General features: G+C 40.1%; 7 protein-coding genes across 33 annotated transcripts in view; 6 read left to right on the forward strand and 1 right to left on the reverse strand.

Annotated features, from left to right (window-relative positions):
* Positions 1-14,485, forward strand: part of ZFP69 (ZFP69 zinc finger protein) — a 15,858-nt gene extending 1,373 nt beyond the window's left edge. Inside the window, exons 2-7 of one of the 6 annotated variants that reach the window (XM_059897393.1) lie at positions 1,292-1,775; positions 3,138-3,223; positions 9,288-9,414; positions 9,745-9,843; positions 11,751-11,858; positions 13,206-14,485. In XM_059897393.1, coding sequence (XP_059753376.1) covers positions 1,649-1,775; positions 3,138-3,223; positions 9,288-9,414; positions 9,745-9,843; positions 11,751-11,858; positions 13,206-14,341 — 1,683 coding nt within the window. In that variant the 5' untranslated portion in view covers positions 1,292-1,648 and the 3' untranslated portion in view covers positions 14,342-14,485. Of the gene's footprint in view, positions 1-1,291; positions 1,776-3,137; positions 3,224-8,122; positions 8,151-9,287; positions 9,415-9,744; positions 9,844-11,750; positions 11,859-13,205 lie in introns of those variants that run through there. The other 5 variants (XM_059897401.1, XM_059897410.1, XM_059897418.1 and 2 more) reach the window with 5 other exon arrangements.
* LOC132349181 (small ribosomal subunit protein uS8) lies at positions 25-484 on the forward strand. Its single transcript, XM_059897381.1, has one exon. The coding sequence runs from the start codon at positions 51-53 to the stop codon at positions 441-443; it is 393 nt and encodes a 130-aa protein (XP_059753364.1). The 5' UTR covers positions 25-50; the 3' UTR covers positions 444-484.
* A 6,288-nt stretch (positions 14,486-20,773) lies between the features above and the next one.
* Positions 20,774-27,986, forward strand: EXO5 (exonuclease 5). 4 transcript variants are annotated; one of them, XM_059897466.1, is made up of 4 exons: positions 20,774-21,184; positions 21,737-21,906; positions 21,988-22,065; positions 26,488-27,986. In XM_059897466.1, exon 4 carries the CDS (start codon positions 26,497-26,499, stop codon positions 27,607-27,609), a length of 1,113 nt encoding a protein of 370 aa, XP_059753449.1. In that variant the 5' UTR covers positions 20,774-21,184; positions 21,737-21,906; positions 21,988-22,065; positions 26,488-26,496; the 3' UTR covers positions 27,610-27,986. The 4 variants fall into 4 exon arrangements, with proteins under 4 accessions (XP_059753449.1, XP_059753439.1, XP_059753430.1 ...); XM_059897456.1 differs by having other exon boundaries at positions 22,009-22,065; XM_059897447.1 differs by having other exon boundaries at positions 21,737-22,065.
* A 17,637-nt stretch (positions 27,987-45,623) lies between these two features.
* On the forward strand, positions 45,624-58,591 carry ZNF684 (zinc finger protein 684). 4 transcript variants are annotated; one of them, XM_059897491.1, is made up of 6 exons: positions 45,624-45,760; positions 46,454-46,813; positions 47,182-47,219; positions 52,313-52,439; positions 52,765-52,860; positions 57,016-58,591. In XM_059897491.1, exons 3-6 carry the CDS (start codon positions 47,205-47,207, stop codon positions 57,918-57,920), a joined length of 1,143 nt encoding a protein of 380 aa, XP_059753474.1. In that variant the 5' UTR covers positions 45,624-45,760; positions 46,454-46,813; positions 47,182-47,204; the 3' UTR covers positions 57,921-58,591. The 4 variants fall into 4 exon arrangements, with proteins under 4 accessions (XP_059753474.1, XP_059753483.1, XP_059753464.1 ...); XM_059897500.1 differs by lacking the exon at positions 52,313-52,439; XM_059897481.1 differs by lacking the exon at positions 46,454-46,813.
* A 7,263-nt stretch (positions 58,592-65,854) lies between these two features.
* On the forward strand, positions 65,855-77,239 carry LOC132349255 (zinc finger protein 684-like). Of its 5 annotated transcripts, XM_059897529.1 has the most exons (5): positions 65,855-65,939; positions 66,477-66,585; positions 70,595-70,721; positions 71,420-71,515; positions 75,923-77,239. In XM_059897529.1, exons 2-5 carry the CDS (start codon positions 66,583-66,585, stop codon positions 76,846-76,848), a joined length of 1,152 nt encoding a protein of 383 aa, XP_059753512.1. In that variant the 5' UTR covers positions 65,855-65,939; positions 66,477-66,582; the 3' UTR covers positions 76,849-77,239. The 5 variants fall into 5 exon arrangements, with proteins under 5 accessions (XP_059753512.1, XP_059753531.1, XP_059753522.1 ...); XM_059897548.1 differs by lacking the exon at positions 70,595-70,721; XM_059897539.1 differs by lacking the exons at positions 65,855-65,939; positions 66,477-66,585 and adding an exon at positions 67,985-68,302.
* Positions 77,240-88,277: 11,038 nt separating this feature from the next.
* Positions 88,278-109,631, forward strand: LOC132364046 (zinc finger protein 879-like). 12 transcript variants are annotated; one of them, XR_009502688.1, is made up of 7 exons: positions 88,278-88,343; positions 89,366-89,418; positions 95,096-95,237; positions 98,827-99,040; positions 101,532-103,207; positions 104,958-105,071; positions 105,152-106,242. XR_009502688.1 is itself a non-coding variant. In XM_059919800.1 (5 exons), exons 2-4 carry the CDS (start codon positions 89,404-89,406, stop codon positions 101,852-101,854), a joined length of 465 nt encoding a protein of 154 aa, XP_059775783.1. In that variant the 5' UTR covers positions 88,278-88,343; positions 89,366-89,403; the 3' UTR covers positions 101,855-103,207; positions 104,958-106,242. The 12 variants fall into 12 exon arrangements, 1 of the variants encoding a protein (XP_059775783.1); XR_009502692.1 differs by adding an exon at positions 88,967-89,149 and having other exon boundaries at positions 88,279-88,343; positions 95,114-95,237; positions 104,958-106,242; XR_009502685.1 differs by having other exon boundaries at positions 104,958-106,242.
* An 11,142-nt stretch (positions 109,632-120,773) lies between these two features.
* Positions 120,774-121,547, reverse strand: LOC132349275 (general transcription factor IIF subunit 2-like). Its single transcript, XM_059897569.1, has one exon. It carries the CDS (start codon positions 121,545-121,547, stop codon positions 120,774-120,776), a length of 774 nt encoding a protein of 257 aa, XP_059753552.1.
* Positions 121,548-129,870: the final 8,323 nt, after the last annotated feature.

Below are 129,870 nucleotides of genomic sequence, written 5' to 3' on the forward strand. Positions count from 1 at the left end.
TTTTAAAAAATAATTTTAGCTTCTTTCCGCCATCTTTCCGTGCCGCCATAATGGTGCGCATGAATGTCCTGGCTGATGCTCTCAAGAGTATCAACAATGCCGAAAAGAGAGGCAAACGCCAGGTTCTTATTAGGCCGTGCTCCAAAGTCATCGTCAGGTTTCTCACTGTGATGATGAAGCATGGTTACATTGGCGAATTTGAAATCATCGATGATCACAGGGCTGGGAAAATTGTTGTGAACCTCACAGGCAGGCTAAATAAGTGTGGAGTGATCAGCCCCAGGTTTGATGTGCAACTCAAAGATCTAGAAAAATGGCAGAATAACCTGCTCCCGTCCCGTCAGTTTGGTTTCATTGTACTGACAACCTCAGCTGGCATCATGGACCATGAAGAAGCAAGACGAAAACACACAGGAGGGAAAATCCTTGGATTCTTTTTCTAGGGATGTAATACATAACGTGCAAATAAAATACCTCAGAGGACTCTGGTGCTTCCCTCAAAAAAAAAAAATAATAATAATAATAATTTTAAAAGGTAATGCTATGATTGCAACATTAAAGCAAAAGGTTTTTTTTTTTAATTATTAGCACCTTTAATTATTATTTATTTTATTTTATTTTGGCTGTGTTGGGTCTTCGTTTCTGTGCGAGGGCTTCCTCTAGTTGCGGCAAGCGGGGGCCACTCTTCATTGCGGTGCGCAGGCCTCTTACTATCGTGGCCTCTCTTGTTGCGGAGCACAGGCTCCAGACGCGCAGGCTCAGTAATTGTGGCTCACGGGCCTAATTGCTCCGCAGCATGTGGGATCTTCCCAGACCAGGGCTCGAACCCGTGTCCCCTGCATTAGCAGGCAGATTCTCAACCACTGCACCACCAGGGAAGCCCAAAGCAAAAGGTTTTTAATAATGTCTATGAAGGTACTGTATTCCCAGTATTATTACAGCCCTATGAAGTACATTTATTATCTGCATTTTCTAGATGATGAGACTGAAGCTCAGAGAATTGAAGTGTCTTAGAGCTTTGAAGTGCAAGTGTCAGGATTCTAACCCAGGCTGTCTGGTTTCTAAGCTTGCCCTCTTAACTCCCAAGTCTGTATCCAGGCAGAAGGTGCATGCAGCTTACAAGGAAGGATGTCAGGGCAGGGACTGTGTATGTTTGTGTATCCTTGGTGTTTGTGTGTCATTGGCTGTTTATGAAAGTGTGTATAGAACTGGAAATTAAAGCCACATCCAAAGCACCAGTTATACTTATTTCCACATTGATGCCACATCTTTGTTTTTGGATCTTTTGCAGTTTTAAATATATTTCTGCAAGTTCTGGAGTTCTAGCTGTATGATCAGTTTTCTGGATCCCTCCTCTCCTGCCTTTTGCTCCTCTAGAAGAATATGAAGAGGCATGTACTCAGACCTACTCAACTAGCCGCCTCCCCAGCAGGCAGTACTTAATTTCAGAAAGGAGTCACTTTTTCAGACCTGTTCAAGCCACATTAGCCTCTAGGAGCCCCTAGGTTCTGGTGCCACAGGGACACGCCAAAGTCCTGAGGGCAGGAGATTGTGATCAGAGGAGGACCATACAACTGTGAGGCGTCTCAGCAGAGGCTCTGGCAGTGTCCTCCCCAGAAGTGGACAAGGCCAGTCGGGTGGCATCATCATGCTACAGCAGCTCCTGATTACCCTGCCCACTGAGGCCAGCACCTGGGTGAAGTTGCACCATCCACAGAAGGCCAAGGAAGGGACGCCCCTGTGGGAGGACGTGACCAAGATGTTTGAAGGAGAAGGTGAGAGAGGCTGATGGAGGGAGGGGATGGAAGTAGAGGAAGGGGTCTCAGTTTGCTTGCAGAAAGATAGGTACACACGTCATTGAGGTGTCTCTAGGGGAGAAAATTGGAGGAAAGGAGGTCCTTGGGGCTCATGCTTATGGCTTTGGGGAAGGGGATAGCTGTGAGAGAAAATGTTGGGCTCTGAGCACTGGATCCTTGCGACACGTGTGCCATGCTGCTCCCATCTCGTGTCCTCGAATAAACACAGGACAGGAAGACAGAATTCAGTGTGTTCCCCACCAGCGGCTCCCAAGTGTGTAAGTGTGACTCACAGACGTTGGGGTCAAAGGTTTCTACTTTCTTAAGCCCTCCAGTGGTTTACCTTCACAAGTTTCATCATTTTAACCCCAAACCAATATTTTTTTCTTTCTTTTCATCTCCTGCCAGGAAGAAGGAATGACATGCTTAGTTACTCTCATTTTACCTTGAAATATATGAGTTCAGTGGGAAACATAACCAAGATTACACAGTATTTGGTGGTTGGGTCAGAATAGATGGGTGGACAGAGGAATTTGTATGTCTCATGTGGTCTCTTAGTTCATACCTATAACACTTCAAATCCAGCTTGTATTTGTTATATTCTAGCTCTGTCAGGCAGGGGACTTTGCTAAGCATCTTGATGGATGAAAAAATGAATAATGATCTCTAATGCTAATTATTAATTGATGGAGATAGACACATACTCAGATCAAAAGAATAGAAAGTAGCCTAAATACATTCTATGGTAAAATTCTTTTGGAAGACAAGAGACAGGAAACATTCTTCTGATTGTACTTATCAGAGAAAATTTCACAAAGCAGATAGCATTGAATTGGGCCTTAAAAGATGTCTAAGTTTTTTTTATGGAAGAATTGAGGAAAAGATACAAAAGTGGGTACCTTGAAGAGTGGTTCAGAGAATGGAGAGTGTTCTAGTCTAACTAAGGGTTAAGAATGTGGTCAGTGTATGTGTCCCACAGATAAAGGATGGTGGTTAGAGGAAACTAATGCTGGGAAAATGTGCTTCAGGCACATTATGGAGTGCCTTGAAGTCCATGGGAGGTGCTTGTATTTTTCTTTCTTGTCGTGAGCCTTTGAACAAAGGAGTGGCCTGGTAGGTCTGTGCTTTTGGACCAGCACTGGCCATTGGGAAACGTTAATGCCCAAAGCAATGCCCTGCAGATCCTCCTCATTAAGGAGGCTCCAGTCTGCTCTTGAGTTGCTCTGAATGTCCCTCTGTGAATGTTTTGAGAGGGGCGCCATATTCAGCAGGTCTACAGGCAGTTTTTCTATTTGGGGGATTTGGGGAGATGCAAACTTTCTGGCTCCTTTCCTTCCTCAGCTCTGCTATCTCAGGATGCTGATGAGACCCAGGGAGAAAGTTTAAAGGATGAAGTGACTCCCGGGGCCCTAGCAAGAGACTCCCAGGTGGGTTGAAGTTTCCTGTCACTTTCTTGGCATGCTTTTTGGTTTTTAAGATTATAACTTGCCCTTTTCTGGGGAGTTGGGGTATATTGAGGCTAACGAATTTCACCCAGGGAACTCAGTGCAAGTTAGTCTTTTACAGAAAACTGGGCCGCAGTGGCAGCAGTTTCCTTACTCATAGAAAATGCTTGTTTCTAACCAACATCTAGATCTAATGTTGTGCGAATTTTTGTAGAGAAAGCAAAATGAGTGATATAATTCTAGCCCCTAAAAACCTGGGACCTAAGATAAACCTCAATTTAAAAAAAATAATAAATTTATTTATTTATTTATTTTTGGCTGCATTGGGTCTTTGTTGCTACGTATGGGCTTTCTCTAGTTGCGGCGAGCGGGGGCTACTCTTCATTGCAGTGTACAGGCTTCTCATTGCGGTGGCTTCTCTTGTTGTGGAGCACGGGCTTTAGGCGCGTGGGCTTCAGTAGTTGCAGCTTGTGGGCTCAGTAGTTGTGGCTCGTGGGCTCTAGAGCACAGGCTCAGTAGTTGTGGTGCATGGGCTTAGTTGCTCCGTGGCATGTAGGATCTTCCTGGACCAGGGATGGAATCCATGTCCCCTGCATTGGCAGGCGGATTCTTAACCACTGCGCCACCTGGCAAGTCCGATAAACCTCAATTTTTATGAGTATTTCATACTCAAAAACAAACTTAGTGAGAATAAAGTTTTGACATTTTTAGTGAGGTACATCTATCACTTCATGAGGTAGCCCTTAGAATAGTGTCTGGAGCAGAGGTCAAACTGCAACCAAAGACGTGAGTAGAGAAGAAATGTTCAGGCCACAGAGCATACACATTAGACAGGCTGGGCGGTTACAACAGGGTGTGGAAACGGTGTCCTTACCACCTGGTAGAAGGATAGGTGAAACAGAAGGAAAACTGTAGAATAAACGAGAAAGGAAAACTGTTAAAGAGGAGATGTTATTCGAGGACAGAAGAGTTTTAGGTGAGAACTTGGGTTCTGAAATTAGATGGTACAGGATTTGAACTCATCTCCTGTATTTACTTGCTCGGTGATTTTTTTAGCTGTTTACAATCCCAGTTTCCTCTGTTAATTCAGATGCTAACACCTTTTAGGACTGAAATGTATTCCAGGGTTATTTCTGGTAATATGGAAAAAGTAATAATATTCTAATTATTTGAAGAGGTATCTTATATCTACGTTCCACTTAACTGGAATTCTTACCACCTGACATTTGTCAAAAACTGGTGGGATTCTTAGCACTGGGATAAGATTAAATTTCTTAAAATTGAGTTGTAATTTACATATAGGAAAATACACTTAAGAGAGTACATAGTTCTATTTTGACGTATGTATATACCATGTAACCAAATCAAGATAGAGAGCATTTCCACCATCTCAGAATGTTCCCTTGTGCCCCTTTCCAATTAAAACTCTGTTTTACCCCCAGTAGATAGTACATGGGATCTCTCCATTTTTTCTTACAACTGCATGTAAATCTACAATTAAAATTATATAATAAATCTGTAATCTCAAAATAAAAAGTTTACTTTAAAAAAGAATCTAAAAAAAAAATTTATATGCTGCAATGGTTAAGTATAGTGCTCTACAAATGTCAGTTAGGTTAAGTTGGTTGATAGGTTGTTCAAATCTATATCCTTGATGAATTTTTGTCTACTTGTTCCATCATTTACTGAGTGGAGTGTTAAAATCTCTAATTATTAAGATTTCATCTGTATCTCCCTTTAGATCTGTCAACTGTGCTTTATTTATTTTGAATTCTGTTATCAGGTGCATAAACACATAGGATTGTTGTCTTCTTGATGGACTGACCATTTATCATTATGAAATGTCTCTTCTTTATGCCTCATAATATTATTTTTCCTAAGCCCACTTTGTCTGATTTAACATAGCTCCTCCAGTGTTTTTAGTTATTGTTGGTATAGGATAGCTTTTTCTCATTCTTTTACTTTCTTTTTTAAATTTTATTTATTTATTTATTTTTGGCTGCGTTGGGTCTTCATTGCTGCACCTGGGCTTTCTCTAGTTGTGGCGAGTGGGGGCTACTCTTCATTGCGGTGCGCCAGCTTCTCATTGCGGTGGCTTCTCTTGTTGCGGAGCGTGGGCTCTGGGGTGCGCGGGCTTCAGTAGTTGTGGTTTGTGGGCTCTAGAGTGCAGGCTCAGTAGTTGTGGCGCACGGGCTTAGTTGCTCTGCGGCATGTGGGATCTTCCCGGACCAGGGATCAAACCCGTGTCCCCTGCATTGGCAGGTGGATTCTTAACCACTGCGCCACCAGGGAAGTCCCTCATTCTTTTACTTTTAACTTATTTGTGGGTTTATATTTAAAGTGTGACCTTCTTAAATATAGCTGGATTGTGCTTGCTTAGTACATTTACAGTTACATAATCATTGATGTGGTGGGATTTAAGAGTATATTCTTGTTCTTTGTTTGCTGTTTGTCAAATCTATTCTTTTGTTTCTTTGTTCCTCTCCTGCCTTCTTTTGGATTGTGCAGTTTTTTTAGTATTCTATTTTATGTCCTCTAATGACTTTTTTAGCTGTACTTCTTTCATTTGTTTTTAGTGGTTGCTCTAGCTATTACAATATGCATTTTTCACATGTCACAGTTGAATTACTACTATACTGTTTCACATATAATATGAAAGCTTTATTTTCCCATTTACTCTTCCCATTCTTTGTGTATTGTCGTCATGCTTTTCACTTTACATCTTATACACCCCATAATACATTGTTCTTATTTTTGCTTTTAACAGTAAATTGTCTTATAAGAAATTAAGAAAACGAAAAAAAACGAGCCTTTCATCTTTGCACACATTTACCAATTCAAGCACTTTTCATTCCTTCCTTTAGTTCCAAGTTTTTTTTTTTAACTTTTGAATTTTATTTTATTTATTTTTTATACAGCAGGTTCTTATTAGTTGTCTATTTTATACATATTAGTGTATATATGTCAATCAGTATCTCCCAATTCATCCCACCACCAAGTTCTAAGTTTCTAACTGACATTATTTCCCTTCAGCCTAAAGAATGTCATTTAGCATTTCCTGTAGTGGGGGTGTTCTGATGATGAATTCTCACAGCTTTGGTGATCTAAAAATGTCTTTATATGGTCTTCCTATTTGAGAATCTTTTACTGAGTATAGAATTCTAGGGTGACTGTTTTTTCTTTTAAGCACTTTAAAGATGTTCCATGATTTTGTGGCTTGTATTGTTTCAGATGAGAAGTCAGCTATTATTCTTATTCTTTCCCCAGATGCGACATGTCTTTCTGTTTGTTCCTTTGTTTTATACCAACTTTTCTTGTTTGTTTTGTTCCTCCTTTCCTACCTTTTTTCACTACTTTTATGTTCTTCCGTTTTATCTTTGCTCTTCAGCAGTTTTAATGGTGTGCATAGACATGATATTCTCTGAATTTCTTTTCCCCCCCATGGAGGGTTTGCTGGCTTTTGGATTTGTGGGTTGATTTTTTACTCAAATTTGGAAATTTTTCAGGCTTTATTTCTTCAGATATTTTTTTCTGCTCATTCTCTCTTCTCCTTCTTAGATTCTAATTACATGTATATTAGACTACTTGATATTATCCCAGGTTTTTTTGTTTTTTTGTTTTTCTTTTTCTCTCTTGGTGCTTCCATTTGAATACTATCTGTTGACCTGTGTTTAAGTTTCACTGATTTTGTCTTCATCAGGGTCCATCTGTTGTTAAGCCCATCCAGTGGATTTTTCAGATATTGTATTTTTCACTTATAGAATTGTCTTTTAGTTCTTTTTTAGCATTTCTATCTCTCTCCTCAATTAACCCCACATTTTCACCTATTCTATCCGTATTTTATTGTAAATTCTTCAACATTTATTTTTTTAATAAATTTATTTATTTACTTATTTATTTATTTATTTATTTATTTTTGGCTGCGTTGGGTCTTCATTGCTGTGTGCAGGCTTTCTCTAGTTGCGGGGAGTGGGGGCTACTCTTCCTTGCGGTGCGCAGGCTTCTCGTTGTGGCGGCTTCTCTTGTTGTGGAGCACGGTGGGCTCTAGGGCGCGCAGGCTTCAGTAGTTGTGGTGCACGGGCTTAGTTGCTCTGCAGCATGTGGGATCTTCCTGGACCAGGGCTTGAACCTGTGTCCCCTGAATTGGCAGGCAGGTTCTTAACCACTGCGCCACCAGGGAAGCCCTCTTCAACATATATTTTAATAATTTCTTTAAACTTCTTTTCTGCTAATTCCAATGACTTGGTTACCTAGGTGTTTGCTGCTTATGTTTTTATTTTCTTGATTATAGGTCAGAAATTCCTCCTTCTTTGTATGTCTAATAATTTTTTATTGTAGTTCAGATATTGTGTATAAAAGAATGGTGGAGGATGAAATATGCATAGATAGGTCCGTTTCTCCATCAGCCTGGAAGGACATTGGTGTTGAGGTGAATAACTATCATGGTTTCCAGTTCTTTGACAAAACCTCAGATGCATGGCCTCCTGGCCAAGCATCTGCTATTTCATACTGTTAGGGCATTCATCGTATCCCTGGGGGTTGCAGCTTTCTACAGGATTGCTTTAGCTGAACCAAGAAAGAAGGCATATGCAGATTTCTACAGAAATTGTGGTTCCATGAAAAATTTTGAGGCAATGAGGAAGGCTGGTATCTTTCAGAGTGCAAAGTGATTTTAGAATGTAAAGAATTTCTTTGGGTTGAGTTGCATGAAGTTTGTCACTGACCTGTGTTCCTGAACTATGAAACATGAATATCTGGGCTAAGGAATAATTTCTCTTGTTAAATAAACAATTAACAAATAAAGATATATATGGATAGATAGATACATAGATATAGTCTGTTTATTTCTTTTGTCTGTTCCATTTATTTACAGAAGACTCTAAGCCTTTTCCTCTGACTGGTGGTTAAGGTGAGGGACTGATTATTCATATTTTTCCTAGAGCTGTGGCTGAGCTCTGGCTGAGATACACTTTTTTTTTTTTTTTTTTTTAACAACAGCTCCTGTTTATTTATTTATTTTTATTTTATTTATTTATTTATTTTATTTATGGCTGTGTTGGGTCTTCGTTTCTGTGCGAGGGCTTTCTCTAGTTGCGGCAAGTGGGGGCCACTCTTCATCGCGATGCGCGGGCCTCTCACTATCGCGGCCTCTCTTGTTGCGGAGCACAGGCTCCAGACGCGCAGGCTCAGTAATTGTGGCTCACGGGCCCAGTCGCTCCGCGGCATGTGGGATCTTCCCAGACCAGGGCTCGAACCCGTGTCCCCTGCATTGGCAGGCAGATTCTCAACCACTGCGCCACCAGGGAAGCCCTGGCTGAGATACACTTTAATTTGATTGAGTTCACTTCTGATTAACCCAACTACCAGTGCCCCATGCCACCACTGCTGAGGGGCCGATCCGTTTTACCTCTTCAGTACTTGAGCTAGGGAGGGGTTAGACCACAGTTCCAGACAGTTTTGTTCTTCTTGCATTAAACTCCAGCAGGGCCCCAGAATTTCAACTCAGCAGGGATGCACTGGTCTTTGTGACCATAAGTGCTAAAAGCCTCCTCTTCCCTCCCCCAGGCCCTCTGATCTCATCTCCTTGCATTCCCCTTCACTAGCCCACCTCCAGCAATGCTGGCTACTCTCCTGTTCCTCAGACAAGCCAAGGACACTCTCACCTCAGGTCCTTTTTCCCCATCTGGAAGGCTCTCCCCTTAGATTTCCATGTGGCTCTTCCTCACTGAGTTCATGTCTCTGTTCAAATATCACCCTTTTAGGAAGGCCTTCCCCAGCCACCCTACGTGAAAGATCCTCCCCATCCTCACTGTGGGGTCTCCCTGTTCCCCTTATCCTGCTTAATTTTTTTCTAAGACATATATGACCATCTGTCCTTCTGTATGTTTAATTATTTATGGTAGTCTCCGAGAATCACCAAACAGATCCAGAGGAGGCTCCCAGTAATACTAGTTTAGAATCTCTCAGAATTTAGAATACTGTAAGAACATCTTGGATCTTGATGGAGGTGGTCTCAGACTGAAAAGGAATATATTTGATATTCTAGGAACTGTTGACCTTCAAGGACATATCTGTGGACTTCACCCAGGAGGAGTGGGGGCAGCTGGCCCCTGCTCACCGGAATCTGTACCGGGAGGTGATGCTGGAGAACTATGGGAACCTGGTCTCAGTGGGTAAGCATGGGTTACACATACGTCCAGAAACCTGCCCATTACAGGACAGTCACTATTCCTAAATTATTAAATGCTGTAGATTCCCTGGAGCCTGGCCTTGGGTTCTGTGTTGGAGATAGATGTCTCATTCCTTTGAAAATGAAGCCAGAGCATACCTGAATCTCCTCCCTTGGGGGAACAGTTTTACTTTGTAGAGTGAGAACAGAAAAACATGCTGTGGTGCCCCTTTCGTTTTCAGAGACCCTAAATACCAGAGGATTGGAACTACATTCCAGGGATGGTTCTTAGACCTCAGCGTAAATATTCATACCCTTTTTTTCACTCCGTAAGTAGGATGTCAACTTTCCAAACCTAGTGTGATTTCCCAGTTGGAGAAAGGAGAAGCACCATGGATGACAGAGAAAGAAGGCCCAGGAGATCCCAGTTCAGGTGAGACCAAGGCAGATGGTGCCTTTCAATATGTAGGCCAGAGTGCCCAGCATCTTCCCAGGCTGCGGGAAGGCTGAGAGGGTGGACAGGCATGCACTGAACCCGATTTTACCCCTCCCTTTGCACCCCTTTCCTTCACCTAACCTTGCAAAATTCTCTGAAGTTGGAGGGAAAAGAAGTCTTCTCTTCATTAAGGTTAAACTTGATTTTCCTTCTTTCTTCAGTATCCTAAAGTCTGCCAATCGAAAGCTCCTTTCCCTAAGCAGTCAGATGTACATGGTCTCTCCTCAAAGAAAACAGATCTCTTTTCAGGACTCTCACTGCATTCTACAAATCTTTAATCTTCTCTCTTGCATTCTATTTCTACTTTTCACGAACTTTTCAGTTTACAATCCTAACTTTGATTCTCACTCTCCCTTTAACTCAAGTATCTTTATTTATTGTAATAACTATTTTATGGAAAGTCCTGCAAGAGAAATTACCACAGGATTCCTTCTCATCAAATCCAATGGTTTTTAACAATCTCCTTAAACTTTGCTTTTATTATGAAATATTTTAGATATTCAGAAAGGCATAGAGAACATTATAATAAATTTCTATGTAGCTTCCACCTAGATTAAGAAATAAAACAGAGTTTAAGCCCCGCTATTCCCCTCCTACCTTTTGAAACAACCAACTCTTCTGAGTTTAAATATTTTCATTTGTATATGTATCTTCATACTTGTATTGCATGTGTATATCCCCAAGCAATATATAATGCTGTTTTGCATGTTCTTATTCTTTAAGTAAATGGTATATATACTTTTCCACTTGCTTTTCTCATTCAACACCGTTGATATTTATCCATATTGTTCTGGTTCATTCATTTCTGTTGAATTAATAAAGCACAATTTATCCATTTTCCTGTTGATAGACATTTGTACTGTTTCTAAATTTGGGAATTACAAAGATACTGGAGTAAAACTTTGTGTAAAACTTCTCGTGTTTCTCTGAGATATTTGATAGAAGCAGACTTGTTGGGTCACCTTCATTTTGCTAGGTTTTACAAAATTGTTCTTCAAACTAGTTGCACCAATTAGTACTCCTATCAGCAGGTTTTGAGAGGTTCCAGAACTCAGCATCCTTGTCAACACTTGTCATTGTCAAAGTTTCACATTTTTATAAATTCAGTGGGTGAATATCTTGTTGGTTTTTTTCATTTTCCTGATTACTAATAAGAGGGAGCATATTTTTCATGTTTATTGGCCATCTATTCAGGATTCCTTTTCTGTAAATTACTTGTTTATATCCTTTGTGAATTTTTATATTATCTTTTTTCCTTATTGATTTATAGAAAAAAAATATATATTATTTTATATCTTTAAGATTTTGATTTTCATACTTAGGTTAAATCTGAATTTAGTTTATATGTAGTATGAGGTGAGGCTCTAGTTTAACTTTTTACATTTGGATAATCAGTCCAAGAACCAATTATTGAATAGTTAATGCCACTCTGTCACCTGCCAAGTTTCTAATGCCAGGCTGTCTTAATTACTATATTTCATAGTGAGACTTAATATCTTGTTCTTCAAAATTGTCCTGGCTATTGTTAGCCCCTTGCTTTTCCATATGAATTATATAATGAGTGCATCAATTACACACACACACAAAAATACTCTCGTGGTATTTTGATTGGAATAGAATTGAATTTATAGATCAATTTGGGAGGGAATTTATATTATGATATTGAGTCCTACTGTCCAGGAACGTGGTATATTGCTCCACTTACTGATATTTCCTAATTTTTTAAAATAAAGGATTTTCCCCCATAAAAGTCTTGTACACATTGCACATCTTTTGTCAGATTTATCCTGAAGAACTTATATTTTATTGCTATTTTATTTTATTTTTTTGGCCACCCTACACAGCTGGTGGGATCTTGGTTCCCCAACCAGGGATCAAACCCGGACCCTTGGCAGTGAGAGCACGGAGTCCTAACCACTGGACCGCCAGGGAATTCCCTGCTATTTTAAATGGTATAAATTTTTTCAATTATGTTTTCTCTTTTTTGCTAGTGTGTAATAACATAACTGGTTTTGATCTTCTAGCCAGCCACCTTGTTTCACTCTGTTATTAATTCCAATAATTTGTACATTCTCCTGGGTTTTCTCTTTTTCAACTTATAATAATAATAGCTACCATGAATGTTCTTTCCCTGCCTCTGGATGAAATCTCAGAGAGGTCCCATAGGTGGTCCAGTCCCTTTAAATAATAAGAACAGTCTGATTTTAGTGAAATGTGTAATTCAGTATAATAATAAAAACTCCCAACTTCAAAGTTATATCTTCTCTCCTCCCCTAGCTTGGGCCTGCTTCAGCTTGGATACCGAATTGGGAAGGGGTCATAGATGGCCTGTTCTCTCTTCCCCTACCTTCTTCTTCTCCTCTTCCTTCTCCCTGATCCAGGACCAGAATCAGGGGCCTGCAGAACATAGACTTTATTTTTGCATCTATTCATTTAGAGTTTGGAATTTGGAAGTACCAGTGATCCTTCTGTGTTAACCAAAAATCCTACAAGAAGTTATACTTTTCAGGAATATGGAACTGTCAGTTGAAATATTAGTAATGGTGCAATAAATTATTTTAAAAAAACAGTCAGAATTTTAAATATCCTTTAAAGAAAGGATATTTTCATAGAACATAGCAATAGTAGCAACATAGCAGTCTGGGTTTCTTACAAGTCTCCTTTGTATAATTAACACTTCCTGGGACAGATTAATAACTACAGGAAGCAGAACAATATGTAAATATTAATATAAGCTTCAGTAAAAGACAGCTTGACATTCTTGTGAATGCTGTTAGTTCAAATTTTTTTGTTTGTTTGTTTTTTTGGCCACACCGTGCAGCTTGCGGGATCTTAGCTCCCTGACCAGGTATTGAACCCGAGCCCTCGACAGTAAAAGCGCACAGTCCTAACCACTGGACCACCAGGGAATTCCCTCAAACCTTATTTTTTGAACTAGCTGGAGTGGGAAGAGGGAAATCTTTTTATCTTTCTGAGAATGTTTTCCAAAAGTAGTTATGAATTAAAAAGACACTCTTAAGACATAGCCTTATGAAATTTCATTATTTAGTATTAATAGAAAGAAGAGGACTAAAATGTTCAAATTTGTACCCTATATATAAAATCACACTTTTACCTGGTTCATTGTTTCTTAATTTCCCATTACCTCTCCAGACTGCCTAACCATATTTAAATATACTCAAAACTTCATGTACTTTATATGTATTGTTATCTAAATCTCTAGTCCATACCCAGTATAATAATTGATTTTTCAAAGCATAATGAATATGAGTTATTTGCATTTTTTCCATTTCTTTCAGACTTGAAGGGTAAAACAGAAACAGCTGCGTCAACTGCAAAGAACGACGTTTTACAGGAACAGTTCTATCATGGCATGATGATGGAAAGGTTCATGAGGGATGATGTCATTTATTCCACATTGAGAAAAGTCTCAAAATATGATGATGAGTTAGAAAACCACCAGGATAGCCATGGAAGAGACGTGAGACAAACCATCTTGACCCATAAGAGGAGAGGCCAAGAAACTTACAAATTTGGCAAAAATATTGTGAGTTCTAATGTTGTTATAGAACAGAGGCACCATAAATATGACACACCTAGAAAGAGAAACAAATACAAATCAGATTTGATTAATCATCCAACAAGTTACATAAGAACAAAAACCTACGAATGTAACATATGTGAAAAAGTCTTCAAACAACCCATTCACCTTACCGAACACATGAGAATTCATACTGGTGAGAAACCTTTCAGATGTAAGGAATGCGGAAGGGCCTTTAGTCAAAGTGCATCCCTTACCACCCACCAAAGAATCCATACTGGTGAGAAACCCTTTGAATGTGAAGAATGTGGCAAAGCCTTCAGACATCGTTCATCTCTTAATCAACATCATAGAACTCACACTGGTGAGAAACCCTATGTATGTGATAAATGTCAGAAAGCGTTCAGCCAGAACATTAGCTTGATCCAACATTTGAGAACTCATTCTGGAGAGAAACCCTTTACATGCAATGAATGTGGGAAAACCTTTAGACAGATTAGACACCTTAGTGAACATATAAGAATTCATACTGGGGAGAAGCCCTATGCATGCACCACATGTTGTAAAACCTTTAGTCATAGAGCTTATCTAACGCATCACCAGAGAATCCATACTGGGGAGAGACCCTACAAATGTAAGGAATGTGGGAAAGCCTTTAGGCAAAGGATACACCTTAGCAACCATAAAACTGTTCATACAGGAGTGAAAGCGTATGAATGCAACCGCTGTGGAAAAGCCTACAGGCATGATTCATCCTTTAAGAAACATCAGAGGCATCACACAGGAGAAAAACCTTATGAATGTAATGAATGTGGAAAAGCCTTCAGCTATAATTCATCACTTACTCGACACCATGAAATACACAGGAGAAATGCCTTCCAGAATAATGCCTAAAAACAGATTATTCAACATGAACAAAAGCCAGGTCTAAATCAGTGATTCTGTGCTTTGAATTTCAGGACTCTAAATTGGAGGAATTGACATAATGATGCCAACTTCTAATTTTGCCCATTGTGTAAATAAACATTACATTGATAACTACTGTCTACTAATATCTCCACACAAAGTACTTAATCAAGAATAAAAGATGGCCCTTCAAATTAAATTCAACAATATAGAAAATTCACACATTATTACTTTTATGATTTCATTGTAGATTAATAAATTATTCATCATGGGCATTCACTGATTTACAGACCAGCGTTTGGGGACTACTGTTTAAAACATCACCACCCCTATTTTTTTTTAATTAAAAAAAAATTTTTTTTAATGGGGAGAACTTTCACATGGTATAAACTTCAAAAGGTACAGTCAGTTGTGTAAGTGAAAAGACTTCTTCCTCCAACCCCCTTCACAAAATTCTACCAGAGGCAACCATTTTTTATAACTAAGTTTTTTGTACACCCTTCCAGAGATCATTCTGTTTAAATCCAAGAGAATACATATATACATTTTTTACTTTTTAAGCATAAATGGCAGCCCCCCATACAAACACATATTACTTTTATTACTTCACTGTATATCATGGAGGTCACTCCATATCAGTAAACAAAGTGCCTCCTCATTCTTTTTTTATAGCTGATAGTATTCCATGGTTTGAATGTACTTTAGCCACTTCACTATAGATGGATTTTTGAATTTCCAATCTTTTATTTATATGATGTTGCAATGAATAGTCTTATGCATTTTTATTTCTCACAATGTAAGTACATGCATAGGGTAAATTCCTAGAACAGGAATTTCTGTGCTAAAGGGTATGCACATTTGTATGATGGATACTGCCAAATTGACCTTCATAGAGGTTGGACCAATTTATTTTCCCACCAGCAAGATACAGAACTGTGGGAACCATATCTGGTGCTGAAGCATCTCCTGAGCCAACAGCCCCATCATCCATTAAAGACTTCTCTCAATAACATAGCCTAGAAGTGCCAGCTGAGCTGCATCCCCATAAAGAGCAGCACTTGCCATCCCTGGAGCCAGAGAGAAATCTGCATGTTATCAAATAGCAGCCAGACCCACCAAAGTCTCAGTTGGAGAAGGAGAAGACATCTCTCCACCAACTGTTACAGTCCCTGACTTCTGAGTCTGGAACTGTCTGATGAATTAGAGTTTCTTTAAAGAGACTGATCCACCTGCCTTAGCAAGTATAATCTTGGCTGCAACCCCTTTGTTTGGAATGGAGGAAAACTGACAATGGAGTCAGGGTACTTAATATAGCAGGATATACCACAGCTGATCAACTGACCATACGTAGCATTTTACAGGATGGCAATGTTAGCGAGTTACTGTTCACATGTGAGAGGAGACAGAAACGAGGTAGGACACGACTTTCTAATTAATAAACATTAATTAATGAAGAGAGCATTAATTAATTAGTTGACATTGCTTATTATGTGTGAAAGCTGAGTGCCAAGGTCAGGACCACAGTGATTTTGTACATGTTCATTTTTCATTCTGGTAAAGTTTTATTAAAGTTTTAGTGATTCTGTGAAATGTTGATGGATTTCCCCTCATCTTCATCCCCACAGCCACTACTCAGTTATAAACCAAAGTCTGGCACTTAAGATCCTTCATTACATCTAGTCCTACCTTACAGCTTCCTCTTCCATTTACTTATCTCCTTCCCATATGGGCTCTGACTACACTCAAATATATTAGTTGAGAATCTTTAAGTTACAAGTAACAGAAATCAACTGAGGTTAGTTAAGTCTCAAAGAGAGGTGTTAATAGAGGGATATTGGGGTATCTCATGGAATTCAGGGCAGCGATACATTATAACAATGGACTGAGACCAGGATCTGAAACGCTTTGGAAAACCCAGGCAGTTTTCTCTCCATCTCCAACCTCTGCTTCTTGTGTTTTCTTCATTCTGGCTTTTCTTTTTTGTTTTCAGCACCTCATTGCAAATCATGGTTACCATCAGCTTTAGATTTTACATATATTCAGTTTCCATCACTCAGAGAAAAACTGTCTTCTCTTTCTCACTTCTTATCTCAAAGTCATGGGGAAGCTCTCTTACTGGCCCAGCTAGGTCAGGTGCCCACTGCTAAACAAATCAACTGTAGGCAGAGATCTCAGCTTCTGTGGGAACTATGTGGATGGTGTGGTGGTGAATGGGGCGGGTGGGATGCTGGAGGGGCAGGAGAGCAGAAGAAATGGTTACTGTTCATAGCATTCCAGATCCTACTCACTCTTCAATGCTGGCTCATCAGATCAGAACTTTAGAACTGGAAAGGATCTAGGAACTCACCTAATTGAAACTTCTCTCTTTATAGATAAAGAAATGGAGATTCCCCTTCTTTAATTACTCACATCTTTTCACCTGAGTCATATTTTTGAGCATTTTTCCCTCTAAGTTTGTTAGCCTGGCTTTCCAAACACTTGCCCTTAGCTGCTTTTCGCCATTGTAAGAGTTTTACTTCTCAGATCTATTGCCCCAAGGAGGTCTTTCATAAATTATGCTTCAGAGCCTACCCACTGGCTTTGCCTTTTATCAGTGCTTATTCATTCATTCGATTTATCCCACAGGCACTTCTCCTTCTGTTGGTTATGTGAATGTTCTTCCCCAGAACTGTGTCCTTAGGCATAATTCTCTTCTCAAGCTAGACATTTTGTCTGATCTTGTTAACATCCCAACGCCTCTTACATCTACATGTATATCTTACAAATCTCTCCTGAGCTCTAGGAGAAAACATTATGTTCAATATCCCACTGGATATCTCCACTTGGGTAACTCATAGTCACCTCAAAGTCAGTGTGTCCAAAACTCAACTCAATTTTTTCAATAAAATCTGTATTCCTTAATCCAGGAAGGGGTATCACCACTCATGCAATTCTCCAGTTTAAACTTCTCCCTCTCATCCATCACCTTTCCCAATCAGTCACCAGGTCCTATACATTCTGTTTAGGATCTCTTCAGTTTATATCCTCTACTCTATTCCCATTGTCAGTACTTTAATCAGGCTCCTAGCATTTCCTAACTGCTTAAATAGATTCCCAAATATTTTTTCTATATCTAATCTGGACTCATCTCTCTATCGTCCCCACTGCTGCTAGAGCGGTCACACTAAAACATATAACTAATCAAATTATTGCTTGAAATCCCTCAATGGTTTCTTATAACTTGAAGCTAAATGTCAGATTCCTTAATAGAATACTTGGTATAGAGCACTGCCTATTTTTCTAGTAGTGGCTCCCAAATTTCCCCCCAAGCGTACTTCTCTCCAGCCATAAACATCTTATGGTTCTCCAAATATTCCATGCTATTTCATGGTTTCTGGTCATCAACTATGCTATTTTTTCCTCCTTCTGCATAACTTCTTTGTTAGCTCCTACTCATCCTCCCAGATTTAGTTTGTGTCACATCTTCAGGGAATACTACACAAAATTTATGAAGTTTTGGATGAACACTTGAAGTCTTGGCTGAATTTACTAAATAAATATCTAGGCCTTATCCTACAGGATTTTTGACTAGAGAGTGATAGCAAGGGATTTTAATTTTATAAAATTACTCTGGAATCACTATGGAGGACCATGGCTCAACATGAAGCAATAGCCAGGGCTATTCAACTTCAATTTGCTTCACACTGTTGCTTGCTACACTTCCTTCTTTTCTTACCCTTGCTACCATGGGTTTGCACCTAAAAAAAAAGAAAAATCATCTAATCCTTGCCTCAGGCTCTGTTTTCTTGAAGACTCTGGTTAAGACAAGCACACAGCCCCAGTTTGAGTAATCAGGGCCAATTGGACAATTTCAGGACTTATCTTTGAGGTATTAGGGAATGGACTTCCTTTTTTTCCACTGGACACAAATCTGGAAGACTGTGGCCCTGGAAGCTACTGGCAGTGGAAGAGGAGGAAGACTGCCTATAAATGCAAAAACACAGAGGAAATAGATCCAAGAAATGGAGAGAGAAAACTCAGTTCTGGTCTCACTGTTTGACATCTGGATCAAGCCTCACCTGAAGCTAGAGCTCCTGGGTTTTCAAACTGATAACTGAATAAACGCTAATTGATTCAAGAGTTCAAATGTCCTACATCTGAGGCTGCCTGTTTTAGCAGAAGCATGGCCCAGTCTTACATCCTTAACTCATTCCCAGCTCCCCCAACTTCCTACCTTAGGGCTACCTTTTCTGGCTTTCTCCAGCTAAGCAACACCCTTTTCAATTACCAGAAACTGGTTTTTTGCTAAAGAGAGGCTGACCTTAATACAGGGAAGAGAAGATTCTCAAATACAGAATATTGTCAGTGGGTTTCTCTTAAGCATATAAAAATTATGTCAGTAATTGTTCTAGCATCTGTAAGGAACACAAATTTGAGCAAGATAAATTCCCTGCCCTTAGGTCTGATGCTCAAGAGCAGTACTGTCCAAGAGAAATATAATGTGAGCCACAACACAAATGCGAACCACATAAATAATTTAAAAATTTCTACCAGCCACATTAATACAATAAAAAGCAGTAAGTAAAATTAATTTTAAAAATCTATTCCATTTGATACAATATATCCAAATATTACTATTTCAACATGTAATCAATATAAAAGTTATTAGTGAGTTAACTTTTTTTTTACTAAATCTTCAAAATACAGTATTTTATAGTTACAGCAGATGTCATTTTGAACTAGCCACATTTCAAATGCTTAAGAGCCACACGTGCTTAGTGGCTACTGTGTTGGACAGTGAAGCTCTCGAGAGCATTCATATAGATAAACACTTACTTTTATCATATAAACACTTCAATGGAAGACTGTAATCAGTGTGATTTAGAGGTACAAATTCTACCCTCTGAAGGAGTAAGGAAAGTAAGATGGAAAGAGGAAAACAGACAATTTGTGTCTAACAGTATTTCCCACATTACAGATATCCCTGGAGGTGGAGGAACTATATCAAAGGCTTTTGTATACAGATGGACCTTAAATAAATGCCCCGACTTCTTATGATAGCCTTTTGGGGAAAGGGTAACCTTTTCTGAAATTTGAGAATGAAAGCTTTGGGCAACATCGTCCTGCTATCTTGGAAATTTCTTTTCCCCACAGCATGATCATTTCTGAATCGCTTCTGCTTCACTCCACCAATCAGCATTGCCCCCTCAAACTCCGTTTGAAGATAACAGGTCCATGTGTGAAAGGGTTGAGGAGGGGCTTTCGTGCATTGGGAATTGCATCCTGATGAAGGAAAGTTATACCTGGGAGGAGGCAGAAACCTCCAGCCTCAATACAGCTATGCCCACCCATATTTCACTTGATGTGTAAGACTTCCCTCAGCTTTCGTATTTCCAAGAACAAGGACGTTTTCCTACACAACCACAAAATCATTTTCACACTCAGGATATTGATAATTGATTGATACTATTATCTAACATGTGTCGCATTTAAATTCCCCCAACTGACCCAAAATCTCCTTTGTAGTTTTCTTTTTTATTTAACTTTTTTTTTTTTTGGCCGTGCTGCGCTGCTTGCGGAATCTTAGTTCCCTGACCAGCGATTGAACCCAGGTGAGGGCAGTGAAAGCACTGGACCACCAGGGAACTCCCAATGTTTTTGTATTTTTTTAAAAGAAATCGGGGACTTCCCTGGCAGTCCGGTAGTTAGGACTCGCTTTCACTGCTGGTGCTGGGGTTCAATCCCTGGTGGGGGAACTAAGATCCGCAAGCTGCAAGGCCCATAAATAAGTAAGTAAATAGATAAATAAATAAATAAATAAATAAAATCTTCCCCTATTCTGAAGTCCAAAATGTATTTAGGTTTTTAATCCTCCTGGAATTGATATTTGTGATGAAGTGACACAAGGGGTCTCATTTTATATTTTTTTTCATAAGGATACCCTATTGTCTCAGAACCTTCATTGAAAAGACCATCTTTTTTTCTCCATTGCAATGCGATGCCACCTTTGTCACAAATCGTTTCCAAATATGTGATGACTGTTAAAAAAAAAAAAAAGCAATAATTGTCAGACTAGTGGTTTCCTCAGGAAGGAGGCATGGGAGTGTATTTGGGAAGGGCACGACACTATCTATTTTTGCTCTACATGATGACATGTCTGTTCAATAATTATTATACTTACCTTTCTATTTCAGAATATAATTGTGTTATATTTCCCAATAAAAGGGTTAATTAAAAAGTAAGCAAATAGAAAAAAAGAAATACATTGATGAGACGAGCGTCAGCATCTTTGAAAAGTGAGTTCGTGGTTGTTCTCTCAGCTGGGAAAGCTGGTGCGAGATGCAAAGAAAGGCGTACAGAACCCAAGGTGGCAAAGCGCAGACGCAGCGCTAACGGGCAGAGGCCAAGGGCACCGCGGAAAGGGACATGCCCAGACCTTTCTCCTACACTGGCTTGGCAGTAGCCGGGAGCCGCCAGGGTGGGAGCTTCTTGGTCAGGTGACGGCGCAGTTCCGTCCCGAATGAACCCACACGCACAGCCAGCGGCCCACAAGGACGACCTCCGCAGAGGCGGACCTGCATCAGGACCCTCCTCCGCCCCGCAGCGAGTGGGATTCGCGTCTGAGCGGCAGATGCGCGAAGACTAAGCGGCGCAACTGAGGCCTCCGGGAGGGGGCGGACCTTGGGCAGCCGCTGGGCATTCTGGGCCTGGTGTCCAGGCGGCTTTTGTGCGAAGCGCGAAACCAGAGGTCCTCTGCCTGACTTGCACTTACGCGTCCGGGGCAAGAGTCCGGGAGCGGTTCCAAGGCCGCGGCGGAGCCGGTGGAGTCCGGGGTTCCGAGGCATATCCGAGGTTAGGGGAAGGCCGGCGAATGCGGGGGGCGGGCTGAGGGGCTGAGTTTTGGAACCCAGGGATCTGTCCCCGCGGGTGCCGCGTCCCCCCAATCCCCTTTCTGGGTGGGAACGGCTCCGGGGCAGCGGCTTATCTCGTCTGCTCCTGTGGGTTCAGGACCTTTCGATCTTGGAAGACCCTGCTGTCGGCTGGGACCCCTTCCCAAGTCCAGCAATGCTTTGCTCGCTCCTCCAGGACACTGTAGGGAGGTGCTCAGTAAACTTTCGGGCAAGCATGGAACTCCCGGGGAGACAGTGGTTTGGGGACCGGTGGGAAGGTGCCCGCTGAAGGCAGACTTTCTTGGAGCCCACAAGTCCGGGCTGCACCGAACAAGTCAGGATGTTGAGCGTGAAGGCAGAGGCAGTGCCGCAGGCAGCAGGAACCCATCAGAGGGGAAAAACATCTGATCTGAGGTCTCTGCCCGAGCTTCTGGGCCGAAGTTGGGGCTGGAAGAGGAAACTGCTCTCGGAGCTCCTGGAGGACCTTCGTTATTACTGACCCTTTTACTTGCAGGGAGCAGGGATTGGATCAAGTAACTGCATCCAGGGTATGGGCAAAATGAAGAAGTCACGGAGAATTTGCCCTCGGAGCGAGGCAAGCGTTACGTAGGATCTGGGGTGGGCAACAGTCTGTGCAGTGTGGATCAGAGAGGAGGAAACGCCGCAATGTGAGGGACTGGTCAGGTGAGAAAGAACCAAAAGTCTCTGTTCTAGCAAGGCCGAGTTGCTAATCTGGATTCTCCGATTGCAGACCTGGTCTTTCAGAGCTCTTTCCTCCTCCCCCAGCCTTGTCATTTCAGCATTCTGCCTTTCCTGTGAGGAGGAAGATCAGCCAAGTCCCAGGTGAGTAGAAGTTTCTTCTCTCCTAAAATTTAATTTGTCAGAGGGAATAGGTGTACTATCTCATCTCTCCCTTGAGAAGGAGAAGGAGATCCACATTTGTTGTGTGCCAGTGTGTGTACTTTGTCATCACTCAATTGTCTGGGTAGCTGAGTATGGTTGGAAGGAGTACTCTAATTTTAAAGATGTGTCAGTAGCCTCAGGAAAACTGAACACTTGCCCAAGAATACTCATAAGGCAAGTAGCATACTAAATACTATTGACCTACTCAGGTTCAGAATCCAGATCTGTAGGACCCCCAGACTCTTGACAGCATACTGGTGTTTCCCAAACATCTCATTCACTTACCAACTATTTCTACCATACCTATGTACCACATGTATTGTTAGTCTCATATTTTTAATTTTTTACTTACATTTATTTAAAAAATCAAACTTGTGCTGAGAAACACTACATAGGAAATTATGCATTTGAAGAACACTCTAAGCTTTATATTTATTCTAAGATGCTGATCCACGTACCATGTAAAATCATCTCCTGTCAAAAAGATACAAACTGAATTTTGGGACACAGTGCACTGCATCATGCCCTTGCCTGGATTTTTTCTGCATAGGGAAGTCCAAGCAACACATTGAGTCTAAATTGTCCATCCCCATTGTATTGTTTTTTCCTTTTAGGTAAATAATTCCACAAAGAATGCTCTCCTTTTGTGTCTTCTTTTTTTTTTTTTAAATATAAATTTATTTATTTATTTATTTTTGGCTGTGTTGGGTCTTGTTGCTGCGCGTGGGTTTTCTCTAATTGCGGTAAGCGGGGCTACACTTCGTTGCGGTGCGTGGGCTTCTCATTGCGGTGGCTTCTCTTGTTGCAGAGCACAGGCTCTAGGTGCGCGGGCTTCAGAAGATGCAGCCTGTGAGCTCAGTAGTTGTGGCTCGTGGGCTCTAGAGCACAGGCTCAGTAGTTGGGGCACACGGGTGTAGTTGCTCCGCGGCATGTGGGATCTTCCTGGACCAGGGCTCGAACCCGTGTCCCTTGCACTGGCAGGGGGATTCTTCACCACTGCACCTCCAGGGAAGTCCCTTGTGTCTTCTTTACAAACATTTCACTTACCTATTAAGAGCTACCCTGTTTTGAGTGTTGTATGTAAAACAAGTAGGAAGTCCATATATTTCAGGAGCTTACGCTCTCTTTGGGGAATTAATAGATACGTATGAAATAATTGAAACCAGTACTGTCCAATAGAACTTTGTGTGACAGGGAAGTGTTCTATATCTGTGCCTTATAATGTGGTACCCACCAACCACATGTAGCTACTGAGCACTTGAAATGTGCCTAATTTTATTTAATTTTAATTAAATTTAAATAGCTGCATGTGACTGGTGGCTACATATTGGATAGCCCAGGACTGGATATTTGAAGTGAACTATTTTCAAGGTCAGTTGATTGGATTTAGTGCCCTCCCCTGCAGAGGGGTGGGGGTAGGGGGCAACCCGAAGTATACATGTTAATTGCCATTTAATTTTTGTTTCTTGGTGGAGGGTAAAGATTCTCTCCCAGTTTCAGGGACTTCAGAATCCAAATAACGTTACTCATTTTGAAACTATCATCATCTAAGGCACATTTATACTTTAAGACACTTGTGCAAACGTGCAGCTTCTGTGTTTTATTACTGTTGAAGTATCCTATAAAGCAATAACTTTATAGGATATACCCAGAAGTCTTAGCATTGTATTACTTTGGTTCATTGCAGATAACTTGTTTTCCAGCTATCTGTGTTTTCTTTCATTAGGGACATTTAGACTATTTAAAAATTAGTTAAGTACAATGATAACTAATATTAATGCCATTTTCAAGGTATCAGTGTTAAGTTTTTAACATGGGAGTTGGTACATACGGCTCTTTCATTGCTCCTTAGAGTAGCAACGAGGAAGCTTCGCTCATAGTTTTTACCTCAATCAGCTTCAATTCTGTGTCAAGTTATTTTCCTGTCACCCAAAGTTAAAATACTAGTGGGCTGCTCATACCTTGTTTTGTTTTTTGTTTTTTGGGTTTTTTTTGTATGCAGGGTTAGATATGTGAAGTAAGAAGGAAGGCTTGGGCTTCCCTGGTGGCGCAGTGGTTGAGAATCTGCCTGCCAATGCAGGGGACCCGGGTTCAAGCCCTGGTCTGGGAAGATCCCACATGCCGCGGAGCAACTAGGCCCGTGAGCCACAGTTACTGAGCCTGCGCGTTTGGAGCCTGTGCTCCGCAGCAAGAGAGGCCATGATAGTGAAAGGCCCGCGCACCGCAATGAAGAGTGGCCCCCACTTGCCGCAACTGGAGAAAGCCATCGCACAGAAACGAAGACCCAACACAGCCAAAGATAAATAAATAAATAAATAATTTAAAAAAAAAAAAAAAAAGAAGGAAGGCTTAAAAAGAGTATCTTCACAAGATAATTTGCCTAGTTTCTTTTTTTTTAATATTTTAATTTTATTGGAGTACAGTTTTTTTTTTTTACATTTATTTATTTATTTATTTGGTTGCACTGGGTCTTAGTTGCAGCAGGTGGGCTCCTTAGTTGTGGCTCGCCAGCTCCTTAGTTGTGGCATGCAAACTCTTAGTTGCAGCATGCATATGGGATCTAGTTTCCTGACCAGGGATTGAACCCGGGCCCCCTGCATTGGGAGCACAGAGTCTTAACCACTGCACCATCAGGGAAGTCCCTTTATTGGAGTATAGTTGATTTACAATGTTCTGTTAGTTTCAGGTGTACGGTAAAGTGATTCATATACATATACATATATTCATTCTTTTTTAGATTCTTTTCTCATATAGGTTATCACAGAATATTGGGTAGAGTTCCCTGTGCTATACAGTAGGTCCTTGTTGGTTATCTAAATATCTTATATATAGTAGTGTACATGTGCTCACCCCAAGCTCCTGATTTATCCCTCCCCCCTACTAGTTTCTTTTTTTCTGACCAGGGATTGAACCTGGCCCACGGCAGTGAAAGCCCAGAGTCCTAACCACTAGGCCACCAGGGAACTCCCCTAGTTTCTTAAGATTAAAAATACTTGAGAGACAAAACAATCAAACATAATGTATGGTCTTTGTTTCCTGGTTTAATGAAAAGCTATGTTTTTTAGGGCAGCTGAGCAAATTTGAATATGGACTGGAGTATTAGGGAATTATTAATTTCGGTAGATATGATAATATTGTAGTTAATGTAGGAGGCTTCTTTGGAAATGTATGTGAAGCATTTGTATTTGAAGCATGATGATGTCTGTAATTTACTTTAAAATAGTTAGGCTAAAAAAAAAGCACCTGAAAGAAGCAAACACAGCAACATGTCAACAGTTATTTATCTAGATTGTGTTCATTGTTCTATTCTGTCTCCTGTGCTTGTGAAATTGTTTGCTGTAAAAAGGGAGAGTATTTGTCCCTCAGTAGAGTAGTGAGATATTGGGTGTGAAGCACTTGGCTCAGTGTCTAGCACGCAATAACTGTGCAATAAATATTCACTATTATTTATAGCAAAATACAGTAATATTTTAAGAGTTTTCACTTACATAGTTTCCATCATAAGCTAATTTCTTGTGGAGGGAGAAAATAAACTTAGTGGGAAACACCAATTTCTATAGTGTTAGGAGGAATTTATACAGTCAGTAAAGGTAAAGTAAAACCCACCAAGAGCTTTTTCTTCTTGTCATTTTCTTAATATATCTCAAACACAAAAAACAACTGATTTCCACATGTTGCTGTGAATATCCTCTCTCGTTACTTCATGCTATTACTTCATGAGTAGATCTATTTGTATTTATCTGTAGTTAGTCTTTGATTTTGCCGCACTACGTTTCTGAGAACTACATTTAAAAGCAGTCACTGTAGAGCTGATTCTGCTCAAGGAACAGTTTGTTATTGAGGTTTATTTTCCTAGTCAAGGACTTTGTATCAAAAGAATTGTAGAAGTGGTCCATGGTAAACTGGCAAATATTGCTCCAACATTTACAATGATCTACATTCTCTTAAAAAATGAAATAATGTCCCAAGTCAGTAGAATTTTGAAGGAAAAAAGGCAAACCTCTAATTTCCTTTTAAATGAAGAAACTGAGGACAAAGTAGGTGATTTGCTTAAAGTCACACATGGTATGTTAATACCAGATTCAGTAATAAAACTTAAGTTTTATTTTGCACTTAAAAATTTTTGCCAAGTATTCATATATGGATGATACAATGAGTCTTATTGTTGTAAATTGTACCCGTAGTACAACTCTATAGCATTACTAATTGGTCATAAATAAATAAGCATCTTTAAAGACTGTATATAAATAATTAGTCATGATTCTTTTTTACCTCATTGGAATTTGAAAGTGCTTTTGAGAAATTTTTCATTTGCGTAATGCATTTCTTTAACATGATATGCACGGCCTTTGCCCAATCCAGAGCTGTGCCATGGCAGAGACTAGGGAAGAGGAGACGGTGTCAGCAGAGGCCTCAGGGTTCTCAGACTTGAGTGACTCAGAGTTTCTGGACCTGGAGGATACACAAGAGTCAAGTACTTCACCTAACAAGCCTGGCCCTTCTTCTGAACTCCCTGGGAAGGATGGCAAGCTCATAAGCTTACCAAAGTGGAAAAGAGGATTGGATGTCTCGTCACCTATGGAACGATTCCATCTTAAATATTTGTATGTCACTGACCTGTCTACTCAGAACTGGTGCGAACAGCAAATGGTATATGGGAAGGAGCTTCCTGGTTTCTTGACACCTGAGAAGTCAGCTGTTTTGGACACTGGTGCCAGCATCCACCTAGCTAGAGAACTAGAAGTTCATGATCTTGTGACTGTCCCCATCACCTCTAAAGAAGATGCTTGGGCAGTTAAGTTTCTGAACATATTATCAATGATTCCTACCCTGCAGTCAGAAGGGCGCATCAGAGAGTTTCCAGTGTTTGGAGAAGTGGAGGGTGTGCTCCTTGTTGGAGTGATTGATGAGCTGCACTATACAGCCAGGGGGGAACTGGAACTGGCTGAACTCAAGACACGCAGGCGCCCTGTGCTCCCTCCGGACGCTCAGAAAAAAAAAGACTGTTTTCAGGTCAGCCTGTACAAATATATCTTTGATGCCATGGTACAAGGGAAAGTGACCACTGCTAGCCTAATCCACCACACAAAATTGCATCCAGAAAAGCCACTGGGACCTTCAGTGCTGAGGCATGCCCAGCAGGGAGGCTTCTCTGTGAAGTCCTTGGGTGACCTCATGGAGCTGGTCTTCTTGTCTCTAACACTGTCTGACCTCCCAGTTATTGATATCCTGAAGATTGAGTATATCCACCAAGAGACTGCCACTGTGCTGGGTACAGAGATAGTGGCCTTTGAAGAGACGGAGGTGAGAAACAAAGTGCAGCACTATATGGCCTACTGGGTGGGCCACCGAGAGCCTCAAGGGGTTGATGTGGAGGAGGCTTGGAAATGCCGGACATGCAACTATGCAGATATCTGTGAGTGGAGGAAGAGCGGTGGGTTGCCCAACTCCATGCTAGAGCCACAAGCCAAAAAAGCCAAATGAACGGAAGATAGACTTTCAGGAACTTTGATCTTTCCTGCTCCTAATGTACTCAGCAGAGTGAAAGAGGACCAGTCTCTGAGCTTGACTTCCATGGAGAGTGTTCTTATTTTGGTTCTTTTCATATTTCCTCAGCCTCTTACCACACAAATCCAGGACCAAGGCTCAGGGGTGAGTGGGAGAGATCTGGGATTATACTGTCTCTGGAGCTTCGCCATAGATTGCCAAGAAGACAGATGCTTATCATGGCTGGAGCAAGGTATCCTTCAACAATCTTTGCTTTCCTAAGAAGATTCTTCAGTTTCTTTTAAGTCTCTTCCCTATTTTTTCTCAATCAGGGTTTCTACATTTTATATAATGAAATAAAATGAAACACTGTCCAGGTTGGTTGAACTGGTTTTTTTCATAACCTCAACCCTTCAAAGAGGACCACCAGAATAGTTGTGTGTGCATGTTATTCCAAGCCTTTAAGTACATACATAAACATATTTCTGAAGTAGTGGAATGAGCAGAGCAGGAATTTAAAAGAAGCCTAATACATATGCTCAAAGAAATAAGGAAAAATGAAGCAGGAACAGGAAGTCCTAAAAAATGAAAATAGTAAATATGATATTAATATTTACAAAAGAATGAATACGTGAGCGGAAGCTTGTATTACCTTCAACCCCACAGGTACCCAGCATCTCCTACTCTAAGACCAGAGCATAAGTGATGCCCTGGAATTAGACCTGGACTCTATTCTTTACTAGCTTGGGACCTTGGGAAAATTTCTAAGCCTTTTCTGAGCCTCAGTTTTCCAATATGGAAAATGGAGTGATGGTAATTATACTCACCTCATAGAGTTATTATGAGGATTAAATGAGATGATGCATGCAAAGAGCTTAGGACAGTACTCGGCACATCAGAATCATTCAATGATTCAGTATATGGATGGCGCTGCTGCTGCTGATAATAATGAAGATAATGTTGATGATAGTGTAAGTTGTTTCTAGTCCTTTGCTTCATTCATCTCTGTTTTTCCATTGAGCAACATTCTCAAATATTTTGGTCTCATATCCTTTGCATGCTTAAAAATTATTGACGATACCAAAGACATATTGTTTATGTTGGTTTTATCAATGATATTTCCTATAGGTCAAAACTGAGAATCTAAATATATGTTTATTAATTCATTTAAAAATAACAGTAAACCCATATGTTAGCATAAATAAAATATTTTCATTAAAAAATAACTTTTAAAAATTAAAAAAAAAAAGAAAAACATAATACATTAAGTAACATGTGACATTCACACACTGTACAATCCAGCGATACCATTCCTGAGTATACGCTAAGAGAAACTCTTATACATGTACAACAGGGAATATTAACAAGAGCTTTGTAACGCTTTCACAATAGCAAAACCTAAACCTAGAAGCTGCCTAGGTGCATATCATTGGAAGAGTAGGGTGATGTGGTACGGCAGCCAAAACACATGAGCTACAATGACATGCAACCATGTGGATGAAAATGAGCACACAATATTAAGTGAAAAAGTAAGTCCCAAAAGGTTACATATGGCATGATACTCTGTTTATAAAGTGAAAAACAACAAAGTAAAAACATTTTAAGATATTTAAAGATAATGAAGAGGAATCTCAGTGCATCTTAGAGGAATCTCAGTGGAGCCCTTAACTGCAGGCATCTCCAACAAGACCAGAGGAAAGAATGATACGGACATCACCTGGAAGGAGGAGGCTTATTTATGGACACACTCTTGGAGAATTTGCAAAAGTAGATGGAAGGAGAGGAGCTGGCAGGGGTGGGGTTTCTATATTAACTAGAAGGCCAGGAGCCAGCAGAACACGGTGAATATTGTTAGCATAGCTGCATGTTATACATGAACTGGTAAAACCTGGACATTTATAGGAGTTACAGTAGGCTACCTCTGCAGGCCTTCTGAGCTACACATACTCTTTTCTTATGGACAGTGGGACTCTTGTAATAACTCTTCCCATTTACTGAGGGAGTATTCTGTCCCAGGCACTGTGCTAAGCACTTTTTATGATTAAATCTGTGTATCCATTATTATCCCTGATGAGGGAACCGAAGCTTAGAAGGGTAATAAAACTTGCCCAAGGTCACACAGTTTGGAAGTGGTTGACTCCAGCCTAGATTGTCTGACTGCAGTGCTTATGCTCTTAACTATTACACTAAATTTTTCTTGCTGTGTTAAGCTGCCTACACTGTACGTCATTATAGGCCCTAAGAAGTTTGGACTCAAATTTGGGGCATGGTAAACTGAACCTTATGAGATAAATACTATTAAGCTAATAGTCTTCAAAAAAAGAACTTGGGGTTTCCCTGGTGGCGCAGTGGTTGAGAGTCTGCCTGCCAATGCAGGGGACACGGGTTCGAGCCCTGGTCTGGGAAGATCCCACATGCCGTGGAGCGACTAAGCCCGTGAGCCACAATTACTGAGCCTGCGCGTCTGGAGCCTGTGCTCCGCAACAAGAGAGGCCGCGATGGTGAGAGGTCCGCGCACCGCGATGAAGAGTGGCCCCCACTTGCTGCAGCTAGAGAGAACCCTCGCACAGAAACGAAGACCCAACACAGCCATAAATAAAAAATAAACAAACAAACAAAAAGAATCCCCCATTCTTAAAAAAAAAAAGAACTTGCTCAGGCCTCTGTAGCACAATCTTAGTTATATTAGCATCTTTAAGAACAGGAAAAAGAAAATCAGTTGGTTTTAGACAGTGACTAATTTAGTAGAATTTAGTCAGAATTCTGTAATTCAGTAATTCTCTGAGCTCTCAAATCCTTATTTTATTTTATTTTTTAATTTGGCCATGACACAGTCCATTTATTTATTTATTTATTACTTTTAAAAATTTTATTTATTTTTGGCTGCGTTGGGTCTTTGTTGCTGCGCGCTGGCTTTTCTCTAGTTGTGGCGAGTGGGGGCTACTCTTCGTTACAGAGCATGGGCTTCTCATTGCCATGGCTTCTCTCATTGCGGAGCAGGGGCTCTAGGCATGCGGGCTTCACTACTTGCAGCATGCGAGCTTAGTAGTTGCGGCGTGTGGGCTCTAGGGTGCAGCCTCAGTAGTCGTGGTACACGGGCTTAGTTGCTCCTTGGTATGTGGGATCTTCCCGGACCAGGGATCGAACCCGTGTCTCCTGCATTGGCAGGCGGATTCTTAACCATTGCACCACCAGGGAAGTCCACAAATCCTTATTTTAAATTAACACCTTTCGGTCATCACTTTATGGTTTCTCACAGAGTAGTTGAGGCATCTGTAGTTGGGATCACCCCAGGATCACTGATGCTGTTCTCTACAAGAGATACTTCCCTGGTTTGCAGCTGCCTCATATCTAATAATGTCATCTCTCCCATGTATGTATCATACAGTATGATGTGATATGAAGTTGATAAGGTTCTTCAAGATATTTTTATGGATGTATCAACATATATTTATATGAACTCTGCCTAAGGTGTCTGACTCCAAATTATGAATCTCTTGGATGTTTGTTCAGTGAGTGGGTGAATGAAAAGAGATGTCACAACGAAGCTATTTCTTGATTTTAAAAAAAGCAAAAAAACTTGCTTCTTGGGCCAGAGAATGGGCTAAGTACCTAAATTAGGATTAGGTCCAACTGTTCATAATAGAAATTGCCAAAACAATAGTGGTTAAATAAAATAGAAATGGATTTCTTTCGTGAAAAAGAACCCTAGATATAGTTAGTCTAGGTCATGATGTCCGGAGACCAGGTTCCTTCTCTCTTGTTTCTCTAAAATCAATAAGTGTCTTCCTACTTCATAGTCCAAAATGGCTGCCCAAACTCTAGTCACCTATACACATTCAGCATAAAGCTGAAATAGGAAAAGGGTATTATTTTAAGGACACTTCATAAATTTGCAGCACTGACATCCCACTGGCCAAAATTTGGTCACTACAAGGGAGGTTGGGATATGTAATTTTTATTCTGGGAAAGCATATGTGCAGACAAAAATTGGAGAGTCTATGAACTGCAAAAACCAGAGAATGGATATTGAGTGACAGCTTGCCATCTCTGCCACACTGAGATGTTTCAGTAACAGAGCTTGCACTTTTTGCCTTGCTAAGGACCCAACACTCTTGGAGGAAAAGAAGAAGATGTGAACATGACACCTCCACCATCCACCTTCAGAAATTTTCATCTTCCCCAGCTGAAATTACTCCCTGTCTGTTAAACATGAACTCCCCATTCCTCCCTCCCTTCAGCTCCTGGCAGTCACTATAATACTTTCTGTCTCTATGAGTCTGACCACTCTAGGTACCTCATATAAGTGGAATCATACAGTATTTGTCCTTTTGTGACTGGTTTATTTCACTTAGCTTAACATTTTCAAGTTGCATCCATGTTATAGCCTGTGTCAGAATTTCCTTCCTTTTTAAGACTGAGTAATATTCTATTGTGTCAATATCTTTTAAAAGTAAGTGGGAGCAAAGTAGTATTCCAGAGGAGGAGCTGACTTGGTAAAAGTTAATGTGTTGCAGAATGATTTATCTCAGGTGGATCTGAAATTGGAACTATTGTAGTGGTGTCACGATCCACCAGGTTGCATCAGATCCTCAAATATGGAAGCAAAAAATGCAGAGTGGTCCTGTTGTCATGGGAGAAAGAAGAGGCTCCAAGTCCTGGAGGTCTGGATGAAGTGAAAAATGAGCGGTATTGAATTCCAGGTCAGTATCCTAGGAATATTGATTAGGCCCCATAAGCAGAATCTGTGCCTGCGGACCACAAGTAAGCTAAGAATTGTTATCCTAGCCTCGGTTTCTCCAGTTCCACTGAACTTCACTTCTGCTGTCCTTCAGTAATGTCTCCAATAACCACAACATTCATTGGATATCTTTACTGAGAGCATCTTCTTCCAGTCTGTGGCTTACCTTTCTATTCAGTCATGGTGTCTTTTGATGAGCAAAATTTTACTGAAGACCAGTTTCAGTGTTTCATTAGTGCTTTTTGTATCTCATTTAAGATATATTTTCCTACTTTAACACACCTTGCTTCTTTTACTTATCAATTTATTTTGGAGTTGTTTCATATTAGTATTTATAGTTTATCTCCTTCCTTTCAGCAGCCACAAAGGATTCCGTTGTAAAGATATAATACTACTGTTTATCTAATCAGGCCTCTATTTACATCCACTTAGGCTATTTCCTATCTTTTCCTACTACAAACACTATAATAATATATAAAGTAGAAAGTAAACGTTGCTCTCACATATACACCTATTAATCCTGAATCCCAAAATAACCATCGATAGGAAGTTGATAAGGTTCTTCAAGATATTTTTATGGATGTATCAACATATATTTAAATATAAAACAAGTATGTGTGTATTGGGGTGTATGTGATTAGACACAAAAAATCCTCTGTAACATGCTTGTTTCAGTCAAGTTTTATCATGGATAGTGTCATATCTGGATAATTCATGGATAGTGTCATATCTGGATAATAAAGTATTTCACTGGATAGGTGTAATATCATTCATCACTTAATTATCCCTTCCCAGTGGGCACATACAGGGATAGATATAGACACATAAATGCACAGCCTATATATAAACATTGATATTGTAAATATTTTTCTGATTTTCCTCCTTATTCCAAGGCCTAGAAATTTTGGGATATAAGGCTGCACAATTAAAATACATCTGGACAACACTGTAAATCAACTATACTTCAATTTAAGATAAATAAATAAATAGATAAGATCCACATTGCCCTGCAGAAATATTATACCGTTTAGACTCCAGGATTCCCCAAAGCAAGGCTCTTTTTTATGTATCATTATATTATCATCATATGACATAATATAATAACTCAAATTATTTGTGAGAAAGAAGTACATAAAAGTGTATATTCTTCCACACCCTAACACTAGTATTATAATTCTTTTTAAATGATGCCAATCTGAGATAATTGATATCTTAGCCTTAATATTTTATTTATTTATTTATTTACTTATTTATTTATTTATTTTTGCCTGCATTGGGTCTTCGTTGCTGTACACGGGCTTTCTCTAGTTGTGGCGAACAGGGGCCACTCTTGGTTGCAGTACATGGGCTTCTCACTGCGGTGGCTTCTCTTGTTGAGGAGCATGGGCTCTAGGCTTGCAGGCTTCAGTAGTTGTGGTGCACAGGCTTAGTTGCTCCGCGGCATGTGGGATCAGACCAGGGCTCGAACCCGTGTCCCCTGCATTGGCAGGCGGATTCTTAACCACTGCGCCACCAGGGAAGTCCAGCCTTAATATTTTAATTTGCACTACTCAGATAATCTAGGAAGATGAGTATCTGTCCTTTATTTGTTGATAATTTGTACTTCTTTTATGAATTGCTCATATTCACTGCCCATTTTCTTTCTTTCTTTTTTTTTTGGCCACCCTGCGTGGCATGCGGGATCTTAGTTCCCCAACCAGGTATGGAACCCGTGCCTCCTGCAGTGGAAGCGCAGAGTCCTAACCACTGGACCGCAAGGGAAGTCTACTGCCCTTTTTTTTTTTTTTTAACTGCCTATTTTTAATGGAGATTTTAGTCTTTTTAAATGATTCTTAAAATCCAGTTTATTGCATGTCTTTAAATTTCCTTTATGGTGGATTTTTCTGATTAAATAATACATGTTCATTATTTTAAAATCCAAAAAAATACATTAAAATGTAAGGAAGAAAGTACTCTCTTTAAATTTTTTCAACTATTATTTCTTTGGTTATTGCTTCTCTGTCTTATTTTCTCTTTATGGAATACTTTTATGTGTATTTCTATTATATATACTTTCTGTATTCCTAATTTTTTCCTATTGTTTTATTCTCTTTGTCATTTTCTCTTAATACTGAGAAAATTGTTTGTTCTGGTCTTCAACTTCTTCAACTTAGAAAATACTTCTTTGAGTATTATCTCGCTATTCTCTTGTCTCCTTCTGAACTGCTTTGATATGTACACTAAATTTCCTTGACCTGCCTTCTATATCTGTTATCTTTCTCTCGTATTTCACTCTTTTTATTTTTTATCTTTACATTCTAAGAATTCTTTGAACTGGTTATCTAGTTAACTACCCCTATCCCCAGCCCCAGCCCCAGCCCCAGGTAACCACCATTCTACTCTGTTTTTATACACTGAAATACAGAGAAACTCTTAAATGTGAAATTTGGGGAGAACATTTTAATGAATGTTTCTAACTCCATAAAAGAGACAATATCTAGGAAAGTAATCTCATTAGTACCGTGAGTAGAGTGAAATATGTAAAACTGGTATTCGTGGAAAAACGGGTCAAGGATGTTTAACATGCAAGTCACTCAGTAGCTATGGGTATATTTCTTTTTTAGACTCATGTTCAAAAAAAAACTAATAGAAGTGCTTTTTATCTTTTAATCTCATGGTTCATTAGCTGCATTATGAACATAATAATGTAAATTCTCTCCTAACATACTCTCTGGACTCCTACTTAGAGATGTAATTGTTTCATCTGTCACTGTCTCAGTTTTCTAAATCTTGAAAATGTTACATTGAGTGATCAAGATCAGTGTCTTCTGGACCACTTCTTAACCTCTTTTTTGTTTAATTTTAGACATATTAGCCTTTGAAACTGGAAGTCATAATTCTCAGAAGTCTAGAGTAGTCATTAATGACATGGATCCTCTATTTTAATAGACCTTGATGATAATTGACTTAAGATTTTTAAAAAATACCCAAATTGAACTTCTAGAGATGAAAAATGCAATGTCTGAGATGAAAAATATAGTGGATGGGATAAATGACAGATTTGACATTGTAAAAGAAACGATTAGCGGACTTGCAGATGTAGCAATAGAAAACATCCAAAATGAAACAGAGAGAAAAAAAGTACTGAAATGGAAAAAACAGAACATCAATTAGCTATGGGAAAACTTTAAGTGATAGTCTAATATATACGTAATTGTAGTCCACAAAGGAAGGGAAGGGAGGAAGGACAGAAAAAGTATTTGAAGACATAATGATGAAACCTTTTCCAGATTTAATGAAAACTCTAAACCCACAGATCCGAGAAGCTCAATGACCTCTATGCCCAAGAAACATGGAGAAAATTAAACCAAGGCACATAGTAATCAAATTGCTTAAAGCCAGTGATAATGAGAAAATCTTAAAAGCAGCCAGAGGGGAAAAAAAATAAAGATAATAGCAGATTGCTTGTTGGAAATGATAGAAGCCACAAAAAGGAGTGGAGTAATATCTTTAAAATCCTGAAAATAAAAACCACAACCTAGAATTCTTTGTGCTGTGAAAATATTTTTCAAAAATGAAAGTGAAATAAAGACTTACTGACATACAGAAGTTGAAAGAATTCATCACAAGCAGGCCTATGTAGAAGTAATGTTATAGGAAGTCCTTCAAGCAGAAGGAAAATGATACCAGCTGGAAATCTGGATGTAAAGGATCTGGATATACACAAAGGAAAGAAGCCCACAGGAAATGGTAACTACATGAGAAAATATAAAACACTTTAAAAATTATTTAAATCTCTTTAAAAGGTAACTTGCCTTTTTAAAGTAATGATAATAGAGTGTTTTCTGGGATTTATAATCTACTTAGAAGTATGAAAATAGCACAAAAACCAGGAAGAGAGAAATGAAAGTTTACTGTTGTAAAGTTCCTTTTTTTTAAAGCCATTTTAAAAATTGAGATATAATTGACATATAACATTATATGTCATAGAGTTCTTATATTCTGGTAAGTGAAGTGGTATAATATACCTTGAAAAGTAGTCTGTGATAAGTTAAAAATGTATACTATAAACCTTAAAGCAACCACTAAAGAGACAAAATAAAGATATATAGCTAATAAGCCAACACAGTAGATTAAAATGAAATCATTAAAAATTTTAATCCAATGGAAGGTGGGGGAAAAGGAATAAAGAACAGATGGAGAAATAAAAAAACACTTAGTTAAAAAAAAAACACACTTAATAAGATGGAAGGTTTAAACCAGTCATATCAATCATATTAAATGTAAATGTTCTGAGGGCCTCAATTAAAAGGCAGTGATTGTCAGCTTGTATAAAAAAGAAAGACCCAAATATAAGCTTCCTAAAAGAAACTTACTTTAAATATAAAGACAGTAAAAGGTTAAAACTCAAAGAATGGAAAATGATACCATGTTAACACTACTCAAAAGAAACTTTGTCAGTAGAAGGTGCTGGAGGTGCACTGGAGGAGGAAGATGTGATGGTTAATTTTCTGTGTCCACTTGAGTAGGCTAAGGGATGCCCAGATAGCTGGAAAAAAAATATTATTTATGGATATGTCTGTGAGAGTGTTTCCAGAAGAGATTAGCATATGATTCAGGGTGCTGACTAGTAAGGAAGATCTGCCCTCGCCAATGGCAGCTATTATCTGTTGAGGGTCAGAACAGAACAAAAAAAGGTAAAGAAAGGGCAATTTCTTGCTCTCTCTTCTTGTACCGGGGCATCCATCCTCTGCCCTCAGACACTGGAGCACCTGGTACTCCAGGACTTACACTAGTGCACACACTCTACTCTAGTTCTCAGGCCTTTGGCCTCAGACTAGGTGTTACACCATTGATTGGCTCCCTTGGTTCATGGGCATTCAAACTGAGACTGAATTATTCACACTGACTTTACTGGTTCTCCAGCTTGCAGACTGGGGAACTTCTTAGCCTCCATAACCACTTGAACCAATTCCTATAGTTCATCTCTCTCTCTCTCTCTCTCATATATATACATCGGTTTAAACCACATGGGTCCACTTATACCTGGATTTTTTTCAATACATACTACACAATCTTGGTTGGTTGAATTCAAGGATGCAGAACCCGGGATAAAGAGGGCTGGTGTAAAGTTACATGCAAATTTTTTACTTCTCGAAGGGTTGTTGCCCCTAACCCCCTAATTGTTCAACGGTCAGCTGTGTGTGTGTGTGTGTGTGTGTGTGTGTGTGTGTGTGTGTGTGTGTGGTGTGTATCCCCCATTGGTTCTGTTTCTCTGGAGAATCCTAATACAGAAGAGGTTTTCTTTCCTAGTTCCAATGTGTTTATCTGGTTGGGCTCTTGCAGAGTTTTGTTTGTTTTTGGTAGTTCCCTGGCAGGCAGCAGCAAGTGGTACCTCCCTAGTTTCCCCACCTCCAACCCCTTCCAGAAGTTTCCAAAAGCATCTGGTCTTACCTCCTCATGGACAACTTCATGCACACACCCCATCTCAAGCATTTTTAAGAGGCAAGCATCACCTCCCTGTGAATGGCTTCATCCCACAGGTTCAGCAGCATTCCCAAGGGCAGCTAATGAGTTCCACATGTGCCCCAACTCACTTCCCAGCTTTTTACTAGTGACAGCTTTCCAGTGAGTCAACAACCACCACCCTCTTCTCAGGCAGCTTCTGGGAGGCGTTCCTGTTAGTCCAGTCCATGTTTCAGCTGGCTTTCCAGCATGTCAACCATAACCCTGCAGGCAGTTTCCTAGCAAATTTCATCAGCATTCTAGCCAGTGATCCTTTACTCAACAATCTTGGGTTGTCAGTTGCACACCAGCTGTGGCCTGTAACAACCCAGGAAACTTGGTCATTTGATGGGTTTCAAACATATCCTCACCTGAATCCCAGCCTTGGGGAAGAGTCTCCCCCTCCAAGTTTATTTCTTTTGGGGATACCCTCCCCAGCCTCAGGGTATTCTTTAGAGTGCTTTTTATTCCCCACTTAGCCAATTCCCAGTTACACCAATTCCCTATTAATAATTCTTTATATTAAATGTTCCTTGTTCAAAATACTTTGTGGTTTCTGTCTCTGGATTGAACCCTAATAATACACCAGGGATAAAGAGGGGCACTTAACAATAAAAGGGTCAATTCATTAGGAGATCATAGCAGTCCTAAGTGTTTAGGTATCTAAAACAGAATATCAAAATACATGAGGCAAAAACTGATAGAAATACAAGGAGAAATAGACTAGACAAGCCCACAATTAAAGTGTGAGATTCCAATACTCCTCTCCATAAATGACGAGGACAAAACTAGTAGAAATATAGAAGAGTTAACACTATCAACCATTTGACCTAATTACCACTTATACAACACTCCTCCCAACAAAAGCAGAATACAGGGCTTCCCTGGTGGCGCAGTGGTTGAGAATCTGCCTGCTAATGCAGGGGACACGGGTTCGAGCCCTGGTCTGGGAAGATCCCACATGCTGCGGAGCAACTAGGCCCGTGAGCCACAATTACTGAGCCTGCGCGTCTGGAGTCTGTGCTCTGCAACAAGAGAGGCCGCGATAGTGAGAGGCCCGCGCACCGCGATGAAGAGTGGTCCCCGCTCCCCGCAACTGGAGAAAGCCCTCGCACAGAAACGAAGACCCAACACAGCCATAAATAAGTAAATTAAAAAAAAAAAAGAAAATTCTTATTAAAAAAAAAAAAAGCAGAATACACATTTTTTTAAGTGGACATAGAATGTTTATCAAGATAAACTTCTGGACCATAAAACAAGTCTGAATAAATTTATGTGGATGAAAGTCATACAAAGTATGCTCTCTGATGACAATGGAATTAAGTTAGAGCTTGATGACAGGTATCTGAATATCTGAACAATAAAAAAAATGTGCAAACTAAATAACACACTTAAGTAACCTATGAGTCAATAAAGAAATCACAGGGAATTCCTTGGTGGTCCAGTGGTTAGGACTCCATGCTTTCACTGCCAAGGGCCTGGGTTCAATCCCTGACTGGGGAACTAAGATCTCAAGCTGCACAATGTGGCCAAAAAAAAAAAAAAAAAATCACAAAAAGAGAAATTAGTAGATTTTTTTTTTTTGGCCGTGCCACATGCGGCATGTGGGATCTTAGTTCCCCAATCCAGGTTCAAACCCACGCCCCCTGCAGTGGAAGTGTGGCATCTTAACCACTGGACTGCCAGGGAAGTCCCAGAAATTATTTAGATTTGACTGAAAATGAAAACAATATACAAAAATGTGTGGGATGCAGTCTATTACAGGGAAATTGATATCACTAATGCCACTAACTGGAAAAGAAGAAAGATCTCAAATTACTGACCTCAGTGTCCACCTTAAACCAACAAAAGGAGAGAAAATGAAATTCAAAGAAAGCATAAAAATGAAATAAACTTTGGAGCTGAAATCAATGAAATAGAAAACAGATAATAAGAGAAAAATCAAAAGCTGGTTCTGAGATCAATAAAATTGATAAGTTCTAACCAGAGCAATCAGGAAAAAAAAAAAAAAAGAGGGAAGACACATGACCAATATCAGGAATGAGGTGATAGTACTACAAATAGTATAGATATTAAAAGAATAATAAGATGAGACTTCCCTGGTGGTCCAGTGGTTAAGAATCAGTCTTGCAATGCAAGGGACACTGGTTCAATCCCTGGTTGGGGAACTAAGATCCCACATGCCACGTGGCAACTAAGCCTGCGCGCCGCAACTACTGAGCCCGTGCGCCACAACGAGATGAGCCTGCGTGCCGCAACTACAGAGCTCATGTGCTCTGGAGCCTACGCACCACAACTAGAGAGCCCGCGCACTGCAACTAATGAGCCTGTGCGCCACAACTAGAGAGAAGCCCGCACACCACAACGAAGAGCCCATGCACCAGAACGAAAGATCCCACGTGATGCAACTAAGACCTGACGCAGCCAAAAAATAAATAAATATTTTTAAAAATAATAAGAGAATATAATGAACAACTTTATGCCAATACATTTGACAGCTTAGATGATACAGAAAAATTCCTTGAAAGACACAAACTACCAAAGCTCTCTCAAGAAGAAAATTTGTAACCCGAATAGCCCTATATCTAATAAAGAGATTGACTCTGTAGTTTAAAACCTTCCCACAAAGAAAACTCCAGGTCCAGATGACTTTACTGCTGAATTCTACCCAATATTTAAAGAAGAAATAATACTAAATTCTACACAAACTTCCAGAAAATGGAAGGGGAGGGAAACTTCCCTACTCATTCAATGATGCCAGCATTACTCTGATACCCAGACCACATATTACTGGTAGACCAGTATACCCTATGAACATAAATGCAAAGATTTTAAACAAAATTTTAGCAAACAGAATCCAACAATACAGAAAAAGGACATGACCAAATGAGGTTTATGCCAGGAATGCAAGATTGGTTTAACATTAAAAAATCAATGTAATTCACCATATTAATATACTAAAAATGAAAAAACATGATAATCTCAATAGATACAAAAATTTTTTTGAGGAAATACAGCATCTGTTCTTCAGAAAAACTCTTGGAAAACTAAAACTAAAAGGGAACTTCCTCAATCTCATGAAGGGCATCTACAAGAAACCTACAGTTAACATTATACTTAATGGTGAAAAACAATGTTTTTCCCCTTAGTTCAGAAAAAAGGCAGTTATGTCATCTGTCACCATTTCTAGTCATCATTGTAGTGGTGGATGACTTATTTCCAGTGCAATAAGTTAAGGAAAATTGATAAAAGGCATCCAGATTGAGGGGGAAGAAATAAAACTTTTTATTTGCAGATAACATGATTATCTATGTAAGAAATCCCATGGAAACTTTGAAAAAGCTAACAGATCAACATTCACAAATAAATTGTATTTCTACATAGTCACAACAAACAATTGTTAATGGAAATTCAAAAATACAATTTATAATATCAAAATTATGAAATATTTAGGGATAAATCTGACCAAAAAATATGCAAGAATTGTACACTGAAAACTAGAAAACAATGCTGAGAGAAATTAAAGTAGACTTAAATAAATGATGAGATATACCATGCTCATGGATTGGAAAACTCAATATTGTTAAGATGTCAGTTTTCCCCAAATTGATCTATAGATTCAAGACCCTAGCCAGACAGGTTGCACTTATGGACATGAAACTATAGACAGTTTCACATTTACTCAGTATTCATAAATCTTTATTTAGCACCTATTATGTGTCAGGCTCTGGAGATATAGTCATAGACAAAACTAAAATTCTACTCACACCAAGTCCAACGTGTGGGCTTTTTTCCCCATCACCAAGCAATTCTCAGACATCAGCTGAGTGTTGTATAGTTCAACTCAATTCTGCCACTATCTACCTGGCAATAATGTCAGGTCTCACACGTTAAGGGTTCAGTCCTCTAAGACTGCCTGTCTCGCCCCACTTCAGATGCCAGTTGCAAGTCCTGGTTATCTACCTGTGCTTCTGACCTACCAGCTATAGATTGGAGGGTCCAACAACCCCCTCCTTGGGTTTGTTTAGTTTACTAGAACTGGCTCACTGAACTCAGAGAAACATTTTACTTACTAGACTACCAGTTTATTATTAAAAGATATAACTCAAGAACAGCCATATGGAAGAGATGCATAAGGCAAAGTATGGAAAAAGGGCGCAGATCTTCCATGCCCTCTCTGGGCACATCACTCTCCCCACACCTCCACGTGTTCACCAACCCAGAAGCTCTCTGAATCCCATTTTTTGGGTTTTAATTACATAGCCATGATTGATTAAATCATTCATTACATAGCCATGATTGATTAAATCACTGGCCATTGGCTATTGATTCAACCTCCAGCCTCTCTCGCCTCCCCAGAGGTTAGGAGGCATGGGACTGAAAGTTCCAACCCTCTAATCACATGGTTTGGTTTTCCTGGCAATCAGCCCCCATCCTTAGGTGCAGTCCAAAAGTCACCTAATTAACATAACAAAAGACACCATGCTCATTCTCATCACTTAGGGAATTCCAAGAGTTTTAGGAGCTCTGAGCCAGAATTGGGGATGAAGGCCAAATACATATTTCTTATTATAAATCACAATATCACAAAAACGAATAAAATATATGCCCTCATAGAACATAAATACTATGAGAGAAAGACAGGAAAAAGGAAGAAGAGAAATCAAGGATGGCTCCTAAATATTTGATTTGAACATGTGAAGTTGGAGGTGGCTTTTAAGCCTCTTGAAGGGGAGATTTCAAGTAGGCATAAGGAATTAGGGGTCAGAAATTCAGGGGAGAGATGAGGGCTGGAGATATAGATTTCTCAGTCAACGTCAAATAAATGGTATTTAAAGCCATGAGACTGAATGAGACCATTTAAGAAAAACTTCAGAAAGAAAAGCCCCAAGGCCAAACCCTTGAATATTCCAACATTTGGAGGCAGGACAGAGGGAGAGTATTCAGTAAAGAAAATAAAGAAGTAGTGTTAGTGAGGTGGGAGAAATGATCTTTTGTGAGATGTTCTAGAAGCCAAAATAAGGAAGTATTTCAATTTTCTTAAATGCCGTTGAGGTCAAATATGAGGACTAAGAAAGTCCATTTAATTTTTCAACTGAAATTTCATTGGTAACTTGACAAGAGCAGTTTTAGGAGTGTAGTTATGGTCAAGAAGCCAATTAGAATGGACTGAGGAGACAGTTGGAAGTGAGAAAATGTAGGCAGCAACAAGAAGCAACTCTTTAGAGAAAATTATTCTATGAAAGAAAGCTAGGAAATAGAGCAATTGCTCAAGAGAGCTACATGTCAAGAAAGGACTTTTTAAAGATGAGACATAAAAACATGTCTTTATGACACTGAAAATGCCAATAAAGTTAAGGGCTACTAATATCAAGTGGGCTCTTAATGCTGCCAGGCAATTTTACTACATTTCTGTAATCCATTCACTCTCCCCATTCCTAAATAACATTAGGATCTCAGATGCCATTGATTATAAGATACATCATTATTTTACATATTACTAAGAAAGAAAAAAATGCTGCCAATTAAACTATGGCATGCCATCATTTGTAAGACAGCAATTTCACAGATGTTGAAATATGAAAAAGTATTAGAATCAATGTAATACAGTATTTTCTTTCCTCAAACCTTTAATACCTTCTCCTTATCTTCACTTTGAGCTTCCTATTTCACTGAGAAAATAGAAGCACTCAGGTGAGGACATCCTCATTCTCCCACCACCAAATCTGTCCACCTGTCTGCATCTGTACCTATCGACTCTGCCTCCCCCCCCCCCTTTTTTAACATCTTTATTGGAGTATAATTGCTTTACAATGCTGTGTTAGTTTCTGCTGTATAACAAAGTGAATCAGCTATATGTATACATATATCCCCATATCTCCTCCCTCTTGCGTATCCCTCCCACCCTCCCTATCCCACCCCTCTAGGTGGTCACAAATCACCAAGCTGATCTCCCTGTGCTATGCAGCTGCTTCCCACTAGCTATCTGTTTTACATTTGGTAGTGTATATATGTCCATGCCACTCTCTCACTTTGTCCCAGCTTACTCTTCCCCCCTCCCTGTATGCCTCCCCTTTTATTTCAATGAATAAATTGTCCATACTCTTGCTTAGAACTGATCCCCCCGATTATGTACTGAATTACATCCCTTCTTTCCTCAAGGACTTTCCTCCTGCAACCGTCGTTTTTCCTGTATTGTCCATTTCCCCTCTCCACTGTATCATTTTAATTAGGATACAAACATTAATTTCTTCCATCTTAAAAAAAAATTCTGGACCCCAATTCCATATGCAGAGGACAGCTTTATTTTTCTACTCATCTTAAAAAAGCAAAACTGAAGAAGTTGTCTATATGTACTTGCTTTCTCCCATTGCTTCGTCCCACCCTTACCTAACTCTTATCAGACTTTATCAAACTTCCATCACTACACCAAAAGGGCATGTTTCAACAACTCCCACACTGCTCAATCCAGTAGTCAATTATTAGTTCTCATCCTACCTGACCTATCAGCAGCATTTAATGCAGTGGATCATTCCTTCCTTCTTGGAACATTTTCTTCCCTTGATTTTGCAGATTCAAACCCTCCTTCTTTTCCACCTGCCTCACGGATTATTCCATCTCAGTCTTCTTTGTTGGGTCCTTTTCATCTCCCTGACCTAAGCTAGTGTATGGTTAGAAGAAACTGAACTAAGGGTAAATTATTCTCTTTAGCATACTACTGATTTAGATTTTCCAGTATTTAAAAATTCTGGTGTCTATACAGATGGCCAAGAGGTACATGAAAAGCTGCTCAACATCACTAATTATTAGAGAAATGCAAATCAAAACTACAATGAGGTATCACCTCACACTGGTTAGAATGGGCATCATCAGAAAACCTAAAAACAACAAATGCTGGAGAGGGTGTGGAGAAAAGGGAACCCTCTTGCACTGTTGGTGGGAATGTAAATTGATACCGCCACTATGGAGAGCAGTATGGAGGTTCCTTAAAAAACTAAAAATAGAATTACCATATGACCCAGCAATCCCATTACTGGGCATATACCCCGAGAAAACCATAATTCAAAAAGACACATGCACCCCAATGTTCATTGCAGTTCTGTTTACAGTAGCCAGGTCATGGAAGCAACCTAAATGCCCATCGACAGATGAATAGATAAAGAAGATGTGGTACATATATACAATGGAATATTACTCAGCCATAAAAAAGGAATGAAATTGGGTCATTTGTAGAGACGTGGATGGATCTAGAGACTGTTATACAGAGTGAAGTAAGTCAGAAAGAAGAACAAATATCGTGTATTAACACATATATGTGGAACCTAGAAAAATGGTACAGATGAACCAGTTTGCAGGGCAGAAATAGAGACAGAGATGTGGAGAACAAACGTATGGACACCAAAGGGGAAAGCGGGAGGTGGGGAGTGGTGGTGGGATGAACTGGGAGATTGGGATTGACATATATACACTAATATATATAAAATAGATAAGTAATAAGAACCTACTGTATAAAAAAATAAAATTTCCAAAAAAAATTCTGATGTCTATCATTTTAAACAAAAAGGATATATACATCTCCCTTTTATAAATGACCCTGGCTCTCCAAGCGGCCCCATAGATACTAACCCAGGAATCTCCCCCAAAAGAGGCAGAAGCATGTGACGCATTCCGGAAACGAGCTCCCCGGGCCTTATGGGAAATGTAGTGCCCGATGAATAGCCTGCACCGCGGGGGAGCCTGGGAATCTCTGGGTGGGCAGTTACTTCCGCACACGCGCAGTGGAGCAGTAGCCTGTAGTCTGTAATTTTCCAACCAGCACTGTATGAAGTGAGAGTGGGGGTTTCTCCCAGATGTGGGAGATCTCCGTAACCTGATCTCCAGCTTAGAGTCGGAGCTGGGAGTGTGGCAGTGAAAGACTGGCAGGTATGACTCTGCAGAACTTGGGGGACATAAGGGAAGGGCGGGAAGAAAGGGACCGGTTTATTGGCTTACCGAACTGAAAATAAAACCTTAAAACTCTCACGTGCGGTGACTTCGTGTTTGGGTGTGTGGGTCCTGTTCAATTCTGGAGTAGTTCAGAGAAAGTAAGAGAAGGGCCCGACCGCCACTCAGAGGGTTCCTAGATCCCGGGTGGGGCTAGAGCAAGCTCAGTTTGCATTCCTGCCCTTGCAAGTAAAGGACACTGTGTAGAAGTCTGTGCATCAAACTACACCTTCCCTGATTACAGGAGCACAGTTGGCCCTACCAGAACCATTTAAAACCATTTACAGTGGTTTAAAATTAAACCATGTGAAGGGATCTAGGAATAAACTGTTTCTAGAGAAACTTCGATGCACTCTTAGGGTATTCTTACAACAATCATCCGAAGTAAATATTCTCCATTTTGCATATGAATTAACTGAAGCTGAGAGAGGTGAAGTTAACTTGCCGACTCAAACAGTTTAGTATAGTAGAAGATCTGAGATTCAAATCCAGATGAGTTTTCTTCAAATTTCATTTTTTTCTCAAGATGAAAAAAACCTGCAAAACAAAGCGTTGGACATATTTTCCTTTTGAAATATTTGAGTAATGTATGCTGAGTAAAATTCGGTGTTTTTTTTTTTTTTTTTTTTTAAGGATATCTTGGTGAATCTTCAGATTTTCCAGTGAAGACGAAATAAAGCTGGGAGTCCATCTTGCACATTTTAGCCTTTCTAGGGCCCTAGCAGCGCTGGTTGGAATTTCAAAAAGCCTAGACTGGGCTCATAGGAGATAGTGAATTCCGAGGGGGAGGGGGAGGGGAAGGGAGAGGGAGAAACAGATTTAGAGTCTAAACTGAAGACTCCAGCTTAAAAAAATTCCGCCCCGCCCCCTCCCCGCCGGGTCCCTGGATCCAGCCTTCTCAAGAAACCTATTTGAGATCTCTTACTCCAGCTACAGAACAGAGACCAGAGAATCACAGGAAGGAATGACTTCTAAAGATACTGAGCTTCGGAGGTCAGGCTTTTAGTTATCCTTTTAACTCATTCATTATTTACTTAGGATACAAGTATTTGTATTTACTTAGGATACATTTCTGGGAGAAAAAAAAAAGTCACTGGTTTAAAGGTTAACGACTTGCTGTTAGGTTTGTAGGACAGAAATGTACAAGATACTTATCTAAGCTCCATATATTAATAACACATACAGAGATCATTGCTTATAAAATGTAGACTTTTCTGACTTGCTAGAAATGTCGTTCTCCCACTGGGTGACATTTTCTGAGACTGCGGTGTGTGTGCTTCTGTTTTCATAGAGCAGGGTTCTACATTGCAGTCCTGGTGTTTCTCATGTCTTTACTCTCTACCCCATTTCTACTTTCATAGATCTCTGTGTAAGAGCTGCAGAAATGATCAACTTAGAGGTAAGGCATCCATTTATTGCTATTTTAAATCTCTTTAAAAATCCATATAGGGACTTCCCTGGCGGTCCAGTGGTTAAGACTCCATGCTTCCACTGCAGGGGGCGCGGGTTCCATCGAGGAACTAAGATCCTGCATGCCCTGCGGCGCAGCCAAAAAAAAAAACAATCCACATAATAAAAAGGAAATGTATAGTCAGGGAAAACGTAACTTGAATAGATCAGTTCCAAAAGTGCTAAATTGATATCCAGATTATAGGGTCTGCGCTTAGTTGGAGCTGCATATGTATACCCAGTCTTTCTGGTGATCATAGAAAATGGATAGCCAACCTTTTAAAGTACTGGCTTTGTCCTTGAGAATAAAGCAGAACAATTCCCCGGACAAGTAAATTTTTTCCTGGCACAATTCTCCAAAGAAAATATCTTACAATGGGTTTTCTTTTTTTTTTTTTGCCGCACCCCGAGGCTTGTGGAATCTTACTTCCCCAACTAGGGATTGAACCCGCGACCCAGCAGTGAGAGTGCTGAGTCCTAACCACCGGCCCACCAGGGGATTCCCACAATGGGTTTTCATAGAGATAGTGTTAGAAACAATATTGACAGTAACAATCCTGTGATAAATATAACATCAGTTTTCCTATGACTTTCTTTTTTTTAATTTATTTTTTAAAATTTATTTATTTATTTATTTGGTTGCACCAGGTCTTAGTTGCAGCAGGGGGGCTCCTTAGTTGTGGCTCACCTGCTCCTTAATTGTAGCATACAAACTCTTAGTTGAGGCATGCATTTGGGATCTATTTCCCTGACTGGGGATTGAATCCAGGCCCCCTGCACTGGAAGTGTGGAGTCCTAACCAGTGTGCCACCAGGGAAGTCCCTCCTGTGACTTTCTTAGAGTGTTCTCTAGAATAAGCAGAGAACATAGTGCCAAGAAGTGCTATATGAACTCAATTTGTAAGTCCAGGTACGTGTCCTTTTTAATATTCACCTGGATCCATAAGTAAACCTTGCTCCTTTTCCAGAGTCTTCAGCAATTCTTGAGCATTTTCTCTTCCATGTGAATTTAAAAATCAGCTTGTCAAGGTCCATAAGGGGGTGTGTTAGGTATTTTTATCGTGATTGCACTACACTTTTAGATTAATTTGGAGAGAATTCATAACTTTTCAATAATGAGTTCTCCATTTTTTTAAATTGAAGTAGAGTTGATTTACAATGTTGTGCCAGTGTCCACTGTACAGCAAAGTGACTCAGTTATACACATAGAGACATGCTTTTTTCATATTCTTTTCCATTTTGGTTTATCACAGGATATTGAATATAGTTCCCTGTGCTATACGTTAGGACCTTGTTGTTTATCCATTCTAAATGTAATAGTTTGCATCTATCAGCCACAAACTACCAGGCCATCCCTCTCCCTCCCCTCCTCCCCGTTGGCAACCACATGTCTCTTCTCTATGTCTGTGAGTCAGTTTCTGATTTGTAGATAGGTTCATTTGTGCCATATTTTAGATTCCACATATAAGTGATATCATATGGTATTAGTCTTTCTCTTTCTGACTTACTTCATTTAGTATGATAATCTCTAGTTGCATCCATGTTGCTGCCAATGGCATTATTTCATTCTTTTTTATGGCTGAGTAATATTCCATTGTATATATGTACCACATCTTTATCCATTCATCTGTCAATGGACATTTAGGTTGTTTCCATGTTTTGGCTGTTGTGAATAGTGCTGCTGTGAACATAGGGGTGCATGTATCTTTTTGAATTATAGTTTTGTCCAGGTACATTCCCAGGAGTGGGATTGCTGGATCATATGGTAATTCTATTTTTAGTTTTCTGAGGGACTGCCATACTGTTCTCCATAGTGACTGTACCAACTTACATTCCCACCAACAGTGTAGGAGGGTTCCCTTTTCTCCACACCCTCTCCAGCATTTGTTATTTGTGAGTTCTTCATTTTATTCAGTGTTTTTTGGTCCTTCATTACAGTTTTATAGATTTATTATGGTAATTCTTTTACATTTCTTATGATGTTTATTCTTATATATGGTTTAAGTTGCTATTGAGAATGGAATGGATCTTTTTTCATTATATTTTCTATTTGGCTATTCTGGTGTAGAGGAAAGTATGGATTTATCTATTTGACTTTACGTCAACTTACAGAACTCTTACTAAGTCCAGGAGTTTTTTAGTTGATTCTTAGATTTTCTAGATAGACCATCATATACTCTTCAAATGGAGTTTTGTTCCTTATTGCCTAATATGTAGGCTCCATTTTTTTTTCTTGTCTTATGTCAATGGACAGGACTTCTAGTAACTATAATTTTGAATGTAATTTCTAGCCAAAATCTTTTTTGTTCCAGTTTTAGTGGGAATGCTTCCAGTGTCTTACTGTTTCCTCTTGTAATCTGGTAGATAGTTGTTTTTTTGTTTTGTTTTGTTTTTTAAATCAAGTTAAGGATTTTTAGCTTGTTAAGATTGTTTTCATAAATTGGGAACTTTTTTCCTCATATCATTTTTTTTATACCTGTCAATAAAGTAATATATTTTTTCTTTAATATAACAGTTTAAAGAATTTCTAATACATTTCCCAATATTGAACTATCTGTGCATTCCTGGGGTAAACCCTGCCTAGTCTCTTAACTTTTTTTTTTTTCCTAATATTTATTTATTTATTTATTTGGCTGCACCGGGTCTTAGTTGTGGCATGTGGGATCTTTGTTGCCGTGTGCAGGATCTTTAGTTGTGGCATGCAGGCTTTTTTAGTTGCGGCATGTGAATCTAGTTCCCTAACCAGGGACTGAACCCAGGCCCCCTGCTTTGGGAGTGAGGAGTCTTAACCACTGGACCACCAGGGAAGTCCCTCTCTTAACTTTTTAAAGGGACAGATAGTAAATATTTTAGGCTTGAAGGCCATATAACCTCTGTGGCAACTACTCAACTCTGCTCTTGTAGTTGAAGTAAACAAATGGACGTAACTATGTTCCAGTTACATTTTATTTACAAACACAGGCGGTCAGCCTGTGGGTTGTAGTTTGCTGACACCTGCTTTATATGGTCTTAACTACCTCTTTGCAGTAGGCATGTTGCCACATGCCTTTTTAATTTCAGTTTAAGTTAAACATGATTTTGACTTTATGGTTGAGAGGATATATTTTATCATATTAAAAAATCTGTATTTTTCTATTTTATTATGCTTATGTGCATCTGGCCTATTAACCTTATAGCCCCTCTAACATCTTATTACCTTTACATGTTTGTTTTGCAGTGTCTAATAGATTGTAAGATCTCTGAGGGCAGTAATAATTTTATTCTTTTTTGTATCTCTAGTACTGTACTTGGTATGTCCTCATTGAATATTGTATGAGTGAATGAATGAAGAACATATAAGTAATATTTTAAAATAATTTTATTGAGACATAATTCATATATTACAAACTGACCCCTTTAAAATATATACAATTTAGTGGGGTTTTTTAGTATATTATCATAATTGTGAACCCATCACCACTAATCTCAGAACATTTTCATTACTCTCAAAAGAAACCCCATATCCATTAGCAGTCACTCCCCATTCCTTCCTTCCCCCAGCCCTGAATTACTTTATGTTTATATGTATTTGCCTATTCTGAACATTTCATACAAATGGAACCATACAATATGTGATCTCTTGTGACTGGCTTCTCTCAGCCAGCACAAAATTTTCAAGGATCATCTATGTTGTAGAGTCCTTTTTATTGCTGAATAATATTGGATCATATGGATGTACCTCATTTTGTTTATCTATTTATTAGCTGATGGATACTCATACTGTTGCCACTTTTGCCTATTATGAATAATTCTGCTATGGGCATTTGTGTATGGTTTTTTTTGGGGGGGGGGGATGTATGATTTCAATTCTTTTGCGTATATACCTAGGAAAAATTGCTGGGTCATATGGTGACTCTATGTTTGACATTTTGAGGAGCTCCTGAACTGTTTTCCATAGTTGCTGCACCATTTTACAGTTCTACCATCAATGTATGAGAGTTCCAGTTTCTCCCTATCCTTATTAACACTTGTCATTGTCTGCCTTTGATTTTAGCCATCCTAGTGGGTATAAAGTGATACCTCATTGTGGTTTTAATTTGTATTTACTAATGATGTTGAACATCTTTTCATGTGCTTATGGACCATAATCTGTTTTTGGAAAAATGTCTGTTCAAATCCTTTGCCCATTTTTAAATTGGGTTTTCTTTTTATTGTTGTGTTGTAAGAATTCTTTTTATAATTTAGATACAAATTTCTCTTTAGATATATGATTTACAAATATTTCCTCCTATTTTGTGAATTGTCTTTTTCACTTTCTTCATGGTGTGCTTTGAAGCTTAAAAATGTTTAATTTTGATGAATACCAATTTATCTATTTTTTTTCTTTTGTCACTTACACTTTTTCTGTCATGTGTAAGAAACCATTGCCTAATCCCAGGTCATAAAGATTTACTCCCTTGTTTTCTTCTAAGAATTATATACAGTTGACTCTTGAGCAACACGGGTTTGAACCGTGTGGGTCCACTTATATGCAGATTTTTTTCAATACATACATACTACAGTACTACATGACCTGTGGTTCGTTGAATCTGTGGTTGTGGAACCACGGATATGGAGGGCTGTAAAGTTATTATGTGGATTTTTAACTGTGGGGAGGTTGGCACCCCTAACCCCCAAGTTGTTCAAGGGTCACCTCTAGTTTTAACTCTTACACATAGGTCTCTGATCCATTTTCAGTTCCTTTTTATATATGATGTGAGGTGTGTGTGTTGAGGGGAGTCCAACTTCATTTTTTTGCATGTGGAGATCCAGTTGTTCCAACACCATTTGTTTAAAAGACCATTCTTTCCCCCATTGAATTATCCTGGTACTAGTTGAATATTTTTAATATAATTTTTGTTTCTATCACAAAGTATATTTCTGAATCAGGTGTACAGTAGTTATCATACATTACTTTCTGAAAACTCAACAATGAACATGATATGATCCTAAGAGGCTGCCATGATTCTCTTACAAGTCCCCAAATGATGCACACTTTAGTTTGAAGATCCATGTACTATTACAGGGATCAGTGACTCTCCAGGATGTGGCTGTGGAATTCACCCCAGAGGAGTGGCAGCTGCTTGACTGTGATCAGAGAACCTTGTATTGGGATGTGATGTTGGAGAACTTTAGAAACCTCATCTCAATGGGTAAGGATAGTGGGTGGTAACTTTTCAGTGTAACTCATTATGTTTTAATAGTGCCCTTCCTTTAAGACCTGTGAAAGCTGTGAACATTCTGAAGCATTAGTAAGTTTGTCCCTGAATTTTAGTGGTCAAAGATTCTTAATCCCCTTTGGGGATCAAATAATTTGTTTAATGCTTCTGCCTCCCAAATGAAGAAGGGTCTTTTCTGTTCTAAAGCTTGTCTGTCATCTTCACAGGCCCTAAGACTCCAGGAGGCAAACCTGAATTGTGAGGTAGTCGTTTGTTCCTAGCACTTTGTCCCCAGTTCTGTGTTGTTTCCCATGAACAGGGTGTCCAGTCACCAAAACAAAAGTGATCTTCAAGGTGGAGCAAGGACAAGAGCCATGGATGGTGGAGGGAGAGAACCCACGTTGGCGCTCTCCAGGTGAGTCAGAGAAAACAGGTAGATAGGAGTCTCTGGAACTGAGATCTCAGTTGGTGAGTGAGGGACAGGCACCTCTGAAATACTTTGCAGGAAGCACCTCTTAAAACCACACACCTTTGAAAGTGACTGGGTACACCTGACACAACATCCTCAGATCCCCAGATGGCACCTTCACTTCCACTCTTCCACGTGGCTACTCTTTCTGTTTCTCAGCTCTTGTGTGGGAGGATGTCCTTCCTCTCTGCTCTGGCTCCTCACGCTGCCTGTTCCATCGAAGTGCTTGTTGGTTCTCCCAGTTCCTAGAATCCTCATTCTTCTTCCCTCCTCAACATGATGGCCGATCTTTCCATACATCAATTTCTAATAATGTAATCAAATTATGTGGATTTGAAGTCTTATTCCACCAACCTCTGTCTAACCTAATTATTTTGTAGCACAACTTTATTTATAAAATAGGGATAATATTACTTTTTACCTCAGGTTTTTGTAAAGATTATATGAGTTAATACAAGCAAAACCCTTCATATAGTGGCAGACAGTAAGTGTTCAGCATATGTTAGTTGTTTTTATTTCAAAACTTTTATAACACATGTTCTTCCTAATTTTTTTCCTTTTTTAAAAAAACTCGTTCCTTTTCTTGCAGCATATACTCCCCCTGTGTACCCTACCTTGCTTATCTTTAATCTTACGGCTAACTTGGGGTATCTACCTTCTAGTGCATCTTTCTGCTTCACTTGATAATATTGATATCTTTTGGAAATTGTCCTCCAACTTTATTTGAATTAGTTCCTCACTAATCTGCCCTCACCCTTTCTCACAGCTTATTCACCGTTTGCTTTTTGACTTCTCTTCCATCTTCTGAAATTCTGTCCACAGTAACTCCCTCAGAAACTTCATCACTTTAAAGACTACAGTTATTTACTTTGTGCCATCTCCAGCATCTTTGCCTCACCAGCTTTCCATTCACATAATTTTACCCTACCTGGCCTTATTGTCTGTTTTTTCATAGTAACCAATTTTTAATATTCTTCAACCCTTTACCTTTATCCTTACAATAAAAGGTAATGACTGGCCTGCTGCTCTGTAGTCATAAAATCACTGTGGTAAGCAACCGGCTTTTTCTCTTAAGAATTTCTCCTTAAATACTATTGTGACTTATTACCTATAATTTCAGCTATTAGTTTATCCAAGACTGACTCAAAATAAAATCTTCCCTTTGCACAGAGTCCATAAAAGAAGTATGTTTCAAATGATTAAGATACCAATTAAATGTGTTTTAGATTCCCTGGAACCCTAATTACTACTGGCATAAACCAAATGAATTTTAACTCCTGATATGTTATCTCGGCTGTTTATGTAAATACTTATATTGCCAATTCCAGCCTATTTTCTGGTTTATCTTAGATGTTCTTGCAAGATTTATCTGAATTATTTCATTTTGCTTGTCACTCTTCTGACAAACGTGTTATTCCTGTATAACCTGTATTATGGTATTTAAATGGCTTATCCCTCTGTATGTGATCCCATTTCGTTTATCCAGAATTGTCTGTCTTTTCCCTATTCCATGCAATTAGACTCTTTAGCATCCTCTGTACACAGTTTTCTTTTCCGCATCAGTCCTTTTGATTCTGATGTGCTCCATCTAACTAAAGCTGTTACTGAAAGCTCGGCCTCTCTGTACAGCGATGCTGAATCAAATCACAGTTTTGGGTGAAGTAGAAGAGGATAGCTTTATTGCTTTGCCAGGCAAAGGGAGACACACTGGGCTTCTGCCTTGAAAAACTATGTGTCTCTCCCCCAGAGGATTTGATTAAGGACTTTATAACAGGGGTTCAAAGGTGGGGTCCTGACAAGATTAGGGTGTGAGCAGGGCTTGCACTCCCTCAGTCTCAGGTGGTCTTCTCTTAATCTTGATGAGCTTCTCTGGTCCCTTTAATCCTGCCTCAGGTGGTTTCTTAGCTGCTCCTCCCTTGATTAGCAACTGTTCAAATCCACCCTTTGGAACTCAGGGAAGGTCATGGAGGCTTGAGTCTTGCCTGGAAGAAATGGTGGACAAAAGGAGGCCTCAGTGCCCAGGCCTCATGGTTTCAGTGCCTGGGAGCCTCTCAAGGCCCCACTCGGTTTCAAAACCAGCATGCTATGAAGTCTGAATTCAGTTTTCTCCTCTTTCATGGTAACTTTAGCCTACATTGATCTCTGCCTTCTTTGAATTCCCATCCCAACTCTACTATGGCTCTGTCACGAAAACTTGACATATACTATCTTAGATTTTTTTTTAATCCTGTGGCTTTTAAGACTTTTTTTAAAAAACACCTGTGGCTTTAAGGCATGTTTTCTCATGATTACTCCCTGAAGAGAAAGTCCAGTATCATTTTTTTTTTCTTTACACCATTGCTGAGCACATCATGGACATTTAATGAATATTTAATTAATTCATTTTTGTAAAGTCAGGGATTGTGGGGATGTTTCTTATCCTTTCATTCAATAAGGCTTTTTAATGTTTCCTAAGAAGGATTCAAATAAAGAAAAAAAAATTGTTTTTCCAGGTGTGTAAATTGTAGTTGAAAAGGCAAAACATAGCCATATATTTTAAAATTTGATGAATGTGGAACATTTGTTCAATGCACAGTAACATTGCAGTTTTAATCTAGTTAGTTGTCAAAATAAATGGTTTAGGCAGCAGTGATGACTGTCTTAGAAGTTCAGAGAAAATGGAGCCTAAAGTTTAAAGTAGGCAAAGACTGGAGGAGCCTTTCTTTTAAGATCATGGAACAATGGCTCCTCCCTAAAGGATATCTAAATACTACATAGGATGAGAGAGGATGAAGGAGGGCAAGTTAAGATGGGGAAGGAACATGAGCAAATGATTGTAGCTATTTAGAATCTAGAATCCTTGGAACAGAAGTAGGTATTTGTTGAGGGCTAGAGCAGTGCATGCTTAGATACCATGAGTGAATTCATTGTATTGCATATTTTTGTTCACCAGGCTGATTACCCTGGATTTTTCAGTTGGTTATTGTTGGCCAAGGTAACACAGGATGCTGCTTCTCATTGGTTGAAGTAGAGAGGAAAGAAGACAGGAACCCAGTCCCCACATTTAGAACCACTCAATAAAGAAATGTGTATTAATGGCTATAGCCCACTACTCAGCCAGCTCCACAGAGGATAAGGCATGAAGCAAAAGGCTAGGGGTATTGTAGTAACTCCACATGGAAGGAAATTCAGGAGTGGGGAATTATAACCCCCTCCCTAATTTTTTTTGTTTTTAATGGAACAGTGGATTTGGGATTTATAGGGTTTTGAGACTAGGAGTCTAAAAATGTGACTTCAGGAGCAAAGAAGCTTTCTGGGGACTAGTTTGTTAGGAAGATTGAAAGAGGATGTAAAAGCAGTACTTGTCATATATCAAAACTCAACCTGAATAAAAATGGTAACAAGCAGATAGAATCTGTGCTTGGGCTAAGAATAGCACACCGTCAAATGACCTGCTAGACCTTTGTGTTCCTGGGCTTACAAGTACGTGTAAGAATGAATCCCAGCTGTAGTAGAGTTGGAGCCCTGTCTACAGATATGTCTCAGCCGTGGTTTGGATGAGGTTAGAGGATTGGAGATAGAAAAATGTTCCTGAAGGGAAGTGACATTGTGCCAGATGATCAAGAGGAAAAAGAGATATGAATGAGGGAAATAAGGAGCTATTCTACCTGGGTAATCTAGGGATTAGGTAGTAAGGACCCTGATTCTGATCTCCCTTCTCCAAATCTAGTTTTCCCTCTGATATTTTCCCTTAACTCCCTTGTCTCTTGTTCCCCTAGCTACCCAGTCCATTGATCACATCTCCACAGTGGGCTCTCTTCATTCTGTGAGCTAACCATATGCCCTTGTTGAGAAATTGAGCAACTTTTTGATTTCCTTTGTACCCTCCTTACTGTACCTTTTGCTATTTTACTATCTTTCCTCAGGTCACAGGTTAAGCCATCTATTCTCATTGTCATTCTGTGCTCCCATTTCCTCTTTAGCAGTTTTATTCGTAAAGCTCAGTAGCAAGGCAAATACAGATTTGTTTCAGAACGAGAGACTAGATTTGAAATCATATATGTTTCTATAACTGTTGATGGAAAAAATTAACTAGGAATGTTTCACTGTACTCCTTTTTAGAAGCTGACTGCCCACTTATTGATGAATCAGACAAGAACCAGGAAAGCAAAGACAATTTTTTGAATTCAGTTTTGTTCATGTTCAATAAAATTCTGACTGTGAAGAGACTTCATGGTTATAATATGAGCACAAGTCTTAATCCTACAAGAAAAAAATCATATAAATGTAAGTCATATAGGAAGAGTTTGCAACCTACTTCAGACTTACTTAATTGTAATAGATGTTATACTGGAGAAAACTGTTATGAATGCAGTGAATGTGGGAAAGCCTTCAAAAAGAAGTTTCATTTTATTAGACATGAAAAAAATCATACAAGAAAAAAACCCTTTGAATGCAACGACTGTGGGAAAGCCTATAGCAGGAAGGCTCACCTTGCAACTCATCAGAAAATACATAATGGAGAGAGACCCTTTGTGTGCAGTGATTGTGGGAAAGCGTTTATGCATAAAGCACAACTCGTGGTCCATCAGAGACTCCACACTGGAGAGAAGCCTTATGAATGCGGTCAATGCGGGAAATCATTCACCTGGAACTCCTCCTTTACTCAACACGTGAAATCACATACACTTGAGAACTCATTTGAATGTAAGGAATGTGGGAAAACCTTCAGGTATAGTTCATCCCTTTATAAACACTCTAGATTTCATACAGGAGAGAAACCCTATCGATGCATCGTATGCGGCAAAGCCTTTGGCAACACTTCTGTGCTTGTTACGCATCAAAGAATTCACACAGGAGAGAAACCTTATGGATGTATTGAATGTGGCAAAGCCTTCATCAAGAAGTCTCATCTCCTCAGACATCAGATAATTCATACAGGAGAAAAGCCCTATGAATGTAGCAAATGTGGGAAAGCATTTTCCCAGAAGTCAAATCTTATTGTACATCAGAAAATTCATATGTAATATTCACTTATGAATCTGAGAAAACTTTAAATATTTGATAAACCTTATTAAGTAGAGAATTTATGATGAGGAGAAATCCACCAATCTGAATGAACTGGAAGAATAAATTCCCATTAAAAAAACCAATGCCAATCATGTTCTCAAGTGATAATAAAGTTTTTAGAGAAAAGATCACAGAAAAAGTTAATTTATAAATGCACATAGAGCTTGGAAAGTAAGCATAAATTAAACAATCAAGGAATCAGTGAAAACTACATTTACCATCTCTGATTTTTAATTTTTATAACAAATTATACAATTATGCAAGTGTGAGTATAAAATGTTTATATTATATATTATATTAAATTATATCTATTAAGAGTTTCTGCAGTAAATTTCACCATTTTTTTCTTCCAACCCTAACAGTAACATGCAAGTGAAAACATGTGGTTTAATATGTAGTATGAATTTCAGTAATATTTTCACCCATTTGCTGGCACTTTTAAGGGGTATGGCAGTGTTACTGAATCTCTCAAACTTGTTATAAAGATGTATAGAATTACACATATGTATAATTTAACAAGATACCAATTGAGAGGGAGAAAGCAGTTGTATTCTGTATTACAGTAAATACTCAGTTGAGGAAAAGAAGTATTTAAATAAGTGTGTAAATAAAACATTTGCCCTTCAAATATTCCTGTTCTTTTTCATTGATGTATTTACCTAAGGTGTAAGCATAGCTCAAGTAGTAGTTAACTAGGGTATCATCTACATTTCATTTTAATAAACTAGCGTAGCATGATACTTTGCAACTTTCAGGGAGTGAGCTTTGGGGTCTATTTTTTGTTTTCTTGTAAGAAATTGATACAGGTTTAGCTCCGAGGGGTGCCTGGAATTTACCATGTGACAGCACAGGCAGCATTAATCGAGTTGAAAAGAGCACTTTTTTTTTTTGCTTAGCAACTTCACTTTGGAACGTGACATCTTGTAAGTTCCACATGTTCCCTTAAAAGGATGAACCAACCATTATTTAAGCTACAGTTTTTATTGCTGTTCACAATATTCTTTGATAATGTCAAAAAACTTTTATGCCTTTTCTTGAGTTGTGACAAAACAGCTTGAACCTAAATTCAGAAATCAAGCCTTTTCAAGTTTAAGCTCAGTTACAACTATATTACATTGTTTTTCTCTCATTGGCCATTTTTTGAAGAGTAATGCTGAGTAATGATTATAAATGAATGATAGTGCTTTTTTTTGAACAAGCACACTAGCACTTAAGGATCTAAATTATTTACTGACTTTTTTGCTTGACCAAACTTTAGTCAGTCTCCTGAACCTTTCCGAGGCCCACTTGCACACTTACTTGTAAAATCTAGTTTTAGCAAGAACCCTGCTAAGTCATTTTAACCAGAACCCTGCACCCTCAATATCTGATCAGGTTCCTCATCCTCCATCATCCTTCAGGTGATGTCTGATCACCCTAGCCTGTCTTCAGCAGGAATCCTATAAGGCGGATTCAGCCAGAACCCCCCTTACCCGTGATGTTTTCTCTTAGTAATTTTCCACCCACTAACCCCTACCCTACTCCTTAGCTATAAATTCCTACTTGTGCATGGTGTATTCAGAGTTGAGCGCAATCTCTCCCCAACTAAAATCCCATGGCAGTGGTCCCTATACCTATCACACTGGTCCTGAGGAAAGTCTGTCTTGTCATTTGTCATCTTTAACAAATGTCACTGAATACCTTTTTTCTTTAACACTTTCCCAGTTGTTTTAGGAGGCAGCATACTGGTTGCACTCTTGCAGTTTCAGAATTTTCTGTTACCTTCTTTCTTTTGGAATTGTCTTCAGAATCCATTTGTCAGCCACACAGGGAATTCTTTAGGTATGTATAGTCACGGGACTTGCCTTTTTTTTTCAACTCAACAGTCTTCTCTCATTTCCTACATGAAATCCTTGTTTTACCCTACTCAGTGCTTTCCATTCCCATCCTATCTCCCCTTCCCATGCCCATGCTTCTCATCTGAGAAACTCCAAACTATGTAAGGCTACAGGAAGAGGACACATATTAGGAGGCAGTAGGGAGCTCTACTGTTGTCGGCATGATGTGAGGTCCCCTTGGAAGAGCAGCTGTGTAGGTCGAGGTGGCAAGAGGTGTGCGATGGTCTGTGAATAAAACAAGGGAATTTTAACTGTAATATGTCAAGAAGCATGTTATCTAGGTTCCATAAATTAATTCACTCCCTTAAGTGGAAGAAGGAATACAGTAGAGCAAGTTAAAATACACTTCCTTGGGCTTCCCTGGTGGCGCAGTGGTTAAGAATCCGCCTGCCAATGCAGGGGACACGGGTTCAAGCCCTGGTCCAGGAAGATCCCACATGCCATGTAGCAACTAAGCCCGTGCGCCGTAACTGCTGAACCTGCGCTCTAGAGCCCGCGAGCCACAACTACTGAGCCCATGTGCCACAACTACTGAAGCCTGCGCGCCTAGAGCCTGTGCTCTGCAACAAGAGAAGCCACCGCAATGAGAAGCCCGTTCGCAACGAAGGATAACCTCCGCTTGCTGCAACTAGAGAAAGCCCACGCTCAGGAACAAAGACCCAATGCAGCCAAAAATAAAAAAAATTTAAAATATATATATATATATATACTTCCTTACTGGACAAATATAAACTGCCACCTTGAGAGTTTTTGTCACTGAGCTCATTGGCTTAGGCCATACGAGATTTTGGCAAGAAGTAAACCAAAACTATGCTTAGTTCCATCCAAACATCTCAGATTCCCAGAACTCCCTAGTCTATTTGTATTCTGTGGCTGAAACAGCCATACACAATCTAAATGAGAACTCCCTCGATTTTTCCCACCTCTAAGAGTTTGTCATACCTTGAGATTTTCTTTCTTTTTTTACTTTATGAAAAGATCACTGAAAAATACCTTCTTTCTCTTTTATTTATACACAGATGGCAGATAGGGCGTTTTCTCCCCAATGAAACTTCATTTTTTTCTGATTATATCATATGTGCTAACTTTTAAGAATCAAATACAAAAAGTATAATGAAAAGAAGAAAACAGAAAAAGTGGAAAAGGCAGATGTAAGTTTAGGAGTCCTTGAGTTCTGGAAAAAGAGAGTTTAGGCTTTATAAAGGTGTAAAAAAAGTAAGGGTAACTAGAAAAGCATAGAAATATAATGTGTAACTTAAAAATCTGAAGAGAGGGCTTCCCTGGTGGCGCAGTGGTTGAGAATCTGCCTGCCAATGCAGGGGACACGGGTTCGAGCCCTGGTCTGGGAGGATCACGCATGCCGCGGAGAAACTGGGCCCGTGAGCCAAAACTGCTGAGCCTGCGCGTCTGGAGCCTGTGCTCCGCAACAGGAGAGGCCGCGATAGTGAGAGGCCCGCGCACCGCGATGAAGAGTGGCCCCCGCTTGCCGCAACTAGAGAAAGCCCTCGCACAGAAACGAAGACCCAACACACCCAAAAATTAATTAATTAATTAATTAATTAATTTTAAAAAAAAGAATGCTTTGATTTAAAAAAAAAAATCTGAAGAGAGCAATAATGAAAACTTCATAAATCCAACAGAGCAGGAAAGGTGAAAGTTGCAGAAAACGATATAATAAATAGAAAGCCAAAAAAAAAGTAGAAATAAATAAAAGCATATCAATAATAATATTAATTGCAAATGTGTTAAACTCACCTATGATGAGGAAGAAACAATGGTCTCTTATTTTTTTAGAAGCACTTTAGTCTTTTAGTAATTTCCTTTGCAAAACTAAAAGCATATTATTTCCAGTGAGCTAGTGCATACCACTGAAAAGACAGATTGATACCACAGAAAACCTTGATTTACATTACCACCAAGATCTCATGTAATAGGAGCAGAGTAGTCCCCCAAAAGAAAAATAGGGTCTGTTACCAAAAGAAGGAAGAAGAGGAAGTTCCCTGGTGGCCTAGTGGCTAGGATTCTGGGCTTTCACTGCAGTGGCCTGGGTTCAATCCCTGGTTGGGGAACTGAGATCCTGCAAGCTGCATGCTGTGGGCAGAAAAAAAAAAAAAAAGGAAGAAGTGAGGCTGAGAAGATGTCCAATAACATTTCACCCCTTTGAACATGGACGTTCTGTTATATGACCACAGTTCAATGATCAAAATTTTAAAAAATTTACCACTGGTATAGTACTATTCTTAATCTATCATCCATAAAATTCCCCAATTGTCTCAATACTGTTCTTTTTTAAAGAAATTTTTAATTTTGGAATAATTTTAGGTTTACAGAAAAGTTTCAAAGCTAGTACAGAGAGTTCCCATATATCCTTCACCTATTGCCCCTAAAGTTAACATCTTTTATTACTAGAGCACAACTAAGAAGCCAACACCGGTTTATCACAATTAACTAAATTCCAGATTTTATTCATATTTCACTAGTTTTTCAATAAATGTCCTTTTTCTGATCTAGGATCCAATCCAAGATACCACATTGCATTTAAACCAATAATGTTTTTCTTAACAATTTTTTTTTTTCTGATCCAGGATCCAAACCAGGATTACCCATTGTATTTAGTTGTCATATTTCTTCAGAGTCCTTTAATCTGGAACAATTCCTCAGCCTTTCAACATCTTTCATGACATTGATATTTTTGGAGAGTACAGGCCAGTTATTTTGTAGAGTGCCCCTCAGTTTTGGTTGGTCTGATGATTCCTCATGATTAGATTCAAGTTATGCATTTGGGCAAGTATATCACATAAGTGATAGTCTTAGTATTTCATGTCAGGAGGCACAATGTCAAACTTGTCTTATTACTGGTGATCTTTTTTTTAATTTTATTTTAAAATTTTATTTATTTATTTATTTATTTATTTACTTATTTGGCTGAGGTGGGTCTTCGTTGCTGCACGTGGGCTTTCTCTAGTTGTGGCGAGCAGGGGCTACTCTTCGTTGCGGTGCACGGGCTTCTCATCATGGTGGCTTCTCTTGTTGCGGAGCACAGGCTCTAGGTGCGCAGGCTTCAGTAGTTGTGGCATGCGGGCTCAGTAGTTGTGGCTCACGGGCTCTAGAGCACAGACTCAGTAGTTGTGGTGCATGGGCTTAGTTGTTTCGCGGCATGTGGGATCTTCCCGGACCAGGGCTTAAACCCGTGTCCCCTGCATTGGCAGGCGGATTCTTAACAACTGTGCCACCAGGGAAGTCCCATTACTGGTCACTTTAATTATTTGGTTAGGGTGGCATCCACCACATTTCTACATTGTAAAATTACCATTTTCCCCTTAATTACTTAATTACAAAGGGAAAATGGTAATTAAGTAATTTTCAGGGGAAATAATATCCTGTTCCTCATCAAACTTTCACCAAAGTGCTAGTTTTAGCACTCTGTTAATCTACCCGTTCCCCTTCCATCTTTTTTTTTTTCTTCTTGAATTTTTTTTTCCCACAGAAACCATCTCTTTGTCTCACTGAAATTCCCCCAATCTAGACTTTTCAGGTCATGTTCTCTTAAACTCATTCCAAACAGGCTTTCCCCTACACCACTCCGCTGAAACTGTTCTGGTAAAGGTCACCGATAAAATTCTACTTGCTGTATCCAATGACCAAGTCATCGGTCTTAATTATTAACAGCTTAGGACGCGATGTAGCCCTCGGTTCTCTGTGAAGCATTTATTTCCACGTTGATTACAGCAGCCACATTCTCCTGGTTCTCCTCCTGCTTCACTGATCTTTCCTTCTCAGTCTCCCTGCTGAGTCCTTCTCATCTCTACAAACTCTCAACTTGGGAATATCCCAGGGCTCTATCCTCAGACCTCTTCTCTTCTCTCTATATGCTCTTCATTGGTAACCCCATTTGTCTGATGGTTTTAAAGTCTATCTATATAATGATATCTCCCAAATGTATTTCTTGCAGACATCTCTCCTGAACTCAAGCATATTTGCCCAACTTCACCACCTGGTTGTCTCTAATTAGCATCTCAAACTCAACACGTTCAAAACAGGTCCTGCTCTCTCTCCTTCTCCCTAGATGTGCTCCTCTTGCAGCCTTCTCCATCTCATCTGATGGCAATTCCATCCTTTCACTTGCTCACACCTGGAACTTGGGAATCATCCTTGAGTCTCCTTTTTCTCTCATACCTTACATATGATCTACAGTAAATCAATATCAAGTCTGTCTTCAAACTAGACCTTGAATGCAACTACTTCTCACTAGCTCTTCTGCTACTACTTGGTCTGAGCCACCATCATCTCACTTCTTGATTATTCTAATGACATCCTAACTGGTTGTACCCTGGCTTTCCTCCAGTTTATTCTCCACACAGCAGCCAGAGTGATCATATTAAAACTTGAGTCAGACCATGCCACTCCTCTGCTCAAAATTCTCCAGAAGCCTCTATTTTCACTCAGAGGAAAAGCTGAAGTCCTTACATTGATTACAAGTCCCTCCACAGTCTGGGCCCTCACCCCTCCTTACCTCTTTATTATTCTCCCTTCCCCAGGTACATGGCCCTCCTTGCTGTTCTTTAAATGTGTTTGGCACTTTCTGCTTCAGGTCTTTGCTCTTGCTGTTTCCTCTACCTAAAACCCTTTTTCATCTGGCATGAGTTTGCAACTTCATTTCCTTCAGGTCTTTGCTCAAATATCTCCTAAGAGAGGCCTTCCTGGACTACTCTGTTTAAAACTGCAGCCCTCCACTACTGCCTATCCCCTTTCATTGCACTATTTTTCTCCATAGCATTTATCAGTATCTAATAAAATAGAACATTAGCTCCACGAGGCAGCCATTTTTGTCTGTTTTGCTCACTACTCCATACCCAAATCAATGTCTGGTATATAACAGGAACTCAGGCAACATGTTTTTGTTGAATGAATATTAGATATATGCTTACGATAAGGCCTGACAGTATACACACATTAAAAAAAAAAGAAAAAAAAGGGACTTCTCTGGTGGTTCAGTGGTTAAGAATCTGCCTTCCAATGCAGGGGACGTGGGTTCGATCCCTGGTCAGGGAACTAAGATCCCACATGCCACGGGGCAACTAAGCCCATGCGCCACAACTACTGAGCCTGTGGACCACAACTAGAGAGAAGCCCGAATACCACAATGAAAGATCCCATGTGCTGCAACTAAGACCCTATGCAAACATAAATAAATTAATAAATAATAAATAATTTTTTTAAAAAAGAGAGAGAGAGAGCTGGGGCTGAGGGGTGGAGGAGAAAGGTCTGAAGAAACCTATAGAAGAGAAATTGTCCCAAACCTCGTCTGGGTAAAGGGGTTTTTTTTGCATACTATAATTCATGACTTCCTTCTGGGAAAAAATGATCATTCCTGATAAGCAATTTCTAAATGACTTTAATGGAATTAAGACTTGTTATAGAAACTAGTTATCCACCCAATCTGATGCCTGTTAGATACACTCTCATTTTTATAGCTCGCCAACGATTATGTAACCCTTCTCTTTTCCTATATAAACTTTTCCCTGAGTGAAACTTGAAATTGCCCTCTTGCTGTTCCCTTACAGCTAGATTGTAATAAAGCTTTGAAACATACTCATAACTAAGCTGTCTGAAACTAAAAACCTTTTTAACAGGGATCTAATACATTAATTTACATAGTTTAGATTTTAAAACTATTTACAGATGATATGTTATCACAGTGTTACTAAGTTTAATTCTTTTTAAAAATAAAATGAAAGAAGAAACCCTTCCTTTAAATAAATTACTGTTTTCTATTTACCACGTCTATATGGCATATGTTTTCTATATGTCACAGACTAGAAATCTCCGCTAGATGAAGAGGAAATCCCTGAGGCCTTCCGGACATAAACTCCAGGAGCCGTATGGGAAATGTAGTCTCTGGTGGATTTCCCCAGAGAACCCTGGGGGGAGGGTCTGAGTGGGTCGCTACTTCCGCACACACGCAGTGGGGACCTCCGGAAGTGTTTGCGTTCCTCCACGTGTTTCAGTACTGAGCGGCGGGTGAGCCAGAAGGGCTTGAGGGACAGGTGGAGAGCAGAGACCGGCTTCTCAGTTCATGTGAAGAAAGCAAAATTATAGGTAACTCCTATGCGCGGGGGCATTTGGCTCAGAGGAAGCCGAGTAAGGGCTGAGCTCCTTTCTGCCCAGGTCTGGCTGGGGCGTGGCGGGCCAGTCTGCGTTACTGTTGTGTAGGTAGTGTGGACCGCGTAGGGAGCCCCGCCTGTGCGTTGAACCGTAACTCATCTCATTCCACAAGATTTTTGACTCGCCGAAGGCAGTAAACCCCTTCAAAGCGACGGGGAAGAGAACCAATACAGCCAGTGCCAGACACTGTTAAGCACATTATTTTAAAGTATTGGCATTCGTTTATCACGATGACTTTGTAAGTGTACTCATCGTTTTACAGGGAGGTATGAAGCTGCTTCAATCACCCAGCTAGTTAGTGGAGGAGCGAATATTCAAACTCAGTGCTGTTTTACCCAAATTTCATTATTTTTGCAACATAGTACTTTGCCTAAAACAAAGAGTTAGTTTGTATTCTTCTTGAGGAGTGAATGCTAAATGAACTTCAACTTGTGATCATTGTTACTGAGAGAACTCTTGGTGTCTCTGCAGGAAGACTGTGTAATTGAACCTGAGGGTCCCTCTTGCGTATTCCTGCCTGTTTCAGTTTCCAGCGGCCCTGGTTAAAATCTACAAAAGGCCAACCTAGGGCCACAGGATGGTGAGTTTAAAGAATCGTGGCCCAACGTGAAGGTTCCCGTTGAAGGAGTGTTGCTTCTCCATCAGATTAACCCCGGGAAGAGGCTCTCCTGACCTGTGACTTTTTTACCCCATTTCAGTTGAGACAAGAATCAACTTCTGTCTCTACTATCTAGTGAGAGTAGGGCTTGACTCATGGCATTACATGTAAGTACCATCAAGGACTGTGTTTATGGAGGTGTTGCCCCAAATGTTTGAGGAGACAGGTGAGAATTACAGAAAATGAGTTTGGGTTTATGGGTCAGGCTCCACAGGAAAATGAAACTCACAGGAGGAGAATGAGGGTATGGTCAAGGGAAAGAAGAATCAAGAGCTACTACAGAAGAAATTCTGCTTCTTTCCTAAACACATTTATTCATTCCCCTTTGCTATTTCTCTGTCTCTCAGGCTCTCACAAACACACATTCACACCAGTGCGTTCCCTTCCTCATTGCTTCCTTCACAATTAAGCTGGCTCCTTACTATTTTAGTTGTCATATTTGCCCTTTGGGGTTATGCTGATTCCCTTTGTCCCCTTACTTAAATGCGGAACTAGTTTACAGAGTAATCACAGCCTCATGGTGCTAGAAGGACTTTTAGGAGTCTTCTGGTTCTGCTTCTTCATTTTAAGGAGATGGCAATTGAGTGCTAGAGTCCCACAGCTTGTTAGTGGCTGAGATCCAGTCTTCAATTCCCAGACTGTTCTTTTTCCTGCATCACAGTTCAAAAGTTTTGCCATGGGACTTACCTGGTGGCGCAGTGGTTAAGAATCCGCCTGCCAATACAGGGGACACGGGTTCGAGCGCTGGTCCGGGAAGATCCCACATGCTGCGGAGCAACTAAGCCCGTGCGCCACAACTATTGAGCCCCTGTGCCACAACTACTGAAGCTTGTGCGCCTAGAGCCCGTGCTCTGCAACAAGAGAAGCCACCACAATGAGAAGCCCGCGCACTGCAATGAAGAGTAGCCCCCACTCGCCACAACTAGAGAAAGCCCACAGGCAGCAACGAAGACCTAGCGCAGCCAAAAATAAAAAAAATAAAAATAAAAAAAAGTTTTGCCGCACCGCAGCGGCATGCAGGATCTTAGTTCCCTGCCCAGGGATTGAACCGGTGCCCCCTGCAGTGGAAGTGCAGAGTCTTAATCACTGGCCTGCCAGGGAAGTCCTCTGCATCACAGTTCAGTTGGGCCAAAGTTGCTTAATAAGTTTCTTTTGAAAACATGTAACAAGGAGTTTGATTGATTCAGCAAATATTTGCTGAGTGTCTGTTGTGGACCAAACACCATTCTGGTACTTGGTGTACCACAGTGAGCAAAACAGAATCTATGTTTTTCATGGAGGTAGAGAAACAAAAACCGAATAAACAGATACACAATCTGTCATTTGATAGTAGGTGCAATGGAGAAAAAGACAGAGTAAGGGTGTACAGAGTGGTGGTGACTGTGAGGGAGGAAGCTCTTTTATCTGAGGTTGTCAAGAAAAGCCTCGCTGCTAAGTGACCTGTAAGCAGAGACCTGAAGGAATTTAGAGAGTGAGCTGTGCAGTATCTCGATTTTTCCCTGGAGGAGAACAGCCCAGGCAGAAGAGATGTGCAGAGATCCTGAGTAATCATCCTTGGTATTTTGGAGGAAGAGCAAGAAAGCTGAATGTCTGATCAGAGTGACTATAGGAGGGTGCTTGAAGGATTGAAGTAGATGAGGTTAGAAGAGGTGGAACCAAGATGTTGTAGGGCGTTACAGACCTTTGTTTAAATTTTATATGTATATTTTTAAACTGTATATATTTACATGTATGTGTATATGTATATATTTGAAAAAATAATACATTATAAATATTTTAAAAGTACAAATATGTAAAAAAAATAAAATAGAAGTTACATATGATTCTGCTGTCTTTACAACCCTAAATAACAGTTATTTACATTTTGGTAAATAGCTATTATTTATTTGCAGAGACCACCAAGCTTGTGTGTCTCTGTATCTGCGTGCATATTCTTTTAAAAGGGGAGGGGAGGATCATGTTATATATATATATATTTTTTTTTTTTTTTTTTTGAGTTTAAAAGTACTTTACTGATATTCATTCAACCAATTTTTGTTTGTTTGTTTGTTTGTTTTAAACATCTTTATTGAAGTATAATTGCCTTACAATGGTGTGTTAGCTTCTGCTTTATAACAAAGTTAATCAGTTATACATATACAATATGTTCCCATATCTCTTCCCTCTTGCATCTCCCTCCCTCCCACCCTCCCCATCCCACCCCTCTAGGTGGTCACAAAGCACCGAGCTGATCTCCCTGTGCTATGCGGCTGCTTCCCACTAGCTATCTATTTTACATTTGGTAGTGTATATATGTCCATGACACTCTCTCACCCTGTCACATCTCACCCCACATGTTATATATTTTAACGTACTTTTTTCACCTACAAATATAAATGGAACCTCTTTCCAAAGCAGTATCTTTCTACAGCATCTTTTTTTTTAAATCAACACTGTTAATGGACATTTAAGCTATCATCTTTTTTTTAAAATCAACACTCTATTAATGGACATTTAAGCTATTGTCTGTGTTTTCATATTATAAGCAATGATATAAAAACATTATTTTTCATCTCTCCCTTTCTCCCCTTTTTTATTTTTAAAAATAGTCACAGTCTTATTGAGTGCTTACCACATATTGTTCTGAGTGGTTTCCATGTATTCACTTATTTAATCCTTGTAAAAATCCTATGATGTGTGTACTATTATCACCCGCGTTTTGCAGATAAGAAAACTGAGGTATAGAGTAGTTAAGTAACTTTCTCAGGGTCATTGCTGCTAGTAAGTGGAGTAGCTGAATTTGAACTCGGTTGCCTGGCTCCAGAACTCAGGCTTTTAATCTTCATATCCATCAATTTTTATTTCTTTGGGATAAGTTTCTGGGAGAAAAGAAATCACTAGATCAGAAATTAACAATAAATTGTAATAGATCAATGGGCAGAAATGTATACATCTACCCAAGAGAGACCATCCTTATCCAAGTTTCCTGTGATCATATCAGGATTAAAAGTGGACAAATTGGTCTTTCTATAACATGGACTTCCCTGCTTGTTTGAAAAGTCATTCTTTCCCCAGTAGCCTTTTTTGTAGCTGGCATACGGGTACTTATTTCTAGGCTGGAAAGGCAGGGGACTCCCCCTGTCTTGTTTTCGTAGATAGGTGTCCTTTCTCATGAGCCGCAGAAAGCGACCAACTTCCAGGCAAGATATCCATCCATCCATACGTCTATCCATCCATTTATTCATTCAAATTCCACTTTGCTTTCTGGTGAATTTGAAGTGACTTGTAAGACTCCATATATTAAAGTAGAAAAGTATTAATAGGTAAGAATATAAATGGGAAAAATAATAGATTGAAATTTAAATTGAAGAAAAATTAGAAAATTGATACGGAGGCCGTAGGGTCTGCACATACTTTGTAATGTTGAGATGCAAATTTATGCTTAATCTTGGCAGTCATAAAAACAGGATACCCAATCAGTGAAGTTATTGGCCATGTCCTAGAGAATAAGGTATAACAATTCCATAGATAAAGATTTTCCTGGCACTTATCGTGAAAGAAAAAAATTTGATGATTTGTCATAAATGAGTAGCCGTCTTCATATGACTGTTTTTCAGTGTCCCTTTGTATAAGCAGAATACATGAGGCCAAAACAATGCTCAGTGAACTTAGTATTATCTTATTCCTTCTCTTCCTCTCCCTCTCTCCATATATATGTACGTATACGTATGTATATATACGTATGTGTGTATATGTATATAGTGGGACAGTTTTAATATGATTTTCTTCTATCACAAATTTTAATTCTAAATCAAGTACGTAGTTTTTAGTTATTCTAGGTAACTTACTGCAAACTCTGAACATATGAACATAATTAGAGGAATTGCTCTGAATCCCCTCCACGTACCCCAGTGGTGCTCACTTCAGGTCGAAGATGAATGTACTATTACAGGGATCAGTGACATTCCAGGATGTGGCCGTGGACTTCACCCTGGAGGAGTGGCAGCTGCTGGGATGTGCTCAGAGGAAGCTGTATTGGGATGTGATGCTGGAGAACTTTAGAAACCTCATCTCAGTGGGTAAGGACAACTTCCCTGTGTAACTCAGGATATACTAATAGTACCCTTCCTTTAAGACTTGAGAAACCTGTGAACATTCTGAAGCATTAGTAAATTAGACCCTGAATTTTAGTGGTCAAAGAATCTTTTTCTTTTTTTTTGCTATTTCTGTTTGTTTGTTTGTTTGTTTATGGCCGTGTTGGGTCTTCTTTGCTGCGTGTGGGCTCTCGCTTTCTTTAGTTGTGGGGAGCGGGGGCTACTCTTCGTTGCGGTGCATGGGCTTCTCATTGCGGTGGCTTCTCTTGTTGCAGAGCACGGGCTCTAGGCGCGTGGGCTTCAGTAGTTGTGGCCCATGGGCTCAGTAGTTATGGCTGCGAGCTCTAGAGAACAGGCTTGGTAGTTGTGGCGCACGGGCCTCGTTGCTCCTCGGCATGTGGGATCTTCCCGGACCAGGGCTCGAACCCATGTCCCCTGCATTGGCAGGCGGATTCTTAACCACTGCGCCACCAGCTTAGTCCGGTCAAAGATTCATAATCCCCTTTGGGGATCAGATAGTATGTTTAATGCTTCTGCCTCCCAAATGAAGAAGGGTCTTTTCTGTTCTAAAGCTTGTTTGTTATCTTCACAGGCCCTAAGACTCCAGGAGGCAACCCGAATTGTGAGGTAGTCGTTTGTTCCTAGCACTTTGTCCCCAGTTCTGTGTTGTTTCCCATGAACAGGGTGTCCAGTCACCAAAACAAAAGTGATCTTCAAGGTGGAGCAAGGACAAGAGCCATGGATGGTGGAGGGAGAGAACCCACGTTGGCGCTCTCCAGGTGAGTCAGAGAAAGCAGGTAGATGGGAGTCTCTGGAACTGAGATCCCAGTTGGTGAGTGAGGGACAGGCACCTCTGAAATACTTTGCAGGAAGCACCTCTTAAAACCACACACCTTTGAAAGTGACTGGGTACACCTGACACAACATCCTCAGATCCCCAGATGGCACCTTCACTTCCACTCTTCCACGTGGCTGCTCTTTCTGTTTCTTAGCTCTTGTGTAGGAGGATGTCCTTCCTCTCTGCTCTGGCTCCTCATGCTGCCTGTTCCATCGAAGTGCTTGTTGGTTCTCTCAGTTCCTAGAATCCTCAGTCTTCTTCCCTCCTCAACATGATGGCCGATCTTTCCATACATCAATTTCTATTAATGTAATCAGATTGTGTTTATTTGGGAAATAAGGAATGAGGTAAGAGTCCAAATTGTTACACTAATAAGATTCTCCCTTGATGGAAGGCAATCTCAGAAACAGTGAAGAATTGCCTTCTCCTCCATTTTCCCTAACATTATTATATCAGTGGACTTAGCATTTGTAGGGTTTTGAGCAGTGATGGTGTTGTTTTGGACATGGTGTGGCACCATAGTAACAGTAGTCAGAGTTAACTTTCTTAACCACACAGTATTTAAAGGCAAAAGTTGGTAAAGCCTAGGAGTCTTATGGTTCAGATCCCCGGAAATAATGGAATCTGTATGTGTGGAAACCAGAATGCGAAATTTGAGTTAAAGAGTGTGGTGTCAGGGGCAAAGCAGAGTTTTGGAGGCTAGTACATCTGGAAGGTTGAAAGAGGTTATAAAAAAATAGGATTATTTATCAGGAAAAATTCTTATCAAGTAGTAGAAATAACTGATGATAGAAGCAAAAGAATTGACATCTGGTCTCTTTTCAACATTCTGCTGAGCCTCTGTGTTCCTGGGTATGTGTAGGCATTGGAGAATGAATCCTAGCTAGAAGCGGAGTTGGAGAACTTTCTACAAATAGGCCTCAACTGTGGCTTGGGTGGCTAGAGAGGATATAGGAAAGTGCCTATAGGTAAAAGGGAGTTAATGGCTTGACAGTTCTTTTGTGGTTGTGTGCAGGATGAGGAAGGAGAAGGAGAAATGTGTGAAGGAGACTCGGGAGCATCCTAACAGGAAAACTTAATTCTTAGACGTTATAGATTTTGACTCTGGTCAAATTTCCCCAACCCAATCTAGCTCTTCTCATTTCTCGAAATGCCTTTATCTCTTTGTTCCCCTGGTTACCCTCCTCATTCATTCCTCTGAAATGGCTCTCCCCATTCTCAGAGCTACTCTGCATCCTTGTTAAGAGCCCTTTTTAACTTTCTTTGTCATTGTTATAATATTACTTTGTGCCTATTTTACCATCTTTCACAGAATGGAAAGTCATATTTATAAATAGAAAAAGCTACTTGTTCTCATTATTGTTTTCCGGAAGCCTCCATTTCAGCAGTTTCTTCTTAATGCCCAGGGCAGGACAAATACAGATTTCTTTTTTGTTTTGTAGTCCAGAATGGGACACTAGACCTGAAACCAGAGACTTTTTGCATGTGTGTGGTAAAAAAAAATGCATAATATGAAACTTACACTCATTGGCAAACTTTTAAGTGTATAGTACAATATTGTTAACTATATGCACATTGGTGTACAGGGGATCTCTAGAACTTCCTCATCTTGCAGGACTGAAACTCTAAACCCATTGAACAACTCGCCATTTCCCACTCCTCCCTGCCCCTGGCAACCACTACTCTACTTTCTGCTTATATAGGTTTGACTATTTTAAATACCTTATGTAAGGGCCATCGTGCAGTTTTTGTCCTTCTGTGACTGACTGATTTCACTTAGCCTAATGTCCTTGAGGTTCATCCATGTTGTAGCATATGAAGGATTTCCTTCTTTTTTAAACTATGTATATACCATATTTCCTTTATCCATTCATCTGTCAGTGGACATTTAGATTGTTTCCAGCTCTTGGCTATTGTGAATAATGCTGCAGTGAGCACAGGAGTGCTAATATCTCTAGGAAATCCTGTTTTCAATTTTTTTGATAAATACCCAGAAGTGGGATTGCTGGATCATATGGTGGTTCAATTTTTGATATTTTGAGGAAACGCCATACCATTTTCCATAGTGGCTGTACCATTTTACATGCACACCAACAGTGCACCAGGGTTCTAATTTCTCCACATTCTTGCCAACACTTGTTATTTTGTTTTTTTGTTTTTTAATAATGGACATCCTAACAGGTGTGAGGTGATATCTTATTGTGGTTTTGATTTGCATTTCCCTGATGATTAGTGATGTTGAGCATCTTTTCATATACCTGTTGACCATTTGTATGTCTCCTTTGGAGAAATGTCTATTAAAGTTCTTTGCCCGTTTTTTGCTATTGAGTTGTAAGTGTTCCTTATATATTTTGGATATTAACGACTTATCCAATATATGTTTTTAAAATATTTTTTCCCATTCTGTAGGTTGCCTTTTCACTCTATTAATTGTTTCCTTTTCTTAACAGAAACTTTTTAGTTTGCTGTAGTACCACTTGTCCATTTTTGCTCTTGTTGTCAGTGCTTTTGGTTCCCTATCCAAGAAATCATTGTGAGCACGAGTATTTTGAAGTTTTCCCCTATCTTTTCTTCTAGGAGTTTTATAGTTTCAGATCTTATGTTTAAGTCTTTAATATATTTTGAGTTGATTTTTGTGTGTGGTGTAAGATTGGGGTCCAATTTCACTCTTTTACCTGTGGGTATCTGGTTTTCCCAGCACTATTTGTTGAAGAAACTATTCTTTCCCCATTGTGTTGTCTTGGCACACTTCTTGAAGACCATATATGCGTGGGCTTATTTCTGGGCTCTCTATTCTTTTCCATTGGTCTATATGTCTGTCTTTATGCCAGTACTATAAAGTACAGTTTTGATTACTGTAACTTTGTGATGTGGTTTCAAGACAGGAAATGTGAGGCCTGCTGCTTTGTTCTTTCTCAAGATTGTTTTGGCTCTTGGGAGTCCTTCGTGGTTCCATACGAATTTTAGAATTGCTTTTTCTTTTTTTTTTTTTAGTTAATTAATTTATTTTTAAATTTATTTTCAGCTGCATTGGGTCTTCGTTGCTGTGCGTGGGCTTTTCTCTATTTGCGGCGAGTGGGGGCTACTCTTTGTTGCGGTGCACAGGCTTCTCATTGGGGTGGCTTCTCTTGTTGCAGAGCACGGGCTCCAGGTGTGTGGGCTTCAGTAGTTGTGGCACACGGGCTCAGTAGTTGTGGCTTGCAGGCTCTAGAGTGCAGGTTTAGTAATTGTGGCACACAGGCTTAGTTGCTCTGCAGCATGTGGGATCTTCCCAGACAAGGGCTTGAACCCTTGTCCCCTGCATTGGCAGGTGGATTCTTTTTTATATATATATTAATTTATTTTATTTATTGATTTTTGGCTGCGTTGGGTCTTCATTGCTGTGCATGGGCTTTCTCTAGTTGCAGTGAGCGGGGGCTACTCTTCGTTGTGGTGCGCGGGCTTCATATTGTGGTATCTCCTCTTGTTGCGGAGCATGGGCTCTAGGCACATGGGCTTCACTAGTTGTGGCATGCAGGCTCAGTAGTTGTGGCTCGCAGGCTCCAGAATGCAGGCTCAGTACTTGTGGCACACGGGCTTAGTTGCTCTGCAGCATGTGGGATCTTCCCAGACCAGGGCTTGAACCCATTTCCCCTGCATTGGCAGGCGGATTCTTAACCATTGTGCCACCAGGGAAGTCCCAGCAGGAGGATTCTTAACCACTGCACCACCAGGGAAGGCCCCTAGAATTGCTTTTTCAGATTCTGCAAAAAATTCCACTGGGATTGCACTGAATCTGTAGATACATTTGGGTACATTTGGGACATTTTAACAATAGTCCATGAACACAGAAAATGGAAAATGTCTTTCCATTTATTTGTGTTTTCTTTAATCTCTTTCAGAAGTGTTTTGTAGTTGTCAGTGTACAGGTCTTTCATCTCCTTGGTTAAGTTTATTTTATTCTTTTTGATGCTATTGTAAATGGATTGTTTTCTTAATTTCCTTTTCAGATTGTTTGCTTTTAGGGTATAGAAAGACAACTGACTTTTGTATGTTGATTTTGTATCCTACGACTTTGGTGAATTTATTAGTTCTAATAGTTTTTTCATGGAATCTTTAGGGTTTTCTGAATACAAGATCATGTCATCAGTGAACAGAGATTCTTTTACTTCTTCCTTCCCCGTTTGGATGTTTTTTGTTTCTTTTTCTTACCTAATCGGTCTAGCTAGGACTTTAGTCCTATGTTGACTAGAAGTGGTCAGAATAGGCATCCTTGCCCGAAAACATAGACTTTAAAATTTTCTTTCTATTACATGATATTGGAAGGAGTAACTGAGAACTGAGAATATTTCATTTTACTCCTTTTTAGAAGTTATCTGCTTACTTGATGATGAGCTAGAGGAACAGGAAGGAGAAGGAAGCAAAGACAATTTTTTGAACCAAGGTATGTTCACCTTCAAGAAAACACTGACCAACGAGACAGTCCAAAATTGTAATCTGAGTATAAATTTTATTTCTTCAAGACAAAAACAACATAAATGTGAATCAAATGGAAAGTGTTTGCAACCTAACTTATACTTTCTTAGTTATAATAAAAGTTATATCAGAGAAAACTCTTATGAATACAAGGAATGTGGAAAAGCCTTCAAAAACAAGGTGTGTCTTATTAGACATGAAAAAAAGCACAGAAGGAAAAAAACCTTTGGGTGCAGTGAATGTGGGAAAGGCTTCCAAAAGAAGTCTCGTCTCATTAGACATGAAAAAAAGCATACAAGGAAAAAAAACACCTTTGAATGCAGTGACTGTGGGAAAGCCTTTAACAGTAAGGGACACCTTGCAGCTCATCAAAAAATTCATAGTGGAGAGAGACCCTTTGTGTGCAGTGATTGTGGGAAAGCTTTTACGCATAAAGCACAACTCGTGGTCCATCAGAGACTCCACACTGGAGAGAAGCGTTATGAATGTGGTCAATGTGGGAAATCATTCACCTGGAACTCCTCCTTTACTCAGCATGTGAAATCGCACACACCCGAGAACTCATTTGAATGTAAGGAGTGTGGGAAAAGCTTCAAGTACAGTTCATCCCTTTATAAACACTCCAGAATCCATACAGGCGAGAAACCATACCGATGCAGAGAATGTGGCAAAGCTTTTGCAGACTCATCAGTGTTGGTCATGCATCAGAGAATTCATACAGGCGAGAAACCCCACGGGTGCACTGAATGTGACAAAGCCTTCATCAAGAGATCACATCTCCTTAAACATTACTCAACTCACAGCAGAGCAACAAAATAAATGCAACACATGTGGGAAATCTTTTAACTGGAAGACACATCTCATTCTCCATCAAAGAAGTCATAAAAACAAGGGAGATTTGTAAATGTGGGAAAACTTAAAATTAGCCTTTTACTGAAGCAGCAAAGAATTCATCATGAGAAAAACCCTATCAGTTGAATAAATGTGGAAAGGCATGTTCTGAAATTCATGTTCTATAAGTGATATTACTAATTTTATTGAAAAGATTACAGAAAATTTTGAGCTACAGACAACTTTACAGTAAAACTGAGGAAGTTGTGAAAAAATTGAATAATTAAGGCATCAGACTGACTATATTTGCATGTGTACACTGCCCCTGATTTATGATTTTTACACAATTTATACAAATGTCTGCATTGCTTAAGAAATTTGTATAACCGTGGGTTTGAAATATATGCTATGCACATTATACAAAATTATATCTGTTATAATGATGGTTGCACAACATTGTGAACGTACTTAATGCCAATGAATTGTACACTTAAAAATGGTTTAGATAGTACAGTTTATGTTCTGTATATTTTACTACAATAAAAAATGTATAAATAAAACTTAAACCCCTTCTAAAATTATATCTATTAAGATCTCTGGTAAACACCATCACTGTCTCTTCAAAGCCTAAAATCACCATATCCAGAATTGCCAAATATAAATGAAATAATATGGTTTATTATGTAAGATGAAGGTCAGTGCTAGGAACTTGATCTCTAACCATTTCGTGGCACTTATGAATAGTTACGGCAGTTGTTACTGAGCCTTCTTGAGCCTCCTCTTAAATAATAGTCAGGGACAGTTATGAAGTCTTCTGCTCTGCTCAGCTGAGGACATTGTGTAATATGTTTTCTTCTCTGTGCAAAACGTGTATGTGTGCATGTGTGTGTATGTGCGTGTGTGTATTTAATCCTGATTAACCGGACACTGAAGAAAGAAAACAGCTGTGTTCTGTATTACTCTAAGCACTTAGTACAGGGGAAGAGGCATTTCTCCAGATAAATAGTCATAAATAAAAGCCATCCTATTTTACTGGAGCGGCTACATAAGTAGGAGTGAACCTAAAGCAGTATATAACTGGGGTACTTAGTTTAGAAAAATTAGGTGTCATAATACTTTGTGAGACTTCTGGAAGGAAATTATTAAAATCAATATTATTGATTAAAATAAAATTAAATTGTCTATATTATTATTAAAATCAATTATTACCTTTTGTTTAGGAAATCGATTCAGAGATATCTCAGGCTTGTTTGGAAATTTCCAGGTGACTACCATAGGTATCATATCAAGCTATATTGAAAAGTGTTTCTGCTTCCTTGAACTTCTTAGCAACTCTTTTATAATTTGACATTACATAAATTCTGTGTATTCCCTTTAAAGACACATAAACTCACAATGATTTAAGTGAAAATTCTGTATTTCACTTTAAGTGTTGCTTGCTAATATGAGTCTTTAAGCCCTTTCTTCAGACTTGGTTAAAGCTTAGGTACTGCATTGAGCTTGAACCTATATTCACAAAATCAGGTTTTCTCTTGCAGCATAAGTTTTGGGATTATATGTGTGAACTTGGAATTGTTTTCCCTCATTAACATTTTTGCAGGGTGATGATGATAAAGACGTGAATGAGAGTGATTTTCTGAATATCCATCAAATCTAAGTGAAGCCTTGTCTTACAGAGTTTTCATTCTGAGACTGTATGCTAATTAAACTTAGGTAGTCACACCAAATCACTTGGCAAACCACAGAAGTATGTATGTAAATTAATTATAAACTCAGGGATCTTTTTTCAATTTTGACTGCCTTTTCTCTCACTTCCCTTTAGAGCTGTCATTTTGCCTTATTTAACATTTTCTCTTCCCCTCCTAGCTCTTTCTCAGCTCCTGACTTTAGCAGTAATATTAGTATCTGAGCAAATATAAAGTTTAAGACAGCAAGAAGACAGACACCCTTGGAGGGTGGGGACTGTCTCATTGCTGCTAGAATGAGTATTTGGTATTATGATTTGAGCTCTGAATTAAACTATTTGTTCCCTTTCTTAATTAATAGAGTAAAATAATTAGCTAAGTATGAACCATAATGAAACAAAATTAAATACGTGTTTAAAAAGTTGAAACAAAGAAAAAAAATTTTTTTTCTATTTAAACCAAGTCATTGTCAGGCAATAAAACAAAATCATGAATCTCACTAATTCTAATGCATTTCATGGGTCTAGAGCTCACATTTGTGAGATGTGCAGAAAATCATGTCTAATAATAATCAAATATACAAATTATTTTTAAGTAAAGTCAAGTGAATTTGAAGTTCTTTTAATAAAACATGTACATTTTTATTGAATAAAATAGGATAAGGGGTACTAGACATTTACATATAATTGGAAGAGTCTTATATCTGCCAAGACACTGTTGTTGGTGATTGTTGTGATCACAAGTTATTGTAGTGTTTTACTTTCTTGAGCATATTTAATATATTGCTCAATTTATCTTTCTTTTCTTTTTCTTTTCTTTTCTTTTCTTTTCTTTTTTTTTTTGGGGTGTGGCTTGCAGGATCTTAGTTCCTCGACCGAGGATCGAACCCACGCCCTCAGAAGTGAAAGTGCAGAGTCCTAACCACTGGACCACCAGGGAATTCCCTATCTTTTTTAAAAAGTTGAGATATAACTGACATGTAACATCATGTTTGTCTCAGGTGTACAACATAATGAGTCAATATTTGTATACATTGCAAAATGTTCTCCACAAGTCTAGTTAAAATCCATCACCACACACAGTTACTAAAATTTTTTTCTTGTGATGAGAACTTTTAAGATCTACTCTCAGCAACTTTCAAATATGCAACACAGTATTATTAACTATTAACCATGCTGTGCATTACATCCCTATTACATATTTTATAACTGGAAGTTTAAAGTTTGTACCTTTTGACCCCCTTCTCCCACTTTGCCCAGCCCCCACCCCCAGCCCTTGGCAGCCACCAATGTGTTCTCTGTAATCTGTGGGTTTGGGTTTTGTTTTGTTTATTTTACATATAAGTGAGATTATATGGTATTTGTCTTTCTCTGTCTGACTTATTTCACTTAGAAAATGCCCTCCAGGTCTATCCATGTAGTTGCAAATGGCAGGATTTCCTTCTTTTTTATGGCTGAGTAATATTCCATTGTGTATATACCACATTTTCTTTATCCATTCATCCATCAATTGACACTTAGGTTACTTCCATGTCTTGGCTGTCGTAAATAATGCTGCAAGAAAAAATTTCAAACAGTAACTAGTTATATTTTCAAATAATATGTTTAACATGTTTTCTTTCAACTTCAGAAATGTTTGTGGGCAAAGTACTTCTGTATTTAAAGCTAGAGATATGACCATTTCTCTGAAAAAAGAACAATAAAAAGTTATTTTCTCACATTTCCAGACTTCTTTGACACCTGGACTCTAGTACTGGACACATAAAAAGTGCTACATGGGGAGCTTTCTACCATTGACTTCATTCTTTTCCTGTATGACCTCAACCCCAGAACATGATTTTGGCAGGAAGAAAACCAAAATGTTTTTTACACTCAGGTCAAATATGATCTTAAATCCCCAGAAGCCCATTTTTCTTCATTGGAAGTCTGTGCCTTTGTCTAGTTGTCCAAAGTGTTTGAAATAGTCATGCATAATGTAAGCAGATTATCCTTTTTCACACCCACCTTCCCTCAAGAATGTTACACTTTGAGATATTTTTACTTTAACTTTTTTCCTTTTAACAGGAACACTCAAATATGCTATTTTTTCTCTGTTTAAGTGTTTATACACGGACATTAAGTTGATTTTTTTCCAGTTTGAAGATAGGTTTATTTTTGAATGCTTTTATAATACCTGCTTATTAAAAAATATATATATATATCTATATAGAAGGCCAAAAATATCTCGATGAAAATATCACCTGAAATTTCATTTTCCTGAGAAACCAGCATTAACATCAGCCACCCGAGAAGAGCAGGATGCAAGAAGTATCGATGAACAAACAAGTTGTAAGCAAGTTGGTAAAGCTGAGTTTATGTTGGGTGTAAGTAATTTAAATGATGACTGCTTTGGGAGAGGGCTAGAAATAAGGTAAAATGAATATTCTAGAGAATAAAGTTGGAAAAGTGGGAGGAATCAGGGCTAAAGTGTTATAAAATCCTTGATCTGGGAAAGGATAGAGATACTAACTTTATACCTTGTTGAATATGCATGTTAAAAATTGAAGGTTAACCACTGAAAGAAATAGACTAGGTCGCAAATCACTAGAGAGAAAAAAGGGGATAAAGAGAGCTGTAAATCCAATAGAAAACAGGAAAGAAAAACCAAAGCAATGAAGGAAAGACATGGTAAATAGAAAGCAAAAATAAAACAGCAGGAATGTGTCAAAGTATATCACTAATCACAATAAATGCAAATGGATTAAATCACCTTTCCTACGGAATAATAACGTTCTATTTTTTTTTTAATAAATATGTCAGAAGCACCTTATAATTTACATTGCAAAAGGTAGATAATCAGGTGCTCTCCCTAACCCCAAATCAAAAGAGCTGGTGCCTTTCTGGAGAAAGGAAGGAAGAAGATAAATTGGTGATATTGTCAAATTATTTCATGAACTAATACTATCTCTTATAAAAAATGTTTTCTTCAAATAATTTTTTCAAGTCTAGAAATTAACTATAGCTAGGAAGGTAGTAAATGTGTTTAATTAGTATAACAGTTACTGCTTTCTTTTGGACAGAGATGGGATTTAGTCTGATTTTTGAGCAAGATGTTTCATATAGCACAGCAGCAGTAGAAAGTATCTTTAAGATCAGAGCAGCTGTTTCTCTTGCATCAGGGTTCTCTGTCTTCATTATATTTTAATCAAGATGGTAAGAGAGATACTCTTTATTCCTCCTTCTTTTAACCAGAAAGGCCTTAAAAATCCATACTTTTTCAGAGACTACCAAATTGTTTTTTAAAATCCAGGTATAAACTGCATACAAGAAGACTGAAGCAAAATCATACAGAAAGGATGGAAAATAAAGGAATGGAACAAGATCCACTGAGCAAATAATAGAAAGCTGATACATCCTTATTAATTGCTATAGATCAGGAGTTGGCAAACTTTTTCTGTAAAGGGCTAGATATTAAATATTTTAGGCTTTTGTGGGCAATACAGTCTCTGTTACAACTACTCTGCAATAGCATGAAAGCAGCCATAGACACGTAAAAGAACGAGTGTGGTTGTGTTCTAATAAAACTATTTACAAAAACAGTGAACAGGGGACTTCCCTGGTGGTCCAGTGGTCAAGCTTCCACTGCAAGGGGCACGGGTTCCATCCCTGATTGGGGAAATAAGATTCCTCATGCTGTGTAGTGCGGCCAGAAAAAAGAAAAAAGAAAAACAGGCAGCAAACCAGAGCTGACCCCTGTTCTGACTGTATACTGATTATATAGCAGTGAGCAAAAAAAGGCATGATGCCAGCACTTAACTCAAAAAACAATAATCAAACAAATATATAATAACCCCAGGTATTGATAAGTAAAACATTAAAAAAAAAAAAAAACCCATCAGGCGATTGAATTCATAGGAAACTAAGGTGGAGTGGCCAAGGAAGACCTCTGAGAAGGGGAGACTTTTAAATAGAGACCTGAATGCAGCGAAGGAGGGAGCCTTGGAAAGATTGTGCAAGGGTCCGGAGGCAAGAGTGAGCCTGGCCTGTGGAGAATCAGCAAGAAGTCCAGTGTGGCTGGAGCAGAGAAGTGAAGGTGAGTTTTGTGCATTAGACAGGTGCCAGATTATGTGAGATTTCCTTCTAAATGTGATGGGAAGGTTTTGAAGATTTTGAAGATTTTTAGCGGAAGAGTGGTATAGTCTGGTTTATTTTTGGAAAGTTCTCTCTGACTGTGTGTGGGAAATGGATAGTAGGGATGGCAAGAGGGCAAATAGGGAGACCAGTTAAGAGGCAATTGCCTTGGAGTCCAGACCACAGAGCATGGTGTTTTAGTAGTGGAGGTGCTCTTCTAGGGGCTGGAATGTGTCAACTTTGGAAGCAGTGTGTTGAAAAGGGCAGAGCCACTGTCAGTCTGTGTCACTGCTATGGTCTGAACGTTTGTGTCCCACCGCCCCCAAATTCATACGTTGAAAACCTAATAACCAAGGTGATAGTAGTAGGAGGTGTGGCCTTTGGGAAGGGATTAGGTCATAAGGGCAGAGCCCTCATGACTGGGATTAATGCCTTTATAAAAGAGGCCCCACACACATACCACTGGAACACGCACCCACCCACATCCCTTCCTTCACATGCACACACAACAAATAGACTGCAGGAAATAAAAAGAAGGGAAGCTGTTACACAGCCAAAGAGGCTTAAAGGACAAAAGCAAATGCAATGTAAGGACTGTTTACATCCTGATTCAAATACACCAACTGTAGAAAGCCATCTTTGGATACAACCTGAGAAATCTGAATGTGGATGGAAAGTTAGATGATATTAAGGAATAACTATTCATTTGTGTAGGTATGATAATAGAATAGTAATTATGGCTTTAAAAAATAAGTACTTAGTGATGCAAACTATAGTAATTACAGGCAAAATGACATGATGATTTCTGGTCCTGATTTAAAATTCTCCAGGAAAATAACACACAGTTCCCCTTAAATACCTGTAATTATAACAAGATTGCCAAAATGTTGATAACTGTCAAAGCTGGTTGATGGGTACATGGAGTTCATTACACTATTCTTTTCTGTGAAGTTTGAAAATGTCTGCAATGAAAAATGTTTTCATTGTTCAGTTATTGATTGGAACTGAATTTAGGAGTTAACATGGGCACAGCTGCCATCTTTATAATATTGGTACTTTCCATTGTGAATATGGTATGTCAATGCATTTATTTATGTTTCCTTAAAAAAAAAAAGAGGCCCCACAGAGCTTCCTAGCCCCTTCCACCATGTAAGAAGGAGTCTGCCACCCTGAAGAGGGCCCTCACCCGACCATGCTGGCACCCTGATCTCAGATTTCCAGCCCCCAGAACTGTGAGAAATAAATTTCTCTTGTTTATAAGCTTCCCAGTCTGTGGTATTTTTTTTATAGCAGCCGGAATGGACTAAAACAGTCGCTGATTGACCACACAGAAAAGAGCTACCCACCAACATGGACCACCTACCCGGACTGTGAAATGAGGAAGAGATAGACTTCTATTTTCCTGAGCCAATGCATTGTAAGATCTATTTGTTACACCAGTTTAGTCTATTATAACTAATACACGGGTTGGCATTGAAGTAGTTTAAGGAGACTAATGACCAGGTTACTATTTTTTGAAGGATAACTTAGGCAAGCTGAGTGGCACATTGATTGCAGAAAGCAAGGGCATTGAGTAGAATACTGCAGTAGGCCACATAAGGAATGATGAAGCCTGAACCAAGACTGTGGTACTGGGAGATAGAAACTATTATATTTAAAAGATAATTTGGAGGAGGTAATGAACAGGTTTTTTTCATCAACGCATAAGTTATGACTGAAAGGTAAATAAACTGGTCAGGGTTTGGTGAATCAAACTACCCCTCAGTGGTGGAAATGTAAATCAACATAACTTTTTGGACCATTATTTGGTAATGTGCATTAAAAGTCTTAAAATGTCATACCATTTACTTATTTATTTATTTACTTAATAAATTTATTTATTTATTTATTATTTTTGGCTGCCTTGGGTCTTTGTTGCTGCATGTGGGCTTTCTCTAGTTGTGGCGAGCGGGGGCTACTCTTCGTTGTGGTGCACGGGCTTCTCATTGCGGTGGCTTCTCTTGTTGCGGAGCACGGGCTCTAGGTGTGCAGGCTTCAGTAGTTGTGGCATGCAGGCTCAGTAGTTGTGGCTCACGGGCTCTAGAGTGCAGGCTCAGTAGTCGTGGCGCACGGGCTTAGTTGCTCCTCGGCATGTGAGATCTTCCCGACCAGGGACCGAACCCGTGTCCCCTGCATTGGCAGGCAGATTCTTAACCACTGCGCCACCAGGGAAGTCCCTGTCATACCATTTAAATGAGCAATTCCATTTCTATGAATCTGTCCTAAGGAAATGATTAGAAATTTAGTAAATGACTTCAGTACAAAAATGTTTATCATTGTGTTATTTACACTTGCAAAGGTTAGTGTAGTACCAAACCAACCCCCCAATCTACTTAGTGGCTTGTAAGTACAAAGATTTGTTTCTCACCCATGATATCTGCCCAGGCTGGACAGGCTGGGGCCTCAGCTCCATGTTGCCCCACTCTGGAACCATCTTGAATGTATTTGTTATCTGCTGCTGCATAGCAAATTACTCCAGAACTTAGTGGCTTAAAACAACAATAATTTATTTTGTCGCAATTTCTGTGGGTCAGGCATCTGGGCATAGCTTCACTGGATCCTCTGGCATTTAAGACTGCAATCGGGAATTCCCTGGCGGTCCAGTGGTTAGGACTCTACACTTTCACCGCCGAGGGCTCGGGTTCAATCTCTGGTTGGAGAACTAAAATCCTGTAAGCCATGCTGCGTGGCCTAGATAAATAAATAAACTTCATTAAAAAAAAAAAAAAGACTGCAATCAGGTGTCTGCTGGGGCTACAGTCATCTCAAGCCTCAACAGGGGGAAGGACGTGCTTCCAAGTTCACTTATGTGATGATTGGCAGGCCTCAGAAAATCTATTTCCAAACTTAACTCATGTGGCTGCTGGCAGGCGTCAGGTCCTACCAGGCGGGATACATCAGCTCTTTACCACACAGCCCTCTCCAGGCACCACATGGACATCCCACAGCAAAGCAGCTGGCTGCTCTTAAAGTGATTAAGGGAGCAGCGGAGGGTAAAGAGGCCAAGTGTGATGGAAGCCAGAGTCTTTTTGTAACCTAATCTTGGAAGTGATATCCCATCACTTTTGTCATATTCTATTCATTAGAAGCAAGTCACCAGGTTCAGTGTACATTCAAGGAGAGGGGATTACGAGGGCTTGAATACCAGGAGAAGGGGATCATTGGGGGCCATTTTAGAGGCTGCTTGCCACAATGAACGTTACAATATCTGGGGCAGAGGGAAAAGAAACATGACAATTTGTGCATTGGCTCTTAAGAGATTCCTTTTGGAGGTGGCACAAATTACTTCTACTCATATTTTGCCGCCAAACAAGTTACATTGTCACCACTAACTTCCAAGGGATGGGAAACTGCAATCCTACCATGTACTGGAAAGAAGAGGGAACCCAGAATATTTGTGAATAGGGCTGACTACCACAGCTACAGGTTCAACAATGGGAGAATAGTTTAAATTTTTGATACGTCCATGTGCAGGATGTTATGTAACAGATGTTAAGTGGGATTTGTCCTTTAGCCTAGGATAGAAACTAGGATTTACAGGTGAGGCATTATGTACCCCAGATTGTAAAAAGAGGCACAAATAATTGGGGGTCAGACAACTTCTCTGCTTCCAGGACTTGTTAAAGGGTGACCAAACCGACTTTTCCATCCTCAACCATCTTCTCAGACCTGCCCCATAACCCCTACAACCTCATATAACCAGAAGATTGGTCGGAGGGTGGGGATGGGAGTCAGCAGAGTCATGAGTCAGCCGTGACGGAGACTGCCCTGGCATTTCTCTACAAAAATCAAGTGAGTGAGATAGGCTGGAACCTGGGACCCAGGACACTTTACTGGAGTGCTTGCACCTGGACAAACGTCTCCTTGAGCAACAAAATACAAAGAAACTGTAAGGGACTAAAAATAACTGCATGCATGCACAGTTGGGGCAAATTATGAACAGTAAGATACAAAAAGGCCAAAAACCAACTGCCACTTCTGAGGTGCCAGGAGCAAAAGCAGGGTACTGCGCATTATCCCTGCACTCAGCACCACCAAGGGGGTGGGCAGATCACCTCAGCCACCCCTCCAGCCGACCCACCCATCTGCCCCTAGCCTCACCCCATATAAGGTACCAGCTCACCCCCTTCCTCCGGTAGCGAGCAAGGGAATCTTCTACTTGTTTTCCCTCCCTCGTGCTGCAGCACGTGTCTCAATAAAGCCTTGACTGATTTTCTCATCTGGCCTCTTATCCATTTCTATTAATTAAAGAGCCCAAGGACCCGAGTTGGTACCATGAAGAGGGTTGCAAGAGATTCCCCCATGTAGATTGGGGCTGCTTGCAAGGAGTGAAGCCTGTACAGAAACAGCAGGGCAGAGGGGCCACCAAGAGGACACCATATTGAGTACATTAGCTGGGGGCAGGGGACGGATGCAGAGGATAGGAAGATGTCACACGGGGCCAGGCCTCCCCATCCGAGAACGGTGCGGGAGGGCGAGCCGCACTGAGGGGTACCTCGCCACCCTGCCTTAGAACACCTGCCTGCCCAGAGGTGCATATGAGGTGACATTCTGGAAAGGACCACTGGCCAAATGAGAGATGCCAGTCCCTTTCCCCTTCTCAGCCCCCAACCCCAAGAAGCTGAAACTGAGTGCCCCTAAAACCACGTTCCTCTGCTGAGTTTACGATTAATCTCTCTATCCAAAATGTTATTCCCTTTTTTGTCCAACACCTGTTCCCCTCATGATTGAGGAGTAGCAAAGAAAAGGGGGGATTGAAACTGAGCAGGACCCCGTGGGGCCCTCCCAAGCACGAAAGCTTTTCTGTGTCCCCCATTTTTTGTTTGTAGGAAAAAGGTTGCAGCCTCTTAGACCTTCCCTGAGTTCCAAAGGGCAGATTCAAACAGTGACTAATAAGGGGAGTGAGGGAATACAGAAACAATGCAGCTTGTATCTCTTAGTTCTACAGGAACTAAGGTCTCCACCCAGGTAGAGGATGGTAACTTTATGCTAAGCATAAGCACATAGACCCCAAACTGGTTGGAACCAGAAGGCTGATGGCTGAGATTCCTGGAACACCTCTCACCAACCAATCAGAGGAAGGTCACACACTCTGCAAACCACGCCCCCCCCAAATTTTGCGTATAAACACTCTTCCTCCAAGTCATCAGGGATTGCAGCTCTTTTGATCATGAGCCACCCTGTTGCCCTGTTCTCCTTGCTCAGCCCTGCAACAGACTTTTCTTGGCTCCAAACCCTGGTATCACTGGGCATTGATTGGGCACATGAACTTGGGTTTGACAACAAAGCCAGGCTCCCAAGCGTGAGGGGGAGAAGTCCCAGCGCGCAGACTCACCCAGCCTGCACACCCTCCCCTCCCCACTCAAAACTCCGTAGTAGGTCGCAAGCTTCTACATGGCACTGCCACTGTAGGATCCCAGGAACTGAAACTAAAAAGTGGCGTTTCTAGCCCTTGGCAAGGCTGAAGGAGAACCCTCCACACGCCACAGCCAGGGGCACAGGCGATGGTGACAGCGGCGCGGGGGACCGAGGCGGCGCGCCGCGGGGTCTTGTGGGAGACGCCGGGCTCTCTCCGCGCAGGCGCAGTACAGCCCCAGCGGGGTTGGTCCCGGGCCGGGAGACCAGAGACCCGAGACCCGGCTTGAGCCGGGTGAGTCTGGCGGCTCTTGGCAGCGGCAGGAGCTACTTCCGGCAAGACTGGGGTTCAGAGGGGCACTCTGGGTCAAAGGGAAGATGGATATCAGAGGGCCAGAGTAGGGGTGGGATTGAGGGACTTGAAGCCCCAAGTCTGGGGCCCCGGGAGCGATGGTCCCCGAAAGAGTGTGTCACCCGCGATTTGGCTGTGGAGGGTCAGAACTTACCAGATTCTCTAAAGCAGTCACAGTCACCGGCTCTGCTCACCGCAGACAGGAGCGTTCGTGGAACCTCCACCCCCCCTGGCTCCAGGATCCCCTTCTCCTTCAGACTCCAGCCTTGGCTCAGGACCCTGTGCCTCGCTGCTCCCGGCTGTGGCGCCCCCAGGTCGGGAATGCGATTGCAGCATATCGGCGGGGCGGGACAGCCACGTATCACCCCAGAGCAGTGTGTGCGGGCGCTTCCCCCCTCTGATGTCTCGGGTTTCTCCTTCAAGTGTTTGGCCGCCGGCTTTGCAGTCCCGGTGTCCAGAGGTCCCTAGCCGGAGTTCCTCCGTATGTATCCTGGGAGACGCTTAATGTAACTTTGAGCCCGGCTGGATTTCCGACTGTGGCACTCTTGCTGTTCTTGAGCCCACAGGAACAAGCCATGCTGGTAGGAAAGAAGACCGCATCTCCTCAGGCAGCTGGACCCCATCTTGAGAGGATACACCTGTGACCTGAGGCTTCCTGCCAAAACTACTAGCCGAGACCGGGGTCTGGAGGAGGAAGTGGTTCTGGAGCTGCTGGGGCTGTGGACGTTCCTCAGCAAGGCTTGGGGCAGGTGACACCTTCAGAGAACAGGGAGAGACCCTGGACTTAGAATAGACTGTTCCCCATCTCTTACCTGAGATGGTGAACAGTCTGTAGTGTGGAGAAGAGAAGGCAACGTAGGGCAGGCTGGTTGAGGGAATGGTTCGGGCGAGGCTGGACAGGTGTCCCAGCTGGCCACTCTGGGAGCTGCAAGGCAGGCTTGTCTCATGGCTCCTTTCTTTTCCAGCTTTGCCTCCTTAACTCCTTGACCTTGCTGAGGAAGAGATGACCAATTCCCAGGTGAGATGCAGGTTTCCTTTCTCGGTCCCGGTATATATACTCTTGAAGAAAAGAAGAAGGAAACACATTTATGGATGTGCTGGATATACTCAACATTGACTTTTCTTTTGATACTCACAACAGTTGTGAGAAGTGGACATTATTTCCATTTTACAGATGTAACAACTGGCTCAGTGAGGTTTAGAGACCTGTCAAGTTCACCAAGCTATTAAATGGTGGAGCCAGATTTGTCTTTAGGCCCATTGCCCATGCTGTACATGTTGTCAGTGGACAAGTCTTCTCATCCAGGGACTGAGCCTAAATTGTGCACATCTTGAGGGCTGGGCCTAGTCTGTGAAATGAAGGACTCCAAAAGGAATGCACTTTCTTGCCTGGTGCCCTCCTTTAGGTTAGGTCTCTTCTCTCCCTAGCGTGTTGCTCATTCATTTGTCTACTTCATCATGGCTGCTCTGTGCTCATTTATTTGTAAGAGCAAAACAAATTGACTTAGATACAATTCTTACTTCAAAGTGTGTGGTTTCTTTGGGGGAGATTAATATGTACATGTATAAAATAGTGATTACTACTCACATATACAATGAGTAATATGAAAAGAAGCCACTCTTAAGTGTCAGTTTGAAGACTGCACTCAGTGATAACAGTGCTAGAGGAGGGGAAAGAATCAGTGTGCACTGAGGTGATTGAGGAAGACTAAAGGAGGTGAGCTAGAGAAAATTTGAGTACTACAGGTTTCCCCCGCTATCTAAAAGTGGGGTGTTCCTATGAAACCTTTCCGAAGCCGAAATGGTGGAAAGAAGCAATTACTTTAGGACACATCTTGCTAATGGATGCACAAAATAAATCGAGATAAAGCACAGATGCTCACAGACACAGTTCAAAGCTATGGACGCTTGATGCTGAGTGAAGTTCCTGGGGAAGAAGTTGGGCAGTGCCACTCTAGCAGCCCTGGGTATGTGCTGCCTCTGTAATGACTCTTTGCAAAACAAATGCTGAATGTTTTTTTTGATTTTTGTTTTTCTTCATAAAAGTGAAAATGCTTTTCAGATTTCTTTCTGTTAGCGAAAACAGGTGCTAATGTAGGTCTTAATGTAGGTCTTTCATGAACGCAAAGTGGTAGATAGCAAGGATACCTGTATATGAACTTCCATACCTCTTTCAAGTCTTTACTGTTTTTTGTTGTTTATAATTGCCTTATGGCCTAGTTTATGATCAATTTTTACAGTGTTTCATGTGTGCTTGAGTAGAATGTATATTCTCTAAAGGTAAGTGGCTAGGTACCAACTTTTTTTTTTTAGACCATCTGCTGGCACAATTCATTCTCATTTTAGGGAGGTCAGTCTTTATTCCATTAAGACCTTCAATTTATTGGATGTGGACAACCCACATTAAGGAGGGCAATCTACTTTACTCAAAGTCCACCCATTTAAATGTTCATCTCATCTAAAAAACCCTCACAGGAACATCCAGAGTAATGTTTGACCAAATATCTAGGCAATGTGGCCCAGCCAAGTTGACATATAAAATTAACCTTCATATCACCCTCTAACCTACTATATAGTATACTTATGTATTATGTTTCTTCCCTGTCACATACTGATAGAATGTAAGCTAGTTCCACCAGGGCAGTGTTTATCTGTTTTATTCACTAATGTATCCCCAGAGTCAGGAACAATATCTGATGCATTGTAGGTACACAATAAATATCTATTGAATAAATCTTTATCATCCTTATCATCCTCCTTACCTTCATCCAATGTCAGATGGTTACTTTTGGAAAAAACAAAACTTAAACCCCCATCTATTACTCCTCATATCTAGTGCTCTTTCCATAACGGAACACTTATCTTCAGAAATATCTTGAAGCCGCAGGATTCTCCCAAATAAAGTGAGTGTATTTATTCATTGAACAGGGTTTGTGTTCTTTAAAATCCAAGGATGACCCTTGGGCTGGGCTATGGGTGTTCTTTCTCTTCTACCAGAGAGGGTCTGAGGGCTTTTCGTCAGCATGGTAAAGGAGCATCTCAACTTTCTTGTTACCAACAGAAATCTGGTGCTAAGCAGCCTAGGTCATAGATAATAATGCTAATTGGAAGTTACTTACAGCATTTTCCTCTAATTTTTAATACTTCTATACAATTTTTAAAGCTGTCTATAGTTGTCTGTAAGATCTGACTTGTTTAAAATTTTTGTATCTTTATTGATTTATTTTTGTTTGCTTGACCCATCGAGAATTGAGAAAAAAAGTGTGTGGAATCTCTTTGAGTAGTAGATATGTCAATTTCTCTCTGTAGTACTTACATTTTAAAAAATATATTACTTTGAGGATGTTTTATGAGGTACATACAAGTTGAGTTGTTATATCTTCATGGAGAATTAAAGTTTTTATCCCTATGTAGTGACCTTTTATATCACTAGTGATGCTTTGTGTCTAGAAATCTATTTTGTTCGATATTAGTATAGCTATTCCTGCTTTCTTTTGTTTATTATTTACCTGGTTTATCTTTTTCCATTATTTCAACCTTTTCAGGGCCTTATGCTTTAGGTATATCTCTCATTAACTGCTTATAGCTGAATTCTGTCTCCTCCCCCCCTCAATCTGATAATCAGCACCTTTTTAACTAGCAAGTTTAGTCTGTTTGCATTTAGTGTAGTTATTGATATATTTGATGTGTTTGTACTGTCTTGCACTTTAATTTTATTTGTCCATTTTTCCTGTATTTTCCCCTCCTTTCTTACCTTTTTTTTGTTTGTTTTTTAAGTGGAGAGGGTTTTTTTCTTTTTTCTTTTCCTCTTTACATGTTTGAAATTTATAACTTATATCCATTCGTTTGGTGGTTACCCTTGAAATTTTATCGTGCATACTTGCAAGCCTAGGTTTAAACAATATGTTAACCTCTTTCAGAATAATGCAAGGACTTAGGAACTCTTTACTACTGATCACATCCCCCATTGACTTAAAAGCTATTGTTTTCTGCATTTTATTTATTTTTTATTTTTTTGGACTTGCCGAGCAGCTTGCAGGATCTTAGTTCCACGACCAGGGATCGAACCTGTGCCCCCTGCAGTAGAAGTGCAGAGCCCTAACTACTGAACCGCCAGGGAAGTCCCTGTTTTTTGCATTTTAATTCTGTCCTCTTAATAAATTAGATATTATTAGAATTATTATTTTATACAGACAATGTTTGTTTGGATTTACATATATGTTTATCATTTATTTGCATGCCATTCTTTCTTCTGTCTCAGCCTTTCCTTCTGGGATCACTTTTCTTTTTCCTGAAATACATTCTTCCTAGAAGTTCCTTTTTAATGCATCTTTAGACATTCCATTTGTTATTTTTTTTCACAACTGCATGTTATTTTCAGATAATTTCTTTGCTTTATCATCTTATAATTGCATCTTTTATTTTTTCAAATAATTCATGTATTGTTGTTCTGGTTCTGTATCTGATAGTTTAAATATCTATAGTTGTTGGTAGTGTAAATCTGTTTTCTGCTCACTCTCCCCTTTGATGACTTTAATTGTGAGCTCATTGATTGATCTTTATATATATTAGTCCTATGGGAAATTTTTCTCCAGGGGAAATATGCTTCTGTTTCTGCCAGTAGCTTAGAGGATGGTACTAACATGGGATGGTCCCAGTTCCTCAGAGGTCCCAGGTCAGGCTAAGCTTCCCACCCTGCAGCTGGCATAAGGTTCCGTATACCACAGCAGCGCTGCTATTGGCATCTCTTCAGGGCAACTCGTCCTTTCCAGCTGCCTGCCACTCTGCCCTCAGCTCACTGGGTTGTTTTGTCTTACTTTTCCTTTTCAGTTGTGGGGAAAGGAGTAGTCCTTTTTCTTTATTTCCAGTTAGGTGAAATTCCTTATTTTTGTGACATGATATTATTGACCTGTAAATCTTATAAATATTTGTAGCGTCTGGTTTACTATTTTTCAACTTAACTAGTAATCCAAGAAATGTTATAATATAATGAAATGGTATTTTTGCCACCTATCAAATTGGCAGAGATGTGTTTTTTAAAAATACCTACTGGTAAAACCAGGACACTCAAATACTTTTAAACTAAATGTCATTTTGCTACAAACTTTTTGGAGGGCTTTGGAAATACGTGTCAGAAGTCTTTACCTAACAAACCTAACAAAAGTCTTTGAGCTAACAATTCTACTTTTAGGAATTTACCCTGAGAAAAAGAGTTGATAAGTGCATGTAATTTAAATACAGTGATATAACTTGCAGTATCATTATGGTAATGAAAAATGGTAAGTAACTTTAGGGTCCAATATAGGGAGATTTTGTTGTTGTTGTTTTGTTTTTAATATTTATTTATTTGGCTGTGTTGGATCTTAGTTGTGGCACACGGGATCTTTCGTTGCGATGCGTGGACTCTTTGCTGTGACACGCGGGCTCCTCTCTAGTTGTGGCATGCGGGTTTTCCCTTTAGTTGTGGCTCTATAGTTGAGGCCCACGAGCTCAGTAGTTGTGACACGTGGGCTTAGTTGCTTCCCTGACTAGGGATCGAACCCGCATCCCCTGCATTGGGAGGCAGATTCTTTACCACTGGACCACCAGGGAAGTCCTGGGAGATTGTTAAATAAATTATGATATAACCATGAGAAGAGCCACTATACAGCCATTAACAAGGTGTAGAAGAATATTTACTAATAGGGGAAAATGTTCATGATATTTTAATTGAAAAATGTTTTTAAAAGTTGTAAAGAATATCCCCAAGTTTTAAAACTTACATGTATATGCCAAAATGTAAATAGTAGTTATTTGGGGGCAATGTGATTATATATTTTGTATTTTTTTTTTTTTGTAGTTTTATCTTCCATAATAGCACTTTTGTTATCAGAAAAAAATAGCAAATGAAATGTGATTCTCATTGCAAGAGTGGGAGGGAGGGGTTTATTTGAAATGTGTGTTGTTTTATCATCAAGTTTTCTTTCCATAGATGAATGTTAATTATGTCAGTACATACCCTAGGAAAAAGTTATAATTTAAATGTCTAGCCTAGACATACAAGCCAGCACTTCGTCAAACTAGTGGGCTAGATTAGAGACTCAAAGTTGCCACTGCATTTTTTATATTATATAAAAAGAATATGCACTGTTTAGAAAAAATCCTCAGCCAAGTGAATAAATAGTACAGCCGTATTGCACAGACATTTTACAAACAAGGAATATGAAGAAGAACCAAAAAATGTATTTCTTTACATGAGATCAAATAGATCATAGGCTTAGAGGTTTCATTTATATTAGCAGCTAATTTATGTGTGCCTGTACTGCTTACTCACCGTGTGTAGGATCATTATAGATGTGAGACATTGCAACACTGCAAGTGATTTTTCAGCACAATCTGTAGTGATACAGCCTTAAATACACTTGATGTTGCTTCTTTAATAGCTGAAATAAAACCTAGGGTTGGGCATTGAAAACTGTGGTTTTAGGCATTTATAATGACATATTCCTACTATATTTAAGAATAAATTTTAGAAAATGACAGAATTTAATTGATGTGATCATTCATTATTCATATCTGGTTAAAATTGTAAAACAGACTCCTTTACAAATATTTTCAATCTCCCGATATTCAAGACCAAGTCAAAATATTATCATTGCATATTGATAATCTGTTATTCTCATTTGGGTTTATGTTTTGTCTGTTTATTTCACTAGACCAATGTCCTTTAAAAGTGTTTTTAGGGACTTCCCTGGTGGTCCAGTGATTAAGAATCCATGCTTCCAGTGCAGGGGGCGCGGGTTCAATCCCTGGCTGGAGAACTGAGATCCCACATGCTGCACGGTGCAGCCAAAAAAAGTAAAGTGTTTTTAAATTAGAATTTGATTTATTTTATTAAATGCTGTTTTGCCATCCTGTGAGATGGTCATATGGATTTTCCTTTTTTACTTGTTATGATTATATATGTTAATAGATTTTCTAATGCCAGCTGTTATCAGTCTAAATTCTTAGGGTCAAATAAACAAAACATTAGCAGTGTCCCTTTATTCAAGACCAACTTGAATATTTTCACCTTTACAGCCAGTTCCTAAAAGCTTCTCATAATTAAGAATTGAAAATTAGTACTGCAATGTGAACATGCCTAGTTACTGGGAATTTATTTTCATCAACTTTGTTTCTAAAGTTGCTGTATTTCTAGACTTAGAAATTCTCTGTTACTTCACTGCATTGCAGTGAATGCTCTCTATAGGAAATAAGTTTGTGATGATTGAGAAACAGAATTAAGACAGTGGATAGATATCCAGAACAGAAGTCTTAAGCGTGTCTTTGAGTCACATAATATATAGTCTTAGAAAATGAGTTACAATTATTGTAGTCTAAGCATTAATGATGTTGATGCTTGAATTTCAAGACTGACAGATCACTAGTAAACTATTTCAAAGCTTTATAAAAGACATTGAATTTCATTCTTAGAGCCTTCCCACAATACAACTTAATCTTTCTTCTTAGAACCATAATAAATACAAATAACCACACTAAAAGATCTATCACATCCCCATTCATATTAGACTTCTTTTTAAGTTGAGGTATAGTTGAATTACAATATTGTGTTAGTTTTAGGCATACGACATAGTGATTCAAAATTTTTATAGATTATATTCCATTTAAAGTTATAAAATATTGGGTATATTCTTGTGCTGTACAATATATCCTTGTAGCTTATTTATTTTATTCATAGTAGTTTGTGCCTCTTACTCCCCTACCCCTATTTTGCTCCTACTCCCTTCCCTCTCCCCACTGGTAACCACTAGTTGATTCTCTATATCTGTGAGTCTGTTTCTGTTTTGTTATATTCATTCATTTGCTTTTGTTTGTGTGGTTTTTTTTTTTTAGATTCCACATATAAGTGGTAATATACAGTACTTGTCTTTCTCTGTTTGACTTATTTCACTAAGCATAATACCCTCTAGGTCCATCCATGTTGTTGCAAATGGCAAAATTTCATTCTTTTTTATGGCCGAGTAGTATTCCATTGTGTGTGTGTGTGTGTGTGTGTGTGTGTGTGTGTGTGTGTGTGTGTAACATCTTCTTTAGCCATTCATCTGTTGATGGACACTTGGGTTGCTTCCGTATCTTGGCTATTGTAAATAGTGCTGCTATAAACATTGGGGAGCATGTATCTTTTCAAATTCGTGTTTTCCTTTTCTTTGGATGTATACCCAGGCGTGGGATTGCTGGATCATATGGTAGTTTTATTTTTAGTTTTTTGAGGAACCACTGTTTTCCACAGTGGCTGTACCCATATTAGACTTCTTTACAGTGCAGTGATTGGAAAGGAAAGCACTAGCTTTTAAGTAATCTCATAAAATCATTTTCAGTTCATAGGACACCTTCCTATCTATTCCCAAAACTGCCAATTCTTATCAAGGGCATTTTAATACCTAGCCATTCTGTTCAGGTATGGATGCAGCTATATTTACACTTGGTGGTTAGTCTTTAAGATAGTCTAAGAATCTACAAGCTTGCTTGAAAATAGAAATGATATCTTCCTAATTAAATGTTTAAAGGTGCTGGGCTTCCAAAAAGAATGATAGATCAAAGAATCCTTGGATTTGTTTAATAATAAAGGTATCAGTTAGCCTGGCTAATTAGCCAGCATCAAATGAACTTTATGTTGAAATATACCTTTGAAATGAAATGGAATAGAACTTGGCTTTGTAGATAAATAAGTATATAAAGAATATGGACATTTCCAAGTATGTATCTAAAACATATATAACACTGTGGGTCTGTATATAGTGGTGGAGAGTGAGGGAACGGGAGTAGTTAAGGCTGAAATGCAAGTTTTAGACAACTGGGTGAAAGGTGATAGTCTTCACTGAGATAAGGAACAGAGGAGATGGAGCCTCTGTGTTTCTGTGTGTGTTTGTGTGTGCAGAGGGGAGTTAGAAGACAGTTTGAAGCACCTGTGGGACATCCAATTAAAGAAGTCTAGAAGGTAGATAGATATCAAGGTCTGAGACAGATCCAGGTGAAAGATACAAATTTATGAGTTGTCACCATGTATATGGTCGTTAAAGTCATGGGCTTGGTTGAGATCATCCAGCTGATATGTGAGAAGAGAAGAAAATGAAGATAACCAGAGAAGAATCTTGAGGAACACAAATATTAATATTTAAGGAATGGGCACAAAAAGAGGAGCCAGAGTAGAGATTATGTTGCAGGAAGGCAGGATGGTATAGACCAATTAGGAGGCAGAGGTGAGATCATGGCGGCTCAGAATAAAGTGGGGGCAGTGGAGGTAAAAGAGATATTTTAAAAGATTTAGTGATGGATCATGTGAGGGATGGGAGAGAGGAAGTCAAGGATGACTCCTTTTTTTCTGACCTAAACATCTGGGTGGTTGGAGGTGGCGTTTCCGGAGTTAGAGAGCATTGGGAGAGAAGCAGTTTTGGAAAGGAAGATAAAGTCAGAACTGAGCATGTTGATTTAGATGTCTTTGAGACATCCAAATAGTTATTTCTTTCACTTGGTAGAAATTTATTGATTACCTACTGTAGATCAGGCACTATGCTTCACACTGGATGTTCACCAAAGAGATATTTGGGTCTGGAACTCTAGGTATAGCTTGAGGTCTTGGCTGCCAAAGTACATTAGAGAGTTGTCAGCATTCAGCTGGCGTTTGAAGCTATCAGAATAGATGAGATCACATAGGGAGAGTGAGAAGAAGGCCTAGGATCCAAGCCAGGAAACCCGCACATTGACCAGTAGAGAAGGAGATTGAGAAAGATTGACCAGAGACTTAGGAGAGTTAGGATACTATGATATCCAGACTCTCGGAGGAGTTTTGAGGAAGACCATGTGGTCAACAGGGCCAAATAATGCCAAGGAGTCAAGCATAAAAAGGATTGAAAACTTTCCATTGCGTTTATCAGCAAGGAAGTCATTAGTTATCTTATGAGGATGAATTTCTAGAATTGGAAATGCTGGATCAAAAGATATGTTTGATAAATACTGCTAAATTGTTCTCCAAAGAAGTTTATACCAATTTATACTCCTTCCAACAGTATATGGGGGTATGTGTGTTCTCATACTGTCACTGGTACTGGGTATTATAAGTCTTAATCTTTGCCCCAAGGATAGGGGAAAATAATACCTCGTTCTCTGAATATCCATTTCTTTGATAATTTGTGAGGCAGCATGTCTTTTCATGGGTTTATTGGTAATTTTTTTTTCTTCTTGAAATCACTCATTCAGATTATTTATCATTTGTCCATTTTTAACGGGAGCATTTTAATTGATTTTTAAGAGCTCCTCATATTATTAGGGTTGGTGAGCCTCTGCAAAAGATATACATATCTTTAAAATTTTTTTATTGTTCTTTAAATTATTCTTACGGCTTAGGACAAAATTCTGAAGTCCCCTTTATACTGTCTACCTTTCTCAGTGTTGCCAAGTTTATACCCTTTGTACCACGGAAGCTGGTGTAGATGTTTGCTCACTGAAGAGGAATTACTGTTCATTGGTGTCTTAGGAACCTGTTACGTTCAAGGATGTGGCCGTGGACTTCACCGAGGAGGAGTGGGGGCAGCTGGACCCTGCACAAAGGGCCCTGTACAAAGAGGTGATGCTGGAGATCTATGGCAACCTGGTCTTAGTGGGTGAGGCCAACTGCTCTTTGGAGAATTTTTGTTCCCTTGGTTGTTGAAAGCTGTGAGCTCTTAAAGTGTTTAACTAGGTGAGGGCTTGAGATTCAAATATCAGAGTGTTCAAATCACTATTGAAGAAAGAAAAATGTTGCTACTAAGTAAAAACTTGAGTTCCCCCTCCACCATTTATATTTCTTTTTTTTTTTTGACGTAAAATTCACATAACATAAAATTAACCATTTGGAAGTGTACAATTCAGTGGCATTTAGTACATCACAATGTTGTGTAGCTACCTCCTCTATCAAGTTCCAGAACATTTTCATCACCCTAAAAGAAAACCCCATACCCATTAAGCAGTCACTCCCCATGACCCCCTCCCTGTAATTACTTCTTTAATTAGAAAGGTATTAAAACAAAGTATACTGCATATAAAGTAAAAAGTATCTTTCAGACTATTTTCTATTTATATTACATATAAGCAGACAGAAAATACATAAGCTCACAGATACATATTTGCTTTGTTTCTATTTGTGTATTTATCTGTTTATGTTATAAAAATTAGTTCTGCAACTTTCCTTTTAGTTAGTAACATATGTTAGATATCTTTACATGTCAAAATATTTAGACCTATCTCAATCTTTTAACTGGCTATATCATATTCCATTGTATGATGTATTGATATACTGAAATTAATTTTCTTTTAATTAATTTATTTAGTTTTGGCTGAGTTGGGTCTTTGTTGCTGCACATGGGCTTTCTCTAGTGAGCAGGGGCTTTGTTGCAGTGCACGGGCTTCTCATTGCGGTGGCTTCTTGTTGCAGAGCACAGGCTCTAGGCACGTGGGCTTCAGTAGTCGTGGCACGCGGGCTCTAGAGCGCAGGCTCAGTAGTTGTGGCGCACGGGCTTAGTTGCTCCTTGGCATGTGGGATCTTCCCGGACCAGGGCTTGAACCTGTGTCCCCTGCGTTGGCAGGCAGATTCTTAACCACTATGCCACCAGGGAAGTCCCTTGCATAGTAGTTTGACTGAGTAGAGACCTTTAGATTCAAAATCATTTTCCCTGAGAATGTTCTAGCCATTGTATCTTTGTTTTTAAGCCTCAGATATTGCTGATTCTGATCTGATTCATTCGTTTAGTAATTTTCTCTGTTTTATTTTATCTTATTTTTGTTTGTTTAGCCTGTTTTTCTCATCCCTCCCTTCTTTGGATTTTAGGAGCTTTACCAGGATGTGCCTAGCTAGGCATTCCTCCCCACCCCTTCCTCCCACCCCCCCCCGCAAGTAATTATATTTGCCTGTCATTGAGCCCGTTCATCTCTGAAGCCTTCAGCTCATGGGAGTTTTCCCTTGATATTTCATGAGGTTTTGTTGAGGGAAAAAGAGGAAAAGCTTTAATTTATTCATTTCTACTTTTTATATTTCATGTCTTCCCTTTTCACGAGTTTTTATTTTGACAAATTTTGGACATCTTTGTCCCCCCCTTTTTTTCCTTCCTTTTGTCCTTGTAGGGGAATCATTGGTTTAGGTTTAGCTTGCTTGATGATAGTCTTTTTTCCCTCAAGACTCTGAAAATATTGTACTACTCTCTTTGGTCAGTCTTAGTCTCTTTTCAAGGGAGTAACTTGTTTTGCTTTTTTAATGTTTTATATGCTTATGTTTTCTTGATCCTTGAAATTCATAAATTTCATCCTGGTGGTGTATATGTTAGTTTGTCTTTTTTTTTTTTTTTAGCTCTCCTAAGTGGTCCTGGGAAAATAGTTTCAATTTAAGAGAATCAAGTTCTCTTTCAAGCTAAGTACATTCTCATTATTTACTATTATTATTATTTCATATTCTTTCTTCTCTCCTTCTGAATCTCTTATACATATAATATATAAAAGCTTCGAGATCATAATTCCATTTTTAAAATCCTTTCCTCTGAGTCCTAGTAGAACTCTTCAAGTTGATCATTTTTCTTTTTAAAGAACTTGTATTTATTTATTTTTAAAAATTTTATTTATTTTTGGCTGCATTGGATCTTTGTTGCTGCACACAGGCTTTCTCTAGTTGTGGCGAGCGGGGGCTACTCTTCGTTGCAGTGTGGGCTTCTCATTGCAGTGGCTTCTCTTGTTGCAGACCACGGACTCTAGGCTCGCGGGCTTCAGTAGTTGCAGCACGCAGACTCAGTAGTTGCAGTGCGCGGGCTCAGTAGTCGTGGCTTGCGGGCTCTAGAGTGCAGGCTCAGTAGTTGTGGCGCACGGGCTTAGTTGCTCCATGGCATGTGAGATCTTCCCAGACTAGGGCTCGAACCCGTGTCCCCTGCATTGGCAGGTGGATTCTTAACCACTGTGCCACCAGGAAGTCTCCTCTTCAAGTTGATCTTTTAATCCACTAACATATTTCTCATTCTCCAGTCTGATACTCTATTGCTTACAACCTCCATTGAGGTCTTTTAACTTGACAGTCATCTTTTTTCGTCGTTGTAAACATTTTCGCATTCTTAAAGCATTCCCTTTCCCACACAGGAAAGAAACTTTATGACTGTGCCGAGTCTGGCAAGAGCTTCAGTCAGAGCACAGACCTTCACATCCACCAGAGAGTCCGCACGAGAGAGAAACCTTCCATGTGCGACACATGCGGCAAAGGCTTTTGTTATAACACGAATCTTCGCGTGCATCAGAGGGTCCACACAGGAGAGAAACCTTGTAAGTGTGAGGAGTGTGGCAAGGGCTTCCATCAGAGCCCCAACCTTTGCATCCACTGGAGAGTCCACACTGGAGCAAAACCGTACAAATGTGAGAAGTGTTGTGAGAGCTTCAGACAGAACGTAGACCTCCAAGAGCATTAGAGGGTCCACACAAGAGAAACCGTTTCAATGTGAAATCCTTAAAGCACAAGCTTCTGTGCTCATCAGAAAGTCCACACAGGAGAGAAACCTGTAGGTGTGAGGAGTGTGGGAAGGATTTCGATCACAGTGAATCTTCACGTTCTCCAGAAAATGAAACTGCAAATGTGATGGGTGTGTGATAAGGGTTTCTTCAGTTAGAGCTTAGATCTTCGAGTTTATCTAAGAATTAATACAGGAGAAAACCCATTTATATGTGCTAAGTGTAGTAAGGGCTTTGGAAAGAGCGCTAACCTTGAGTTCCATAAGTCCCCACAGGAGAGCAATGTTACAAATGTGCAAGTGTGGTAAAGGGTTTCTTTGGAACACAGAGCTTCTCTGCAGAGCGTCTACGCAGGGGAGAAACCATTGATTTCAGTGTCTGTGGTTGGGGCTTCCGTTACAGCACAAACCTTCATGCACATCAGAGTCCATGCGGGGTAGAGACCCCGTGCGCGTGAGAAGCAAGTCAGGCCTTCACATCCATCTGACTCCACGTGAGAGAAAACCCTGCAGGTGTAGGTGTGTGCATATCTCCCCCTTCCCCAGAGAGCCTGTTTCTACCACGATTCTGGCAGCTCCAAGAGAGGGCAGCTGCGTGTGCTTTGCTCGCCATTGTGTCCCCAGCTCCTGGCACAGTGCCTGGCAGGAGTAGCCACCTAGTAAATATTTGTTGAATGAGAATCCATGTGGGAGAGAACCCCTATTTGTGTGATAGTGGGGTAAGGACTTCAAGGTCAACATGTTGAAGCCTTTTTAGAAAGTGTGTTCACAGTCAGATCATGGGTTTTGTCATGAGTTAATCCCTGCAGGAGAGAAATCCTGTGAACCTGATGATTATACTAATGGACTTAGAGATAAATGATCAAATTATTAAATCGGTGCAGTAAATTTAAAAATACATGTCTTCAGAATCCACACCCCCAAAACTGTATCAGCTGTAAAAATACTTTAGTCAAAACTCATACATTAAAATGTGTATCTATTCAGGAAAAAAAAAATCCTGTGTGTACCCTAATGAAGTTATGTGTCAGGCTCTGGACTGACCACCTCCGCATAAGGTGGACTCCGCCAGAATCTGGTAGCAGTAGCTCTTCTTTTGTTTTATATTTCATCTCAAAGAGGTTTATGTTAGACATAACCAATGAGTTATCCAGGGCCAAGGATTAACAAGGTCTTCCTTTTGGGAGAGATGCCCCTTACCTGGCAAAGTGCCCTTCTAGGCTGGAAGTCTCCTGGCCCTGATTGAGTGTCTCCCTGCCCATCATGTCATCAGGCTGCTGGGAGCTTCGCACCATGGATTATAGAAATCCCCAGGTGAGGCATCTTCAGGGTAAGTGTCTATAGAAGAGATAGCTAAAAAAAGGGGGTCTGAGTCAGGGTTTACAGAAGGGAGTTAGAGGAGAGGAAAGCAAGTCTGAAAGGGTAGGGAATGGTTAGAGGGAAAAGGAAAAAACAGTGCCTGGGAGGTAGTTGGGGGGTTGATGGGGGTGGGAAGCCCCAAGGCTTCTCCAAAGTCTCTAGCAAGTGTCTCGACCTCCAGTACAGGGCTCTCCTTGAAGATCTATGTTGACCAGAGTGTGGTCTGTAGTGGGTAGAGATGGACCCCAGTGGCATCAGGGCCAATTGGGACCAGAGGTGGAAGAGCTGCTGTGAGGGGCCTTGGAGGGCAACTCTATGCCCCATCATTTCCCCACGTGGCCCAAGTCAGGCGGGACCATTATTCCTCCAATAGAAGGAAGGATCATATATGCAGGCAATAATAAGCTTGACCTCCTTCAGGAGGCATAAATTAACTAGAGAACAGCCTGGGGGTCTGGCAATGAAAAGGGAAGACCTGGACCAGTAGAGGTTATGAAAAGGTCAGTGACCCAGTGTCATCTCTAAATCTGGGTAGGGAACAGAGAAAGTTGGTCAACATTTCCACTGAGTCCTTCACCTAAGAGCAATGTGTTTTTTACTTAATTTCTTTGTGCTTCAATTTCTCCATCTGTAAAAGAGAGATGATAGTATTATTTACTTCATGGGATTGTTATTAGGATCAAATGAATTAATATTTGTAGAATGATTAAAATAGTGCCAGGCACATACTAAGCCTTATAAAAGTATTTCTTATGTAAATAAAATAAATGAATCCTTCAGTAGTTTTTCAGCAAGTATGTCTGAGAGTAGTAAATTCTTTATTTCTCCCTTGTGAATTATAGCATAGCTGGGTATAGAATTCTAAATTGGCATTTAATTTTTCTCAATAATTCCTTAACCTCTAGTGCTGCTATTAAAAGTCTGTTATTAGTCTAATTATTGTTTCTTTTGAGACAGCCTGACTTTTCTCTCTGGTTAGTTTTAAAATTAGGATTTGCAAAATCCTGAAAAGCAGAAGCGTGTTCTGCCATTTTACTAAATGTATATAGGAGTGGGTTTACTTATATTTTCCCTAATCAAGACAGTAGCATGTAAAATAGCTTTTACATGCTATTTTCTCTTTTGTTAATTTTTCATTCTTTATTATATCCTTCTACTTCTATTGGGTGTATCTTTTTTTTTTTCCTAGCGTCTTCAGTTACATGGTTAGAGTTTATTTATTTTTAGCCTTTCTTGTTTTCTAATAAATGCATTTCAGTGTATTTATTAGAAATTAAGTTTCCCTTGAATACTTTGGCAGCATCCCTCGCAGGATGCAATTTGGCAGTATGTATCAAAAGCCTTTAAAATGTTTATGCAAATTGACTGAGAAATTTTACATCTAAGAATCTGTGTTAAGGGAATAATCAAATAAATTATGTGTAAAAGGTATACATTACCATGTGTTATTTCTACATTTTTTAAAAGAAGGAAAGGATTACTTTACAATCCAGAGGATGTCATAATGTATCATAGTATATCTCTAAGATGCACTATTCTCCAACAAGAAAAGTGATGTTTTTGAATCATTTTTAATGACTTAGGAAAATTTGCATAATATAGCAGATATAAAGACACATACATAGAGGAAAAAACTGGAAAGAAATATACTAATATATTAATAGTGTCAATGGATGATTTTTATTTTCTATTTTATGTTTTTCAGGATTTTGCAAGCAGTCTCTAATGCTTCCCAGTCCCTACTGACAACAGTATTAACTCTTCTAATTACAAAATGATACATGCCTATTGTAAAATATGAAAACATTATGAAACAAAAGTAAGTGTAACTGGTTTAATCATGGAGTGTCAACTCAGTGGGGTATATAAGATCATGAAATGGTTCTTTTTTCCCCCCAGGCTCTGCCTTCATCCATGTTCTGTTGAATCCTCATGAATGAATGAATGAATGAATGAGTGAGTACTGAGTGGGAAAGAGACATTGAGGGAGGGCTTTAGGAAAGAGGAAGGCTTTCCCTCACCAATTCCCTGAAGAAGAATACAAACTGGATAAAAGATTACAACTGGTGAAAATATTTCCAATCCATATCACAGACAAAGAGATGCATCTGCCTATTTATCAAGCGCTCTTAGAAATCAAGAAGAAAAAGCACAGGGACTTCCCTGGTGGTGCAGTGGTTAAGAATCCGCCTGCCAATGCAGGGGACACGGGTTTGAGCCCTGGTCCAGGAAGATCCCACATGCTGCAGAGCAACTAAACCCGTGCGCCACAACTACTGATCCTGCACTCTAGAGCCTGCGGGCCACAACTACTAAAGCCCATGTACCTAGAGCCCGTGCTCCACCACAAGAGAAGCCACTGCAATGAGAAGCCCGCGAACCTTAACGAAGAGTAGTCCCCACTCGCCACAACTAGAGAAAGCCCCCACACAGCAACAAAGACCCAATGCAGCCAAAATTTAATTAATTAATTAAGAAGAAAAAGCACACAAAAAAAATGTGAAGAGACTGTTCAGACATAATACAAATGGCCCTTAAATGTATGGAAGGATGACAGACTTTTCTCATAATATGAGAAATGCACATCAAAACCATGCTGAGATACCATTTCTCACCTATGGGATTAGCAAAAAATTGAAAACTAAAAAAAAAAACAACTGTTGTTAATGAGGCATACAGAAGTAGGCATTTTCATACATTGCCGTTGGGCTTGCAAAATGGAACAACTCCTACGGAGAAGAATTTGACAATATCTACCAACACTGTAGATACATTTGCCTTTTGATCCAGATATTCTATTTCTGAGACTCTATCCCACAGATACACTTGTACATATGTTTCGCAAATATTTGGCATTGTTTCCAATAGTAAAAAATAGAAAACAACACAAATGTCCACCAACAGAGAACTGGTTTAATAAACTATATCCACACAGTGGAATGGTATGCAGCTGTAATAAAAAGTAAGGAAAATTTCCTTGTTGAAATGGAAATACCTCCAAGATATATTATTAAATGAAAAATGCAAGGTGAAGAACAATGTGTATGTGTGTATATATATTTTTTATAGAAATATATATATATATAATGAATTTTATGTAAGAAGGAGAATGAGAATATATATCCATATTTGCTTATATTTGCATAATGTCACACTGGAAAGATAAACAAGGGACTAATAAAATAATTGTCTGGGGGGACAGGAGTGAGAGTGAGGATTTCCTGTACTTTTTTTCTTTTCGTATTCTTAATGTAGTTTTTTAAAATTAATTAATTAATTTATTTATTTATTTTTGGCTGCATTGGGTCTTCGTTGCTGCATGTGGGCTTTCTCTAGTTGCGACGAGCGGAGGTTACTCTCCATTGCGGTGCGCAGGCTTCTTATTGTAGTGGCTTCTCTTGTTGCAGAGCACGGGCTCTAGGTGCACAGGCTTCAGTAGTTGTGGCACGCGGGCTCAGTAGTTGTGGCACGCGGGCTCAGTAGTTGTGGCACATGTGCTTAGTTGTTCCGCAGCATGTGGGATCTTCCCAGACCAGGGCTTGAACCCATGTTCCCTGCATTGACAGGTGGATTCTTAACCACTGCGCAACCAGGGAAGCCCCTTAATGTAGTTTTGATTTGAACATTCTACCTATTTTTAAAATAATGCTGAATGAGATCCAATGTCATTTTGGCATTTATTGATATTATAATATTGGTTTCTCTTTATTATTTTATGATTAATTATCTTAATAAAATGTTTTATATGTAATTTTTGCATCTATAGATTTGTCTGATTTCCTCTTTTTTTTTTTTTTTCTTTGGCCTATTTTAATCAGGATTTGTTACTATGGCTCTGGAGCCTCCAAAGTGGGTAATTCACTAAATAACCTAGAAAAAGAAGAGCAAAATACACTCAAAGCAAGCAGAAGGGGATAATAAAGATAAGAGCAGAAATTAATAAAATCGAAAACAGAAAAATAGAGAAAATCAATGGAACCAAAAGCTGATTCTTAAAAAAAAAAAAAAATCAGTAAAGTTGATAAATATCTAGCCAGTCTGACCAAGATAAAAAGAGGGAAGACACAAAGTCCTGACATAAAGAATGAAGGAGGGGACATCACTAGTCTCCCTACAAATGTTAAAAGTATAATAAGGAAATACCATGAACAACTCTGTGCACATATATGCAGCAACTTAAATGAAATGGACCAATTTCTTGAAAGACACAAATTACCAGAACTCATTCAAGGAGAAATAAAGTGGATAGTCCTATACCTATTAAAGAAATCTAATTCATGGCTTCCAAAAAAGAAAACTCTAGGTCCAGATGATTTTCACTGGTGAATTCTACTAAACATTTAAGGAAGAAACAACAATTTTTCACAATCTCTTCCAGAAGATAAAGAGGTAATACTTCCTAGCTCATTTTAATAAAGCCAGCAGTAACCTCATATCGAAATGAGACAAAGATCCAAGAAAACTACAAACCAGTATCTCTGCCCTCCATACATAGAAGCAAAAATTCATCAACAAAATATTAGCAAGTGAAATTCAGCAATATATAAAAAAGATAACCAAATGGTGTTCATTCCAGGAATACAAGACTGATTTCAACACTTGAAAATCAATGTAATTCTCCACATTAACAGATTTAAGAAAAACTACATGATCATATAAATAGGTCCAGAAAAAGCACTTTAAAAAATTAACATTCATTCATAATTAAAATTCAGCAAACTAGGAATAGAAGGGAACTTCTTCAGTCTGGTAAAGGTCATCTGCAATAAAACTACAGCTAACATCATACTTAATGGTGAAAAATGGAATGCTTTCCTCCTAAGACTGGAAATTAATGCAGGAATGTCTGCTGTCATTACTCCTATTGAATATTGCTGTGGAAGTCTAAGCAAATGTAGTAAGTCTGGAGAAAACTAAAGGCATTCTAGTTGAAAAGGAAGAAGTAAAACTATTCACAGATGATATGATTGTCTATGTAAAATATCCCAAAGAATCTATTAAAAAGCTCTTAGAACTAAAAAGTTTAGCAAGGTTGCAGGATACAAGATCAATATACAAAAATCCGTTGTATTTCTATATATTAGCAATGAACAACTGGAAACACAAATTTAAAAAACAGTACCATTTGTATTGGTTCCAAAGGAGAAAGAAATGCTTAAGTATAAATATAACAAATTATGTGAGGTTTTATGTGCTAAGGAAAGAGGTGAAAAAAGAACTAAAGTGAAGAGACATGTCATGCATATGGATTAGAAGACTCAATATAGTTAAGATGGCAGTTCTGCCCAAATTGACCTATAGATTTAATGCAATCCCAAACAAAAATTTATATAGAAAGGTAAAGGAACTAGACTAGCCAAGACAATTTTGAAAAAGAAGAACAAAGTCTGGAGGACTCATACCTGATTTTAAGACATACTATAAATCTACAGCAGTCAAGGCAGTGTAATCTGGGCAAAAGGATAACATAGAATAATGAGACAGAATAGAAATCCCAGAAATAGACTCACAAATATGATGAAGTGATTTTTGACCAAGGTGCAATAGCAATTCAGTAGAGAAAGGAAAGTCTTCAATGAATGGTGCTAGAACTGGACGTCTATATGCAAAAATATGAACCTTGATCTACAATTTACACTGTAAAAAATTAACTCAAAATGGATCATAGCTAGACCACAGTGAGATACCACTTCACATTTGCTAGCATGTCACTAATCAAAAAGACAGTAACAAGCAGTGATGGTTGGAACTGTCATATATTACTGGTGGAATTGTAAAATGGTGCAACCACTTCGGAAAACAATTTGGCAATTCCCCAAAAAGTTAAACATAGAGTTGCCAAAAGACCCAGCAGTTCTATTCCTACACCCAAGAGAAACGAAAACATTTGTCCACACAAAAATGTGTGCACAAATGTTCATAGCAGCAGTGTTCATAATAACTAAAAAGCTGAAACTGTTAAATGTCCATCAACTGGTGAATGGGTAAATAAAATATAGTATATTCATACAGTGGACTATTATTCAGCTATAATAAGAAATGAAGTACTGATGCATGTTACAACATGAATGGACCTTGAAAATATGCTAAGTGAAAGAAGTCACAAAATATCACATATTGTATGATTCAAGTTATATAAAATGCTTAAAATAAGCGAGATTGAAGAGATGGAACATAGATTAATGGTTGCTAGGGGCTAAAGGTAGAAAGTGGAAAAGGGGATTTATTGCTAATGGGTGTGGGTTTTGTTTTGGGGGGGGGGTGGATAAAAATGTCCTAAAATTAGGTGTGGTGATGGTTGCACAACTCTGAATATGCTAAAAAATATTTAATTTACACATTAAATGGGTGAATTGTATGGTATGTGAATTATACCTTAATAAAGCTGTTTTTCAAAAAAATGGATCAGAGATCTAAATGTAAAACATAAGATTGTAAAACTCTTAGAAGAAAACATAAGAGAAAATGTTCATGACTTCTAGTTAAGCAGAGTTCTTTGATAAGATAGCAAAAGCACAATCCATGAAAGAAAAAAATTGATTTCATCGAAATTTAAAACTTTTGCTCTGTGAAGGACACTGTTAAGGGAATAAAAAGACAAACCACAGACTAGGAGAAAACACTTGTATGACAAAGGAATATGCCAGAATATATCTTTTAAAAATCTCTCAAAATTCAACAATAAGAAAGCAAACAACCCGATTTAAAAAAAAATATATGAATGGATAGTCTACCAGAGAAGGTACACAGATGGTAAATAAGCACCTGAAAAGATGCTCGACATTATTAGTCATTAGGGAAATGCAAATTAAAACCACACAGAGAGGGACTTCCCTGGTGGTCCAGTGGTTAAGAATCCGCCTTCCAGTGCAGGGGACACGGTTCAATCCCTGGTTGGGGAACTAAGATCCCACATGCCACGGGGCAGCTAAGCCCGTGTGCCACAACTACTGAGCCTGCAAGCTCTGGAGCCCAAGCAGCACAACTAGAGAGAAGCCCACACACTGCAACGAAAGAGCCCGTGTGCTGCAACTAAGACCTGACACAGCCAAAAATAAATAAATAAATAATAAATAAATAAAACCCCCAATGAGATATCACTACACGCTGTATTATTTATCTATTGCTCTGTAACAAATTACCCCAAAACTTAGTGGCTTAAGACAACATACATTTATTATCTCAGTTTCTGTGGGTCAGGGGTCCAGGCAGAGCTTCACTGGGTCATCTGTTTCAGTCTCTCACAAGGCTTCAGTCAGGTGTTGGCTGGGGCAGCAGTCCCAAATGAAGGTTCAACAGGGGAAGGATCCACTTCCAAGCATGGTTATTAGCAGGACTCAGTTACTTGAGGCTGTTGGATTGTGTGCCTCAGTTCCTTACTGGCTGTTGGCTGCAGACTGCCCTTAGTCCCTTGCCAGGTAGCTCTCTCCATGAGCAAACATGCAAGAAGAGCCAGAAAGAGATGACCAGCAAGACAGAGTCACAGTCATTTGTAACCTGATCACAGAAGTAGCATCCCCATCACCATTACCATATCATTTCAGTTTAAGAAAATGAAAGGGAAATTAATATTGTTAGTTTTTCTTATTCTATTTGTTAGAAGCAAGTTGTTAGGTCCAGCCTGAACTCAAGAGGAAGGGATTATCCAAGGCTGTGATTACCCAGAGGCATGAATATCATGGGAGCCATATCAGAAGCTTCCTACCACACACCCTTTTTATTTATTTATTTATTTATTTATTTATTTATTTATTTATTTACATGAGATTCATATTTGTTTATTTTTGGCTGCATTGGGTCTTCGTTGCTGCACATGGGCTTTTCTCTAGCTGCACCGAGTGGGGGCTACTCTACGTTGTGGTGTGCGGGCTTCTCATTGCAGTGGCCTCTCTTGTGGAGCATGGGCTCTAGGCGCACGGGCTTCAGTAGTTGTGGCACATGGGCTCAATAGTTGTGGCGCACGGGCTTAGTTGCTCCGCAGCATGTGGGATCTTCCCGGACCAGGGCTCAAACCCATGTCCCCTGCATTGGCAGGCAGGTTCTCAACCACTGTGCCACCAGGGAAGTCCAGCACACACCCTTTTTAGATGAGCTAAAATAAAAACTTCTAACAATCTTGGAGTTCACACAGTAGAAGGACCTTTCAAATGTGCTGAGTGGGTTGAGGGTATCAGCCAGTACAAAAACATTTGCAATCCTGAAAGCATCTATGCAGGAGAGAAACCCTATAAAGGAGGTAAAGGTGGTGAGAGTTATTACAGAGCTGCTGATCTTAGAGGTCATCAGAGTCCACATGGGAGAGAAACCAGATCCACATGAAGAGCACAGTAAGGGCTTCACCAGGTGCTCCACTCTTCTCCGTTATACACCCCATTCCCATTCGGGAGAGGAATATATCAGTGTGGTACGTGTGGTACCACACTCAAGAATTTTTCTGAGTGTGAAACTTGGCATTCATAAGAGAGCCCACGGGAAGAGAGACCCTATAAATGTGATGAGTGTGGTAAGGCTCCTCTCAGACTTCAACACTTCACATTCATCTGAGAATCCACACAAGAGAAAAATTGATATGAACAAGTGTGATACGGACTTCAGTCAGAAAGGAAATATTCACCTTTAGTAGAATCTACGTGGAAGAGAAATCCTCTATAATCGATGTGATAATAAGGATGGTCAAAACTGTAAGTTACAGACATGCAGCAGAGACACCTATTACAAATATGACAATCGTGGGGGGAAAAAAGTTCACCTAGAACTTTAAAACTCATAATGACGTTGCACATAAGAAATAAACCATACCAATAGCCTAAGTGAAACTTAAGTGAAAATATTATCTGTCAAGTGTTTTAATGTTACAAGATATAGAAGCAATCACCTTAAGTTTCTGTTTATGAAGAAGCAATAAAAAAAAGTTGAAAAGAATTATATCTATGGAACATCCTGGACCCATAATGAGACTGAAAAAAACCTCACGAAGAGTTGGGTTCATACCATGACTTGTCCAGTGGTACAAGGTTCTGCCAAGAATGTAAGTAATCATGGAAGTAGGTCCACAATGCTGCTTTTCCTGGGTGATGATGTCCTATGCATTGTCTAAAATCTTGTCTTGAGATAGGTGAAACTTTCCACTTTCCCATTTCTTATGTGAGTATCCTTGTTTCTCACAGTGTGGTTTGCAGATCACCTATATCAGAATTACTCAAGGTGAGTACTACAGTGTAAATAATACCTTAGTATTTAGTGCACAAAAACTTCAGTGTACATAATTATCTTGCGGGGGGGGGCACTTGTTAAAATGCAGATTCCTGGGCCTCGACCACGTCTTCTTAATCAGTCTACAGGTGTGGGGACCAAGGATTTGCATTTGTAAAGGCTCCTCCTTCCCTTATAGGTGATTATTACGTATACCAAAGCTGGAGAATTACTGCTCTATGGGATGTTTGCATAAAGTTAAAAAAAAGAAACAAAATCTTCGGTGGCATTTTACTAGTGTGCTGAACCTACTGAATACAGAAATTTCTACCAATAAATTGATCGAAGTAGGGGGTAAAATTCAGGAGACTTGAAAATGCACATTGGCTGCCCACGGAAATATTAACAAAGGGCTCTCTGACATCATCCATGATGAGATGGGTGATGACCATAAATGAAAACTTATGGGGACAAGCAGCCACAACTCGGCTTTTAAATGATGTTATTTCTAAAGCTTCAAACAGCGTTAAACATCGTTTGCTGTGGGAATATACAACTTGATAAGGGAAATCTGGTATGAGTGTATTATATATAAAAAAATAAACAGATTGAGAAATTCCTATAGTCAAGTAGGATAACGGTTAAATTATCCTTAGCACAAAGATGATTAAATTAGACGCGTCAGCGTAAATTCAGTCTGTCACTGAAATAATTTGTGCTGTCTCTGGCATCAGCCTATTTACTGTAATTAGTCATATGGAGTGGCATAAATATGCAATTTATAGCCTAATCTGAATCTGTATCAGTGGTTCCCAAATGTGCCTGGGCATCAGAATCAACTGCAGCTTGTTAAAAATATAGTTATCTTGGGTTCCACCCCAGGAGGCTGAGATTCAGCATTTCTGTGAGAAGGCCTGACTGAGCATCTAAGTTCCAGGTTTTGGAACTGCTGCTTTATATTCCTTTTCTAAATGGAATCTGGCCTTCCTAGAGGCTGGCTGATTCAGAATCTTGGTCGTGGCAACTAAGATGGGGTCTGGAACATCCTGTTAAAGTACTGATGCTGACAGAGTTTACTGGGGTCATGATCAAGGGAAGTAAAGGAACCACACAGGAAGAGGGCTTCACAATTCGAGTTGTCAAAGTAATCTCTGATCGCCCTTAGGGCCAATGAATATGTTCCACAAGTACTGTTTAAAGAGTATAAAAATAAATTTGCACTTATCAGCAATTCCTCACTGAAAAATGTTTCTGGTACTGGAACACTTTGCTCTATAAGTAAGAAGCTGTTGGTCCTATAATAAATAAGCCCCCTTTTTTGACATGGTACATATGAGTGAGTGAACCAATAAGCTCCCAGCACCCACTCCCAGGTTCTCTACAGAAACCTTAAGATGGGGCTCTGATACTTTTTCAGAGACATTCCATAGCATTAAATAAGGAGCAGGTATCTACTTCTGAAAACAGGCTGAGGAGGGGCAAAGAGATAAAAAAAAGATTGAGCAGTTGTCAGGGCAGGGCTACTGTGCTGTCCATCCTGTTTTTATTTTTAATTTATTTATTTTATTTATTTATTTTTGGCTGCGTTGGGTCTTCATTGCTATGCGCAGGCTTTCTCTAGTTGTGGCGAGCTGGGGCTACTCTTCGTTGCAGTGCGTGGGCTTCTCCTTGCAGTGGCTTCTCTTGTTGCAGAGCACGGGCTCTAGGTGAGCGGACTTCAGTAATTGTGGCATGAGGACTCAGTAGTTGTGGCTCTTGGGCTCTAGAGCACAGGCTCAGTAGTTGTGACACATGGGCTTAGTTGCTCTGTGGCATACGGGATCTTCCCAGACCAGGGCTCAAACCCGTGTCCCCTGCATTGGCAGGCGGATTCTTAACCACTGCACCACCAGGGAAGTCCCTGTCCATCCTATTTTGATGACATTTTAAGACACTTAACACCTTGGCTTCCCTGAAATCAACAAACATCTAAGGATGAGGTCCCTTCAGGAGACAAGCCATGGTCAGGAGAAGCCTCCTCACCAAGTGCTTTGCCAGCACACTCATCTGGGACTAAAGGTGAGAAATTTGGGGGCAGAGATAGAGGGGAATCACTGTTTTGGAGGGTTCACTGCACCCTAACAAATAAGCCTTTATTTTATTTTTTTAAATTTATTTTTAGGAGACTTTTGGGGTTTTTTGGTTTTTTGGTTTTTGTTTTGTTTTGTTTTGTTTTTTGGCTGTGTCGGGTCTTAGTTGTGACACACGGGATCTTCCTTGTGGCATGTGGGATCTTTCGTTGCAGGGAGGGGGCTCTTCGTTGTGGTGTGCGGGATTCTTTCTAGTTGTGGCGTGCGGGCTCCAGGGAGCGTGGACTCTGTAGTTTGCGGCACACGGGCTCTCTATTTGAGGTGCATGAGCTCAGTAGTTGTGGCGTGCGGGCTTAGTTGCCCCATGGCATGTGGGATCTTAGTTCCCCAACCAGGGATGGAACCCGCGTTCCCTGCATTGGAAGGTGGATTCTTTACCACTGGACCACCAGGGAAGTCCCTTTAGGAGAGTTATTTAGCTTTATTATTATTTTTAATTGAAGTATAGTTGATTTACAATATTATGTTAGTTTCAGGTGTACAAAATAGATTCGATATTTTTATAGATTATACTCTATTTAAAGTTATTATAAAATATTGGCTATATACGGGCTTCCCTGGTGGTGCAGTGGTTAAGAATCCTCCTGCCAATGCAGGGGACACGGGTTCGAGCCCTGGTCCGGGAAGATCCCATATGCCGTGGAGCAACTAAGCCTGTGCGCCACAACTACTGAGCCTGCGCTCTAGAGCCCACGAGCCACAACTACTGAGCCCGTGTGCCACAGCTACTGAGCCTGCGTGCCTCGAGCCCGTGCTCTGCAACAAGAGAAGCCACCGCCAATGAGAAGCCCACGCATCACAACGAAGAGTAGCCACTGCTCCCTGCAACTAGAGAAAGCCCACACGCCGCAATGAAGACCCAACGCAGCCAAAAATAAATAAACAAAAAATCAGTAAATTAAAAAATATATATATTGGCTGTATTCCATGTGCTGTACAATATAGCCTTTCAGCTTAAGCCTTTATTTTAATAATCTACTATTAAGCAACTAATATGATCAGTCCACATGGGTAGGTTATGGAGGATAAAGACAAACCATTCCCCTTACCTCCTCTGGTTCCTCCAGCTAACCTGGGCCATCTGGAACACCAAAGCATCCTTGGCAAATTCACCCATAAGCAGCTAAATCAACTTCTTTATCAAGCCTTTCTCCCAACTTAAAATTTCCTCTTAAATAGGAAATAGTTATTTTCGTTAAAGTTTTGGTTTGTGTTAAGCTTTGTTAAATTAATGCCTAAGTCCTAGAATGGCTATCAGGTTTCACTTAGGGAGTTACTTTTCTCCTCTCCCATTGTCCCTATTCCCCAAATCTTGGAAATGTTACCCTCAAGTGACTACGATTGTCATCTTAACTTTTGATCTATTTCTCATCTGCCCTTTGCCTTCATGCTGAGCTTCAGAATTGGAAAGGAGTAACATCTCTTAGGCCAGGGCCATCCTGCTGCTAAATAATCTCTAAAGAGTGTAGTTCTTGGTAATCCTTGATGGGCTTCTTGTGTGTAGTCCCTTCACCATCCAGAATTCTGACTGCAAGTTCTTTCACTCAAGCATCAAGGATGACCATGGCTTAACTGGTACAGCCACAGTGGAAAACAGTATGGAGTTTCCTCAAAAAGTTAAAAATAGAACTATCATATGATCCAGCAATTCCACTTCTAGGTATTTATCTGAGGAAAAGGAAAACACTAACTCAGAAAGATATCTGCACCCCCATGTTTATTGCAGCATTATTTATAATAACCAAGATATGGAAACAACCTAAATGTCCATCCATAGATAAATGGATAAAGAAAATGTGATGCATGCATGCGCACACGTGCACACACACACACAAGGGAATATTATTCAGCCATAAGAGAAGGAAATCTTGTTGTTTGTGACAATATGGATGGATCTTGAGGGCATTTTGCTAATTGAAATAAGTCAGACAGAGAAAGATACGTTATGGTCTCACTTATGTGTGGAATATTAAAACCAACAACGACAACAACAGGTTCATACCATAGAGAACAGATTGGTAATTGCCAGAGGGGTAGGGGGGGAAATGCGTGAAGGGAATCAAAAGGCACAACTTCCAGTCATAAAGTAAATAAGTCATGGAGATATAATGTACAGCATGGTAACTATAGTTAATAATATTATATTGCACATTTGAAAGTTACTAAGACAGTAAATCTTAAAAGTTCTCATCACAAGAAAAAACTATTTTTGTAACTATGTATGGTGACAGATGTTAACTAGACTTATCGTGATAACCACATTACAGTATATACAAATATTGAATCATTATGTTGTATACCTAAAATTAATATAATGTTATATGTCAATTATACCTCAATAAAAGAAAGTATGACTATGACTTATTTAAAAGATTCTCAGTGGAGACAAAAATAAATAAGCATGAATAAGTTCTTTTCTTAAATTGAAGTATAGTTAATTTACAATGTTTTGTTAGTTTCAGGTGTACAGCAAAGTGATTATATATATAATTACTTTTATGATTATATAATATATATATTCATTTTCAGATTCTTTTCCATTTTAAGTTATTACCCTGCGCTACACAGTAGGTCCTTGTTGTTTATCTGTTTTATATATAAAATAAGTTCTTTTTTTAATGGTATAAGTAGAGGAATTTAGTACAAAGCAGGTAGCTTTGGTAGTACCAGGTAGCTGGCACTCTCTCCCTGTCTCTCAATCTCCCTCTCTACCAGTTCTTTCTTTCTTTTTTTTTTTAACATCTTTATTGGAGTATAATTGCTTCTCTACCATTTCTGAATATAATTGTTAGCGCCTCTCTACATTTGGGATACAGAGCCACGCTTTGCTTAATTTAGTCATATTGCTCTAGTTAAATGAATTGCAATCCTCAAAATGAATTTGTATGATCTTGATATTCATTTCATTCCAAATACTGTTAACCTTCTGTAGCCATAAAGTCCTTGAAGCCACTTTCCTCACTTGCTTTTAAAATTTCCAGAGCTTCACTTACCTATTCAAATTGACTTAAATTCAACCATGAATTGTCCTTAGCAGTCTAATTGGATGGATAGATTTAGTAAATGTTTGTGCATTGAAAGCCATTCACTCATTTAAGGAGAATGCATTGAGTGCAAGTCCTGTGCCAGGCGATCTGATGGGAAAGGCTGGTCTGCTCATTCCTCCTCCTTGTGCCCCTCTGTGTTGGACTGGAAATGCGTGTCCTCTCTGGGAGCTAGCCCAGGTTGGCCAGCACTATATGCATCACTCAGAGCATTCTGGAACTTCAATAAGAATTGTTAGTTTTGAGGACATCAATGAGATCACATAGAGCATGATTCCCTTTATTCATCTTCTATGAGTAACTGGAACTCAGATTTCATGGAAGGCTCTCAGTAATAGCAGGAGAAAGTGTGGATGGCCTATAAAATTAGGTAGACATCTATGACTTGAAGCAGTGAATAAGGAATCACTTAAGGTTTTATACCAGGTGTGGAATAAACAAAACTGGTTGTTTCAGGCAGAGACATTATTTAGAAAGTATGTGACAGATGGAGACCTAGCTCAGCATAAGTGGGAAGGGAGAGTATGGGAGGACCTAAGAGCTATTTCCTAGAAAAACTATAGAAAACAAGGAGAAAATTGGTGGTAGAAAATATAGTATTCATTCAAGCTGACACCATTGTTTCCAGGAGGGAATGTTATGAAGATGGAAAGGTCAGATTTATTCCAAGTGGTCGTAATAGAACAGAAACAATGAGCGTGAGTTGGGGACTACCAGTCTAACTGACGGAAGGCCACCATCTCCCCTCTTGGTGGCTTTATGACTTCACAGAAGTTACTTAACATCACTGACCACCACCTCCCATCTTTCCAGTTCAGGTTCTCTAGTACCTACACTCCAGTAATTCTTCAACCCCACTGGGGTCTCCCAGGACTTGATGCCGTTTACTTTCCACTATCTGTCTCTCCCCTCCTGTCTCCACTTTCCACCTTTCCATCATTATAAATCTTTGTAAACAGCTTCAACTCTCTCCCCTCTCTCCACCCATCATACTAACCTAGAAAACCTCCAACCCTTGATAACCCCAACTCTGACTCTGGGCCTGTACTCAGCAGCTGTACTCAGCAGCTGATTGTTGTTGGAATAAAGTCACACAACATTGACTGCCTTCACGTTACTCCCCTGACTGGAGTTACTCCCCCTACCAGTTGAATAAGCAACATTCAAGACTTAATCAAACTAATTTTCTTTTTGCCTCTTACCATCTCTTTAATATTCATTTATGGAGTAACCTCCTTCCCTGGAAGAGACTCTGGCAGACCCGCCCTTTTCTTCTCTAGGAAATAAATAGCCCTACAGTCACTTTAGGTCCCAAACAGTCTTGATACGGTGATAAGAACACCCAGACATGGCCCAGGGTTGAGCCCTCTCACCTTCCCCACGTGGGAACAGCTTCATCACTCTGCTCCCTCCTCGCTTCCTGCTGTCTCCTCCCCTATTCACTAACCACTGTTTGGGACCCGCCAACGTGTAAGGATGGAGGAGAAAGGAAAGTAGTATGTGAACTGGTACTCTTGAGATCTGATTTCAAGCCCTCTGGTGTAAGCTGGCACTCTGGTTGGCTCTGGTAGATGAAGAAGGTCAGTGCTCTCACAGGTGCTGAGCTGGTTATTCGGAGGTTTCCCATCACTGACACAGCTCTCCTTCAGTAAGCCTGACGCAGAGGAAGGCACCTCTGCTCTAGGTGTCTGCTTATGATTCCTTCCGCAACCCTGGCATCAGATGCCACTTCTCAGCCTACGTCGACCAAGGTCTCTCCACCCCTCCAGACAGCCCTGTTGGACCCTAGATAACAGCACGCCAACTCCCTCTCTAGCTCCTGGCCCAGAGGAAACATTTGTACCCCTTGTCACGGCACATTCCGGGAATGAGACCGGTCCCCGTGCAGCAGAGCACCCTGAACAACGCAGTGAAACAGACCTCCTCTGGCCTCTAAACTTCCACGTCTAACTAAGACCCGGCACAGCCAAAATAAATAAAAATTAAAAATAAAAACCCTTCCTCAACCCCACATCCCTCAGCAGCCTTTGAAGGATGGGGTGGGAGAGCAGAAGAGAGACTCCACATCTCCCTCGTGGAGCTGCTGAAAGAAAAAAATTATCTAAAAAATGACATCAAGTCCTAAGCACAGCACCTAGCTTACACCAAGTGCATAAATGTTAGCCATTATTATTGTCATTGTTGCCATTATTCTTGTCAATTTTCATTTCAGTGCTTGCTGCCAGAGTGGAATCTCTTTAAACGATGTTTCAGGCAACGATCAGGGATCCAAATTTAAGATACAACTCACAACTCCCTTGAAGTAAGGAAAGGATCTCTAATACAGCCTGTTTCCACTCCATCAGTCGGAGGCCATCCTCCTCTACCTGCCAACTGCCAGTTTTAATTATCTCACTCTCTTACTCTAAATATTTTTTCATTGATGTTTCTGCATATGAAAGGACCATATGTTTTAAACATTTCAAAAACAACTGTGTTCTTCAGTAATTTTAGAATGTAGAATTTGCTTGCCTCCACCCCTAACCCCAGCCAACCCTACCCTCCACCCCAGGCCCACCCCTGGCCCCACCCCTGTCCAGTTTCTGATGACACTTCTTTTTTTTCTTTTTTTTAATTATTAGCACCTTTTAATTACTATTTATTTATTTATTTGGCTGTCTTGGGTCTTCGTTTCTGTGCGAGGACTTTCTCTAGTTGCGGCGAGCGGGGGCCACTCTTCATCGCGGTGCACGGGCCTCTTACTATCGCGGCCTCTCTTGTTGCAGAGCACGGGCTCCAGACAGGCAGGCTCAGTAGTTGTGATGCACGGGCTTAGTTGCTCCGCGGCATGTGGGATCTTCCCAGACCGGGGCACGAACCCGTGTCCCCTGCATTAGCAGGCAGATTCTCAACCACTGCGCCACCAGGGAAGCCCGACACTTCTCTTTAGACTGAGAGGAGCTGAGCTCTTTGGGGATGCAGCAAAGACGGGTAGTCCTCAGACAACATTTTCTCAGTTTACATCTTTTTTTATTTCCCTGTTTTACAATCTAAATATGAATACTTAAAAAGATATTTAACCGACCTAACTCTTAGCAATAATAGCACAGCCTCACATCACTTTTAGCGTCAGAAGATTGTCACGCTCATATTGGCGCTTCTTGACAAAGGGCTGTCTCACTCACTCTTGGCCGCTGCCAGATAATACCGGTACTCTGCTTTTAGCTCCCATGTGTTTTTGTGGGGCCCTTTTACATTCCGAACACCGATTTCATTCAAGATTTCCTTCAGGTACACCACAGGTTGCATAGTGATGCCAACCAAGTCCTTTATGTTATAATACTGGTGTTTCTCAAAGGCAGCAAATAGCAAGGTTAAAACTTGATCTTTATCAGCCTTCACTCTCTTTCCATTTTCTTTCTTTTTCTTCTCATATTCAATGTTGTACTGATGATTGGCAACAGGTTTATAATTGGTCGTGACTACCTTCTCCAGTTTCTGTACGGTTCTGGCAGGTTTGGAAGACTCCTCTATTTGCCTTCTCTTCAGCCTCATGTAGTTTTCACTCAGAGCAGGTCTGCATTCTCCCCGATGTACCACCGTTCCTTCCAGGGAGAGCTGATCCGGTGCATGCTCAGTCAGCGCTGTGAGGACCTGCCCTCTGACCCCCTGCAAGACAAGCTGATGCTCCCTGGGAGCGATGACCGGGGCAGGTTGTCCATCTGTACCTCGAATGTCTGTAAGTTCCTTATTCAAAATAAATGAGATTTCAGACTTCCCTTGATTTTTGGCAATCTGCAGCTTCCCTACTTCACCGCTTCCAGAAGCTTCGGACCACTGCTGTGACAGGTATTTAGGAAGCTTCACCAGCCATACCCGCTGGTTCTGTTGGATTCCCTCCAAGCTGAGTGGAATGCTCTGGGGCTTGGGTCTGCTGCCTCTGGAGGCCATGTGCACCTGAGCTGAGGGTGCAGAGGGTGGGCCAGCTAGGGATGAAGCGGGAAGCAGGACACCAAAACCAGCTGCTGGAATCCAGGAACCTAGCGAGGAAATATAAAGCACATGCTGACTTCAGAAATGTTAAAAGATAAGAGTCTTAGAATCTAAAGAGCGCTATACAACAATTGTCAAACGATTCATAATAAGGGAAGATGGGAAACCATCATAAAAGTGGGGAGTTTGATAAATAAGCATGGCACATCCTGAAAATGAAGTACTTCAGCAATTAAAATTACAGGAGCTCCTATCTACTGATGTGAAGAGTTTTCTAAAACACAGCCATCTCCTAAACGCCTTCCCTACAACCCTGTTTCCCCCTGTCCTTCTTCCCTGCTTTATTTTTCTCCAGAGCACCAGTCAATGTGAAATATCCTGGATAATTTATATTTTATATATTTATTATTTTATCGTATCTCTTCCCCACTAGACTGTAAGCGCCATGAGGGTAGAGTTTGTGGCTTTCAGTGCTGTAGGCGTTTAATAATTTTATTTTATTTTTTTGAAGGAACGAAAGGTCTTATTTGATTGGTTTGTTTGTTGTGAAAAAATGGAGCGGAGGTGGACACCACGCCCCGTGCCCCGCCCAGGTCCCACCGCCCAGAATTCAGATATCCTGCTTTGCCCTCCTGCCTCCACACAAAATAAGAGGCACGGAGGGCCTTGGCTTGGGGGCATGTCCTCCCTGCCAACCTGGCCTGAGCACAGGGAGAGACCCTGACACCAGCTGTTGGCAGAGACATCGAGGCCACAGAGGTTAGCAGGTTCCAGGCCTATATTTTGTTTCTTCTTCTTCTTTTTTTTCCCCAGGCCTATATTTTGAGGTCCAGAGCGCAGGCATCTGCAACTGACTTGCAGGCAGAGCAATCCTGCCTCACAGCTCCTAAAGCCCACCGTGGATCAAACACCACCACAGTAGCTTCAACAACCTCTGCTCCGCCATATTCTCTCTGACCTAAGTGGGGAAACTTTCCAATTCAAATCCAAATCCATTTAAACCAGCAGGAGCTGAGAGGCTGTATTTCTTAAGATAACCTCTCTGGGTGCCCTCATGCCTAAGGCATAGAGAGCAAAGAGTGAGCATAATTTTACAAAAGGAAGCCGGGAAGGAAGCCCCTTCTACCAGGCTGAGACTCACCAGAGCAGGCAGAAAGCTGTGCTGAGCAAGGCTTACAAGGAAGGGTGCTCCCTGATGAGCAGGGCTCACTCAGGCCCCAGGCTGCCTCCCCCTGGAAGGAAGAACCCACTCCCTCCACACAGCTCTATTTATTGCCACCTTTAGGGAGTTCCTTGATGGGATTGGGTTACAACCACCCTGGAAAGCCAATCACCTTGATTCACTTATGGGTTTTCCCCCAAATCTCCTAAAGCATACCCATGAGGGTGGATAGCTTAATGGATTATTTCCTCCACTGAACCCATTTTCCTTAATTCTCCAGTGTAGGGTGGGTTCGAGGGAAGGCAGCTTGCTTCAGCATCTTTAGAAAGGCTGGAGATGCAGGTACTCTAAGGAGTTATTCCTAGTCCCTGACCAGCCATTTTGACTCTGAATTAAAATTGCTCTCACCATCTTCTGGCTAAATGCAAAAAGCCCTTATTTCCCCTCCTGATTGCTCCCTTCATCTTAAAACATTCTCTTCCCGTGGGTTCCATGATGCCCCCTGCTTCTGGGTTTCCTCCTGCCTCTCGAACTGCCATTTCCAGTCTCCTCTGTGGGCACCTCAGTGTGTCTTGGGCCATAACTGCTGTTCCTTGGTCCCAGGTGCTGTCCCTTCTCACTCTACACACCTTTTGAAGATTATATTTCTGCAGAATCCTCTCAAAAGGGCAACCATAGTTCAGATCTCTCTCCTGAGCTTCTGGCAGACCACCCAAATGCCAACTGATGTCCTGCAATGCACACGATTCCTAATAGGTCAAAACCAGGACCCATCACCTTCTCATGCCTTCTCCCCCGAAACAAACCTGCTCTTCCAGTATTCCCCATCCACCCTGTTTCCTAAACCAGAAACTTGAGTGTTAAGCTTACTTCTCCCCATATCTCGCTCCAGTGAGCCAGCAAGTTCTGCCCATTCTGCTTCCTTAATTCATCTCAAATTGCCCACACTATCCCTATGCCCTGGCCCAGTTGAGGCCACTCTACGACTTTTCTCTCCTGATTCAGTGCAATAGATTCTTCACTGAATTTGCTTCCTCGGTCACTATATTCCACATGCTGGAGTCAAAGTAGTGTTTCTAAAACATGTTTCTGGTTTGTTTGTTTTTTTAATTTTATTTTGGTTGCATCGGGTCTTAGTTGAGGCACACGGGATCTTCGTTTCGGCATGAGGGATCTTTCGTTGCAGTGCGCAGGCTTCTCTCTAGTTGTGGTGCGTGGGCTCTAGAGCGTGCAGGCTCAATAGTTGCAGCGCGTGGGCTTAGTTGCCCTGTGGCATGTGGGATTTTAGTTCCCTGACCAGGGATCGAACCCACGTCCCCTGCATTGGAAGGCGGATTCTTAACCACTGGAACGCCAGGGAAGTCCCTAAAACATGATTCTAAATATGTCTTTCTCGGGCTTCCCTGGTGGCGCAATGCTTAACAATCCGCCTGCCAAGGCAGAGGACAGCGGTTCGAGCCCTGGTCCGGGAAGATCCCACATGCCGCGGAGCAACTAAAAGCCCGTGCACTACAACTACTGAAGCCCGCACGCCTGGAGCCCGTGCTCTGTAACGAGAAGCCACTGCAATGAGAACCCCGCGCTCCGCAACGAAGAGCAGCCCACGCTCGCCGCGCGCAGCAACAAAGACCCAACACAGCCAAAAATAAATTAATTAATTAATTAAGAAAAAAGAAATGTCTTTCTCTTTCTTTTTTTTTTTTTTTAAAGATTTATTTATTGACTGATTGATTGATTGCTATGTTGGGTCTTCGTTTCTGTGCAAGGGCTTTCTCTAGTTGCGGCAAGCGGGGGCCTCTCACTGTCGCGGCCTCTCTTGTTGCGGAGCACAGGCTCCAGACGCGCAGGCTCAGTAGTTGTGGCTCACGGGCCTAGTTGCCCCGCGGACTCTGGGATCTTCCCAGACCAGGGCTCGAACCCGTGTCCCCTGCATTGGCAGGCAGATTCTCAACCACTGCGCCACCAGGGAAGCCCTCTTTCTCTTTCTTAATAGCCTTCCGAGCCTCCCCACCTTTCATAGAATGAAGTCCACTCTCTTTCCGGTGGCTTACCAAGCCTTTCTAGAAGGGACTGCTGCTCAGCGTCATCTCTTGCAGAAACTCCCTAAAACTCCGCTTGTAAGGAGCTTGTAAACTCAATTAAACCTCCATTGCTCTCTCTCGCCACCAGGTCTTCGTTATTGTTTCCTTTCACCGACCTTGCTGCCATAATAACCCCACCCCACTGGCGCAGCTAATTCTTCTTCCCAGCCCCTACTCACGCATAGGCTCCTCCCCGGCCACGTGACCTGCGCGATGCCGTTCTTCTTACAAGCTTACCTGAGAAGTTTGCTCTCTCTTTCGTGAACCACCAAGTCTGACACAGGTACGCTCCTAGTGCTTGACAGTGTCTCCCCTGTCAGCACTGGGCACATGTTTCCTAAGGACCTTTTGTTTATTTGTGTCCCCATTATATGGTAATCACTTTGTGACAACAGATCGTGTCTGTCTTGTCCCTCACTGAATGCCAGCATAGGAGTTGCTAAATAAAAACTGGTAGCATGAGTGAAGGATTGATGGAATCCTAAACTGGCATTGCCTTTTTGGAAAACCATTTGGCCGTATGAAACTAGAGCCTAACCCTCACAGATGTCGCCTCTGGACAACGGAAGAAGACAGCATAGTGTAGTGAGGGCTTGAAGCGCATGCTCTGGAGATGGGACGCCCAAGTTCAAACCCTGACCCTGCCACTTACTGGTTGTGTGGCCTTGGGGTGGGGGTGGGGAGGTGTCACTTAACCTCTCCATGCCTCCTCTTCCTCATCGGAAAAATGGGAATAATAATAGTACCTACCTTATAAGGTTGATATGAGGATTAAATGATTTAGTAAAGTGAGTGACGTAGTGAGGGCTCAGTAAATGTTAGCTTGTTATCCACTAGAGTGTCAGTTCCATAATGGTAAGGGTTTTTGTTTTGTTTACTGCTGTATTATATAAACAGTGTCTGGCATCAAATATGTGCTTAAAAGATATTTGTTGATTAAATAGGCAAAATTCATATGAAACTAATTTTATTTCAGCATACTCATAATGGGAGCCATGATTCCAACCCAAGCAGTCTCTTTCAGCATCCAGGTTCCTAACCTCTACTTCTACTGCCTTAAAGAGCTAAATGTAAACATTTTAGGGGAACCAAAGGAGAACATTTTTGTTGTAACCTAGTGGTTGTCAGATTTTCCTGAGGTAAACACAAATCATGAAGTAAGACTTAGGCAAGCCTAACTACACAAAAATGAAAATGTCTTTACAGAAGATTCCATAAACTAAAAGGCAAATGACAGACTGTAAAGAAATAGGTGCAACATCTAAAACCGACAAAGGATTAATAACTGGATTATATATAAAGGTCCTAACAATCAACAAGGACATTATTCTGTGAGGGTGTTTTGGGGTGAGGTTAGCATTTAAATAGGTGGACTTTTGTTAAAGCAGATTGCCCTCCGTAGTGTGAATGGGCCTCGACTTATCAGCTGAAGGTCTGAATGGAACAGAAGACTGGCCTCCTCCAGGCAAGAGAGAATTCTCCAGCAAATGGCCTCCAGACTCAAACTAGAACATCAGCTCGCCTGGGTCTCCAGCCTGTGGGCCCACACTGCAGTTTTTGGATTTGCCAGCCTCCATAATTGTATGAACCAACTCCTTATAATAAATTCCTATATAGTAAGTATCACATTAATATATTATTTTAATTAAACATGTTATAAATGTTATCTAAATATATAATATATTATGACTATACATATACTATAATAATATATTATCACTAATATATTATTATAATTAACATAAATTTATATAATCTATATCTATCTATATCCATATCTATATCTCCTATTGGTTCTGTTTCTCTGGAGAATGCTAATTAATACAGCCTATTAAGAGTTCAGGGAAAGGTGCATGCACACACATATACATACATAAGGTAATAGCACAGAATACACTGATAAAGCAGAAGTTCTGGTCCCAGGTGGGAGGCTTAATAATACTATAGCCTCCCTCTTCTGCCCTGAATCATAGAAAAGAAAGAAAAAGTATTTTAATAAATCTATTACAATGCTAGTAACCAACAAGCGTTTCTTCCAGTGGACCAGAAACTGTTAGGAATCCCTGAAAACCATAACTAGGTTAGTTAACAGGACATGTCAGTGACAAAAATGAGTGCACAAGAATCCTAAACATTTGACGAATTCTAAAATCATAGAAGAGAGAAACACAACAGAGACAGAAGAGCCCAAGGAAACAGAGCAAGCAGAATAGGACTTTAGAAAAATTAGTATTCTCAGAGATGAAAGAGGTTACAGCATCATAGACATTAATCAGCTAAAGAGCTTGGAGATCAAAAACTTAATCTGAAATAAAATATTCACTAGAAGAGGTCCTATAGCACCATGGATGCAGGTGAAGATGAGATCAGTCAGCTGGAAGATTAAGCTGAGGAATTCTTTCAAAAGATATCCTCCAAACACAAAGATATAAAATGTTTTAAAGGAAAGTTAAGAGACAGGTCCAGAAGTTTCAACATCCATCAAATGAGAATTCCAGAAGAGGAGAAGATGATACTGGAGAAGAGAGACCTCTTAAGCAATTCTCAAAGGGATTTCCCAGAACTGATGAAACCCTCAAATGGAAAGACCGCACCAAGGACTTGGCAGAATAAACTGAAAAAGGGATATTGTAATGAAATTTCAGAAACCAGGGATTAAGAAAAAAATCTTAAAAGCACAAAGAAAACAGATTCCCTATCAATGGAGTATGCATCATGTTGACTTCAGAGTTCAGATGCAAATTTACAATACTCATTCTAAAAATACAGTGAAGCAATAGCTTCAAATTTCTGAGAGAAAATAACGTAGAACCTAAAATTCTAAACTCAACCAAATTCTCATTCTGGTGCGGGGGCTTGTCCCCTTGTGCTCCCATCCCACTTCCCAGTGTAGTCGTTTAATGGAAAGAGCACAGAACCAGGTGCCAGGATTCTGGTCTTGGTATTGTTACTCAAGGCTGTGTGCCCTGGGCAAGTGTCTTTGCCTTTCTGGGCATAGTTTCTTCTTCCTTAAAATGGAGGTAACATCCCTGTCTGATGAACGTCTAATGAGACAAACAGTGAGAAACGTGTGGGAGCGTCTAATGCAATGACTAGAGGGAGGCTCTAAATTCTCCTTGACCCGTCCCCATCCCCCTGCTGCAGGTCCTTCTTCCCCCAGTGCCCATACCCCAGTGCCGTTTGAGCTCAGTTATTGCTTGGTGAACCGGTCAGCATTAGTGTTTCCTTCACGTTCAGTCCTTTTCTGTGCATATGCAGCGGGCTTTTCAATGGTGGGAAGATAAGAGGCTTCTTGCAGGTTCTGACGACGGCTAGACAGGGATAGAAGGTGCCTTTCAAGGATGGAGAGTGGGCACCTCCATTGCCTCTATCCAGGGTGGGCCCTAATGACCAGAGGGGCCCCCTCCACACGCTGGAGAGCCCTGCACTTTGACCCACTCCCTGGTCAGCCTGGGATTGTTTTTATGAGCTCTGGATTGGATTCTACCCAAACTATGCCCCTAACTAACTGTTGGGTGACTTTGGACAACCCTCTGGGCCTTTGTTTCTTAATTTATAAGATGGAGAAAGCTGTACTCATGGATCTCAAAGGTATCTTCCAAGTCAAAATGTCAGAGAATTTTGGACTCTCTGTTGATGGAATCTGAGTCATAATGGCATCAAGCAAAGAAAGAATGCAGAACACTGAGCCCATCACTTCTCAGCGGAGAGCCATGAAGAAGAAGCTGCTCCGTCTCATTCCTGTTCAACCTCCTCTTCATCATCCTTCTCCCCTTGCCCCAGCTCAGCTTTCAGCTCACTTCCTTCCTCCTGTCCTGCCTCTTGTCCCTAAGACTTCCCTGTCTCTTCACCCTGTGCCTGCCTCAGTCACCAGCTACTCAGACCATACTGGTCCTCTTCCTACCACATGCCCAGACTGTCTCCCTCCTCTTACCAGTTTTGCCCCTTCCCACCTCCCTGCCTGGGTCACCTCTACCCTGGCCTGTCGCCCTGCTCCTCCTACCACCTGCCTTCCTCCTCTCCCTCTCCCTTTCATTCGCCGCCCCTTCCGCCTTGCTCCCCTCTTCTCCCACACTCCTCCCTTGACCCCTGCCCCTCCTCCGCACCCTGCTTCTTCCCCAACCTGCATGGGCCTTGGGCCCAGATAAGCACCCCCTGCTCCTGCTAGGACATCTGCCCCAACCAGCCCTCACCAGGCCTGATGATTCCCACTCTCCATCATGGGGCCTTGTGTCCCTACCAGTGGGGCACCTGGCCCATCCCAGAACTCCTGGGAATGTGGTACGCAGCATCCTGGTGACCTGGTGGTCATGGGGGATACTGGATGATGACCAGCAGGCATACAACCTGGAGGGGCACCTCCCTCAGGTAAGGGTCTCTTTCTCAAGATGGGGTTCTCAGCTACTCCCATGTCTTGGTTATCTTGCTGCCTGAGTTTAGCGTATGTCTCCATTCCCATTCCTTACATCAAATATAAATGGAGATCGTATTATTTTTATATAAGAGACTCCACAGGGAGTAAATCTTAGGGAAAACTGCAAGTGGACTCTGAATTCTAACCCATGTTCATCTCAACACCGATGTCATGGACACTGATACACACGCAGACACACACTGTCCTGCGCTAACAGTTCCCAGTCGCCATAACCCTGTACAGAGATCAGCTCGGTAGCACGAGGCAGCTTTGGCCTGAGGATGGTGTGAGTGGAATTCTCCTGAGACATTCTGTTCTCCTGGCCCTTTTATACAGTCCAAAACTCTTGGTTTGGAGCTCTCGGTTTGCTTCTATAACATGTCGATCAGTTGAGGTCCATTTGGCCACAGTTCATAACATGCTTTTGTCATCAGCCGGTGCAAGGTCCCTTTCTTGTTCATTTAGATACTCCCTTTTATGCCCATTTCTCACTTCTACACCCCTTATTTAAAAAAAAAAAAACTCTCAAAATATTTTGACGTGTATGTATTCTTGCAAAATATGTGGTATTATTTTGTGAGCTGTACTTTTTCTTTAAAGATTTTTTTGATGCAGACCATTTTT

The sequence above is a fragment of the Balaenoptera ricei genome, chromosome 1 (assembly GCF_028023285.1).
Source record: "Balaenoptera ricei isolate mBalRic1 chromosome 1, mBalRic1.hap2, whole genome shotgun sequence".
Lineage (NCBI taxonomy): Eukaryota > Metazoa > Chordata > Mammalia > Artiodactyla > Balaenopteridae > Balaenoptera > Balaenoptera ricei.

Excerpts from the sequence above, each read along its gene's own strand:
- EXO5 (XM_059897447.1), top strand. The coding sequence starts at position 26,497 with ATGGCAGAGACTAGGGAAGAGGAGACGGTGTCAGCAGAGGCCTCAGGG.
- ZNF684 (XM_059897491.1), top strand. Across the intron at positions 52,440-52,764 it reads TAGAAACCTCATCTCAATGG|GGTGTCCAGTCACCAAAACA; the intron begins GTAAGGATAGTG and ends TCCCATGAACAG. Across the intron at positions 52,861-57,015 it reads CCCACGTTGGCGCTCTCCAG|AAGCTGACTGCCCACTTATT; the intron begins GTGAGTCAGAGA and ends ACTCCTTTTTAG.
- LOC132349255 (XM_059897520.1), top strand. The coding sequence starts at position 70,577 with ATGAATGTACTATTACAGGGATCAGTGACATTCCAGGATGTGGCCGTG. Across the intron at positions 70,722-71,419 it reads TAGAAACCTCATCTCAGTGG|GGTGTCCAGTCACCAAAACA; the intron begins GTAAGGACAACT and ends TCCCATGAACAG. Across the intron at positions 71,516-75,922 it reads CCCACGTTGGCGCTCTCCAG|AAGTTATCTGCTTACTTGAT; the intron begins GTGAGTCAGAGA and ends ACTCCTTTTTAG.
- LOC132349181 (XM_059897381.1), top strand. The coding sequence starts at position 51 with ATGGTGCGCATGAATGTCCTGGCTGATGCTCTCAAGAGTATCAACAAT.
- LOC132349275 (XM_059897569.1), bottom strand. The coding sequence starts at position 121,547 with ATGGCCTCCAGAGGCAGCAGACCCAAGCCCCAGAGCATTCCACTCAGC.
- LOC132364046 (XM_059919800.1), top strand. Across the intron at positions 99,041-101,531 it reads TGGCAACCTGGTCTTAGTGG|GAAAGAAACTTTATGACTGT; the intron begins GTGAGGCCAACT and ends TTTCCCACACAG.